This window comes from Mesoplodon densirostris, chromosome 11 (genome assembly GCF_025265405.1).
Source record: "Mesoplodon densirostris isolate mMesDen1 chromosome 11, mMesDen1 primary haplotype, whole genome shotgun sequence".
In the NCBI taxonomy this organism is placed as follows: Eukaryota; Metazoa; Chordata; class Mammalia; order Artiodactyla; family Ziphiidae; genus Mesoplodon; species Mesoplodon densirostris.
Window position 1 is genome coordinate 69,930,266 of NC_082671.1, and position 142,374 is coordinate 70,072,639.

At 41.3% G+C, this 142,374-nt stretch overlaps 2 protein-coding genes, 2 non-coding genes and 1 pseudogene across 5 annotated transcripts; 2 read left to right on the forward strand and 3 right to left on the reverse strand.

Annotated features, from left to right (window-relative positions):
• Positions 1-2,405: 2,405 nt before the first annotated feature.
• On the forward strand, positions 2,406-76,904 carry FAM227A (family with sequence similarity 227 member A). The gene is given in 20 exon segments (XM_060113808.1): positions 2,406-2,547; positions 10,401-10,483; positions 20,250-20,298; positions 20,787-20,798; positions 20,939-21,015; positions 22,664-22,810; positions 27,110-27,211; positions 27,708-27,812; positions 30,065-30,188; positions 34,757-34,888; positions 35,336-35,347; positions 40,049-40,103; positions 40,830-40,918; positions 47,958-48,052; positions 57,338-57,494; positions 59,233-59,386; positions 65,284-65,410; positions 65,413-65,460; positions 69,778-69,785; positions 76,766-76,904. Coding segments are annotated over 20 exon segments (1,857 nt in total).
• A 13,375-nt stretch (positions 76,905-90,279) lies between these two features.
• DMC1 (DNA meiotic recombinase 1) lies at positions 90,280-133,019 on the forward strand. 2 transcript variants are annotated; one of them, XM_060112360.1, is made up of 14 exons: positions 90,280-90,399; positions 91,848-91,931; positions 92,616-92,660; positions 93,572-93,718; positions 96,802-96,884; positions 102,643-102,695; positions 104,273-104,314; positions 105,426-105,498; positions 109,168-109,259; positions 109,669-109,742; positions 109,875-109,989; positions 111,019-111,079; positions 123,835-123,951; positions 132,352-133,019. In XM_060112360.1, the coding sequence occupies exons 2-14, from the start codon at positions 91,881-91,883 to the stop codon at positions 132,419-132,421; spliced, it is 1,023 nt and encodes a 340-aa protein (XP_059968343.1). In that variant the 5' UTR covers positions 90,280-90,399; positions 91,848-91,880; the 3' UTR covers positions 132,422-133,019. The 2 variants fall into 2 exon arrangements, with proteins under 2 accessions (XP_059968343.1, XP_059968344.1); XM_060112361.1 differs by lacking the exons at positions 105,426-105,498; positions 109,168-109,259.
• On the reverse strand, positions 93,866-96,341 carry LOC132498999 (large ribosomal subunit protein uL22-like; annotated as a pseudogene).
• On the reverse strand, positions 96,428-96,493 carry LOC132499624 (small nucleolar RNA SNORD58). Its single transcript, XR_009533864.1, has one exon. It is a non-coding gene; the product is annotated as a small nucleolar RNA SNORD58 (small nucleolar RNA).
• Positions 121,790-121,941, reverse strand: LOC132499657 (small nucleolar RNA SNORA79). Its single transcript, XR_009533892.1, has one exon. It is a non-coding gene; the product is annotated as a small nucleolar RNA SNORA79 (small nucleolar RNA).
• Positions 133,020-142,374: the final 9,355 nt, after the last annotated feature.

The following is a 142,374-nucleotide window of genomic DNA, read 5'->3' on the forward strand; positions in this document are numbered from 1 at the left end:
TTTTATTCTTCCACTCACCTGCCCCTAATATACAGCACAGTGCTGGGCACAGGGTGGATACTCAATAAAGTTAGTTTGCTCCCCCACCCATTTTTTCTCCCCAAATAGTGACAGTAAAAACTTATCATGCTTCAGAGAATACTTATCCTAAAATGATATGATGAAAATTTCAGAAGGGAACAGAGTATTTTAAATGTTTTTTTAACATATGCTTTTAACAAGCATAATATTCAATTCTCCCATTAGGCATGGGTAATGTTAAGCTAAAGCAAGAGGCTTCTTAACAGGGTCCCCCTAAGCCTGGCTTTTCAGAGAGCATGGAGTTTTCCAGTCATGCTGGCGGGGGTGGGTGGGTGGAAGAAAAGTGAGAAGCCCTAAAATGCACCTGCCTCCTCTTTACCCTCACCCGCTTGCCTGTATGGCTAAAGACTAGGGGCAGGAGGCAGGAAATAATAGTGTTGACCTGAGCCTGGGCCAACCTTTCCTACAATCCAGCTGACTTAGGACAGCCCAAAATGGATAGCCTCTTTGGACCAGAAAGAAGTGTGGTGAGTGAGTTAAAAATGGAATCAAATATTGAGTGAACCTAATTCCTAGAGAATAATTTGACTAATGGAGAAAGACGTAGAAGCAAATAATTCTGGTTCTGTACTGTAAGTGCTGTAATAGAGAGTTGAAAGCAGAATCCTGGACTTAACAGAAAAGGGGTGGTACTAATGGCCTGGAGTAATTCAAGAAGGTTTTCCAAAAAGACATATCATCTGGACTGATTGAATGGAGGGAATTGCATGTACAAAGGCATAGAGGCACAAAGAGCACAGCATGGCAGGGACCAGGAAGAAGTTCGGTGGGGCAGGCATGTAGGATGGATGGCTGGGGAGAAGACAGCAGAGCAGAAGGCATGAACCAAAAGAGAAGAAAGGAGACTGTGGTGAAAGGACACCTCAGTTAAGTTTTCCATCAAACTATACCTTTTCTCTCTCTTTCCATTATGTATGAGCTTCTTGAGGGCAGGTCTGAGTCTTTTACTTCATTATAACCAGGCCTAAACCACCAGGCTCTGGACAGGGAGGACCCACAGAGGGTAGTGATGAACTCCTCCTGGCCAATAAGCAAGGACCCAGGAGAGCACTGTGGCCAGAATATTCCAAATCCAGGAGGAAAAGTAGTGTGGGCCAGTTTCCTGAAAGGGAACAGAAAGCCTCAGCTAGATTAGGAGCCTCATGCTGAGGAGATGGACCCAGTATCATAGAAGCCCAGCATCTGAGTGCTGAAAAGGGGCTTAGGGACCTAATCCAAATCTCTGACTTTACAGGTGAGGCTCAAAGAGCCAAAGAGATTTGACTGCATTTCTAACTTGGAAATTGGCTTGCTAGATGGTCCGGAGCCCTGTTTTTTCAGCAGTCTAGTCTTCTTATTTTTATTTATTTATTTATTTGGCCACACCGTGTGGCTTATGGGATCTTAGTTCCCCAACCGGGATGGAACCCGGGCCCCTGGCAGTGAGAGCGCCGAGTCCTAACCACTGGACCACCAGGAATTCCCTAGTCGCCTTATTTTTAAAACCAGAATAATTCTCATCAGGGGGTGGTGGGGATCAGCAGGTAGAAAGCAAAAGTATATACGCCTTGAAGTTCTCTGTTAAGAATGTAGTACCTATATACAATGAACACATGTGGGCTTCTCATGTGGTACATATATACAATGGAATATTACCCAGCCATAAAAAAGAAGGAAATAACGCCATCTGCAGCAACATGGGAGGACCTAGAGATTGTCATACTGAGTGAAGTAAGTCAGACAAGAGAAAAACAAATACCATATGATATCACTTATATGTGGAATCTAAAAATATGGTACAAATGAACTTATTTACAAAACAGAAATAGAGTCACAGATGTAGAAAACAAACTTATGGTTACCAAGGGGGAAAGGGGCAGGGGAGGGATAAATTGGGAGATTGGGAATGACATATACACACTACTATATATAAAATAAATAACTAATAAGGACCTACTCTATAGCACAGGGAACTCTACTCAATACTCTATAATGACCTATATGGGAAAAGAATCTAAAAAGAATGGATATACATATATGTATAACAGATTCACTTTGCTGTACAGCAGAAACTAGCACAACATTGTAAATCAGCTATACTCCAATAAAATTTTTTTTTAAAAAAGGGCTTCTCAGACAAAAGCCTTTATTCCCCCATTAACATGCAGCATGTGCCTCGCTATCAGCCCTGCTTACAAGATGAGCATGGTTGTGCTTTCTAAGATGGTTCTATGCTATTTGTGATTCCCAGGAGGCTGGTGGAACAGAAAACAAGATTGTAGTGAGGAATGAGAGGCTCTTAAAAGTGGAAAGTTACTGTTTGTCAGTTTACAAGAAACTGGACAATGGCTGATTTCAGGAAGATGGATGTCATCAATTTCACTGCCTTGCCAATGGTGCCAGTAGATGAGCACCTGACTGTCTCATTCACTGCACGGAAAGCAATGAAGGATGCCATGAGGAAGAATCTGGAGGACAATCCACCCTGTATCCTTCTGTTGTGCTGTCTGCAATTGAGACCAAACACACCCGTGCAGAGGTGTAACCTGGGCTCAAGTCTATAACATACACCACTTACTAGATCGTTTCTTATATGTTTGTTAAGTTTTTTCAATTACTTAAGCCCTACCTGTCCTTTAAAAGGATATGAGGCTGTGAAGGATTGTTTGTCTTGAGTTTGTTTTACTAAGATAATCAGAAAGAGCCCTAAAGGAAGACATACTGGAAATATTCGTTGAAAGAATGGGGAAGAAGAGAAAAAAATGTTCTTTTTCCCCCATTGTCTCTTTCTTTCCCTTCTGCCTTCCAAAGAATTAAACTTATAGATAGAAACTAAGTTGTAGTCCAAACCTCTGCCCTCAGACTAGTTAGCTGAGTACCCAACTTTAAAAAAATTTTTTTCTTTTTTTTTTTTTTGTGGCCACACCGCATCGCAGCTTGCAGGATTTTAGTTCCTTGATCAGGGATTGAACCCAGGCCCTCGGCAGTGCAAGTGCAGAGTCCTAACCACTGGGCCACCAAGGAATTCCCTTTTTTTCTTTCTTTTTCTTTCTTTTTTTTTTTTTTTACTCCCTTTGACCTTTCCTCTTCTCACCTGCCACTGCCAGCACCTCTACCTGGGCCCAGACTTTGCCCCTTCTGACATCATCCAGGCTCTACCAGCATCTTTCTTCTCTGACTCTGCCTTTATTGATCCAGATCTCACTTCTGACCCTGAACCTTGTATCGCAGGGACCCACAGAATCCCGTCTCTGAGGGACCATAGAACTCATCCAGCAAATAAAGACCCTCTCAGGTTATAAATAACCCTGTCTTTCCATCTTATATAGAGCTCATTTACCTTCAAGTCATCCTCCTGCCAACCAAACTGCATGTATCCCTCTGCATCACCTCACTTTCCATGCCTCTCAGAAACCTTTCTCAAGATGAGCACAAATGATCCCATCAGGATCTATTTCAGGGTCTCACTTTCCTGGGCCTTTTTCTAATGTACCCTCTTTCTTCCTAATCCTACACTTACCTCAACCTAAGTAATCCATTTCACTTCCTATGATTTGTCATGTCCCTCCTTGACATCTTCATTTGTCAAGTATCCTCCAATTTGTAAGGACACTTGAAGGTAATGGAAGTAACAGTGAACCCTGCTATATGTGAAGGCAGTGAGGAGTGGTAGGATTACGGGGCTTTTACAAAGGATATATCCTAGACCAATTGAGGCTAAGACAGAAAGAAATGCAAACGTAGAGAGGGTAATAAGAGGGTGCATTGAACTGAGCAGCGATTTCAACAGTGATAAACAAGGTTGAGATGCCCTTGGACCCAGGCATCCTTCACCTGAAGGAAACAGCTCTCTGTGTAACTGTGTGCATCACAGCATTATCTGTAGTTGTAAAAAAAAATTTAAACAACTTAAATATTCAATAGCCAAGGTACAGTTAAGTCTATTAAGATGCATTCTCTAAATGGATTTGTATTCTGCCATTTAAAATATTATGAAGATTATTTAGCTTTATGGAAAATAATCATAATAATGAGTAGGAGAGAAGTCAGAGTAGTAAAATAGGCATCCACTGATATTATAATTATGTAAAAAAGTGTGTATATCATAATGCTAAAAGGAAGTCTCCCGAAAACCTAACAAGTTGTTAGGGTGGTAGCGTAATGGGTGATTCTTTTTATATTTTCCAAAGTGTCTAGAATATGGTTAATTTTTGTTTATAATTTGTAAAGAAACTCATTTAACACAAGATAAAAGAAGTGTGAATGTTTGCAGAGAAAATAATTAAATGAAAAGACAGCACAGAGGGCCCTGAACCAAGATGGCAGAGTAGAAGGTTGTGCTCTCACTGCCTCTTGCGAGAACACCAAGCTCACAACGAGCTGCTGGACAGTCATTGACAGGAAGACACTGGAACTCACCAAAAAAGATACCCCACATCCAAAGACAAAGGAGAAGCCACAGTGAGACGGTAGGAGGGGTGCAATCACAGTAAAATCAAATCCCATAACTGCTGGGTGGGTGACTCACAGACTGGAGAACACTTATACCACAGAAGTCCACCCACTGGACTGAAGGTTCTGAGCCCCACGTCAAGCTCCGCAACCTGGGGGTCCAGCAACAGGAGGAGGAATTCCTAGAGAATCAGACGTTCAAGGCTAGTGGGATTTGATTGCAGGACTTCGACAGGACTGTGGGAAACAGAGACTCCACCCTTGGAGGGACACACAAAGTAGTGTGTGCATCGGGACCCAGGGGAAGGAGCAGTGACCCGAGGGGAGACTGAACCAGACCTACCTGCTAGTGTTGGAGGGTCTCCTGCAGAGGTGGGGGTGGCTGTGGCTCACTGTGGGGACAAGGACACTGGCAGCAGAAGTTCTGGGTAGTACTCCTTGGCGTGAGCCCTCCCAGAGTCCACCATTAGCCCCACCAAAGAGCCCAGGTAGGCTCCAATGTTGGGTTGCCTCGGACCAAACAACCAACAGGGAGGGAACCCAGCTCCACCCAACAGCAGTCAATCGGGTTAAAGTTTTGCTGAGCTCTGCCCACCAGAGCAACAGTCAGCTCTGCCCACCACCAGTCCCTCCCATCAGGAAACTTGCACAAGCCTCTTAGATAGCTTCATCCACCAGAGGGCAGACAGAAGAAGCAAAAAGAACTACAGTCCTGCAGCCTGTGGAACAAAAACCAAATTCACAGAAAGATAGACAAGATGAAAAGGCGGAGGGCTATATACCAGATGAAGGAACAAGATAAAACCCCAGAAAAACAACTAAATGAAGTGGAGAGAGGCAGCCTTCCAGAAAAAGAATTCAGAATAATGAGAGTGAAGATGATTCAGGGCCTCGGAAAAAGAATGGAGGCAAAGATTGAGAAGATGCAAGAAATGTTTAACAGAGACCTAGAAGAATAAAAGAACAAACAAACAGAGATGAACAATACAACAACTGAAATGAAAACTGCACTAGAAGGAATCAATAGCAGAATAACTGAAGCAGAAGAACGGATAAGTGACCTGGAAGACAGAATGGTGGAATTCACTGCTGAGGAAGAGAATATAGAAAAAAGAATGAAAGGAAATGAAGACAGCCCAAGAGACCTCTGAGACAACATTAAATGCAACAACACTTGCGTTATCGGGGTCCCAGAAGGAGAAGAGAGAGAGAAAGGACCAGAGAAAATATTTGAAGAGATTATAGTCGAAAAATTCCCTGACATGGGAAAGGAAATAGCCACCCAAGACCAGGAAGCACAGAGAGTCCCATACAGAATAAACCCAAGGAGAAACAGGCCAAGACACATAGTAATCAAATTGGCAAAAATTAAAGACAAAGAAAAACTTATTGAAAGCAGCAAGGGAAAAACGACAAATATCATACAAGGAAACTCCCATAAGGTTAACAGCTGATTTCTCAGCAGAAACTCTACAAGCCAGAAGAGAGTGGCATGATATACTTAAAGTGATGGAAGGGAAGAACCTACAACGAAGATTACTCTACCCGGCAAGGATCTCATTCAGATTCGATGGAGAAAACACAAGCTTTACAGACAAGCAAAAGCTAAGAGGATTCAGCACCACCAAACCAGCTCTACAACAAATGCTAAAGGAACTTCTCTAAGTGGGAAACACAAGAGAAGAAAAGGACCTACAAAAACAAACCCAGAACAATTAAGAAAATGGTCATAGGAAGATACATATCGATAATTACCTTAAACGTGAATGGATTAAATGCTCCAACCAAAAGACACAGGCTTGCTGAATGGATACAAAAACAAGACCCATCTATATGCTGTCTACAAGAGACCCACTTCAGACCTAGGGACACAAACAACTGAAAGTGAGGGGATGGAAAAAGATATTCCATGGAAATGGAAATCAAAAGAAAGCTGGAGTAGCAATACTCATATCAGATAAATTAGACTTTAAAATAAAGAATGTTATAAGAGATAAGGAAGGACACTACATAATGATCAAGGCATCAATCCAAGAAGAAGATAAAACAATTATAAATATATATGAACCCAACATAGGAGCACCTCAATACATAAGGCAACTGCTAACAGCTATAAAAGAGGAAATTGACAGTAACACAATAATAGTGGGGGACTTTAATACCTCACTTACTCCAATGGACAGATCATCCAAAATGAAAATAAATAAGGAAACAGAAGCTTTAAATGACACAATAGACCAGATAGATTTAATTGATATTTATAGGACATTCCATCCAAAGACAGCAGATTACACTTACTTCTCAAGTGCGCACGGAACATTCTCCAGGATAGATCACATCTTGGGTCACAAATCAAGCCTCAGTAAATTTAAGAAAATTGAAATCATATCAAGCATCTTTTCTGACCACAATGCTATGAGATTAGAAATGAATGACAGGGAAAAAAATGTAAAAAACACAAACACATGGAGGCTAAACAATACATTACTAAATAATCAAGAGATCACTGAGGAAATCAAAAAATACCTAGACACAAATGACAATGAAAACACGATGATCCAAAACCTATGGGATGCAGCAAAAGCTGTTCTAAGAGGTAAGTTTATAGCTATACAAGCCTACCTCAAGAAACAAGAAAAATCTCAAATAAACAATCTAACCTTACACCTAAAGGAACTAAAGAAGACCAAACAAAACCCAAAGTTAGCACAAGGAAAGAAATCATAAAGATCAGAGCAGAAATAAATGAAATAGAAACAAAGAAAACAATAGCAAAGATCAATAAAACTAAAAGCTGGTTCTTTGAGAAGATAAGCAAAATTGATAAACCATTAGCCAGACTCATCAAGAAAAAGAGGGAGAGGACTCAAATCAATAAACTTAGAAATGAAAAAGGAGAAGTTACAACAGACACCACAGAAATACAAAGCATCCTTAGAGACTACTACAAGCAACTCTATGCCAATAAAGTGGACCATCTGGAAAAAATGGACAAATTCTTAGAAAGGTATGACCTTCCAAGACTGAACCAGGAAGAAACAGAAAATATGAACAGACCAATCACAAGTAATGAAATTGAAAATGTGATTAAAAATCTTTCACTGAACAAAAGTCCAGGACCAGATGGCTTCACAGGTGAATTCTATCGAACATTTAGAGTAGAGCTAACACCCATCCTTCTCAAACTCTTTCAAAAAATTGCAGAGGAAGGAACGCTCCCAAACTCATTCTATGAGGCCACCATCACCCTGATACCAAAACCAGACAAAGATGTCACAAAAAATGAAAACTACAGGCCAATATCACTGATGAATATAGATGCAAAAATCCTCAACAAAATACTAGCAAACAGAATCCAACAACACGTTAAAAGGATCATACACCATGATCAAGTGGGATTTATCCCAGGGATGCAAGGATTCTTCAATAGACGCAAATCAATCAATGTGATACACTATATTAACAAATTGAAGAATAAAAACCATATGATCATCTCAATAGATGCAGAAAAAGCTTTTGACAAAATTCAACACCCATTTATGATAAAAACTCTCCAGAACGTGGGCAGAGAGGGAACCTACCTCAACATAATAAAGGCCATATACGACAAACCCACAGCAAACATCATTCTCAATGGTGAAAAACGGAAAGCATTTCCTCTAAGATCAGGAACGAGACAAGGATGTCCACTGTCACCACTATTATTCAACATAGTTTTGGAAGTCCTAGCCACGGCAATCAGAGATGAAAAAGAAATAAAAGGAATACAAATTGGAAAAGGAGAAGTAAAACTGTCACTGTTTGCAGATGACATGATACTATACATAGAGAATCCTAAAGATGCCACCAGAAAACTACTAGAGCTAGTCAATGAATTTGGTAAAGTTGCAGTTTACAAAATTAATACACAGAAATCTCTTGCATTCCTATATACACTAATGATGAAAAATCTGAAAGAGAAATTAAGGAAACACTCCCATTTACCATTGCAACAAAAAGAATAAAATACCTAGGAATAAACCTACCTAGGGAGACAAAAGACCTGTATGCAGAAAACTACGAGACACTGATGAAAGAAATTAAAGATGATACCAACAGATGGAGAGATATACCATGTTCTTGGATTGGAAGAATCAATATTGTGAAAATGACTATACCACCCAAAGCAACCTACAGATTCAATGCAATCCCTATCAAATTACCAATGGCATTTTTTACAGAACTAGAACAAAAAATCTTAAAATTTGTATGGAAACACAAAAGACCCCAAATAGCCAAAGCAGTCTTGTGGGAAAAAAAAGGAGTTGGACGAATCAGACTCCCTGACTTCAGACTATACTACAAAGCTACACTAATCAAGACAATATGGTACTGACACAAAAACAGAAACATAGGTCGATGGAACAGGATAGAAAGCCCAGAGATAACCCCACACACATATGGTCAACTATCTATGACAAAGGAGGCAAGGATATACAATGGAGAAAAGACACTGTCTTCAATAAGTGGTGCTGGGAAAACTGGACAGCTACATGTAAAAGAATGAAATCAGAACACTCTCAAACACGATACACAAAAATAAACTCAAAATGAATTAGAGTCCTAAATGTAAGACCAGACACTATAAAACTCTTAGAGGAAAACGTAGGAAGAACACTCTTTGACGTAAATCACAGCAAGATCTTTTTTGACCCACATCCTAGAGTAATGGAAATAAAAACAAAAATAAACAAATGGGACCTAATGAAACTTCAAAGCTTTTGCACAGCAAAGGAGACCATAAACAAGACAAAAAGACAACCTTCAGAATGGGAGAAAATATTTGCAAACGAATCAACAGACACAGGATTAATCTCCAAAATATATAAACAACTCATGCAGCTCAATATTAAAAAAAACAACCCAATCCAAAAATGGACAGATGACCTAAATAGACATTTCTCCAAAGAAGACATACAGATGGCCAAGAAGCACATGAAAAGGTGCTAAACATCACTAATTATTAGAGAAATGAAAATCAAAACTGCAATGAGGTACCACCTCACCCCAGTTACAATGGGAGTCATCAGAAAATCTACAAACAACAAATGGTGGAGAGGGTGCGGAGGAAAGGGAACCCTCTTGCACTGTTGGTGGGAATGTAAATTGATACAGCCACTATGGAGAACAGTATGGAGGCCCCTTAAAAAACTAAAGATAAAATTACCATATGATCCAGCGATCCCACTACTGGGCATATACCCCGTGAAAACCATAATTCAAAAAGGCACATGCACCCCAATATTCATTGCAGCACTATTTACAATAGCCAGGTCATGAAAGCAACCTAAATGCCCATTGAGAGATGAATGGATAAAGAAGATGTGGTACATATATACAATGGAATATTACTCAGCCATAAAAAGGAATGAAATTGGGTCATTTTTTGAGATGTGGATGGATCTAGAGACTGTCATACAGAGTGAAGTAAGTCAGAGAGAGAAAAACAAATATCATATATTAACGCATATATGTGGTACCTAGAAAAATGGTACAGATGAACCAGTTTGCAGGGCAGAAATTGAGACACATGTGGAGAACAAACGTATGGACACCAAGGAGGTAAAGCAGCAGCGGGGTTGGGGGTGGTGGTGTGATGAATTGGGCAACTGGGATTGACATGTATACACTGATGTGTATAAAACTGATGACTAATAAGAACCTGCTGTATAAAAAAATAAATAAAATTAAAAAATTAAAAAAATAATAAATAAATGAACTGTGGGAAAAGAAAAAAAAAAGACAGCACAGAAAGGCAGTGAGCTGCTGTTCTTCCCAGGCTCCCCCATCCTGTTCTATTTGTGTGTAATCATCAGCCAGAAAGTTTCCTTAACAGACTCACCTCCCAGCCTGCTTCACTGGCTCCATACAGCAGGTGAACAAAGAGATTGCTGAGACAGATCTGAGTCCCAACCCATTGGTGCACAGCCTGGTAAGTTATGTGTGCTGAGGCAAGGCCTCCAGGAAGGAGGGGCCCTAGGGGCCCCTCTACTTATTTGAAAGCACATTTGCACAATAGAAGTCTCAAAGGTATATTTTTTAAATTAATAAACTTTATTCTTAGAGACATTCTTGGTTCATAGCAAAATTGAGCTGAAAGTACAGAGTTCCCACATACCCCCTCCCCGTCCCCACACATGCACAACCTCCCCATCACCAGAGTGGAACATTTATTATAATTGATGAACCTAAATTGACACATCACATTCACCCAAAGCCCATGTTTACATTAGGTTTCTCTCCTTGTGCTGTACATTCTATGAGTTTGGACACATGTATAATGATATATGTCCACCCTTATAGTATTATACAGAATAGTTTCACTGCCTTAAAAATCCTCTGTGCTGCTATTCATCCCTCTCTCCCCCCAGTCCTTGGCAACCACTGATCTTTTGCTATCTCCTTAGTTTTACCTTTTCCAGAATGTCACAGAGTTGGAATCATAAAGTATGTAACCTTTTCAGATTGGTTTCTTTTACTTAGTAATATGTCTTTAAGGTTTCTCCATGTCTTTTCATGGCTTGATAGCTCATTACTTTTTTGCACTGAATAGTATTCTGTTGTTTGGATGTCCACAGTTTATTTATCTGTTAACCTACTGAGGGGCATGTTGGTTGCTTCTGAGTTTTGGCAACTTTGAATAAAGCTTCTATAAACATTCATATGCAGGGTTTTGTGTGGACATATATTTTCAGTTCACTTGGGTAAATACCAAGGAACATGAATCCTGTACCATATGGTAAGAGTATGTTTAGTATAGTAAAAAACTGCCAAATTGTCTCCCAAAGTGGCTGTGCCCTTTTGCATTCCCACCAGCAGTGAATGAGAGTTCCTGTTGCTCCACAGCCTCATCAGCATTTGGTGTTGTCAGTGTTTGGGATTTTGGCCATCCTAACCAGTATACTGTGATGTCTCGTTGTTTTAATTTGCAGTTCTCTAATAACGTGATATTAAACATCTTTTTATATGCTTACTTGCCATCTGTATATCTTGTTTGGTGAGGTGTCTGTTGAGGTGTTTGCCCCATTTTTTTATTGAGTTGTTTGTTTTCTTATTGTTGGGTTTTAAGATTTCTTTGTATATTTTGGATAACAGTCCTTTATCAAATGTATCTTTTGCAAATATTCTCTCCAGTCTGTGGCTGGTCTTCTTTTTCTCTTGACATTGTCCTTTGCAGAGCAGAAGTTTTAAGTTTTAATGAAGTCCAGCTTATCAGTTATTTCTTTCATGGATCATGCCTCTGATGTTGTATCTAAAAAGTCATTGCAAAACCCAGGGTCATCTAGGTTTTCTCATCTAGGTTATCTTCTAGGAGTTTTATATTTAGGTCTATTATCCATTTTGACTTAATTTTTGTGAAAGATGTAAGGTCTGTGTCTAGGTTCGTTATTTTGCGTTTGGATGTTCAGTTGTTCGAGCACCATTTGTTGAAAAGTCTATCTTTGCTCCATTGTATTGCCTTTGCCTCTTTGTCAAAGGTCAATTGACTTTGTTTATGTGGGTCTATTTCTGGACTCTCTATTCTGTTCCATTGATCTATTAGTCTGTTTTTTTGGCCAATGCCATGCTGTCTTGATTACTGTAGTTTTATAGTAAGTAAGTCTTGAAGTCAAGTAGTGTCAGTTCTCCTTCAATACTGGGTTTGCTATTCTGGGTCTTTTACTTCTCCATGTAAAGTTTAGAATTAGTTTGTCAATATCGACAAATAAGTTTCTGGGATTTTGATTGGGACTGCATCGATCAAGTTGGGAAGAACTGACGTCTTGACAATATTGAGGCTTTCCATCTGTGAACATGGAATATCTCCATTTATTTAGTTGTTTAATTTCTTTCATCAGTTTTGTAGTTTTTCTTATTTTAGTCTTGTACATATTTTATTAGATTTATACCTAAATATTTCACTTTTTTGTTAATGTAAATGGTATTGTGTTTTTAATTTCAAATTCCACATGTTCATTGTTGGTTATAGGAAAGGTCACATATCCAGTTGATTGATGATGCTGTTGAGTTCAGCTATTTTCTTACTAATTTTCTGTCTGCAGGATCTGTCCCTTTCTAACAGAGGGGTATTAAAGTCTCTAACTATTATAGTAGATTCATCAATGGATTCATTGTCCATGCAATTCTTTTTTTGCCTCATGTATTTTGATGCTCTGTTGTTAGGCACATACACATTAAGATTGTTAAGTCTTCTTGGTGTATTGACCATTATATAATGCCCCTCTTTATCCCTGATAACTTTCCTGGACCTGAAGTCTGCTCTAAGTGAAATATACTTTTTTTTATTAGTGTTAGTATGGTATATCTTTCTTCATACCTTTACTTCTAATCTATATATTTATTTATATTTAAAATGGGTTTCTTATAGACAAAGTATTTTGGATCTTGTTTTTGGATTTACTCTGACAATCCCTGTCTTTTAATTGGCATATTTAGACCTTTCATGTTTAAAGTGATTATTGATATAGTTGGATTAATATCTACCGTATTTGTTCTGTTTTCTATTTGTTGGCCTGCTCTTTGTTCCTATGTTTTAAAATATTTATTTATTTTTAATTTATTTTTATTTTTTGGCTGTGTAGGGTCTTAGTTGCAGCATGCGGGCTCTTTGTTGTGGCGCGTGGGCTTCTCTCTAGTTGTGGTTCATGGGCTCAGTGGTTGCGGCAAGTGGGCTTAGTTTCCCCGCGATGTGTGGGATCCTAGTTCCCTGACCAGGGATCGAACCCACGTCCCCTGCACCGGAAGGCGGATTCTTAACCACTGGACCACCAGGGAAGTCCCCTTTTTCCTAGTTTTGTCTTCCAAACTTTTTCTGCCTTTTGTGGTTTTAATTGAGCACTTTATGTGATTTTATTCTCTCTCCTTTCTTAGCATATCAATGATACTTCTTTTTGTACTTTTTTTAGTGGTTGCCCTAGAGTTTAAAATACACATTTACAACTAACGTAAGTCTACTTTCAAATATTACTATACCACTTCACAGGTAATGCAAATACTTTACAATAATAAAATATTCCTAATTCCATCCTCCTGTCTTTTGTATCATTGCCATCATTCATTTCATTTCACTTGTGTATGTGTGTATATGTATATAGACACATATTGCTACTATTATTTTGAAGAAATTGCTATCTGTTAGATCAATTAAGAATAAAAAAACAAAATTTTTTATTTTACTTTCACTGATTCATTCTTTGATGCTCTTCCTTTCTTTATGTAGATCCAAGTTTCTGACCTGTATCATTTTCCTTCCCTCTAAAGAATTTCTTTTAGCATTTCTTCACGGCAGATGTACTGGCAACAAATTCTCTCAGTTTTCGTTTGTCTGAGAAAACCTTCATTTCTCCTTCACTTTTGAGGGATAATTTTGCAGAGTACAGGATTCCAGGTTGGCAGGGTTTTTTTCCTTTACACTTTAAATATTTCACTTCATTTTCCTCTTGCTTGCATGGTTTCTGAGAAGTTGGATGTAATTCTTATCTTTGCTCTTTTATAGGTAAGGTATTTCCCCCCCCCCGCCCCGGCTTCTTTCAAGATTTTTGTTTCTTTTTTTTTTTTTTTGTCTCTGTTTAAATATTTATTTATTTATTTATTTAGGCTGCGCCAGCTCTTAGTTGCAGCAGTGGGATCTTCGTTGCCGCATGTGGGATCTTTAATTGTGGTATGCGGGATCTTTTAGTTTCAGCACGCAGACTTCTTAGTTGTAGCATGTGTGTGGGATCTAGTTCCCCGACCAGGGATTGAACCCGGGCCCCCTTCGTTGGGAGCACAGAGTCTTACCCACTGGACCACCAGGAAAGTCCTTAAAGATTTTTATCTTTGATTTTCTAAAGTTTGTATATGAAATGCCTAGGTGTAGTTTTTTGGGTTTTGTTTTTGTTTTTGTTTTTTGCATATATCCTACTTGGTGTTATCTGAGTTTCCTGGATCTGTGTTTTGGTGTCTGACATTAATTTGGGAAATTTTCCAGTCATTTTTTGCTTCAAATATTCCTTCTGTTCTTTTCTCTCTTTCTTCTACTTCTGGTATTTCTATTATGCATATGTTACACTTTTTAAGAGTTGTCCCATAGTTCTTGAATATTCTGTTCTGTTTTGGGGGGTTTTTTTTCAGTCTTTTTTTTTTCTCTTTGCTTTTCTGTTTTGGATGTTTCGATTGTCATTTCCTCAAACTCAGAGATTCTTTCCTCAGCCGTGTCTAGTCAACTAATGAGCCCGTCAAAGGCATCCTTCTGTTTTGTTACAGTGTTTTTGATCTCTAGCATTTTTTTCCAAAGATTTTTTTTGATGTGGACCATTTTAAAAGTCTTTATTGAATTTGCTACAATATTGCTTCTGTTTTATGTTCTTGTTTTTTTGGCCACGAGGCATGTGGGATCTTAACTCCCCAACCAGGAATCGAACCACAGCCCCTGCATTGAAAGGCGAAGTCTTAACCACTGGACTGCCAGGGAAATCCCCTCTAGCAACCACTGGACCACCAGGGAAATCCCCTCTAGCATTTGTTTTGGACCCTTTCTTAGAATGTTCATCTTTCTGTTTACATTATCCTTCTGTTCTTGTATGTTTTCTGCTTTTTCTGTGAAAGCCCTTAGAATATAAATCATAATTTAAAAAAATTCCTGGTCTGATAAGTCCAACATTTCTGCCGTGTCTGACTCTGGTTCTGATGCTTGTTTATGCTCTTCAAACTGTGCCTTTTGCCTTTTAATATGCCTTGTAATTTTTTGTTGAAAGGTAGATATGACGTACTGGATAAAAGGAACTGCAGTAAATAGGCCTTCAGTAATGTGGTGGTAGGTGTGAGGGTTGGGGGGGAGTGTTCTGTAGTCCTATGGTTGGGTCTCAGTCTTTTGATGAACCTTCGGTACCTCTGGACTGGACTTCACCATTGCTTCTCAGTTTTCTCCCCACTCTTGGGTGGGACAAGATAGCTAAATGGTGCTAGAATTGGGTATTTCCCCTCCCCCAGGTGGGTTAGGCTCTGGTAAATTATTGTCTCCTGAGGGAAGACAAAATGCTATATGGGATATTTAAGAATGGTTACATTTCCTCTGCACTTCCACGTGGGGTCATCAGCTGGAGCAGAACAGCAGTGGCTCTCTTTATCAGAGCGTGAGGTCTCCAGGTCGCCACAGTCCCCACCACTCCCTGATGCTCCTGATATGGAGGCAAAGTGTTGGTTGCCACATGGTCTTACGCTCGGCTGGCTTCACTCATTTATGTTACTATGTCTCCAAACACAATGAGAGAGACACAGACTAGAAGAGAACCCAAGTCATTTGTTGGCAGTGCAGTTCTGTAGATTGGGAGGACCTTCTCTGTGGGTTCTCACTTGGCCTGATCTTCAGTCCACCATGCTCCCTGGACCTCCTTCTCTCCCATCCCTTCTCTCTGCTTCTTCGGTCTGTCTTAACCCTGCTCCTTTACCTCCTGCCAGTTCACTCCACCTAAACCTCCTCACCCCTTCCTACCTGGCGTCTTGCTCTCCACCAAGTTCCTCTGGCCCAGGGTCCTGAACCTGGTGGTCTGCCTCCACAGTTTTTAGCTTTACCCTCACCTCGGCTTTTCCAGTACTGACTTTTGGGCCAGTTTAGCTCTTGAGTCAACAATCTTTTTCTTTTATTAAAAAAATTTAAATAGCAAGGTAATGCATGTTTATTCTAAAGTATTCAGGTATCTACAAGTATGTAAGTAAACAGTGAAAGTCACTTTCCCTCCCAGCCCTAGATCCCTCCCTAGAAGTAACCATTGCTAGTTATGTGGTGTATATCCTTCCAGAACTTTAAAAAAATACATTAGAAATATACAATATAGACATTTAGGGTTATTGTTTTCTTTTAGGGTTATTGTATCCTTCCAGAACTTTAAAAAAATACATTAGAAATATACAATAGGGCTTCCCTGGTGGCGCAGTGGTTGAGAGTCCGCCTGCTGATGCAGGGGACACGGGTTCATGCCCCGGTCCGGGAAGATCCCACATGCCACAGAGCGGCTGGGCCCGTGAGCCATGGCCTCTGGGCCTGTGCGTCCAGAGCCTGCGCTCCGCAACGAGAGAGGCCACAACAGTGAGAGGCCCGCGCACCACAAAAAAAAAAAAAAAAAAAAAAAAAAAAAGAAATATACAATATAGACATTTAGGGTTATTGTTTTCTTTTTTAATGTAATCAGCATCATACCATAAATATTGTTTTGGAAGCTGCTTTTATTTATTTATTTATTTATTTATTTATTTTTAGCATAAATACCTCTTGGAGATTTTTCAAAGTCAGTGCTGTTGACTGATCCCATTCTTTTTGTAGCTGCATAATATTCGAAAAGTTGGATATGGCATAATTAATTTAACTATTCCCTATCAATAAGTATTTCAGTGCTATTTTCATCATAGTGGACATGTGCATATTTTTGTACATGTATCTTGGGACTCATCTGCAAATATTTCTGCAAGCTAGAGCCCTAGAAGTGAAATTTAAAATTTTGGTAAATATAGTCAAGTTGCTTTTCACAGAAGTAAAGGCATTCTTCACTGAAGTGGAAAGGACACCATGAGCTTCTGTTTCCCCTACCCCACTGTCGAACACATTCTAGAATTGAGTTGTAAATAAAAGCAAAATAGACACACACACTATTTGGAATGATTCCATGTAAAAAGCCTTATATCTCTGTATGTGTTCATGAGGGTATAGCACCAGAGGCACAAAATAAGACTGTCAGAGTTTAGATTCCTGCTGCTTTACTGTTTTCTCACACTGTGACATTAGGTAAACTATTTAACCTTTATGAGTCTCAGTTTCCTGTAAAATAGTGATAACATTAATAATATACCTGCATCATAGATGTATTATCTCTGAAAGAACTGGACGAGTTAAGACTCCTGAAAACCCTTAGATCAGTGCCTGGCCCACAAGAAGGACATTATCTATGTATAAATGTGTAGGGGAGAAGTCTGGAAGGATGCATATCAGATCGAGTCAGTTCTGGAAGGGGAGTGGGATGGAAAGGGGTAAACTGTTTTTACTCTGACTACTTCTGTAATGTTTGGGTATTTTACAACAATAATGTATTTATATGTCAGTTCTGTGGTTTTTTAAATGATAACTTTAGAAGCAGGAAAATGAATGAGATTATCCTCCCAGTAGCAGGATCTGGTGGCTTTTCAAGGCTGCCCAGCATCAGCACAGCTCCTCGGTGTTCTTCACTGCCACTCAGCACCAGGACAGGGCTGGCAGGAGCAATCGTGGATCCTCATGTGACCTGGAGGAAGCATCTTTCCTGCTCCTCTGCGCAGGCAGCTGGTCAGACTGGCAGATGCTGGCTGCCTATTGCCACCAGAGCCCACCCCTGGGCTACCCTGCCCAACCTCTGCTGGCTGCAGTGTGCCCTGCCCTTTATACGTCAGGCCTTGACTGCATGGCTGCTTTTCCCACATCAGCACCTATAGCCAGACTCTATGCTGCCCTACCACATGGCACCTAGCACGTACCTGGTGTATAAGAAGTGTTTAATAGCTGTACAAGCAAATGAGTGAGCCGCCTCCTTCTGAGACCCAGACAACCCCGCCCCCGCCGACTTCCCCCACAGCCATGTCCTATTTCTATTCCTTCTCCCATGCCCTAAATGTGGGTTCCCCCCCAGACTTTGGCCGTGAACTTGCCTAGCTCTTCTTTCCAGTCTCCTTCCTTTGGGAGCTTGTTCACCCACTGTCACAGCTTCACCATTCACTCCAGCAGTAGGTGTGTTCCTTCCTCTCCCGATAGGCCACTGCCTCTGGAAAGGCCTTCCCTGCACCCTCAGCCCAAGACCAGTGTAGGTGCCCCTTCGGGGCGCCCTTCTGGCATCCTGTCCCTCCCCACAGCAGCACCGATGACCTCGTAATCACCGGCTTCTCCCTGCTAGTCTCTGAGCCCTTGGAGGGCAGAGACGGGCTTCACTGCTCCCGGCTGCATCTTCTCTTGGACACCAGTCCGGCACCTGGCTTTTAGTAGGTGCTCAGGGAAGATTCGTGGAATGAATGATATGTTTGCAAATTCTATCTTCTTACCTGTATTTCAGTCTCATATTCCCAGCTACCTAGAGCAGTGATACCTAAACCTAGCTGATCATCAGACTCCCTTGGGAGCTTTTTAAAAACTAAAAGTGAAAAGAGCCAGGCACAGGCCTGTGAGCTGTGTATGCTCTCATCTGAATAGGTACAGAATATCTCTAGAAAGCTGTGCAAGAAACTAAGGGTCTTGGGTGAGCAGTAGGAAGGAGACTTTTTACCATATTTGATTTTGTACCATGTAAAATATTTATTGTTTTTTAAATTTAAATAGAGAACAACTCAGGGGCCACAATAAATAAGCAATTCAGAACCCGATAAGGAATGATGTTTATTCCAGATTCTAATGAATCTGTATATCTGAATACTTCTGCAGCAAGGCTGGTCATCAGCCAGGTTTGGGAGCTGCCTTCCCAGGGAACAGCCCCACCTGTAGGTCCTTCTGTCGTCTCAAATGCAAACTCAGGTCCCATCATTCTTGCCCTAAAACTTGATTTTCCTCCAGCGTTCAACTATCTTTTCTGTGCAAATCTTGTCCATCCTTCCGGGCCCTGACAATATCAGCTACAGTGACATCCTGGCAGGTATCAAAGACATGGCTGTATCGACACACACCCATCCGATTCATTCATCCATCATGCCTTCTCTAGTGTACTTAATTGGAGTGACAGTGTTGATGCATAGGCTTAGCAGTGTGACCCCTTCCCTGACACGCACACACACCTGCGCACATTCCAGTACCTTTAGCTCATCTTGCAGGCCAGGGCTGCCAGTTTAGGAGAAAGGTGGGGGAAGGCTGGAGGGGCATTTCACAGTTTATCAAGCGAAGGAGAGATGCCTCATCCCTTGTATTCCCAACACTCGTGCCCCGCCACTTCTGGCCACTCCTCTGTGACTGCTCCAGCCCATACCGATCTTACTCCTTTGAATCCTAAACATAGCAGTTTAGGACTTAATTGTTCCACATATGTTGATTTGGTTCTATGAATAGACTGTAAATTCCTTGAGGGTGGTGAAGACATAATCATACTTTAACTTTGTTTCCCAAGCTCAACGCTGGGCTGGTTGACAATCAGTACAATTTGCTGGGTCACTGACATTCATTTTCCTTTCCTCCCTTTTTGGCAGGACTGGGGGTAAGAGGAGTCAGAGATTAAGAGAAATCTCTTGAGAGGTCAGGGGTATGATGATTAATAATAATAATAGTTACCCTTTATTGAGCAGCTCCTATCTGAAAGCCTCTGTGCTAGTGTTTTAAAGCATATTAAATTCTTTATATCTTATCCTTATAAGAGCACTGGGAGGCAGGTATTATTATCCCCCTTTACAGAGGTCAAACAGTAGCTTGTAACCTGTGGAGCCATGATCAGAACCCTGTTCCCAATCCTGTATTCCTCAGGAGCGTAGCCAGGAGGAGGGGCAGGTGAGAGAGCGTGGAGGTGGGGGACATATCGGTGGTGACACTCAGGGGGATGAGGTCAGTGACACAGATGGCCACCAAGGCCCTACCACCTAGTGGGAGACAGCAAGGCCCTGCCATGAACTTTGTTCCATGCCTTTTGCACACCAGCAGGAGAAATGGCCTACTCCCGGACCCCTGCCCTCCTCTAAGATTTGCACTAACCCCTAAAACCCCATTTCTTTTTTGGTTTTTGAAGGCAATTGAGAAATATGAGATGGAGAAGAAGGCTTTAAAAGGAAAGAGAAGTCGCAGCGGCTTGGGAGACAGAAGAAAAACTCCTTTCTTATAACCTTGATGGCGTTTTTGTGGGGTTTGGTTTTTTAATATCTAAAATGTAATTGAGTACGAGTCTGGAGTTTCAGATGAGGATATTTTTAGCCTCTTCTGAAAGAGCCTTTAATCTGACTTCTTGGCATAGGGCAAGGAAGCAGGGAGGGACAACACCATTTCCAGACGACCTGTATGGGATACACTGCACCAGGTGCTTTCATACGTATCCCCCTGTTAAAGGTTCCTCACGCCCCCTACCTGTGAGGCAGGTGCTGTAGAAAGTGTTTTATAGATGAGAGAATAGGCTTGGGGGTAAGGGAACAACTTGCCGAAAGCCACACAGCTTGTCCGCGGCAGGTCCTGGATTCTCCCCAGCCTGACTTCAAAGCCCACGTTTTATCTACTCCTCCTGGCTGCTTCTCTGGCTCAAGCAGTCTAATCAAATGAGGGGAATCTTAGTAAGTCAGCAACCCAGGTGAGATCTAGGGAGACTAATAGTGTGCGTGTCATCTGACTGCTCAGGTTGAATGAAAAATCACAGGTATGATTACCACACAGCAGTGGACAGAGCCCGTGGTTACTCACATCCTATTTCTCTTCTTCCCTACTTTGCAGAAAAGAGAGAAAGAAAATCTCAGTGTATTTGCAAAGGCTCAGAATCCAAGATTGTCAAATCTTTCATTATCAAAAGGGTAAGGGATCTATTGCTAGGTCTGTTTCTGCTGGGCACAGACTAGATTTTATTCCCAGGGAGGGGACTGGGTGGTGATTACACAGGAAAATGGCAGAGTTCCCTTTTTAGAGAATCTTAAAGTATTTTAATAATGCTGGAATTTCTCATAACGCCTCAAAAAGGTAGAATGAGGAGTGTTCTAGAGGTCATTTGTCTGTTTATTTTTAGAACTCAGAAGATGTTTGCCCTTAGAAACAATGAGTTCAGATTCAGTTCACACAGCCACAGTGCTGCGCAGCTCCGCGGGGCCCATTCCCACAGCAGTGCTGGTTTTGTCGGTCACTGCAGATAGCCCGGGACGCTGGCAGTCGGGAACAGTCAGAGGACGTGTCCAGCATCAGGCAGCTTTTCGGTGGCGGAGCCCTGCTTCCCTCTCAGATCCTCGGACCTGCGGCCAGGCTCTCTCTGCTGCCTCTGCAACCACAGCCTGGCCCCGCCATACAGCCGCCCCAGTTAAGATCCTCCTGAGCTGGCTCTTTAACTACCCAGCTCGTGTGTATTCAAACCTTGAAATGCTGGGGGAACACGTTATCCTTTTTTCACTTTTTAGCCACACAGCATAAAGCCCGATCTGCATTGAAACTGTCATACTACCCATGATGGTGGCTGAGCACATTTAAATGTCCTGTCCAAGGCAGGACAGCTAGTAAGTGGGGGAGCTGACATCTGACTCAGAGTCAAAGCAGTTAATCACTGAGTTCTTCCATCGGCAAGGCCACAGCCCAGTTAGAGAGGAATTCAGTCCCTCAGAGTGTTTCCAGTAGGTGCCTTTGGGGGTGGTAATAGGTTTCCTCTTTCTACTTTTCTGTATTTTTACATTTTTTATAGTCATATTTTATTTTTATTCTAAAAATCCATTTAATGTATATGTTAAGAACCATAGGGATAGTTGTATCCTTTGATCTAATAGTGCCATTTTGAGAAATTCATACTAAATAAATAACTCCAAAGGGGTGAACCGTATGCTCCAAGTTACTAATAAATAATATTAATTTGAAGTGATCGGTGAGTAGTTAAATTAAAGCAATCTTGTTAACAAGATATATTATTTTAAATGATAAATTTGAAAACAGTGTAACAATGTGAAAAATCTAAAGTTAAGTGGATAAAGCAGGACATAAAAGTGTGTGTGTAGGGCTTCCCTGGTGGGGCGGTGGTTGAGAGTCTGCCTGCCGATGCAGGGGACACGGGTTCGTGCCCCGGTCCGGGAAGATCCCACATGCCACGGAGTGGCTGGGCCCGTGAGCCATGGCCGCTGAGCCTGCGCGTCCAGAGCCTGTGCTCCGCAACAGGAGAGGCCACAACAGTGAGAGGCCCGCGTACCGCAAAAAAAAAAAAAAAAAAAAAGGGTGTGTGTACATATACGTATTCTAAAATGATTGAAGTAACATACATATTTGTATACATGTGCTCAAAGCCAGAAAGGGAAAGTGGAAATAATGTATATAGGTGTTTGGTAAGGGGTGCTGGGATCATGAACGCACTCTATAAAACACTCTGTCTATAAGGTTGTTATATTGTCTCCGTGATAAAAAGGAGCAGATACTGTATTGTTTTAAACTGTCAAAATGATGGACCCCATTTTCGTATTCTGCTTTTTTCTTCAGAAAACAGCAGACAAAAATTTGCTGGCAGAGCTGTACCAGTATCCACAGTTTGACGACTCTAAGCCAAACAACCTTCCAAATGGGGTGGACTTCTGTGACATGGTGGGCAATGTGATCCAGGCTGAGAGAAACCCCCTTAGGGGCAAGGTGAGGAAAGAGAGCGGCAGCCCCTCTGTGATATCCAGCCAGCCTCACACCAACCTGCACGGCAGACACAACGGTCCCAGTTTTACACACCAGGAAACCAAGAGTGGTGGCAATTAAGTTGCTGAGGGCCACACAGTTTGCAAGTGACTGAGCTGAGATTAGACGCCAGGCCCACGCTTCCTCCAAAACCTTCATCCTTTCTCCCAGACCTCTGGTCTCCCAACTACCTGTTCTGATCATGTATCCTATTAGCACAACATTTTGAGTTCACAGCCTCATGATATATATTTCTTTATAAATGATATATGTGTTCTGTTGTCAGTCATGATGTTGTATATTGGTAAATTTCATTTCTTTTTTTTCTTAATTAGACATTAGTTAGAATATTTACTTCCCATACCCTGTGGTACCCCTTGGGGTGAGTCACGCACTTGGAGAGCAGTTCACACTGGGTTCCTTAGGAAGGAAGGAAGGAAGGAAGGGAGAATTCGAAGGCCCTGAAGAACCTGTGTGCATGTGAAACGACGCTGGCCACTCAGGAGCTGGGGGATAGTTGTGAGGAGTGGTGGAGAGGGGAGGAGGCCCAGAAAATGGTCTCAGCAGCCTTACAGCTGTGCCTCATCGCCCTTCACGATGGCACAACTCCAGGGTCCCCAAAGAAGCTATGACATTGTATCCTCAGCTCCTAACTAGTCACCCCTACCCCCACTCTTGGGACCTAGCTTTTCAGTCTCTTCTATCTGTACTTCTCACTGCTGCTTCAAACCACACCCCCATCTCTCCCTCTTTCTTCCTCTCCCTGCCCACCCCCATCTCCTCCTCCCTCTCTCCCTCTCCCTTCTCTGCCTTGTTCTCCCCCTCTTCATGATTTTTCCCTGCTACCCTCTCTCTGGCTGTGTCTCTACCTCTGTTCCATCTTGCATTCAGACTTCCTAAGAGCAATAATCTGTTTAGGCCAGTCACTGCCCAGTATGACAATGGTGTCTGCTGGATTTCCAGTGCTGGGCTCTGGCATGGACTGCAGTCAGTAAGCTGCCTTTCACCAGGTGCTGGTCCCCAGGGCAGGCAGTGGTCACCCTGGGATCAGGTACCTGATCCCCTGCTTTCTTTTTTTTTTTTTTTTTTTTTTTCTTTTTGCGGTATGTGGGCCTCTCACTGTTGTGGCCTCTCCCGTTGCGGAGCACAGGCTCCGGATGCGCAGGCCCAGCGGCCATGGCTCACGGGCCCAGCCGCTCCGCGGCATATGGGATCCTCCCAGACCGGGGCACGAACCCGTATCCCCTGCATCGGCAGGCGGACTCTTAACCACTGCGCCACCAGGGAGGCCCTCCCCTGCTTTCTTTATCAGAGAGGTGGAGGAGCAGCAGGCCCTCAGAGCATCACATTCTCTCCAGGACAATGTAAAAAGATGTTCCCCACATGGTTTCTGTGATAGCAAGGAACTGGAGGGCAGTACATCTATGGTGGTTAAGTAGCTCTCTGGGCTCCAGTTTCTTCTCCTATAAAATAGGGATAACAGGGCTTCCCTGGTGGTGCAATGGTTGAGAGTCCACCTGCCGATGCAGGGGACACGGGTTCGTGCCCCAGTCTGGGAAGATCCCACATGCCGCGGAGCGGCTGGGCCCATGAGCCATGGCCGCTGAGCCTGCGCATCCGGAGCCTGTGCTCTGCAACGGGAGAGGCCACAACAGTGAGAGGCCCACGTACCGCAAAAAAAAAAAAAAAAAAAAAAAAAAAAGGGATAACAATAGTCTGTACCTTGAAGTATTATTGTAAAATTAAATAAGATAATATACATAAGCACACTTAGCACACTGCTTAGTAAGTCCTAATTGCTCAAAAAATGGTAGTTTTTATTATCAATGTTATTAGAAAAATTTAATGGTCAATAATAGAAGGACAGTACAGTCATTTTTGGTTTATACATGATGGACTACTTAGCCACTACAATGAATATTTATGAAGAGTGTATTTTAACATGCTATGCTATGTTGTTAAATGAAAAACATCGGTATATAAAACGCAGTACAATGTTACATAAGCACACACAGGAAAATCTGGGGTGAAACCATGCATAGCTATCACTAGCATTCTCTGAGCAATAAGATTGTAGTTTTTAAAAAAAATTTTATTGAAATATAGTTTATTTACAATGTTGTGTTAGTTTCAGGTGTACACGATTATAGTTTTTTCTTCTTCCTTTTTCTATAATTTAAAAATGGAAGAAAGACCTTTGGAAATTGATGGTGTGTTTCACAGATCCACCATTCCTGTGAGACCTTCCAGCCATCTTTGCTGCCCCTGATAGGCCCACTGGCCCAGCCACATGTGCTCTTGCTCCATTTGCTGTGTGGGTGGCCCCCAGGACAGTGACTACTATGCTACTTAATGTCCCATTTTTCAGGTCCCCCTGGGGACATTTTCCTTAGACCTTAATCCCAAGAAAAACTGTGCATCTACTGGAATGTTTTTAGTCTTATAACTGATGCTGGTTCCTGCTTTTCTTTGGCTCCCAGGAAACCCAAGGCAGATTTGTGCCCTGCCTTTAAAAGGACCCTCTTCCATCCTGCTCAGGGGCCATCCCAAACTTTTACTTGCCTCCTCCTGGGATTCCTTCTCTCAAATATCTGTTTACCTGTGAACACCTTCAGGGCAGGGACTCTCCATCAACTTCCCGAGCACCTAGGTGCTCGATAAATATCTGTTGAAGAGCTGAAATGAAATCTTTTTGAAAGGAAGCAGGAGTGTGAATAAATAAACAATAAAGAACTAGCACACTCTTAACAAGTGTTGCCTAAGTGCCTGACACTGTTCTAAGTGAGTATGTATGCTTTGTGTGTGTCACTCATTCATTTAACCCTCATAGCAGTCCTAGAGGTAGGGACTGTCGTCATCATGATCTCCATTTCCCAGATGAGGAAATTGAGCACAGACAGTTTCAGTAACATTGCTCAGGGTCACGCGGCTAATAAGTTTAAGAGCTGGATTAGAATCCAGGCAGTGCGGTTATCAGAGTCTGTGCTCTCCACCTCTCTGACGATACTGCCTCTCTAAGGAAACGTGAGGAATGGCAGAAAAGACAAAGCCAAGAGCAGGGCTCAGAGAGCTCCTTACTAACTAGGGTGGCTTGTGTATCAATGCACCATGACCTCAGCTTCTGTAGGCTTGAAGGGAGTGCCAAGGAGTCTTTCCCTTTGCATCCAGGATGGGAGCAAGAGAGAGATCTCTGCTCCTCCTAATGGTAAGAGGAGAGGCAGCCTTACCATGTCTCTGGGGCCAGGCTGCCTGCTTTTGAGCCTCCCAGGCTGTGTAAGCTTAGGCAAGAATCCTAACCTTTCGATCCTCATTTGTCTCTTCTATAAATTGGGGATAACAGTTCCATCATCCAGCACCAACCGCAGAGATAGATGATGAAAAATAAAGTGAGATAAAGAATGAATGGCATAGCTCAGTGCCTGATACATGGCAAGCATTCAACAAATGTTACATATTATTGTGGTAGCAGCTTTGGAGTCAGGGAAGGTTCAAGACCCAGTTTAGGACAATGAAGCCTGAATTTTCTGCCTCTCTGAGTTCACTGATAATTCTGTTCTAATTTTAGAACACCATATGCTTACTGCTAACTCAGCAGGATTTCATGGTCCAGTGATTTGCATCTGTATAATATCTATGTTTGTTGATACTGATTATTATTGAATGAACACAGATGACAGCATGGAGCAACTGCCTAGAGTTATGGGTTCCGATCCTGGCTCTGCCACTTGCTGGCTGTGTTGCTTTGGGCAAGAGACTTCAGCAATATGTTTATTTATTTTGGCCGTGCCACGTGGCTTGCAGGATCTTAGTTCCCCCACCAGGGATCAAACCCGTGCCCTCAACAGTGAAAACGCAGAGTCCTAACCTCTGGACCTCCAGGGAATTCCTGTGACTTCATCAGTTTAGTCCTCAGTTTCCTCATCTGTGAAATGGAGATAATAACACATGCCTTGTATGATTATTATAGGGGTTAAATGAGAACATGTAAAAACACCTGGCAAGGTAAATAGTTGGCACTCACTGCAAGGTTAGGTGTTTTTTTTTTTTTTTAAGTTGACCCCAAAGTGTGTTGACTCCAAAGATGTCTGGCGGGGAGGTGGCGTGATTAATGACAATAACAAGCCATGGAACATAGGCGGAAAAGCAGGTTTTGAGTGGAGATGATTATGAATCTGGCTGTGGCTCCAGGTAAATTTCAAAGAATAAATAAGTAAATAAACAATAACAATAGCAACAATCATGTGAATTTTGTTTCTTTTCAAGTCTTTCTGTTCAGATAGAGAATTAGAGCAGTTTCTCTCTTCTCCTTCTGTAAGAGCCATGTGGCTGGATAGCTTCTGGTGGATCTTTCATGAAAGGTACCAGGTAAATGAAAATCCGACGGCTTCTCTCCCTCACTTAAGTTATTTTTCTGCGGCACAAACCCCAGCCTCTTTAACATGGACTGTAAGCCCTTCTGATTCCACGGACCACCCCGGCAGCCTCATCTGTCACACCCTATCCCTTCCCCACCCATGCCTCGTCCATACACTCTGGGCTGTAAACATTGCACCACGTCCTGCAGCTCCCCAGAGCATTAAGAACTGGTCCGTGTCACATGGCTGGTCAATGGCAGGGCAGAGAGTAAAGTCAGGACCTCCTGGCCCCGAGTTTGGGTGCTTTCCTCAACATTCTACCTCTCTGTATGTGTTTTATAGATCCTATAAAACAAATCAGTATAGTATTTCATAAATAATATGAGATTAAATACCTTGAGAATAAGATTCCTAAAAATGAGAGAAATACTTAGTTAAGATTCCCAGTCCTTGGCAGCTTCAACAAGGGGCTCTAGTAATTCCTTCTCCGTTTTTATTCCTGGTAGCCAAAGAAGGAAGTCCAGAGCAAGCTGTTCGACCGGATAGCCCAGCACTATGCCTTTCTTTTGTCTCGTGAATCCAGGTCCCACTATGAAGAGGCTCTCTTAAAAGTGAGCATCGGGCTTCCCTGGTGGCGCAGTGGTTGAGAGTCCGCCTGCCGATGCAGGGGACACGGGTTCGTGCCCCGGTCGGGGAAGATCTCGCACGCCGTGGAGCGGCTGGGCCCGTGAGCCATGTCCGCTGAGCCTGCGCGTCCGCAGCCTGTGCTCCGCAACGGGAGAGGCCACAACAGTGAGAGGCCCGCGTACCGCAAAAAAAAAAAAAAAAAAAAAAAGTGAGCATCAATCGCTGTTTAGGAAAAAAATCACATTGGATAGCTATCACTGCTAGTGCCAAGTTAATGCCCTTAATGTGCTTTCCATAAGGGAGTAATTAGTAAGTTGTGATGTATTCATATACTGGCTTGTAATGCAGCAGTTACCAAAAATAAGGTATATATACTGATAGGGAAGATGTAATGATGTATTTCAAGTGAAAAACAAAACTCCATGTTAGAAAAGTTATATGTATATGTATGTGTGCCTATGAGTAGAAAAGTCTGGAAAAATATTTACCAAACTCATAGCAATGCTTATTATCTCCAGGGAATAAGGTTATAAGAAGCTTCCTTTTATATTTTACTTATTTCTATAGTATTTAAATAAGCATGAGATTTTAAAATTATGAATATACATATGTACTTTTTGTATATGTGTGTATGTACATGTATACTAAAAGGGTTGCTAGAAGAAAATATAAGTGAATATTTACATGATTTGGGGGTGGGGAAGGACTTTCTAAATATGACCCCAAGGGATTAACCATAAGAAGAAGACTGATTTAACTATATAAATTATTTAAATTGCTACAGTCAAAGTTAAAAGGCAAATGAGAAACTATGCAAAAAATACTGGTAACATATATGCCACACAACATAAAGAAGTCTTACAAATCAATAAAAATGGACCAATGGACAAAGTACATAAACCAGAAATTCACCAGGGAAGAAACAAAAATGGGAGAAAAAGTTCACCTTTGACAATAATCAAGGGAATTCCCTGGTGGTCCAGTGGTTAGGACTCTGCGCTTCCACGACAGGGGGCGCAGGTTCTATCCCTGGTCGGGGAGCTAAGATCCTGCATGCTGCGTGGTGCGGCCCTCCGAAAAAATAATAATAATTGAAAATACAAATTAAAACAATCCTTTGGTACATCTTTTTACCTGCTAGATTGCATAGATTAAAAAATGTAATTCCCAGTGTTATGAAGGACATAGAGAAATGGCACTCAGACAGCCTGAGTGGGAAGTGAATTGGTACAGACGGGCTGAAAGGCACTTACACTAGTTAAGTGTCTGCTTAACAAGTTGCTTAGGCTTTCTGTGTCTCAGTTTCATCACCCATAAAATGAGGATAATAATGCCTCTCTCGTTGAGTTGTCCTGAGTATTAAATGAGATGATGTTTGTAAGGCATCTGACATATCACCCAGCACACGATAAGCCCCCAATATATAATAGCTGCTATTATTACTCTTATTATACCATCTTCTGGAAGTCATATTTGAATATATAGTAAAAGCTGCTTTCATTTACGCATTCAACAAATTTTTTTATGCATTCAACAAATTTTTGATTGCTTAATATGTGCCAGACACTGAGCTAGCTTAATAAATAAATACAATTATTCTGCATAATTTGTAACGCAAAGTCCTAGAAACAAGACAATATGCACAGATGCTGAATGTTTAAGTAAATTTTGATATGGTCACTCAGCACAATATTATGAAGGTCACTACTGGAAAAAAAAATCCCAAAGAGTTTATAGTAACCCGGGGAAGTATTTATGTTATGATGTTAAATTAATAAAGCCAGATATAAATGTATAATTTGACCTTAACCATAGTTAAAAAGCAACAACAGTACCACTTATGCACAGAAAAGGAAAAACAAAACAAAACAGGAAGTAGGACTTAGTATTATCTCTGGGAGACAGCAAGATGGGTATGTCAAATGTACTTTGTCATCTTCTGCGCTAATCTTTGGCCAGGTTGTAGAAGGGGCTGAGGCACAGACCGCATGCAGAGGAGCTGGGGGAGGGGGGTTTGCTGGCCAACGTAGCATGGTGTTTGAGGAGTGGTCCCCAAGTAGGGTAAGGGGTCCACCGAGATGTGGGGCAGTTGCAGATAGAAATTGCTTCCCTCGTGAACAGGAAGGCAGCACGGTGTCAGGTAGAGTGTTTTATCACAGGTCCTTTCTGAAGTCAGGGGCTCTTTTCTGGGTGTGGAAATGTCCAGAATATTGCCTGAGCTCTGCTTGTCCCCCAGAGGTTGCCATCACTTCTGAGTAAAGCCCTGTACACCAGCTTCTGCTGCTGCTTCCCTCAGTCCTGGTTCAGCACTCACGAATTCAAGTCTGACATCTGTAACACGATGAGCCTGTGGATTTCAGGTGAGAGGTAGCTACTTTCTCCTGGGGAAAGCAATTCCAGAAACACGTCTTCCACCCGAGCCCAGGTAGGTTCCTGTTTGCTATCACACCTCTTCATCGAGGCAGTTGTTCTTTTCTCTCCTTGACAATAAAGAAAGTAAAGTGTGTGGTTAGAGCCCGAGGATTCTGCTCCCTCAAACAGTTCTGAGACATTCCTAGTCCCCTTTCATCCCCAGCTGCATCGGCAGGGAGCAGGTTTTGGCACAGCCCTGTTAGTTAACAATGTGCTGTAGGCCGATGGACCCAGGAGCCCAAAAGCAGTGTGCTGGCTAGATAATCCCACCTTCCAGCCCCACTGTGACCCCACTTGACCCAACTGTCGTCCCCCTCTCCCTGCAGCACACACAGTGCCAGCTTGATGTTTGCTTGTCAATTACTTTTCAGTCTCCTTCCTCACATCCCCCATCTCAACACAGACATCCTCTAAGGTCGTTGAAAGCTGAGAGGTTCCCTGTGTACTAGGTACTGTGCTAAGTAAGCACCTTTCACATTTCCTACTGTGTTGAGGGTCTCCGAGATCAATTCCACATTAGGAGATTTGGTAGAACTCACAGGTCTCAGCATACAGTTGTATTTATGGCTAAGATTTATTATTGCGATGTAGTAAGGGTACACAGCCAGATCATAAGGGGAAAGACAGTGTTTGGAGGAATTCACTTGCAGCCCTCCTCCTCACGTGAGGAGTTATACAGAGCCCCTCATCCCACTGCAGTGAACACGTAGCAACATGTGTGTGATGTTTCTGCCCAGAAGCCCATTAGAGAAACAGCGCCCAAGGGTTTTACTGCGGGCTGGTCATGGAGGCACCTCTGTCTATCATGTACCAAAGTTCTAGGGAAGCAGATGTTTAGCATCAGCTACATTGTTATATAAACAGTCTAGGCGCAGTGAGTCACTCATCAGCTAGGGAATAAAATTTCCCCCAGGTTTATTGAGATATAATTGACATAGGACACTATGGAAGTTTAAGGTGTACAGTATGATAATTTGATACACGTATATATTGTGAAGTTTTTACCACAAGCAGGGGAGTTAACACATCCTTCACCTCACATAATCCCCATCATATTGTTGTTGTTTTATGATGAACATTTAAGATTTACTCTCAGGACTTCCCTGGTGGCACAGTGGTTAAGAATCCGCCTGCCAATGCAGGGCACAAGGGTTCAAGCCCTGGTCCAGGAAGATCCCACATGCCGCAGAGCAGCTAAGCCCGTGCACCACAACTACTGAGCCCGCATGCCACAACTACTGAAGCCCATGCACCTAGAGCCCGTGCTCCACAACAAGAGAAGCCCCCGCTCACCACAACTAGAGAAAGCCCACACGCAGCAGCAAAGGCTCAACACAGGCAAAAATAAATAACTAAAATAGATACATGAAAAATAAATAAATAAATAAAAAGATTTACTCTCAGAGCAACTTTCAAGTGTACAATACAGTGTTATTAACTATAGTCACCGTGCTGTCCATTACATCCCTGGAACTTGTTCCTTCTGTAACTGCAAGTTTGTACCCTTTGCCCCACATTTCCTGATTTTCCCCACCCCCAGCCCCTGGCAACCACTGTTCGACTCTCTGCTTGTCTGAGTTTGGCTGTTTTAGATTATACACACACAAGTGAGATCATACAGTACTTGTCTTTCTCTCTGAGACTTATTTCACTTAGCAAAATGTCCTCAGGGCCCATCCATATTGTCACAAACGGCAGGATTTCCTTCCTTTTTATTGCTGAATAATGTTCTATTGTGTGTTTCTTTACCCATTCATTTGTGAGTGGACGGTTAGGTTGTTTCCAGGTCTTGGCTATTGTGAATAATGCTACAGTGAACATGAGAGTGCAGATATCGCTTTGAGATAGTGATTTCATTTCCTTTGGCTGTATATCCAGAAGTGAGATTCCTGGATCATATGGTACTTCTATTTTTAATTTTCTGAGGAACTTCTATACTGCTTCCATAGTGGCTGTTCCAACTTACATTCCTATCAACAGTACACAAGAGTTTCCTTTTTTCTCACAACCTCGCCAGCATTTGTCGTCTCTTGTCTTTTTGACAATAGCCGTTTTAATAGATGAGAGGTGATAATCTTATTCTGGTTTTGATTTGAATTTCCCTGATGATTAGTGATGTTGAGCACCTTTTCATGTACTTGTTGGTCATTTGTATGTCTTCTTTGGAAAAATGTCTATTCAGATCCTTTCTCTTTTTCTAATTGGACTGTTTGGGGTTTTTTGCTACTGAGTTATATAAGTTCCTTACAGACTTTGAATATTATCCCCTTATTAGACATATGGTTTGCAAATATTTTCTTCCATTCTGTAGGTTGCCTTTCCATTTTGTTGTTTCTTTTGCTGTGCAGAAGCTTTTTAGTTAAATGTAGTCCCACTTGTTTATTTTTGCTTTTGTTTCTCGTGCTTTTGGTATCATACCCTCCCAAATCACTGCCGAGACCAATGTCAGGGAGCTTTTTGCCTGGGTTTTATTCTAGGAGTTTCATGATTTCAGGTCCATTTAAGTCCTTAATCCATTTTGAGTTGTGAATGGTGTAAGGGGTGTCCAGTTTCATTCTTTTGCATGAGTATCCAGTTTTCCCAACACCATTTATTAAAGAGAGTATCCTTTGCCCATTGAGTATTCTTGGCTCCTTTGTTAAATATTCGTTGATCATATATGCATGGGTTTATTTCTGGGCTCTCAATTCTGTTTCATTGATCTGTTTTTCTGCTAGTACTATATTGTTTTGCTTTTCATAGCTTTGAAATATGTTTATTTATCTTTGTAAATTTATTTATTTATTTTTGGCTGCATTGGGTCTTCGTTGCTGCGTGCAGGCTTTCTCTAGGTGCAGTGAGCGGGAGCTACTCTTCGTTGCAGTCCACGGGCTTCTCATTGCCGTGGTTTCTCTGGTTGCGGAGCATGGGCTTTAGGTGCACGGGCTTCAGTAGCTGTGGCATGCGGGCTCAATAGTTGTGGCTCACGGGTTTAGCTGCTCTGCAGCATGTGGGATCTTCCCGGAGCAGAGCTCAAACCCATGTCCCCTGCATTGGCAGGCGGCTTCTTAACCACTGTGCCACCAGGGAAGTCCCTGTAATATAGTTTAAAAACAGGGAGTGTGTTGCCTCCAGCTTTGTCCTTTTTCAAGATTGCTTTGGGTATTTAGAGTCTTTTGTGGATCCATACAGATTTTAGAATTGTTTTCTATTTCTGTGAAAAATATCATTGGAACTTTGATAGAGATTACATTGAATCTGTAGATGATTTGGGTAGAATGGGCATTTTAACAATATTAGTTCTTCTGATCCATGAACATGAGATATTTTTCCATTTATTTGTGTCTTCAGTTTCTTTCATCAGTGTCTTAGAATTTTCAGTGTATAGATCTTTTAATTCCTTGGTTCTAAGTTTACTCCTAAGTATTTTATTGTTTTTGATGTTATTGTAAATGGGGCTGTTTTCTTTATTTCTTTTTCAGATAATTCACCGTTAGTGTATAAAAACACAACTGATTTTGGTATGTTGATTTTATATCCTGGAATTTTACTGAATTCATTTATTAGTTCTGCCAGTTTTTGGTGGAATCTTTAGGGTTTTCTATATATAATTTCATGTCATCAGCAAACAGAGACAGTTTTACTTCTTCCTTTCCAATCTGGATACCTTTTATTTCTTTTTCTTGCCTAATTGCTCCAGCAAGGACTTATAGTACTATGTTGAGTATGAGTGGTGAGAGTGGGCACCCTTGTCTTGTTCTTTTTCTTTAAATAAGTTTATTTATTTTATTTATTTATTTTTGGCTGCATTGGGTCTTTGTTGTGGTGCGCAGGCTTCTCATTGCGGTGGCTTCTCTTGTTGCAGAGCACGGGCTCTAGGTGCACGGGCTGAGTAGTTGTGGCACGTGGGCTCAGTAGTTGTGGCTTGCGGGCTCTAGAGCACAGGCTCAGTAGTTGTGGCGCATGGGCTTAGTTGCTCTGTGGCATGTGGGATCTTCCCGGGCCAGGGCTTGAACCCGTGTCCCCTGCATTGAGAGGCAGATTCTTAACCACTGAGCCACCAGGGAAGCCCAGCAAAGTGTAATAGTATGTTGAACAAACATTTACTAAGTGCCTATTTTTTGTGTGCCAGGTCCAGTACTAAGCCCTGGAGGTACAAAGATGAATCAGATCCAGCCCCTGCCTTCCAGGCAGAGGAGATAGACAGGAAAACAGATAATTACTATGCCTTCACATCTGTGTAGCGTGTCACAGGTTCACATGTCTGTGGTGTGATTTCATCCTCACACTTACACTGTCAGGAGGGCAGGGTGGGTATCACATCTCCATTTTCCAGATGAAGAAACCAAAGTCTCATAGAAAGGAAGTGGCTCACTCAAGGCTACAAGGCCAGTACTGGGGGGAGGGAGGAGGGATAATGCTGGAAGCCCAGCCTCCCCGGGACCAGCAGGGGCATCTCAGAGACCTCTGTCTTCCATTTTCTGCCTCCCTTTCTCTTTTGCAGAAGTTTTCACGATCACTCTTGACTCCCTCTTAGGTATATATCCTTGCCCACACAGCTATAGTAGCTGGGACTACTCAAAACTGGATCCAGAGAGATTCCGGAGAGAAGAATTAATGTTGCAGAGAAAAAGACTGCTGAAGGGTAAGGTGCCAGCTAGGGACTTCCGTCCCCTCTGTCCCCTGCCACACCCAGCTACCATCTAGTCTGGGCTGGGAGGGGCCCTAATACTGAAATCCTCTGGCCTGGTTCTCTCTCACATACCCCAAACTAGCCTCCAAAATGACTGAAATGTTAATGCTTAGCAACTGTAGAGTCAACACACCAGAAGTGCTGGGATGTGTGGGAATTTTAAAATAGTAGATGTCAGTTATTCGGTATCTACCATGTGCCAGGCACCACATATCCTTTTTATATATATATAAATTTATTTATTTTATTTTTTAATTTTTGGCTGCATTGGGTCTTTGTTGCTGCGTGTGGGCTTTCTCTAGTTGCAGCGAACGGGGCCACTCTTCGTTGCAGTGCGCGGGCTTCTCATTGCGGTGGCTTCTCTTGTTGCGGAGCACGGGCTCTAGGTGCACGGGCTTCAGTAGTTGTGGCACATGGGCTCAGTAGTTGTGGCTGGTGGGCTCTAGAACGCAGGCTCAGTAGTTGTGGCACACGGGCTTAGTTGCTCTGCGGCATGTGGGATCTTCCCGGACCAGGGCTCGAACCCATGTCCCCTGCACTGGCAGGCGGATTCCTAACCACTGCACCACCAGGGAAGTCCCTCCCATCTTCTTGGAATGCCTTTTTCTCTTCGCTTCTACGTTGCCAGACTTTTTCAAGGATCTTCCTTCCTGACTGGCTCCCTGGCTCATCAGTCAGCTCTAGCCTGGCTCCTTCCCCTTCTATCTATATATTCTTCCCGGGTGGTCTCATCTGGTCTGGTGGCTTTAAATACCACACATATGCCAGTAACACCCAAATCTCCCTCCACACCCTGGCCTCGCTCAGGACTTAGGCAGGTCTGTCCAGCTGCCCTGTTGGCCTCCCTGGGAGTCTCTCAACTTAGCAAGGGGAGGGAAGAGCACTGATTCCCAGCCCCGGCTTCACTCCTCTCCGGCTCGTGGCAGTAGCCTCTTCCTGGGCTCCTTTCCTTCACTCTTAGCCCCAGCCCAGTCGCCACACAGCGACCAGAGTGACCTTTGACAGACAGACACCAGACGAGGTTGTTCCCTGCTCAAACCTCAGCAGCTTCTCCCGTGCCCTTCAAATGAACTCCAGACCGCTTAGCCTGACCTGAACTCCCCTGCAGAATCCAGCCACCATCTCTCTCTCTCCAGCCGCCTCACTTCCATTCCCTCACTTCACTTCCTTCTGCCTCTGGGACGCTCCAGGCCTGTGCCCAGTTGCGTCACTCGCTGTCACCTTTGCCTGGAACGTGCTTTCCTCAGGGTCCCTGAGGGAAGGACTGGCTCCTTCTTGTCCTTCAGATTCCAATTTTCTGTCATTGCCTTAGTGGCGTCCCTGGCTCCCCGGCCACTCTCTGTCATCACATTGACTATTATGATTCCCCGTACAGTGCTTTTCATGCTCTGCTATTCTTCCTGCAGGATTTATATGTTGTTTAGTATCTGTCTCCCCTTATTTGAATGTAAACTCCATGAGAACAAGACCTCTTTTCCTTTATCCCTGTTCTATCTCGAGCTCCCAGAATAGACCATGTACAAAGAAGACACTCAACAAGTATCTCTTGACTTCACAAAGGAAGTCATCTATGAAAACTCTTCACCCTGTGCTTAGTGTATAATGGTTCTCTGTAAATGTCAGCCTCCAAAAGTATAGACAAAACAGACACTGTGGAGGGACAACTGTCACTCCCAGACCGAGATCAAAATATTATTCAGTGTTTTTGCACTGCCTGTCACAACCGTGTCAAACACATGTATTTTCTTGTACTGGAATATGTAAAATCTTCTGACAGTTATTTCAGAAACCCAGCTAAGAGAGTCAGTTTTCTTCCCCAGAAATAGAAATATTCAAAAGCTTTCCAGCCTTAAAAGCAGCTGAAGTTTTACTGGGCAAACCAGGATGGAGGGAGTCATCAAATTCCTCGTGCGGGCAGATCCTCTCTCTTCGTTTTAGCAAACATGCTTTCCCATCTGCTCAAGGACATAGTTGGCTGTGTTCAAAATGTGCTTTTCAATGGTAGCAATCTGTCTGGGAGTCCACAGCTCGGGGGAATGAATGGCAGTCATTTTAAGTCTCTGACCTGTGGTTTGCCCTTCTCCCACTTCATGTTGGAAATTTGCACAGTGGGAATGAAAAAGCATCTAACTGTATATCTGACTTCTGCCATGAGGCTCAGCTATAAATAAGGGCTCCTACCTATTAGAGACCGGGTCATTCGTTCATCTAATAAAATGAGAGAATTGTCAAATAAGACCTTTGTGAGGAGGAATCTTACTCAGAGTTCTTATTTGCAAACAAGGGAATCTACTCCAGCTACTTTAAACAGGAAGAATGTATTAAAGGGTATTAGTGGTGCATGGCTCCCCAGGATGGGCCAGTGCTTTGGTTTCAAATGCCATGCCGCCAAGAACGATGCCCAAACCATACACCTCTGCAAAGGTACACTGATGTGCGCCGACCGATGGTAGTGGGGACTGATGCTCAAAACTGCACTCTGCTTTCCTTGAAAAGCCAGTTGCCCCTGTCAACAGTCTCTCCAAAAGCTAGAGTCTCATTGGTTCCCCACTTCCTCACATTGTTCCTTTCCATCTTGAGGTCTCAGGCAGGTGAGTTGCCTCTGAGGGCTAGAGCCTAGGTAAAATGTCTGCACCCAGCCACAGAAGAAGCTGGGAGAGCAGCTTAAGTCTTTCACTATGGGGCCTGGGTCTCATGAACATGGAGAACATGTGACAAATAACACCCCCAGAAAGTGCCATTTGAGCTGAGAACCAAAGGATGAGAGGGAGTCAGCCATTAGAAGAGTGGATGAAAGAATCTTCCAGGAAAAGGGAACAGCATGTGCAAAGGCCCTGAGGCAAAAAAAAAAAAAAGGGAGTTGAGATATTCAGGGAACAGAGAGAAGGCCAGTGACACTGTAGCCCAGTGTGTGTGTGTGGAAGAGGGGCAGGAGTCGAGGCTGGAGAAGTAGCAGGGGCTGGATCCTGCAGAATTGGGTGGGTCATAGTAAGAAGTATGGATGTAATTTCAGTGCTGTGGGAATCCATTGAAATAAGGGGATGACATGATCTAATTTCTATTTTTTAAAAGATCAGTGTCTTCTGAATATGGAGAATATAATTGAGAGGGGGACAGGAGACCAGTTAGGAGGCTTTTGCAGTTGTCTAAGGAAGAGGCAGTGACAGCAGGGGGCAAGAAGCAGAGAGATCTGGAAGGTGTTTTGGAGATGGATATTTCAGCACTTGCTAATGGATTGGCTTTGGGAGTGGGGAGGAGGGGGGAAAATGGGAGGAGTCAAGGATGCATCCCACTGTATGGCTTAAGCAGCTGAAGGTGTGTGGGGTTTGTGAGATGGAAAGTGAAGGGTCAGGGGTGGGGGAAAGCTATCAAGTTCAGTTTTGAACTTGTTAACTTTAAGATGCCTGTGCAAATGGAGATGTCAAGTAGGTAGTTAAACATGGAAGGCTAGACCAGAGGAGAGGACAGGGTTAGAGAAAAAACAATTTCTACCCAAGTTTCATGTATTTGTGACAAAATATGGGGACTACGAGTGAGTGACCACCGTGGAGCCATAGGCAAAGGCAGAAAGACATACTAGGCTTGGTTCCAGAAGAGCTAAATTTTCCCACCTATCAGTTATATAGCTTTGAGCAAATCTGAACCTCTCTGTTCTTATTTGCAAAATGGGCATCATGACTGGTATTAATTATTATAGATTCAATCTAGGTTTAGGAGATGTCCCATAAATTGTTGTCTAGCCATGTCCTGTCAGAATGTGTGCTCATTTTAACCAGAATTTTCCCAAGTTCCAGAGCATGGGTACATAAGGGTCATTTAACAATCATGATCCAAATTCCTGCAGCTCATTCCCATACCTGCTAATACCAGATCTGCAAAGCCCACTTCCCTTGCAGACATTCCAGGGCATCCCCAGATTGAATCTCACGTCGGCTCAAAAGCAGGTTTCCCTGCTGCTCTGACCCATCACAGCTAAGCCCTCAGTGTGCAGAATCTGAGCGGCAGGGTGACACGGGGTGGAATGGTTCCATCTCCTCTGTGCCATGGTAGGAAGGGGGTCCCAGGGGAGTCTTAGTTTACCCCCCAGCCCAGCAATAGTCACCTTGCCTCATATACTCAGAGGGCGGTTGCTGGTCACAACACAAGAGAGTGGGTGGGAAAGGACTTTGGAGAAAGTCCACCACGTGCAGACTTTCTTTGCGTATATCCTCCTAGTCCATACAACACCCCTGCACGGTAAGTAATTATTATCTTTACTTGACAAAGGGAGAAATAGACTCACACTGGTGAAAACTTGCCCCAGGCCACACGGCTGACTTCAGATGACGTCAGGATGCTGTCATTCTGAGCTCTTTCTGCATCATCATGCTGCCTCTCCAACAAATATGAGGGTCTAATAACTTTAGCCAAGCCCATCTCCTTGCATCTATTCTCTGCTCCACGACAGATCGCTCTGAGGCCTGTTAAGAATGAGCATGATGCTTCACTGTGCCCCGGGAGTGTCTTTTCTCTAACAAATCTGAGTAACCACTTCAACACTATACAAATCAGTAGCTGTTGGACAACCAGCTGCATGGCGGATGGGAAGTCCTTTCAGCTTTCTTCTTCCCATTCAAATATCATATTTATAGAAAAGCAAAGTGAGGATTGTTGAGGCTGGTGGACTGCTTGTCTGCCACTTGGTGGGCCATCTGTTTAACATTGCCAAACTCCTACTCATCCTTAAAGATAGAACAAAAGTGTCTTCTCTCCTTGGAAGCCCTCCAGCTCTGCCCCAAACAGAATCAAGCATTTGTCACTCTGGCTTCCTAGAATACTCTGCTGGTACTGCTGACTATTAACTGTTCCCCAATATTTGTTGTTTCCTCCCTCTATAAAAAAAAGAGAACCTATAAAATAAAGATTACATTTCCTCACCTCCCTTACATCTATGTGTAGCCATGTGACTAAGATCCAGTTAATGAGATTTAAGCAGATGTGCCTTGTGGCCATTTCTGGGAGCCCTCCTTCAAAAAACAGCTCATGTGACTCCTTCGTCTCTTTGTCCTTTTCTCCATTCTGCTGCCTGGAATGCAAATGTGATGACTGGAGCTCTAGTTGCCATCTTGGACCCTAAGAACAAGGGTCCTATCTTAGGAAAGTTGGAACTGAGCTAGAAGAGGTCGGAGTCCCTAAGGACTTATCACAGCAGAAATAACATATAGACCCTGAATTGCCTACCTTCAGACTATTATGTGGGAGAGAAATTTCTACCTAGTTTGAGCCACTATTAATTTTGTGTCTTTGTCACTCACATACAAACCTAATCCTAAGTTACGTTACCTCTCTAATATGTGGTACTTTCCACACCTTAGCATAATTGTCTGTTTACTATTATCTCCCCTGCTAGACTGGGAGCTCCTCTAAGCAGAGATTAGGTTTCAGGTTCTGCCCAGTGCCAGACACACTAGAAGTCGCTCAATGAAATGTTTCCTGAAGGAAGTGTGGTGAGTGATTGCATAAACAACCGTGCAATGTCAGCGGAGCACTTGCCATGAGCAGCAACTCATGCACTTTGCATGCATTAGCTGACTTAATCCCCATAAGAACCCCACGAGGAAACCACGGCAATCGAGAGGTTCAGTGACCTGCCCGAGATCACCAGCTGTTGAGTGACAGGGCTGGGACTGGAACTCCAGTCTGCCTCAGTCCCCAGCTCACGTATTTTCTACATCAGCCACTGCTCTCCCCTGTGCTCCCAGGATGGAGGGCTGGGCTGTTGAGCTGTGCCTGAAAGGTCTCCCTCTTCGTGTTACTTTGTTGAGAACAATGACAAATATCTAGGAAATTGCACGTATACTTTTTGTATTCTTCTCACTACCAGTTTTACTAAATTTGTTCTTCTGTGTTTTTGTTTTTTGTTTTTTCCTCTCTTGGCATCTTCTGATATGAATTCAACCAATGAGAGAACCTCTTTTGCCCAGAAGAATTCAATGGATGACTCACAAATACAGAATACCTCAAAAGGTACATTAACCACCTAAAGGGGAAATGTAGGCTTTTGATTTAGTTATCATCTCCAAAACCGTAGTTTCTTGGGTTTTTTGGAACCTAATCTGCCACCCTCATTTGCACCTGTGCTTCTAGCCTTGGGCCTTGACATCAAGCAATATCTTATGAGAAGACACGATTGTCTTTTCAGTTCAGTTATCACTAGTTAAGTTCCACTTTTGTGATAATGAGTTCAGCACAGTGCTTATATCTGTGGGGAAGAGAGATTGTTGGCAATGGAAGAAAATAAATCTAAGATATGATCACTGCTTCTCTCCCCCGTCAGAAACCAGCATTTATTGAGTTAGAAACTGATTTGTACCTGGGTGTTAATTTACAAAGGTGACTGAGCGACTACACAGGTCAATGCCATTGAAAGAAAACTTTGTTACTCTCAGTTCTAGAAACGGGAGGCACAGCTCACCACGCAGGACCCTGGGAGGGAGCTCCAGTGTTGGTTAGGGGGCAGAAGTTGCTACTGAAAGCTCGGCCTCTCTGGACACTGGTGCCAAATCCAATGCCGGGGACAGAGTTTTGGGGGAAGTAGGAAAGGATAGCTTTATTGCTTTGCCAGGCAAAGGGGGACACACTGGGCTTGTGCCTCATAAAAGCTATGTGTCCCAACCCCAGAGGATTTGATGAGGGGTTTTATAACAGTGGTTCAAAGGTGGGGTCCTGAAAAGATTAGCGTGTGTGCAGGGCTCGCCCCCACCTTAATCTTGCCTCAGGTGGTTTCTTGGCTGGTCCTCCCTTGATTAGCAACTGTTTGAATCCACCCTTTGGAACTCAGGGAAGGTCATGGAGGCTGGGGTCTTGCCTACAAGAAATGGTGGACAAAATGAGGCCTCCATGCCCGGGCTCCACTTGGTTTCAGGGCCTGGGAGCCCCACAGGGCCCCGCTCGGTTTCAAATGGAGCAAGGGGAAAGCACAGGCCACAGCCCTTACTGGGATTTCCTTGGGTAAGGCAAGACACGACAGGGTAAATAATTTAGGATTGGCTCTATTGAATAATTCCGGTGGGCTTTGGAGTATAAGGGCTGTCCCTAGTTGTCTGGCACCTGGGCCTGGGCTGATTTAAGTCAGGGGAAATATTGGCTTGGTGTGAGAGTTAGATAAAGAAGGTAGTTCAGAGTATGGGCTCTGGATCATGGAGGAGTTGTAAACAACTTTGGCCATTAGTTTGTCCCTGTAATTAATGGATGCCAAATAGACAAGTACAGAACCTAAGAAACCTGAGTTAGAACATAAACACTTAAGTATCATTCTAGACCATTTCACACATGTCACCAGTATTTGAAAAAAGTTAAGCAATCCTTTTTCTTGATGGAGAAATGGAGAAGTACGTGAATTATATCTCAATAAAGCTGTTAAAAAAACCCAAAGCTTGGGGGCCACTCATTGAGAGTTATAGAGGGGATTCCAAATAGAGGTAAATACTTGTGGGAGACTTTGCAAGTCCCCAAAACATACATATATAGACCTACGAGTCAAAGAGGAAGTATCAAGAGAAATTAGAAAATATTTTGAACTGAGTGAAAAGGAGACCTTTTTTCCTAATATGACCATTTAATGCTATAGAGTTCCCTCTGAATGCTAGGCATCCCACAAATGTTTTAGATATAGTGTTTTATCTTTATTCAGTTTGTGTTGTTTCTACTTTGTAACTATCATAAATAATGCTGCTGTGAACATTCATGTACAAGTTTTTTTGTTTTGTTTTGTTTTTTTGTGGTACGCGGGCCTCTCACTGTTGTGGCCTCTCCCGTTGCGGAGCACAGGCTCCGGATGCACAGGCCCAGCGGCCATGTCTCACGGGCCTAGCCGCTCTGCAGCATGTGGGATCTTCCCAGACTGGGGCACGAACCCGTGTCCCCTGCATTGGCAGGTGGACTCTCAACCACTGCGCCACCAGGGAAGCCCCATGTACAAGTTTTTGTGTAGACATATGTTTTCATTTCTCTTGGTTGTATGTATACCTAGGGTGGAATTGCTGGGTCATATGTTTAACATTTTGAGGAACTGCCAAACAGCATTCCGAAGTGATTATCGTACATATTTTAAAGAATGTAAGAGGAGGAAAATACAGTATTATATTTACTCTATATAACCAGATAGATTTATAATATATATTATATATTTACTATTTATATTCTATATTTACTATATATATTGTACTTACTATATATAACCAGATATTTACAGTTTCTGTTGCTTTTCCTTCATTCCTGAAGTTCCAAGTTTCCCTCTGGTATTATTTTCCTTCTTACACACCCCCGCTCCCAAAAGAAAACCCTTCATTTTTTTTTTTTTTTTTTCTTTTTGCGGTATGCGGGCCTCTCACTGTTGTGGCCTCTCCCGTTGCGGAGCACAGGCTCCGGACGCGCAGGCCCAGCGGCCATGGCTCACGGGCCCAGCCGCTCCGCGGCATGTGGGATCCTCCCAGACCAGGGCACGAACCCGTATCCCCTGCATCGGCAGGCGGACTCTCAACCACTGCGCCACCAGGGAGGCCCGAAAACCCTTCATTTAAAATAAGCCTGCTGGCAATGAATTCGCTTAGTTTTCTCTCTTCTGAGAATGTCTTTATTTCACCTTCATTCTTTTTTTTTTTTTAATGGCCTGCTCACAAGACTGTCTTTATTTTTTTTAACATATTTATTGGAGTATAATTGCTTTACAATGGTGTGTTAGTTTCTGCTTTATAACAAAGTGGATCAGCTATACATATACATATATCCCCATATCTCCTCCCTCTTGTGTCTCCCTCCCACCCTCCCTATCCTACCCCTCTAGGTGGACACAAAACACCAAGCTGATCTCCCTGTGCTGTGTGGCTGCTTCCCACTAGCTATCTATTTTACATTTTCACCTTCATTCTTTTTTTTTTTTTTTTTTTTTTTTTTAGTTTCTGCTTTATAACAAAGTGAATCAGTCATACATATACATCTGTTCCCACATCCCTTCCCTCATGCATCTCCCTCCCTCCCACCCTCCCCATCCCACCCCTCCAGGCGGTCACAAAGCACCGAGCTGATCTCTCTGTGCTCTGTGGCTGCTTCCCACTATCTATCTACCTTACGTTTGGTAGTGTATATATGTCCATGCCTCTCTTTCATTTTGTCACAGCTTACCCTTCCCCTCCCCATATCCTCAAGTCCATTCTCAAGTAGGTCTGTGTCTTTATTCCCGTTTTACCCCTAGGTTCTTCATGACATTTTTTTTTTTTTTTTTTTTTTTTTTTTTTTTTTTGCGGTATGCGGGCCTCTCACTGTTGTGGCCTCCCCCGTCGCGGAGCACAGGCTCCGGACGCGCAGGCTCCGGACGCGCAGGCTCAGCGGCCATGGCTCACGGGCCCAGCCGCTCCGCGGCATATGGGATCCTCCCAGACCGGGGCACGAACCCGTATCCCCTGCATCGGCAGGCGGACTCTCAACCACTTGCGCCACCAGGGAGGCCCTCATGACATTTTTTTAAAAATTCCATATATATGTGTTAGCATACGGTATTTGTCTTTCTCTTTCTGACTTACTTCACTCTGTGTGACAGACTCTAGGTCTATCCACCTCATTACAAATAGCTCAGTTTCGTTTCTTTTTATGGCTGAGTAATATTCCATTGTATATATGTGCCACATCTTCTTTATCCATTCATCCGATGATGGGCACTTAGGTTGTTTCCAGCTCCGGGCTATTGTGAATAGAGCTGCAATGAACATTTTGGTACATGTCTCTTTTTGAATTATGGTTTTCTCAGGGTATATGCCTAGTAGTGGGATTGCTGGATCATATGGTAGTTGTATTTGTAGTTTTTTAAGAAACCTCCATACTGTTCTCCATAGTGGCTGTACCAATTCACATTCCCACCAGCAGTGCAAGAGTGTTCCTTTTCTCCACACCCTCTCCAGCATTTATTGTTTCTAGATTTCTTGATGATGGACATTCTGACTGTTCACCTTCATTCTTGAAGGATATTTTTTTCTGGTTATAGAATTCTGTGTCAAAAGTTCTTTTCTTTCCACACTTTCAAATGTCGTTCCACAGCTTCTGGCCTCAAGGGTCTGATGAGAAATCCACAGTCATTTAATTTCTTGTTCCGCTTTTGTGTCAAGCGTTTCTCTTAGACTGCCCTCAAGTTGTCTTGCCTTTCAACTGGTTGTTTAGGATGTGTAGGGGCATGGATTTCTTTGACTTCGACTTGATTGGGGTTTGCAGAGCTTCTTGAAACTGTAAGTTTATGTCTTTTGCCAAATTTGGGAGGTTTTTCAATTTTTTTTTGGTACCACACTCTCCTTTCATTTTAGGACTTTGATGACACAATTTTCGACCTGTTGATATTGTCCCATAGGTCCCTGAGGCTCTGTTCATTTTTTCTGGTCTTTTGTCTCTACACTGTTCAGATTGTATATATAATAAAAATACAGATTTGATCTTTGTCCCCAGTTCCTGGCACAGAGCTCCTAAAACCCTTGGGATTTCCTGAGTGATGGGAATGTCTTTTGTTATTCATTATTAGCATCTTCCAACCACACCTGAATATATCCTAATATAGTGACCCAGGTTGGGGCCTTAGATAGCTTCAGGATAGGACCCAGAAAGACCAAAACATGAGGGACTTCTCTGGTGGTCCAGTGGTTAAAAATCCACCTTCCAATGCAGGGGACAGGGGTTCGATCCCTGGTCAGGGAACTAAGATCCCACATGCCGCGGGGCAACTAAACCCGCGCACCACAACAACTGAGCATGTGGGCCACAACTATAGAGCCTGCGTGCTCTGCAGCCCACATGCCACAACTAGAGAGGAACCCATGCCCTGCAATGAGGAGCCCATGTACCACAGCAGAGGATCCCGCGTGTTGCAACGAAGATGCAAGGCAGCCAAAAATAAAAATAAATATTAAAAAAAAAAAAGACCAAACATGATTAGAGGGTGGGAACTTTCAGCCTCACCCCTCCCAGCCTCCAGGGAGGAGAGAGAGACTGGAGACTGAGTTATAGAAATTCCTGAACAATGTGATTTGGTGAACTTCCAGGTCGCTGAACACACTGATGTGCTGGGCAGGTGATGTGCCTGAAGAGGGCATGGAAGGTCCGTGCTCCAGCCCGCACACCATGCCCTATGTCTCTCTTCCATTTAGTTGTTCCTGAGTTGTGTCTTTTATAGTAAACCTGTAATAGTAAGCATAGCACTTTCCTGAGTTCTGTGGGCCATTCTACTGAATTATTGAACCCAAGGGGGTTATGGGAACCCCCAAACTTGTAGTTAGCTAGATAGAAGCATGGGTGGCATTTGATACTGGTGCTTGAAGTGGGGACAGTCTTGTTGGATTGAGTCTTTTAACTAGTGGGATCTGACACTAATTCCAGGTAGATTTGGAATTGAACTAAATAGACACCCAGTTTATTTCAGAGAATTGGAGAACTGGTGTGGAAAACCACACATATGATATTATAAAACACACAAATAGGACAATTTTTGTTGATCTGTCTTCAAGTTCATTGTCTCCTTCCTCCATCACCTCCATTCTGGTATTGATCCCATCCAGTGAATTTTTTAATTCAATTATTGTATTTCTCAGTTGTAAAATTTCTATTCAGTTCTCTGTCATAGCTTCTATTTCTCTGCTGAGACTTTCTATTTTTTCATTTATTTCAAAAGTATTCACCCTTACTTCTTAAAGCACTGTTATAATAGCTGCCTTAAAACCTTTGTCTGATGATTTCAACATCTGAGTCATTTCAGGATTGGTGATGCTGATTGTCTTTCTTCCTTGAGAATTTATCAGATTATTCTGGTTCTTTGTAGGTTGAGTAATTTTGGATTCTATTCTGGATATTTTGAATATTTTGAGTTTTGTTTAAATGTATGAAGAGTGTTGGAGTGTTTTGTTTCCTTTGTTTTAGCAGGCAATTCACCCAATTACACTCAGGTCATAATTTTTGTAGATTGTGGTTTCAATGTTAGTTCAGTTTTCAAAACTTTTGCAGTACTATTTTGATCTGTCCTAAATGTGTGCTACCCAGGGACCACATGTGAGACTTGAGAAGTGATCTACCCTGTAGTTCAGTTCTCAAAGCCATCTGTTTAGGGTCAGATACACATTTATATGTGCAGCTCAGGGGTGGGCATATGCATCCATACACAATTATTTAGGATTCCTTTCTTGATCTCTCTCCTCTCTGTAATTTCCCCCATATATATATACAGAGAGAGAGAGAATTTTTAGCAGTTCCTTACTGCAATTCTCTTGGTAAGTTCCCTTGGTTTTTGTTTTTCTATTAATGTCTTTATTTCATCTTTCTTCTTAAAGGATAGTTTTGCTGGGTGTACACGTTTACCTTAATGCTTTGGTGATTTCATTCCACTGTCATCTTCTAGCTTCCGTTGTTACTGTTGAGAACTCTACAGTCATTCTAATTGTTATCTGTTTATAGATAATCTGTTGTTTCTCTCTTCCTGTCTTTAAGATATTCTCTATTAACCTTCTACAGAAGAACCATAACTTTGTGCAAGAGTTGGATATTTTTTTCTCTTTTAATCACAACACCTTTCCTGAGTCTGCTTAGCATTTTTAAATCCTTTAGGCTCCTTCTTCCTTATTCTGGGACCATACTGTATTGTACAGAGAATTCTATCATGGCACATGAGTTAGTGTTACACTTATCATTTACCTGTCTTTTTTTCTTACTAAGCTGTGAGTTCCTTGAAGATAATCTACTTCCAGCACCTAGCATGGGCCCAGCACATAGTAAAGGCTAAACAAAATGTTGGATGGATGGATAGAAGGATGGGCAGATAGATTAGTAAATGGACAAGTGTATGGCCACAAGTGTACATCTGGCTAAAATGCAAGTGAAATTCTATGAATTTACCTGAGTGACTTCCTCTAGCATCTCCCAATGATCTGAATATACCCAGGCATTTTCACATTAATAGAAAGCTGAGTCTACCATATGCTCTTTCTCATCATAGCTGAGAAGGCCTATTGATCATTTTTTGTGCATATTGCATTGACAGAGCATAATTATCAGACTCTGTTCTTGAGGAAAGCAACACAACAAGTCAAAAGGATATCAGCAGCAAGAGAACTTGAGAATATGCTTCCTAAGCCAGTGAGCATGTGATTGCAAACTTAATAGCAGAGATGATTTAAAGGGGGCTAGGAGATCTGGCTAGAAAAGCTAGCTCTGTGAAGATGTCAGGGTAAGAACTGGGGTATTTCTGATTGTAGACTTGGGTGAAACAGTAAGGAAGTCTCCAAGGGTAATTACTGACTGAGGTAGGCACAAGTTGAGTGAGAATTTTGCCTGGATTTCTCCAGGATTTAAATTACTTGCTTGAAACTCAAGAGCCTGGGTGTAACGGAAAGAGAACAGAGTCTCAGTTTTCTACTCTATAAAATGGGGACAATAATTCCTAGGTCTTGGTGTTCTTATGAAGTTTACCTGAGGTAGTGATGATAATTAACATGTAATGAACACTTACTCACTACATGTCAGGTGCTATACTAAACCTGTGCATACAGTGTATTTTATTTTACTGTTACAGTCGTTTGAGATAATTACTCCTGCTATTCTTTAGTTTATTAGTGAGGAAAGTGATGCTCAGAGCAGGTAACTAATTTGTCCAAATTCACAAAGCAAATAAGTGATAAAGCCAAGACTTGCATGCAGATCTGCCTGACTCTGAGCCTGAGCTCTTAACCTCTGAGCTTTGCCACCAGCACAGCCCCCAGAACACAAGAGGTGAAGGATTACGGTGTGTTCTCTCCTCCTCCCCTCCCGCAAATCTTCCCTACAAACCTCAGTGCATGGTAGTTTATATCAATGGCACATTCAGTCTTATGTAGTGGGAAGAGGCCCTTAGGACCCTGAACAGGGCAAGAGGCTTTGGGGCTTCCCCAAGCCACCAACTAGCAAGGGAGTCAGGCCATAGAACTTGGATCAAGTATAGCAAGTATTGTAGAAGATTTCTTTCTTTCCTTCTTTCTTTCTTTTTTGTTCCTTTTTTTTGGGCCGCGCTGTGCAGCTTGTAGAATCTTAGTTCCCCGACCAGAGATTGAACCCAAGTCCTAGCCACTGGACCACCAGAGAATTCCCTGTAGAAGATTTCTTGAACGTTCTTTGTTTCTCCATAATTATTCCACTGCCTATTTCCCCTCAGCACTTAGCAGTGAAACTTTTGAGAAGTAGCAGGGCCTGGTGGAAAGACACACAGACATGAGTTCAGATCTTGGTGCTGCATCTACCTCCTCAGCTGCGTTACTTGAGCGAGTTGTTTAACTCTTCTGACCTTCTTCTGTAAAATGGCGGAAATAAAGCCCAGCAGTGTTACGGTCCTTACTGCTGACGGGGATCGTGGGGCTGCTCTAGAGATAGAGACAAGGAGATGAGTAGTCATGTCCTACTCTGGGATCTGTCCTGGTGGGGTGGTGAAGCCCAGCAGTTAGAGTGTATAGTGGCAGAGTTTAACAGGAGTGGAAAGCAGCTGAATGGCCTGTGAATGGCCTGGCAGACACGTGGAAGGGAAATGCCTCCGTGAGCTATTCACCGGGGGTGGGGTGTGGGGGGCCTTCTGGATGTTCCTGACAGAAGAGCCAACACGTGACTCTACCACTTTAAGAAGCACAGCACTGATACAATCTGCTGCCCATTCTTTTTTTTTTTTTTAATACCGTAGTTTTTATTGAAAAAATCTTTGCCTGTGGTAAAACCAAACAGTATTAAAGGATATATAACAAAAAGTTAATCTCTCCTCCACGCCAGACCCTATGCCCCCTCCCCAGAGGCAAACCAAGTTTTTCCTTATATCCTTCTAGAAATGTTTGATGCATGTCAAGGAATATAAACCATTTTTTTAAATCAAAAATTGGTATAATATATACACCATTTTTCACTTTGCTTTTTCAACCTAGCATATAATAGCTAACAATTATTGAATGCTTATATAGCAAACATTGTTCTAAACACATCATACATGTTAATTCATTTAATCCTCACACAACCCTAAGAGAAGTAGGTTTTATTTATTATCTCCATTTTATGGATCAGAAAACTAAGGCTCAGAAATATTCAGTATCTTGCCCAAAGTCAAATAGCTAGTAAGTGGTAGAGCTAAGCTTTTTTTTAAAGCTATAATTCACATACCATAAAAATCAGCATTTTAATGTAAAACTCAGTGGTTTTTAGTATAGTCGCAAGGTCCTATAATCATCACCACTATCCACTTCCAGAACATTTTTATCACCCAAAAAAGAAACCCCATACTCATTAGCAGTCACTCCCCAGCCCCCTCTCCCCGCTGCCTCTGGAAACCACTAAAATAGTTTTAGTTTGTATGAATTTGCCTATCCTGGACACTTCGTATAAATGGGAATCATATAATATGTGGCCTTTTGTGACTGATTTCCTTCACTTAGCATAGTGTTTTCAAGATTTATCCATGTTGTAGCATGTGTCAGTATTTCACCTTTTTATGGCTGAATAATATTCCATTATATGACTATACCAAACTTTGTTTATCCATTTACTAGTTAATGGACATTTGGACTGTTTCCGCCTTTTGGCTGTTATGAATGACGTGGCTTCTATGAACATTTATGTACAAATTTTTGTGTGTACATATGTTTTCTATTCTCTTGGATATATACTACTTAGGAGTGGCATTGTTGGGTCATATGGTAAGCCTACGTCTAACTTTTTGAGGAACTGACAAACATTTCCACAGAGCCTGTACCATTTTACATTCCCACCAGCAACATACAAGGGTTGCAATTTCTCCACATCCTTGCCAACACTTATTTTCCATTCTTTTTGGTATAGTGATCCTAGTTGGTATGAAGTAGTATCTCATTGTGGTTTTGACTTCCGTTTCCCTAATGACTAATGATACTGAGCATCTTTTCATGTGCTTATTGGCCAGTTGTATATCATCTTTAGAGCAATGTCTGTTCAAATCCTTTGTCCATTTTTAGATTATGTTTTTGTCTTTTTGTTGTTGAGTTGTAAGAGTAGAGCCAGGATTTTAACCCAAGCAGTGTGACTCCAGACCCCATGTTCTAAATCAGACTCTGTAATTATTTCAACATATCTTAGAGAGTATTCCGAATGAAAGCACATACAGATCTATCACAATCTTATTTCATGGTTGCACCTGTATTCTATAATTCATTAACCATTTTCCTATTCATGGACATGTATGTGCTCCCAGTCTTTGCTATTATAAACACTGCTGTCTTGAACATCTCGGTATTTGTGTGTTTCTTGGCTCATATGTACAAGTATACATGTAGGAAGAATTCCTAGAAGTAGAATTCCTAAATCAATTGTATATCTTGAATTGCTCTCCGAAGAAGTTGTACCAATTTATATTCTCACCAGCAGCACGTGAGAGACTATCCATGTGCCTTTGCCAATGTTTTACATTATCAAATTATTTGTTGCCATTCTGATGAGGGGAAAACGCTATGTTATAATTGTTTCAATATTCATTATTTAATTATGAGTGAAGTTAAATCTATTTTCCTATAGTTATAATCCTTTGGAATTTCTATTTCCGTGAAATGCCTCTTCATGTCCTTTGGTTTTGTTTTTGTTTTTTTCTATTCTTAGTAGAAATATTTCTGTTTCTAAGGTTCTTAGTCTTCTGCTCATTTTTGATTTGTAGAAGCTCAATTCTTAGTCATATATTTGGCAAAAAGTGTTTCCTGTTTAATCTTCTTACTTTAATTATGGTATTTTATTCTAGAAAATTTAAATTTTTATGCAGACATGTTTATTGGTCATCTCTTTTACGGCTTCTGGATTTCATTTCCTACTAAGAAAGATCTTTACCACTCCAAGATTTTATGAAACAGTCTCTCCATTTTTCCCCCGATGTTTTTATATTATCACCTATTCTTAATAAAAAAGCTTTACTCTCATAACCCAGATGTCACCAGGGGTTACTCTACTCCTTTGAATTTAATTAAAGATTGGTTCAAGCATTTGTTATATGATTTGTTTGGAGCCTCATACCCTCCCCCAAGTATCTGAACTCTGGGGGCTTATGTTTTCTATGGCACCGAGCTCCTCTTTCGTCCTGCATGTGCTGTGCGCGTATCACCTCTTCCCTTGATTTTCACAAAAACTGCTCACACAAGGCCTGTGTGGGTGGGTTGCATATATAGAAAACTTTACTAAGTTTAAAGAGATGGGAGGAAGTGGGACCATATCACAGTAATGCAAAGACCTTTAATGTGAGTTGCCCTTCTTAAAATCCTTTAGTCATCCCACAATTTGCAAGACCATCCTCTATAGTCGTGAGCACTTTCCTCTCTCTTCTTTCCCCAAACTCCTGCTCATCTCTAATGTAGAGCAATGTAGCTCTCACTCTGCCTTCGGCTCTAATCTTTGTTTTCCTGAGAAAGGACAGTCCCCTCCCTCTGGTGTATTCTGGTACTAGAGAAGTCAATTTTTTTACATCCCTCTATGCTAGGAATAGAAGGAGACCTCAGTAACTTGATAAAGCCATTAGCATCAAAGAACCTACAGAACAGTGGAACAGTGGAGGTGTTTGGCTTAACACCAGGATCAAGCAAAGGACACCCATCATTCCACCTCCCTTTGAAGTTGTTTTCAATCAGGGCATCCAACTTCAGGGCTCCCTTACCTCCCTAGGCCTCAAAGGATTTTCCTTACTTTCTTACAAGCTCCTTCATTCATTTAAAAGGATTTTAAAATATTTTTCTAGCATTTTTTAGGTGTTTTGTCATGAGTTTAGGATATTCTATTAAAATTTTAATGGCATACACTGAAGACCTGGCAATTTCACTTCTAAGAATCTATCCTGTAGAAATGTTCATACAAGGCCATCCCTTACAGCATTAATCTGTACCAGCAAAAACTGAAGAAAATTAACATTTCAGTAGATAAATAGGTAAACTGTGAAATGTTCATAATATAGATACTCTGTTACTGTTAAAAACAGACAGATTTATACCTTATCCTATGAAAGAATGAAAGTCAACAATGTCTAAAATTAATAAATCAAGAGAATACTATAGGCAATGTATTTAGATACTGATGAGTGAAAAATTAAAGTAATAAAACATGGTGTATAGTATGATTCTGTTTTTATTTTTGAAATACATTTTTGGTATAAAGTCATTATGTGCTTATAAAAAGGTTTGGAAGAATACACGGAAAAACATTAATAGTATTTATTCCTAGAAAATACAAGTGAGGATGGAGACTCTTATCTTTTACTATATACATTTATACATTGTATGAATTTTTCACAAAGAACATGAATTTATTTTGTAAAAAAAATAAGTAAGTGTTTTCACTCTCAGAGATAGCAGAAAAGGATATGTAAATGTCAAAAGAAAGAACTTTTTAAAAAGATATACAATTGGCCCAGAATAAGGAAGAGGACGGTCCCACTTCAGATGGTTCCATCTAACATGTGTTCAGGGAGAGGGACCAGGCTGGAGAGAAAGAGGGTCTAGGAGTTACTGAAGGCACTGAAGATGTTTAGGTTGGAGAAACAAGACTTAGAGAAGATGTGAGGGCTCTCCTCAATTTTTTTTTTTTCTGACCACGCTCTGCAGCTTGCAGGATCTTAGTTCCCCGACCAGGGATTGAACCTGGGCCCAGCAGTGAAAGCGCTGAGTCCTAACCACTGGACCGCCAGGGAATTCCCTCCTCAAATATTTTAAGGACCGTTATGTAACACACAGTCTGGAGGGAGATGGGTTGGAATTACAGAGAGTCCGATTTTTATCTAGAGGAAGAAAGAACTTCATAGGAATCCAAGCTGCTGTCATTTTAAACCAGCTCTACCCTCTGGCTTGGCTGCAGACTGTCTGCTGGTTCTTGTTCCACTCTGGCTCTCAAACCATGTCATTCCTCTTGCCAGATCTCTGATGCCAACCCCTTTACTCTAGCTCCTGCTCTGCTTTCTACCTGCCTCTTGGAGCTGAGGTTCCAGAACGACTCTCCTCTTGCCTAGTGGCTTGTCTTTGCCCAGTGCTATGGCTCTGAGCCAGCCCTTTCCCTGGGAGGAGAAACCAGATGCTTACCGACAATGGAACTGGATGTTTCAGAAGGGAGTGTATCTCTTGTTTCCAGAGTTAGGGAAGCAAAAATGGGCAAGTACCTACTGAGAATATTATTGAAATGATGTGTATCAGTTGGGATTCTTTGCTTACAAGTAACAAAATCTGCCAACTTGAGCAAACACTGCAAGAACATTGAGTAGCCGAACAGTGTGAAAATCGGTCCAGGGACCAGGAGGAGAATCAAGGCAGTTGCAACCCTTGAACCAGCTTTTCAAGGTGACATCTCTGGTATGGGTGAACCCCCATGTGTTTTCAGTCTGTATTTCACCTCACTCAGGACTAAAAATCCCAGAAACCGGAGTTTTGATTGACCAAGCTTATTCCATGTGCTCTGGCTCTAAATGGGTGGATGAGAGAAAGGCTCTGGCTGGCAGAGCCTACAAAGGCTTCTAAGGCTCCCTCCTGTGGCTCTCATGGGGAGCAAGACATTTGATTTAAAGTCCTTCAAGCTCAGATGCAGTAGAGGGCAGGTAAACTCCCCCAAACACACAAGAATTGGGGGTTGTTAGCAAAAGGAGAATGGGTACTGGGCAACCGAAAGAACAGCACTTGAATAAATGTGGAACTAGATTAGTGGTTCTAGATCTTTGGACTTTTCTAGACTTGGAAAAACTTTTTTTCTTTTCACTAAATAAGTTCATTAAAACAAAGTGACTGCTGGGCTCCCCTGGTGGCGCAGTGGTTGAGATTCCGCCTGCCGATGCAGGGGACATGGGTTCGTGCCCCGTTCTGGGAAGATCCCACATGCCGTGGAGCGGTTGGGCCCGTGAGCCATGGCCGCTGAGCCTGCGTGTCCGGAGCCTGTGCTCCGCAACGGGAGAGGCCACAACAGTGAGAGGCCTGCGTACCACAAAACAAACAAACAACCAAAAAAAAAAACACACAAAAAAACAAAGTGACTGCTATCTGGTATCATCATCATTTCATAAAAGAAAGGTCATTAATGTAAAAAAGTAGAAAGACAATCTCAGAATAAAAAGAGAGTCCTTAAGTGAATAAATTTCCTTTAGGTCATGGAATTCCCTGTCAGTGCAGTGGTTAGGACTCAGTGCTTCCACTGTGGGGGCACAGGTTCGATCCCTGGTCAGGGAACTAAGATCCTGTAAGCTGTGTGGCGGCAGCCAAAAAAAAAAAAAAAAAAAAATTACTTCAGGTCAGATTTATTACAATGTATTTTTCCTTGTTTCCCTCATTTTGCTGGAGACCATTGAACACAGACTGGCCCCCATTTGGAGATGGGCTTTTAGGAATCATTGGATTAAATGATCTATAGGTGCTCTACTAACCCCAAGTTTCTGTGATTCCAGTGGGATCTTGCTATAGAATAGTGGTTCTCAACTGGGGACAGTTTTGCCCCCTAGGAGACATTTGGCCATGTCTGGAGACATTTCTGGTTGTCACAGCTGGGGGTGAGGGGCATAGTACTACTAGCATCTCTTGGGTAGAGACCACGGAGGCCACTCGATGTCCTACAATGCACAGGACAGTCTCCCACAACAAATCTGGTCCCAAATATCAAAGTGACAAGGTTGAGAGACCCTGCTATCGATAGAGGAAATCTCATTAAGCAATTAAAATGAATAGGACAGAGAAGAGTGTGGTTAGGTGCTGCTGCAGGCTTCACTCATGAGACAGAATTTTTGTCTGGTTAGATTTTAACCGCTTCTTCCAAATAAAACGTATTTTTAAAAAAATACAAAAGAAGCACATAATCACCACTGACATTTTGGAAAAAGGCAGAGGAATATAAGGAAGGAAAACAGATTACTCTCAGCCCCTGCCTGTTCTCCTTCCTGATCTCTGTTTCCTCTTGGTTGTCTATTAGCATCTCAAATACAGCACATGCAAAACAGACCTCTTGATTTTCCTGCCCTGTCAGCCTCTTCCTCCCCACATCTTCCCAGCTGGGAAACTGGCACCTAACCCTTTAGAGTCACCCTTGACTCCTCTCTTTCTCACACCTACATCGACTCCATCAGCAAATCCTGCCAATTCTGCTTTCATAGTACGTTGCAGATTCCATCACTTCTCACCCCTCACCATTCCCAGCCCCAGCACTGCCTCAACCACTGCAGAGGTCTCCCAAGTGCTCTTCTAGTGTCCACGCTTACCCACTGCAGTCATTTCTCCACACATCAGTTAAAGTGATCTTTTTTTTTTTTATTTGTATTTTTTGGCTGTGCCATGTGGCATGTAGGATCTTAGATCCCCAGCAGGGATTGAACCCACACTCCCTGCATTGAAATTACAGAGTCTTAACCACTGGACCGCCAGGGAAGTCCCAGTTAAAGAGATCTTTAGAAAAAATTAATCAGGTGTACCCCAGCTCAAAACCTTCCAGTGGCTTCCATCACACTTAGAAAATCCTAACTTCTTCCTGTGGCCCAAAGACCCCGCTCCTTCTTCAGCCTCATCATTTGTTCTCATTTGAGCCGTGCAGGCCTGGTTGCTGTCCCTCAGCCACACCAAGCTCCTGTCTGCCTTGGGGTCTCCTGCACTTGCTGTCCCCTGTGCCTGGAACATCGCACAGATCTTCCTTCCATCATTCAGGATCTGCCAGGATCGCTCCTCCTCAGGGCAGTCCTCCCTGACCTCCCCATGGAAAAGATCCCTCTCCTGCCCAGTCTCCCATCCCACCACCCACACCCCATGCCCTACTTGATTCTTACCTAAAGCCCTTATTATTCCATAGTATCATGTTATTCTTTTACTTGTTGATTTGTTTATTGTTTTTCTCTCAACTATGATACAAGCTCCGTGAGGGCTGGAATTTGTCTTATTCTCGGCTGAAAGGCCAGTGTCTAGATCAGTGTGTATACGCAGTAGTCACCCGATAAATATTTGCTGAATGAATTGTTAACATTTTGATAACTATGCTTCTAGTCTCTTATCTATCATTTTTTTTGGTTGATTGATTTCATATAATTATATTCATTTTATATAAAAAAATAATATTATCTACCTAATTTTGTATCTTGATTTTTTAAATTACTGTTATATCTGAAACAATATCTTAGTACCAACTCTTCATAAACAATTTAATAGTGGCGTACTGTTCCTTTGGGTAGAGATGTCAACATCTCCTTGAACATTTAGGTTGTAATCTTTTGCTGTAGTGATTGTCACTGCAGTAAACATTATAGTGCCTAAATCTTTTTTTCTTGTGGGCAATTTCCTTAGGATAGCATCCTAAAACTGGAGTTACTAGATAAAGGATATGAGTACCTTTACATTTCTTAATATGTGCCGTAAAAATGATAATATCCTTTATTTTTTTTCCTATCTCTTTCCTACTCAGTCTTACCCTGCCTGCAAAAGCCCTGAGATGACTTCAAACCTCTTCAACATTTATGGGAAGAGCCCTCTGATTGTGTACTTCCTCCTGAACTACGCCTCTCTGCAGCAGCCTGGCAAAGATGTGTTGATGGTCAGGAGGGAAAAAACCAAGACCATCCTATATCCTTTCCACCGTGGGCTGGGCACACGTTACTCCAGGCCCCTGCTTCCTCTTCCCAGAAGCAGGGGTGAAGAGACAGGCATCCAGCCCTTAGCACAGCACCTGACACATAGCAGGGGCCCATCAAGGGTGACCATTGTTATGAGCCTACAGGTCAGAATCTTGCTCATTTTAATTCCAAATCTGCCTCATGCACTGGCTGAGTGGGACCCTGGGCAAATCGAATTTCCCTGTGTGCAGTAATCTCTTCCTTTCTACCAGAAAGTATGGACTACTTAGGGACTCTAACATATTTTGCAACTCAGTAATGCCTCCTAGATGCTCATTGACCCCACAGTATATATTGATCAGGAATTCTGGTGTCTAGGGGTGTGTTTCTTCCAGCACCCTCCTCACACACACCCCTCCCCAGACCCATCAGCAAATTCTTGGCCCCGATGACATTTATCCTAAAAATATGGTAAAAAGCTCAGATCTTAAGAAAACAGGCATGATATGTGTTGGTGTCCTAAGTCTTAACAGTTTACCACAGAGGGTCAGAACATGGAATCAGATAGACCTGGATTCAGGAACCAACTCAATTGCTTGCCAGCTGAGTGATCTTAGACAAGTTCCAGCTTCTCTCTGAGCCTCATTTTTTTCATCTATAAAATGGAGATAAGAGTACCCGCCTTATAGAGTTGTGATGCAGAGAACAGGCACAACAGCGGTAAAGGCTTATTTAGCACAATGCCCAGCAGGTAACAAATGATTGAATGTTACCTATCAGCATACAGCTCCCCATAAGGAGAAGCTTTCATAATGAAGTAGGTAGGACTTAACTCCTGCCCTATAGCACTTCATATCCACAAGCGTATTTATATATCTGTAGGCAGAGATTAACAACGCACAATTCATAGTACTTTATTGTTTGTAAAATGTTTTCCGTTACATCACCTCACTGTTCTGTAAAGACAGTGTAGTGTAGTAGAAGGAGCCTGGGTCAGGGATACACAGCCCTGGATTTGAGTCCCAGCTCAGCAACCCACTGGCTTTAAGATCTCACGTGCACAGCTTAACCTCTAAGCTCAATATCTTTATCAACTCATTCCTAAAGTGAGGATAGTTATACCAAATCAATAGTGTTGTGATCAGGGTTAAATGGAATACAGCTGGTACTAAAAAAAATAGTAACTATCATTATTATCATTAACATCATCTAAGGTAGGTACTCTTATCCCTATTTTATAGATAAGGAAATGGAGACATAGAGGATGACATAGATTGTCTGATGTCCCATAGCTCGTGATGAGTGTGGCTGAGATTCTGACCAGTTCAGAAGGGGTGGAGGGGTGGCGAAGGTAGAGAGAACTTTTCAACATACAAACCTGAGACGGGGAATGAGGACTGGGCCTGAAAGGAAAGGAAAGTTGGAATCCCTTCCTATTCACCACTGTGATAAGAGAGTAAGAATTTTAGATGATAGTCTAAAATAAGCACTTCCTAGCCCTTCCATCAGCAGGAGGGGAGAAAGACTTTATTAAAAGATGGGGAATGGCCTAGCCATGGAGAGGATAGCTTCTTTCTTTCCCAAGCAGGCCATGCCGTGGTTTCCTGCTCAGATTTCCAGAAACAGGTCGGTTTCCCCGCCCTGCTATCACACCCACCTCCTCCCCATGTACTGGACACATCCCACTAATAATAATGCTGAGTCAATACCAACTGACAGTGTGGGGTTTTCCTCGACATGAAAGCCACTGAGTCCACCCTGACATACGTTGAGGTCATCAGCCTGACCCTGAGCAACATGAAGAAGCGGAGGGACGACCTCCACCAGCTGAACCGGCTTCACTAGAGTGAGTGGAATCATTTCAGTGCGTACCTGAAGGAGCTGCACAACAACTTCCTCAGGTATTTAAGGGGCCTTCAGGGGAAGAAGCGTGGTTTCCGCATTTGTCTGTCGTAACACATCACACTAGTTTGTAACTGGGGTCCAGCCCTGTAATGACCTGTGAAGCGCATTCAGCTTTCTTGTGGTCAGAATGTAAACTCCACGATAACAGAGACCAGATATTTTTTTAAAGTTATTTTTTCCTAACTACAAAAACATTTATGCTCAATGAAAACAAAAAAAGAAGCTGGAAAAACACCTACAGGTACACACTGCCAACATTTTTCTATAAATTCTTCCAGTCTTTCTTCCTGGACACATATATCTGGATCTCTAAACAAAAGTAGTAATCATGCTGTCAGACTATTTTTAGACTCCTCCCCCCCCATTAGCAGCATATTATGAACATTTTCCTGTGCCTTCTCCCTCTTCAATATTTTTATTATATTTAGAAAGTTTTCAGACCTTTCAGAAAAGTTTAAAGGACAGTGTCGTGGACACCATTATGCCCTCAATGTGTTTACCAATTATTCACACTTTGCCACATTTTCCTTCTCTCTCTAATAATTAGGTCAAATAAAAATTTCCCCAATTGTGCCCAAAGTACCATTTTTGGTTTTACTTGCTGCTCCAGGATCCAGTCAAGGATCAGGTATTGTATTTTGACGTTCTCTCTTTGGTGTCTTTTAGTCTATGATAGTGCCCTGGCCCCCAACTTTGTTATTATTATTATAATTATTTTTTATGACATGGACTTTCTTGAAAAGCTCAAGCCACGTTCTGGATTTTTCTGATTATTTCTTCAGGGTATCATTTAACTTGTTCCAATTGATCTCATATTTCCTATAAGATGGACATTGGATCTATACTAGAGGATTGATTAGATTCAGGTTAAGTCTTTTTGCCAAGAATACTTCACAGAGACCTTGTAAATTCATGTTATACCTCATTAGGAGAAACTTAATGTCGGGTTACCCCACTGCTTGTTTAAGGTGGTCTCTGCCAGAGCTCTCCATCATAAGCCTACATTTTTTGCCTTTCTAATTAGTCAGTAATGAATGGTGTGATTCTTTGAGACTGTGAATATGCTTTCCCAACAAAATTCATCCAGTGGTTTTTTTTTTTTTTTTTTAATTTATTTATTTATTTATTTTTGCTGTGTTGGGTCTTCGTTTCTGTGCGAGGGCTTTCTCTAGTTGTGGCAAGCGGGGACCACTCTTCATCGCGGTGCGCGGGCCTCTCACTATCGCGGCCTCTCTTGTTGCGGAGCACAGGCTCCAGACACGCAGGCTCAGTAGTTATGGCTCACGGGCCTAGTTGCTCCGTGGCATGTGGGATCCTCCCAGACCAGGGCTCGAACCTGTGTCCCCTGCATTAGCAGGCAGACTCTCAACCACTGCGCCACCAGGGAAGCCCCTCATCCAGTGGTTTTAACATCCATCCATGGTCTTTGCCTGAATCAGTTGTTACATTTGGGGCTGCAAAATAGTGATTTTCTATGTCTACTATTCCTCCTGCTTTTATTAGCTGGCTTTTTTTTTTTTTTGGTAAAAAGGAGCTCACCTTCTTTTTTCACTCTTTGTCTCTCATGTCTTCTCTGCCTGCCCCCATAACTCTTTCATGTGGCCACCATGAAAGAGAAGCTTGAGAAGTATATGAGAAAGGAGAAGGAGATTTTCATGACTGGATTAGACCAGAACTGGTCACTTTGTTATCCAAAACAAAACTGGATTCAGTTTGCAGGGGAGAAAGGGGGAAATGGCTATTGGCTAGACAGCCATCTATATCTGCCATAATATGAGAGAAAGAAAAATATGAACTCATAGATAAATACTTTGTTATGCAAAGTGATACAATGAAGTTATTTCTAAAATGTGCTGGGACACAGACAAACAACACATACACACACACTTGTTAAGCACCAGCACAGAAATGCAGTTCAGCCTAAATTTTCATCAAAAGATGATTGGTTAAATAAACTATCAAACGTCCATACTCTGCAGCCAAAAAAATGGTGATGTTGATCTATTTCTATTTTACAAGGAAAGATGGTCACAACATATTAATGGCCCCCAAATCACGTTATAAAATGGTGTGTATAAATAGGCACAGTTGTTTATCCTTATTTTACAGATGTGGAAGCTGAGGTCAAAGGACAGAACCTTAGAGGGCAACTGCATATGTGGGAGAGGATAGAGTATGGGGTAGAGGGAGAAGGAATGACCAGAAGGAAGGAGGAGAGCTTATGTATAAAGGCAGACCAACAGAGAATGAAACTGAGAGAAGGGGAAGTAGTAATCAGCAGTGTGAGTGCCAGACACAGAAACTTGGGGCTGAGAGAGGTTTGGTGCTTTGGTAGAGAGAGCAGTCAGACACTAGAACATGGGACATTAGGGGAAGGTATGAGTCCCCATGCGGGGGTGGGAGGGGGGAATAACTGGGAGGCCGAGGAACAAAATTCTGAATCAAAAGGCAAGATTGGATGGTAACAGGGCTATTTAAAAATAAGGTGGAAGACTCAAGCCTGTATGAAGAGGGAGAGATTGGAGGTGCAGGTGAGGGAGGAGAAGGTCACGGTGGGTTAAGGGAGAACACACAGGAATTGCTGTTTAGGGCTCTTTGCTTCTGCCTCTGTTACTGTAGTTCATTATGCTGTTTGTTCTGTAGTTCATTGTCCCAGCAAATATTTTCAGCACCTTCTATGCACCAGGCATTTTATTTTGTTTACAAAACATTGTTTTGTAATGTCTGTCTCTTCCAATAGTTGTAACAATTCTTGAGGGTGGGACCCATGAATGACAGAGGCTACAGCCGGAATATAGGCTTTTTCACTTACTAGCTCTATGATATTTGATCTGTCACATAGGTCATTTAGCTTCAGTTTCTTTGTTGATTTAATGAAGATAGTATTTCCTACTTTGTAGGGGTGTATTGATCAAATAAAATAAGGCATGTAAAGCCTTTTCATAACCAAGCCCACAGTAAATGATTGTATAAATTAGAATTAGATTAGGCTTCAAGTGACAGAAGAGCACAAAATAGTGGCTAAAACAAGATACAAATCTATTTCTCTCATTTAAAAGGAGTCCAGTAGATATGGCAGTTCACAGTGTCAGGGATCCAAGCTCCTTTTATCTTATTGCTCCGTAATCCTCAGCCTCATGTTCCAATATGGCTGCTCAAGCTCCAGCCATCAGGTCCACATTCCAGCCAGTAGGAAGGAAGATGGACCTCCTCCTGGAAGTCACAAATACACCTTCCATTTTCATTCCATTGGCCAAAACTTAGTCCCATAGCCACACCCAGCTGTGGCATTAACAAGGCAAAAATAGTTTAGGGTTAACATTAAATTCATATAGAATATTCAAGATTAAGCCTACAGAGGGAATTCCCTGGTGGTCCAGTGGTTAGGACTCCGCTTTCACTGCCGAGGGCCCGGGTTCAATTCCTGGTTGGGGAACTAAGATCCCTTAAGCTACATGGTGTGGCCGAAAAAAAAAAAAAAAAACAGATTAAGCCTACAGAATATTTATTTCAGAAATATATAAGGAAATCCTTTTTTAATAATGACATCCTGTTGGTACAGTGGTTGAGATTCCGCCTGCCGATGCAAGGGACACGGGTTCGTGCCCCGGTCTTGGAAGATCCCACATGCCGCGGAGCGGCTAGGCCCGTGAGCCATGGCCTCTGAGCCTGCGCATCCGGAGCCTGTGCTCCGCAACGGGAGAGGCCACAACAGTGAGAGGCCCACATACCGCAAAAAAAAAAAAAGACTGACTTCAGATTGATAAGTAATGAAGCAAGATAATGGGTAAATGATGTTAATTATACAATTTTCTTTACTTTTATAAATGTTTAAATTTTTGAACACTATCTTTTTTTTTTTTAATGGTGGCCATAACAAGATCAAAAGGTGACAAATGCCCATGTGGAATAGTATTGATATTTGTAGGTGGGCTAGGACTCTTTTGGGACATCAATTACCACTTGTTCCTCTAATGTAGCGTATCAGCTGGGAGCACTGCCATTGACATTGGACAGACCAAAGCTGCAGGAACAGCTCTGTTTCACCCTCAGTATGATTTAGGTCCATCATTTAGCCCATGTGAGGCTTGGATACCTCATCTACAAAACAGGTACACTACTCACAGAGTAGTTGTGTAGGTTAAAGGAGATGTCAAGCTTAGTGCCTGGCTCACAGGAAGTGCTCAGAAAATGACAGCTATTAGAGATAATACGTGTGACCCCCACACCATGAAGAGTGCAGGGGCCAAAACAGCACTGGGTCTTGGAGTTGGAAAGTTTGCCACTGGGGAAGCCTAGCAAGCGGTCTCCCTTAGAAAAGGCGATCCAGCAGCTGGTTTGCTGGGGTCTCTGCTCTAGGTGGAGGAAGAGCCTAGCTGGCACATGCAGATGGAGCTGTACAATGAAGGAGCGGGGTCAGTTGCTGCTGCAGAACTTAGTTTCCTTGTGAGTCCAGAGCCCTGATCCTTAAACTTGTATGGGGGCAAAGCACCCGCAATTCAAAATGCCCTTTGCAGAGTTTTATGAAACGTTTCAACATATGATTCTCTCATACAAACTAAAGATGCTTCTACTAGTGGAAAATAGGAGCCTAAGACATGTATAGGCTTCAACAAATCAAGAAATGACAATATAGAAAATATTATCAAGGAATTATGACCAAGTTTTCCTGTTAGAAAATGTCATCATAACAAGGACAAATGCAGTTCGCTGCTTGTTCTTTGTCTCTCCACTGCAAGCAGAAGCAGGCTTCAAAAGGTTAAGAAAAAGTTGTGGCAGAAGATGACAAAAATGAGGACCTCCCTGGTGGCGCAAGTGGTTGAGAGTCCGCCTGCCGATGCAGGGGATACGGGTTCGTGCCCCGGTCTGGGAGGATCCCATATGCCGCGGAGCGGCTGGGCCCGTGAGCCATGGCCGCTGGGCCTGCGCGTCCGGAGCCTGTGCTCCGCAACGGGGGAGGCCACGGCAGTGAGAGGCCCGCATACCGCAAAAAAAAAAAAAAAAAAAGAAGATGACAAAAATGAGAATTTTGTTTCAACATATTTTTTTCCTTTGACTTGGGGAAAGACCCTCACTGTTGGAATAACCACTGGTTTAGGCCAAGTTCAACACTAGTTTCTTAACACCAGTCTTTCTACATCTATTCTGCAGCAGCAGAGAAGTATATGACAGCATCTTAGTTCACTTGAATGTATATTTATTGGTATTTAGGCTGCCTTGAATGTCCATAACCTGCTTCTTCATCGAGTGGAGGTCCACTTACATTTCACAGATCAGCTGGTATATTTTCCAGTTCAGCATTTCTGTTGACTACCCCAAACGTATCTGAACATGCTCCACTGAAAACCTTCTCCTATAATAACAGCAGCAGCAGCAAGCAATATTAATTGAGCACCTCCTATGTACCAGGCACTGTGCTAATTGCTTGACCTATGGTAACTCAATTAATCCTCACCACTACCGTAGGTTCTATTATATTACCATGTTGAGATGAGTACACTGGCACGGAGAGGTTAAGTAACTTGCCCAAGAACACACAGCAAATGGCAGAGCCCCAAATTGAATTCAGCCTGCCCTCAAGCTCATGCTTCAGCTTTCTCTCAGATTGTTGGTTTTCCTCACCTGTCTTCCTAATTTGAGTATGATCCATTGAGTCAGGGACCACATCTTATTCCCCTGTGTCCCCCAGGGCTATATGACTCCCAGCACATAGCAGGGGCTCAGTGACTGAGTTGCTGCTGTGCAGCCAGCTTTCTGCTTCAGTCAGTTGCTCTTGACAGATGTAATGAATGAACTGGTAAATATTTGCCTCTCTTTTCATGTGAAAATAGAGTGAAACGATAACGCTGACTCTTTAGTCTTTTTCCATGTGTCTTTGTGATTTTCCCCACAGGGAGGGGAAGAATATTGATCAAAGAGCAAAAGACAAAAAACAGGCAAACCACATGTTCATCCAGCCTTCAACCTTCATTGAGGACTCCCCTGAAAAGAAATCTAGAAGAAGCCATCAGAGGGAGATTGCGTTTCTTTTGAGGTTTGTTTGAACGAAGACCATGGGAAAAGTAGAAATGTAGAAAAAAAAAATAGAAAAAAGTAGAAACTTTAGGAATTCTTAATACGTGTAAAAGTATACATAAAAGTCCACTCACTTTTATGTGTTAGTCACTCAACTCTCACTTTATTTTTATTATTATTAATGATAGTAGTAAGAGCTACCAATGACTTTGTACTTCCTCTATGCCAAGCATTTGTACTTTACGAAGTGTATTATGAGCCAGTGCTCATAGGTTGCAAGTGCCAGGAAACCAGCTCAAACCAACTTGAGTGGAAGGAAAATCTCGTGGCTTCAGTAACTGGGAAGGCCACTTTCAGGCTGGCTGCAGCCACGATGGACCTAAGGGCTCAATGATATTTTCAGATTCTCTCCCTTTCTTTCTTGACCCTCTTTGCCTCTGTGTACTGGCTTGCTTTTCAAGCTGCCCCTGCCCTCAAAGAAAGAAAGAGGGCCAAGAACAGCTCCAACCCTATGTCCTTATAAGTGCATGACCTAAAAGGAAGAGAGACACCCTCTCCCAGCCTCCATAAACCAAGCCTCAATAAAAGTCTCTGATGGTGATGCCAAAAGCTCAGCCTCTGTACACTGGTGCCGAACTGAATCTCTGACACAGAGTTTTGGGTAAAGTAGAAAATAAGAGATTTATTGCTTTGTCAGGCAAAGGAGGACACAGAGGGCTCCTGCCCTCGAAACTGTGTGTCCCAACCCGGGAGGATTTGATGAGGAGTTTTATAGCAATAGTTCAGGGGCAGGGTTGCTGACAAGATTAGGGTGTGTGCAGGGTCTGCACTCCCTTAATCTCATCTCAGGTCTCCTAATCTTGATGAGCTTCTCTGGTCCCTTTAATCTTGCCTCAGGTGGTTTCTTGGCTGCTCTTCTGACCTTTGGAACTCAGGGAAAGTCATGGAGGCTGGAGTCTTGCCTACAAGAAAGAGGAGACAGAAAGGCTTTTGTGCCCAGGAGCCCCCCAGGGCCCTTCTCGGCTTCAATGGCTCTGCTTGGTTCATGGTTCTACACATCCCTTCTGAACCAACACTGTGTTCAGGAAGAAGCAGTGCTATTACTAGCCAGACCTGACCATCCCTGCGGCCTGCGAGAACAAGGCAAAGTCAGTGACATGGGGTAGAATTGGTGAGATGCCATCAGACAAAAACAACATGCCCAGTTTATTTGTATCTCAACAAAACCCTATTAGATAGCATAACACCCATTTTACTGAATAGAAAACTGAGGCACAGAGAAGCCAAGTAAACATTGACTGAAGACCTACTATGCCAGGCACTAAGGATGCAAAGAAATAAATAAGTTAAAGTTCTTGCCCTCAAGGGCTCATAGTATAGAAGAAGGAAAAAGATATGTAAATAGATAACATGCAACAGATTGCATAGGTCCTAAGAGAGGACTTCAGAAGAGAACAGAGTAGGGAGCAGTCAGTTCTTTATATTTGCTAGGCAAGGGGGGAGGGGAAGAATGGGCTGGAACTCTAGGCAGAGAGATGTTCAAGCCAATTTGCAGAGCTAAAAGTTACCAGACTGCAATTGGGTCTGGCTGATTAGGGAGTGAGGGAGAGTTGAGGCAGTGAGGGGCATCAGAGGGTCTCACATGCCACCTTCTAGATTCCACCGTCCTGTAGTGCATAGGCATCCAAGAGTCTACAGAAATTATAATTTTCATTTCTGGAATTTACATCCATTATTCTAAATAACATGCTTACATATGCATTTCTTGATTTCCTTTTATACGTTTTCTGTTGATAAGGTTTTCCAGATTGTTAAAAGCTATCAAAAACCAAGCAGCATCATTTGCCATATTCTGAAATGTATCATATATATTCTATGTATATCGTATTAATATATTCTGTTAGGTAACGTGATTATAACCAGGACAGATGCAGTTAGCTGCTTGTCCTTTTTCTCTCCAATGCAAGCAGATGTAGACTTCTAGGGTTAAGAAAAAGTTGTGGCATAAGATCCTGAAAGTGAGAATATATTCTGATAATTTCTTCTTCATTTTTTTAATCTTTTTTTTTTTTTTTTTTTTTTTTTTTTGCAGTACGCGGGCCTCTCACTGTTGTGGCCTTTCCCGTTGTGGAGCACAGGCTCCGGACGCGCAGGCTCAGCGGCCATGGCCCACGGACCCAGCAGCTCCGCGGCACGTGGGATCTTCCCGGACCGGGGCACGAACCCGCGTCCCTTGCATTGGCAGGCGGACTCTCAACCACTGCGCCACCAGGGAAGCCCCCATTTTTTTAATCTTGGAGTTTTCCATCTCAGGCCCTCATCCTCCTCCAGTCTGGACTGGTGTGCTCAAGGTCTGCTCTCAGTTATCATCTTGGGGCTTTTTTTCACCATTATCCTAGGGCTTCCCTTAGTCAATTTCACTTTGTTGGAGTCTCCCAGGTCACATGTCTTTCTCTTTCTTGTTTACTCATTTTGCTGGAGCACATCTTCTAGTAACTCTCAAGGGAAAGGTACATAGAAAGTTTTTTAGTCTTTACATGTCCAGAATGACTTTGCTCTTGATTAATATTTGACAAATGTTTTGCTGGGAATAAAATTCTAAGTTCAAAGTCAATATTCCACAGAATTTTGAAAACATTTTTTTTCCTACCTTCTAGTTTTGCTGTTGAAAAATTTGATGCTGTTCTGATTCCTATGGTCTTGTATGTCACCTCCACCCTCCCCATCCCCCAACCCCCATGGGAGTTTTTAGGATATAGTCTTTCTCCCTATTATTCTGATGTTTCACAATCATGTGCCTTGGTATGACTCTTTTTCTTAATATGTTTCATTGGGATTGGGAAGCCTTCTCAAACTGGAGAGTAGTGTCCTTCAATTCTGAGAATTTTTCTTTTATTATTTCTTTGGTAATTTTCTTCCCTTTATTTTCTTAGCTCTGTTTTTCTGGAGCTGTTATACTCAGTTGTTATACCTCCTGGACTGATTCTCTAATTTTCTTATTTTGATTCTCCTCTTGGCATCTGTATGAATTTCTGTCCTACTTTCGAGAGGAGTCTCTACATTTTATCTTCCAATGACTTCTTTTAATTTTTAAAATTCTACTGTAGTATTAACTTCCTAGAGTGAGGTCTTTCTTGTATTTTGGTTGTTCCTTTCTCATAGCATCCTATTCTTTTTCATGGGTGCAATATTTTCATCTATTACTGAGAACATTAATCTTTATTTTTAAAGTTTCTAACCCCCATATTATTTCTGTGGGTTCCTTTTTTTGGGTACCTTTTTACATTTTTTGACTGTTTTCTTGTTTTGAACTCTCACCTTTGAACTCTCATCATTTATTTGGCTGCACTGGGTCTTAGTTGCGGCACGCAGGAATCTTTTTTTTTTTTTTTTTTTTTGTGGCATGCGGGATCTTTAATTGTGGCATGAGAACTCTTAGTTTTAGGTTCACTCTTAGTTGCAGCATGTGGGATCTAGTTCCCTGACCAGGGATGGAACCTCAGCCCCCTGCACTGGGAGTGCAGAGTCTTAGCCATTGGACTACCAGGGAAGTCCCCTGGGCTGTCTTTAGATTTAGGAGTGAAGCTCTAAAAAGCTGACAGAGGAAGTTGGTATCAGTGGTCATGGCTTCTCAGTTGGTTGGCTCTCTTTTTTCTCATGATCAGTAAGCAAGCCAGCGTTCTCATTTAAGAGACGCTCAAATATCAGCATCTGCGCTCTTTTCTCAGAAGCCATTCGGTTTCTTAGGAGAAGAATCCTCCAATCATTTGCCTGTGGGACATATGCCTGGCTAATGGCATTCTGGAAACAGAGGAAAGGAAAGGGGGGTAAAGATCCTGCATTTATTAGAGCCAACTTCCGCTTAACTATTTTTATTTTCTACTAATCTACTATGCCCAAGACTGTAGCCTCTTTATTTTAATTTCCCCAGAAAGAAAAACAAAAGCATAAGAAAAACTTCCAATTTTCATTTGACTCTCAGAACAATTCTTTGATGTAATATATAAATTAGGATTTTATTTAGTCATATATAACAGAAAAATTAAAAATAACAATGGCCCAAAGGTTGATTCTCACATATAAAAGAAGTCTGAAGGTAGATGATATACCCTGATATGGTGTTTCAGGGGCTTCAGGGAGCCAGGCTCCACCATCCTAGCCCTTGGTATCCTTCCCCTGGGACTTCCATGGTCCACCAAGACGGCTGCTGGAGTTCCAGGCAACCTGTCTGTTTTCCGACCAGAAACTATAAGAAGGAAGGGAAGAAGAGGGCTAATGTCATTCTCAGTCTCTGTCTCTCTGTCCCTCTCTCTCTCTTTCTTTAAATATATTTTTAGAGGAGTTTTAGGTTCACAGGAAAATTAAGAGTAAGGTACAGATGTTTCCCATGCACTCTTGCCCCACCACACGCAGAGCCACCCCCATTATGGACTTTCCCCACCAGAGTGGTATATTTGTTACAACTGATGAACCCACAGTGACACATTATAATCACTCAAAGTCCATAGTTTACATTAGAGTTCACCCTCGGTGTTATACATCCTATGAGTTAAGACAAATGTATAATGACATGTATCTATCATTATAGTATCACACAGAGTATTTTCACTGCCCCAAAAATCCTCTGTGCTACTCTTATTCATCCCTCCCCTCATCAAAACCCTGACAACCACTGATCTGTTTATTGTCTCCATAGTTTTGTCTTTTCCAGAATGTCATATAGATGGAATCATACAGAATACAGCCTTTTCAGATTGGCTTCTTTCACCTGGTAATATGCATTTTAGGTTCCTCCATGTCTTTTCTTTTTTTTTTTTGTGGTACTTGGGCCTCTCACTGTCGTGGCCTCTCCCGTTGCGGAGCACAGGCTCCGGACGTGCAGGCTCAGCGGCCATGGCTCACGGGCCCAGCTGCTCCGTGGCATGTGGGATCTTCCCGGACCGGGGCACGAACCCCACGTCCCCTGCATTGCCAGGCGGACTCTCAACCACTGCACCACCAGGGAGGCCCTCCCTCCATGTCTTTTCATAGCTTGGTAGCCCATTTCTTTTTAGGACTAAATAATATTACATTATCTGGAGGTACCATAGTTTATCTGTTCACCTACTGAAGGACGTCTTGGTTGCTTCCAAATTTTGGCAAGTATGAATAAAGCTGCTATAAATATCCGTGTGCAGGGTTTTGTGTGGATGTAAGTTTTCAACTCTTTGGGTAGATACTAACGTGTGTGATTGCTGGATCCTTTGGTAAGAGTGTGTTTAGTTTTGTAAGAAACTATCAAACTGTCTTCTAACAGTTTGTCTTCTAACATCTAAGTGGATGTACCATTTTGCATTCCCACCAGCAATGAATGAGAGTTCCTCTTGCTCCACATTTAGTGTTGTCAGTGTTCTGGATTTTGGCCATAATAGGTGTGTAGTGGTATCTCATTGCTGTTTTAATTTGCATTTCCATGATGATGTAATGTGGAGCATGTTTTCATACGCTTATTTGCAATCTGTATATCTTCTTTGGTGAGGTATCTGTTAAGATCTTTGGGGGCTTCTCATTGTGGTGGCTTCCCTTGTTGTGGAGCACGGGCTATAGGCGCTCGGGCTTCAGTAATCACAGCACACAGGCTTCAGTAGTTGCAGCACGTGGGCTCAGTAGTTGCGGCACGTGGGCTCAGTAGTTGTGGCGTGTGGGCTCAGCAGTTGTGGCTCACAGGCTTAGTTGCTCCACAGCATGTGGGATCTTCCCAGACCAGGGATTGAACCCGTGTCCCCTGCATTGGCAGGCGGATTCCTAACCACTGAGCTACCAGGGAAGTCCCTTTGGCCCATTTTTAAATCAAGTTGTTTGTTTTCTTATCATTGAATTTTAAGAGTTATTTGTATATTTTGGAAAACGATCTTTTATCAAGTGTGTCTTTTGCAAATATTTCCTTCCAGTTCATGGCTTGTCTTCTCATTCTCTTCACATTATCTTTTGCAGACCAGAAGTTTTTAATTTTAATAAGGTCCATTTTATCAATTCTTTCTTTCATGCATCAAGGCTTTGGTGTTATATCTAAAAAGTCATCACCAACCCCAAGGTCATTTAGATTTTCTCCTATGTTACCTTCTAGGAGTTTTATAGTTTTGCTTTTTTTTTTTTTTTTTGAGTTTTGCTCAAAATGTGTATGCTCCATTTTTGAGTTAATTTTTATGAAAGATGTAAGGCCTCTGTCTAGATTCTTTTTATTTTTTTGCAAGTGGATGTCCAGTTGTTTTAGCACCTCTTGTTGAAAAGACTGTCTTTGCTCCATTGTATTGCCTTTGCCCCTTTGTCAAAGATCAGTTGATTATACTTACATGGGTCTCTTTTTGGGCTCTCTATTCTGTTCCATTGATCTCTTTGTCTATCCTTTCACTGATATCACACTGTTTGTTTGTTTGTTTGTTTAATTAATTAATTTGTTTATTTAGGCTGCATTGGGTCTTTGTTGCTGCGCGCGGGCTCTCTCCGGCTGCGGCGAGCGGGGGCCACTCCTCACCGCGGCGGGCGGGCCCCTCGTTGCGGTGGCCTCTCCTGTTGCAGAGCACGGGCTCTAGGCGCACGGGCCTCAGCAGCCGCAGCACGTGGGCTCAGCAGTTGTGGCTCGCGGGCTCTAGAGCGCAGGCTCAGCAGCTGTGGCGCACGGGCCTAGCCGCTCTGTGACATGTGGGATCCTCCTGGACCAGGGCTCGAACCCGCGTCCCCTGCACTGGCAGGCGGACTCCCAACCACTGCGCCACCAGGGAAGCCCTATCACACTGTTTTGATTACTGTATCTTTATAGTAATTCTTAAAGTCAGATAGTGTCAGTTCACCAGTGTTGTTTTTCCCCTTCAATATTGTGTTGTCTATGCTAGGTCTTTTACCTATCCATATAAACTTTACAGATCAGTTTGTCGATATCCACAGAATAACTTGATGGGGTTTTGATTAGGACTGCATTGAATCTACAGATCGAGTTGGGAAGAACTGACATCTTAACAATATTGTCTTTCTATCCATGAACTTGGAATATCTCTCCACTTATTTAGTTCTTATTGATTTCTTTCATCAGAGCTTTAGTAATTTTCCTCATACAGATCTTATACATATTTTGTTAGATTTATACCTAAGTGTTTCATTTTTGGGGTATTAATGTAAATGGTATTGTATTTTTAATTTCAAATTCTACTTGCTCATTGCTGATATATATCAATAGGAAAGAGATTGACTTTTTAATTTTTATTTGATTTTTATTTTGGGGGGTGCCACACCACACAGCTTTGGGATCTTAGTTCCCCAACCAGGGATTGAACCCAGGCCTTCGACAGTGAAAGCACGGACTGCCAGGGAATTCCCACAATTGACTTTTTTATATTAACTTTGTATCCTGCAAGTATGCCATAATCACTTATTAGTTCCAATAAGTTTTTCATCAATTCTTTTGGATTTTCTACATAGATGATCGTGTCGTCTGTGAACAAAGACAGTTTTATTTCTTCCTTCTCAATCTGTATACGTATTACTGTATTGTATTGTATTATTGCATTAGCTAGAACTTCCAGTACAGTGTTGAAAATCAGTGGTGAGAGGGGCATGGTTGCCTTGTTCCTGATCTTAGTGGGAAAGCTTCAAGTTTCTCACCATTAAGTATGATGTTAGCTGCATATTTTTGTAGATATTCTTTATCAAGTTGTGATAGTTCCCCCTATTCCTAGTTTGCTGAGTTTTTATCATGAATGGGTATTGGATTTTTAAAGTGCTTTTTCTGCATCTATTGATTTGATCATGTGATTTTTCTTCTTTAGCCTGTTGATGTGTCAGATTATATTAATTGATTTTTAAATGCTGAACTGGCCTTGCATACCTGGGACAAATTTCACTTGGTCACAGTGTATAATTATTTTTATACATTGTTGGATTGACTGGCTTATATTTTGTTGAGGATGTTTGCATCTATGTTCATGAGAAATATTGGTCTATAGTTTTCTTTTCTTGTAACATCTTTGTCTGGTTTTGGTATTAGGGTAATTCTTGACTGGTAGAATGAGTTAAGAAGTATTCCCTCTGCTTCTATCCTCTGAAAGAGATTGTAGATAATTGGTATAATTTCTTCCTTAAATGTTTGGTAGAATTCACCAGTGAATCCATCTGAGCCTGGTGCTTTCTGTTTCTGAAGGTTATTAATTTTTTATTCAATTTATTTAATATATATATAGCTCTATTCATATGGTCTATATCTTCTTGTGTGACTATTGGCATATTGTGTCTTTCAAGGAATTGGTCAAGGAATTGGTCCAGGAATTCCCTGGCAGTCCAGTGATTAGGACTCAGTGCTTTCAGTGCCGGGTCCTGTGTTCAATCCCTGGACGGGGAACTAAGATCCTGCAAGCCACACAGTGAGGCTGAAAAAAAAAAAGGAACTGGTCCATTTCATGGACCAGTTGTTTATAGTACTGCTTTATTATCTTTTTAATGTTCATGATTCTGATATTAGTAATTTGTGTCCTCTCTCTTGTTTTCTTAGTTAGCCAGGCTAGAGACTTATCAATTTTATTGATATTTTCAAAGAACCAGATTTTGGTTTTGTTGATTTTCTCTACTGATTTCCTGTTTTCAATTTCATTGACTTCTGCTCTAATTTTTATTATTTCTTTTCTTTTGCTTACTTTGAATTTAATTTGTTCTTTTTCTGGTTTCCTAAGGTGGAAACTTTAGATGATTGATTTCAGATCTTTCTTCTTTTCTAATATACATATATAATGCTCTAAATTTCCCTCTAAGCACTGCTTTCAGTACACTCAGCAACCACATTCTCTTTTAAGGAGCATTTCCAGAATCCCACAAGTTTTGATAAGTTGTATTCTCATTTTCATTTAGTTCAAAATATTTTTAAATTTCTCTTGAAATTTCTTCTTTGACCCATGTGTTATTTAGTAGTATGTTGTTTAATCCCCAAACATTTGGGGGTTTTCCAGCTCTATCTCTGTTACTGATTTCTAGTTTGATTCCATTTTGGTCTGAGAGCAGGCATAATGTGATTTCTCTTATTTTAAATTTGTTAAGGTATATTTTTTGGCCCAGAATTTGGCCTGTCTTGGGGAATGTTACATGTGATCTTGTGGAGAATGTGTATTCTGCTGTCTTGGGGTGATGTAGTCTACAGATGTCAATTACATCCATTTGATTGTTGGTATTGTTGAGTTCAACTATGTCATTGCTGACTTTCTGCCTGCTGGATCTGTCCATTTCTGATTAGACGGGTGTTGAGGTCTCTAACTATGATAGTGGAGTCATCTATTTGTCCTTGCTATTCAATTAGTTTTTGCCTTATGTAGTTTGATGCTCTTTTGTTAGGATCATACACATTAAGAATTGTTATGTCTTTTTGGAGAACTGACCCCTTTATCATTATATAATGCCCTTCCTTATCCCTGATAGCTTTTCTTGCTTTGGAGTCTGCTCTGTCTGAAATTAGCATAGCTACTCTTGCTTTCTTTTGATCAGTGTTAGCACGGTATATTTTTCTGCATTCATTTACTTTTTTTTTTTTTTTTGCATTACGCAGGCCTCTCACTGTTGTGGCCTCTCCGGCTGCAGAGCACAGGCTCCGGACGCGCAGGCTCAGCAGCCATGGCTCACGGGCCCAGCCGCTCCGCGGCATGTGGGATCCTCCCGGACCGGGGCACGAATCCGTGTCCCCTGCATCGGCAGGCGGACTCTCAACCACTGCGCCACCAGGGAAGCCCCATTCATTTACTTTTAATCTATAACCACATTCTCTTTTAAGGAGCACTTCCAGAAGTCCCAAACAACATTTCCACTTATGTCTCATTGCTAGAATGTGACTACATGGCTACAGCAATTTCTTTCTTTTTAATAAAATATTGTTTTAAAAACATTTTAAATGTTCTTTTATTAAAATAATAATTATTAATATTTATAATTATGATATAATTATAAATATTATAATTAATATTTATAATATTAATGAGGTACAATTTCCCATAAGATTTGCCCACTTTAAGGGTACAAAATTCAATGATTTTTAGTAAATTTACAGAGATTTGCAACAATTACTACAATCTAGCTTTAGAATTTTTTATCACCCCAGAGAGTTCCCTCATGCCCATGTGTAGTCAATTCCTATTACCCCCTCCCTTTTTAATAACCTCCCTGGAAATACCATATAACATTACCAGTTTATTTCAAGGGCCAGATATTAGTCACATGGTGATGTTAGTTTCAAAGGAGCCTGGGAAATGTGTGACGGGTTTTTTTTTTTTAATCTGGCTCCATTGCTAAAGTAAAAGGGGAGAGTGGATGATGGGTTGTTAACTAACCATCTGTATCACAGATAGATGGTGTTATACTATCCATTTCAGAGATGAAGAAACCAAAGCTTAATGAGTTAAGAAATTTAGCCAAGGAAAACTTTCAGTCTTAAACCTTCTAGTCGAAATTTTCCTTCAAACCAGAAAAAGACCACATTTTTTTTATACTAGGAGTTTAGCTTGAGGCCCACCTGTTTGAGCCATGGAATACTATAAGTTCAATGGTCACTCATTAGCAGTCTTTCTGATATCCATATTAGATTCTCAGAAATACAAAAAGCCAACTATTTTAATTCACCAATATTATTGTCATTCCCTCAGACTTGACTTTCCTTCAACTACTTCTTTTTTTAATTGAAGTATAGTTGATTTACAATGTTGTGTTAATTTTTGTTGTACAGCAAAGTGATTCAGTTATACATAAATATACATTCTTTTTTATATTCTTTTCCATTATGGTTTATCTTGGGATATTGAATGTAATTCCCTGTGCTATACAGTAGGACCTTGTTGTTTACCCATTTTATATAATAGTTTGCATTTGCTAACCCCAAACTCCCAGTCTGTCCCTCCACTACCCTTTCGACTACTTCTTAATCTAGCTAACCCCTCACTAACCCTTAAAACCCAGTTCAGGCATCACCTCCAGGAAGTCTTCCCTGACTTGCCTCCTCAGGGTATTGTCCTGTGCTTTCCTGATCATGCCTACTCTAGTTATAAATTTGCTTGTCCATCTCCCTAGATTGAGGTTTGTCCTTAAGGTCAGGAATAATGCCCTAGATGACCTTTTTTTCCCAGGGCCTAGTGCAGGTCCTGGCACCCTACAGGTCCTCAGTCAATACTTAGAAGATGAATGAGGGAGTCATTGCAGTGTATTCAGCACTCTGCTTCAGTTATTTGCTATTGCCAATGTTACTGACTTTTGTAAACTTTTTCTTTCAATACCTATCAAGATTCTACTGAAACCTCTGAAGAAGTTGCACTGAATTTTTGAGCCGATTTTTGTTGATGTCTTTTTTGTTTCCCCCACAGGAAGGAAAAAGAGGAGAGGGAAAGAGAATGGAAACAGAAGTTGAACTACTCTTCCTTCTCACCATCAAGCCCTGATGAATTCTATTCCCTGGAACTAGGAAGCCCCTACAAAATCTCTGATATTTCCGCTACCAGGTAGAACAACAACAGGAGAAAAAGAAAACTGTGCCCAAACACTGAGAAATAGAAATAACTATTCCCAGGATAGGGGAAAGATTCCACTATAGTTTTTCCTAGGCTGAGTGAAAAGCAGGAGTGGGGAGATTTTTGCTTAGGTCACTACTTTTAGTCGTGCTAACAATATTAAATTATAATATAATAATCATGGCTTCCATCAACTAACTGTTCACTCTGTACCAAGCACTAAGGTAAACACTATACAAACATGACCTCATTTTAACCTTCATAACAGTCATATGAGGTAGAGGTTATCCAGTGCATTTTATACAGCAACAAGCCCAGATTTGGAGAGGTTTTAAAAGTTCCCTGCAGCAGACCCTGGGTAAATAACAGTAGATAAGACACAGTCCCTATTCTCAAGGGGCTCACAGTCTGATAGAAAGAAGGCAGATATATCAACAAATAAATACCATAAGTTCCAGAAGTGCTATTAGACAAAGGAGACAAAGAATGCAATGGCCTGGGAGCCATGCAGACACATTTTATAGACGTGGTGTCCCTTGACCTGAGTCTAGAAAAGATAAAGTGTTTGTAAGGCAGGAGGAGGTGGATGAGGCAAGGGGTTTGCATTCTCAGTAGATGGAGCAGCAGAGGCAAAGGCTCAGAGGCAGAAAGTAATGTGGCAGGAGGTCAAGAAAGTGTGTGAGGGGCTCCAGGAGAGGTGAGCCTGGAGAAGATTCCTGGACAAATCATGAAGGGATTTTATTTTCTAAGTCGTGGGGAGCCACGAAAGATATTAAACAGGGAACCACGTGGCCATATTTGGATTTTTAAAGTCCTGATGGCAGATGGTGGTCTCCATGAAGGGAGTATGTATGTACTTTGAGGGATTTGCAAAGTATCTGGCAAACATTTACCTCTACGTGAAACCCTGACTATACCACTTGATCAGTAGTCCCCAAGCTTTCTTGATCTTGTATCTTTCTTAGTAAAACATTTATGAGAACTCAGCCCCTAATAATATATTAATTATTCAGTAATAATATATATAGTTCTATGCTAATATAATATGTATACTATAATATAAAACATACAGAAAATAGAAATTAAAAAGAATGAGATAAAAATATATAAATAGAAGTTCCAATATCTTCTCCTATAATGGATCCATTTTGGACCCATCTATGGGTGGGGATGACTACTCTGGATGAACCCCAGGTAAAAATTAACCAGGTAAGGGAGTTACCTTTTAGTGTCCCCCACAGGAGAAGATGAAGCAGTAGAAGGAGCTTTGACTCTAAAAAGATCCGGGGTTTTGAATCTTTGCCCTGCCCCCTCTATGACTTTCAGTTAAGTTACCTAAATTCTCCAGGCCTGTTTCCTTGGCCATAAAAAATGTGGAAGTTTAGGGGCTTCCCACGTGGCGCAGTGGTTGAAAGTCCGCCTGCCGATGGAGGGGACATGGGTTCGTGCCCCGGTCCGGGAAGATCCCACATGCCGTGAGGCGGCTGGGCCTGTGAGTCATGGCCGCTGAGCCTGCGCGTCCAGAGCCTGTGCTCTGCAACGGGAGAGGCCACAACAGTGAGAGGCCCGCGTACCGCAAAAAAAAAAAAAAAAATGTGGAAGTTTGTTAATGTGTAAACAAGCTAACCCATATAAAGAGTCTGGCATAGAACTTGTCAATAATTAATAGGCAATATATTATTGTTTCCATAAGCTTCTTACATTCCTTAATCCAGGAAGCCTTCGAGCATGCTTAAGAGCACTGGTCTGGCCCAGCCCAGAAAGACTCCCTGGTTTTCTAAGCCCTGGACCAGCTGGGTTCTCATCTCTTAGGGCAGTCCTTACCCTGTGCTTACCCATCATGGGGGACTGAAATGTCGAAGTTCCAGAAAATATACAAGTTCTTATTCATAGGGAAGAGCCTCCAAAGTCTAAAAGTTTCACATTCAGATGGGGCACAGCCTATGTCCAAAAATGTCCCCCTAGACACCTCTTTCAGAGATCAAAAGTCTGGTGACCCCAGAATTATAGGAGCCTGAGGAAGAGCAGACCTGCTCTTCCTGTTACAAACACTGGAAGAGAAATTGAAGGGAAGATTTCCCTGGCCCTGTGATAGGCATATTCCATTGGTTATCTTATTGAAGTCTCAGAACAGTCCTGTGAGGTAAATTTTCTTTTTCTTTTTCTTTTTTTTAATATTTATTTATATTTGGCTGCATGGGGTCTTAGTTGCAGCACACGGGATCTTTCACTGTGGCACGTGGGCTCTCTAGTTGTGTGGGTGGGCTCCAGAGCGCGTGGGCTCTGTAGTTGTGGTGCACAGGGTCAGTAGTTGTGGCACGTGGGCTTAGTTGCCCTGTGGCATGTGGGATCCTAGTTCCCCGACCAGGGGTCGAACCCGCGTTCCCTGCATTGAAGGCAGATTCTTAACCAAAAATAGGAAAATTCCCCTATTTTTCTTATTTTTCAAAGGAGGCAACTAAGACTCACTTGAGTTAAGGCCCAGGCACCCCATGGGTCTCTCTCAAAAATCCATATCTCATCAGGCTACTCCTTTGCCTAAAACCTGTGGTTTCTTCTCAACCCCTAAGGATCCTAGGGATAAAATCCAAACTCTTAGACTCGAGGCCTTCATGAGGTGGCCCTGCCCACCTCCCCTCTCTCCTCTGTCTTCACCCACCACTCCCAACCACTTTTCAAGCCACATTGAGCCCCTGCAGCTGCATTAAGAGGCCAAGTTCTTCCAGCTTCCAGGCCATGCTTGGCACAAGCTTCTTCCTCTGCAGGAAAATTTCCCCTCCTACCCCTGGCTTCCTTCCCCAGCCAGCTCCTCCTGCTTCTTCAGAGTCAGTGCAAATAATGACTCCTCCAGGAAGCTTTCCCTGACACACACACAGAAGATCAGGGTTCGGCACTTCTCCTCAAAGCTCTCAGACCTTCCATACCATGAAAACTTGCTGAGCCCAAAGCAGTGCAAGGAACTACATTGGAACATTCTGGACTGGGAGGTTTGGGGCGGACCCATTTTTGAGAAAGCATCCAGCAGTTGTTTCACATAGTTTCTGCGCTAGAATAGAGGACGAAGCCAGCTTCAAATGCACATGCACTGAAGGGTAAAGGATCAGATGCTGACATAGTCGGCATTTTCCTGAGTTCAGAGCCTTGATTCTCCCATCTGTCGGGGACAGGACTAGAAGTCATAGTGCTCTTTGCAGAAACCTATAAAAATATTACCAAATTATTTTGGTAATAAAGGACTATTGACTAAGATAAAATATGAATCTTTAGATAGCTGCCAAGTTATCTTAAAATAACATAATATGTTACAAAATCACAACTAACTTTTCTCTTAATTATAACTTTTACTTACTCATTTGTTTTTATCACCTTGAGTACACAACACAGTTGTGTTTGCCAGGTCCTTATTCTCTTTTAAGCATGATACGTGTATTATTTAATTCTCACAGCACTTCTGTGAGATATGGGATATTGTTATCCTCATTTTACAACTGAGGAAACTGAGGCTTAGAGAGGTTAGTGACTCTTGCTCAGGTGCTCACATTTGGTAAGCAGTGGAGCCAGGATTTGAAACCAGTAGTCAGACTCCAGGGCCTGGGCTACAGCCTAACAAGACTTAAGAGGTAAACTTGGGACTTCCCTGGTGGTCCAGTGTGTAAGACTCCGCGCCCCCAGTGCAGGGGACTGGGGTTTGATCCCTGGTCGGGGCACTAGATCCCACATGCATGCCGCAACTAAGGGTTTGCATGCTGCAACTAATAAGTTTGCATGCTGCAAGTAATAAGTTCGCATGCCACAACTAAGACCCGGAGCAGCCAAAATAAATAAATAATAAATAAATAAATATTTAAAAAGAGGTAAACTTAATATGAAGAAAGTTTTATCAATTCATTTTTTCCTTTGATTAGAGAAACAGCCACTGATATTGGAGTATAGCAGCATGGTTTGCTCCCCATTGGTTTACGCTATGGAATCTCCAGGTTAAGAGGGGCTTTTAATACTATTGTTTTTGACATCCATTTTAGAATTTAGAATGGAAGAGGAAACAACAAATTCAGTTCATTTTAACAAGTATTCACTGCTCTTTCCTCTTCCTTGAACATACTTTGGCCACTTTTTCGTCTGGCTAGATCCTATCTGACCCATAAAGCCCACTAAGATGTTGTCACTTCCAGGAAATCTCCCCATACTGCCCTAGTGACTGCCTATTTTATACTCCACTGAATATGTCCTACTGTAGTCATGGAGTTGTCTGTCTCCCTCTCTGTACTGTAAGTCTCCCAAGGGCCTTTTATCATTAAGCATTGAGTCTCCTGCACCTGTTCCTGTGGTTGGCACATAGTAGGGATTCAGCAAATTCTTTTTTTTTTTGGCTGTGTCATGCAGCTTGCGGGATCTTAGTTCCCTGACCAGGGATTGAACCTGGGCCCCTGGCAGTGAGAGTGCGGAGTCCTAAGCACTGGACCACCGGGGAATTCCCAGGATTCAGCAAATTCTTAATGAGGGAATTAATGATTAGCTAATGTGTGTTTAGCATTCTGCTCCAGTTAATTGCTTATAGAAAAAAATAACATTACATTTTAGAACTTTGTCTGTCTATACTCAAAGTTGGGAATAAAGTCTCTTAAAAATCACACTTTTTTAATTTTTGTTTTTATTTTAATTAAAGTAATACATATTCATCCTTTAAGAATCAAATAGAGAGGCAACTCTGGGGCCAGACCACCTGGGTTTTAATCCTAGCTCCACGACCTACTAGCTGTGTAAGCTTGATCAATCATTTAACTTCTCTGCATCTCAGTTTTTTTTTATCTGTAGAATGGGGATGATAATATTATGTATAGCATAAGGTTGTTATGAGGATTAAATTGGTTAACATTTGTAAAGAAAGCACTTAGAACAGTGCGTGATGCACAGTAATATATAAGGCACATTAAATTAACTGATTGAATTAACTAATGCAAAGCATAATATAAGGCTTATTAAATTAACTAATTAATAGTTCTACAAAGCTTGTTACAAAAAATTGCACTCCTCCGGACCCCCATTCCCCAGCAACACTTTCCACTTACTTAACTGATTGTTTTGGTATTTGTTTTCCTCCATATGTCTAAATACCGTGGTGCTCTGGCTCCTTGATTTTTTAGTGTTAGGCATTATCTCTTGAATTCACACTAGGAAAAGTGAGGACTGGGCTCTCTCTCACTTGCACACACTTCCACTCTCCCATCCTCCCAATGTGTCTCTGTTGTGATTTTGGTTGGATCATTAATCAGCATTATTATACTATCAACACCACTGCCATGAGCTACAGAGTATACTTTGGTTATTTTTATTTCTTGCAAAACTTTTTGCTATCCCTGGAACTAAGTCTCTTTTTCAATCTGCCTGTTTTCTTTCTTTTTTCTTTTTTTTATGTACTCATCTCAGTTTATCTCCAAATTTTCCCTTGGTTGTATAAGTCTCCCAGTACATTCAGACACTTTACATAATCTATCAATTCCACCTTTATTTCCCAGCCTCCTGATCTGCTTCTCTAAGTGGTTGATTTCCAGGCTGTTTATATAATCCTGGGGATTCCTTTCTTCATTCTCTTGATCACACTGTTTTTTTAATTTGTTTCTGTTTGTATCTTTATGGTTCATCCACAGAAAGGTCATCAAGAAGTCAAAACCAATGCAGAAAAAGCAGTCTTCCTTATCCTCTCACCTTCCAGCTCACCTGCATGAATCCTTATCCAAGAATCAGAAGGACTTTTTGGATGAAGCCTGCACATGTTGTTGGATTTAATCTAAAATAGAAACAACAAAACAAACAAATAAAAAGTAATACTGTAATACATTTAGTCATTCATAGTCCATGGGATAAAGAATATTAAAGTCCTCTCCTACCCTGGGCCAAAGTCAGGATTTAAACTGACATAAAGTCACCTCATTCATTCATGCATTTGCTTACTGATTCTTTCATTCACTTGTTTATTAATAACAACACTATGGAGTATATATTAGTATGTATTATATGTATTATATAACAGTAATCATAGGAGACATCATTTATTGAGTACTTACTATGTGCTAAGTACTCTAAATCCTTTTCAAACATTATCTCAGATTAACCCTCCTGCCCCCTTCTCTCCCCAAGGTGGGTGTTGTTACCTCCATTTCTCCTAGGAGGACACTGGGGCTTGGAGAGGTTGAGGAAGCATTCACTAGATATCTATCCTATACCATGCTTGCACATACCAGGTCCTGTTGATACAGAGGTGAATAAAGACATAGTCCCTGACCTTAAGGAGCACACAGTCTGGAAGAGGGGGAGGATGTGTAAACCAATAAATGCATTAATGCTGTGCTAGAGGTTTGTGTGGAATCCAAGAAAAACCAAGTCCAGAGAGACTTCACTGAGGCTCAGAGGTACAGGGGCCAGTGTGTAGAAGGACCTGAAGTTCGGCTGAAGGGCTTGGCCTTTATCATTTGGGCCTTTGGGCACAAGGGAGTAACCTGGTCTGCGTTAGAACAGTCTGCCCAACCCAGCCAAGAAGGAAAAACTCAAGCAAATCGCTGTTTGCCTGAACCAAGAAGCAATTAAGTATATTCTTGGGACCTATGGTGTCCCCCACAGATAAACATCTTCACTTGAACCTGAGTGTAATTCTAGGTGGCCCTCTTGGAGAACATTACCCAGGTAAAGGGATGAAAGAAGGGTAAAAGGGAAGAGCTCAAGCTTTGGCCCCAGAAAATTCAGGGCTTTGAATCCCTGCTCTGCTTCATAGTAGGTATATGACCTTAGGCCTAGTAGCTTTTGTGACTTGACTTTTCTGAACTTGTTTTCTTTTTTTTTTTTTTTGAACTTGTTTTCTTGAATGCAGAAAGGGAATGCCTGCCTAGGAAGGTAGTGCTGTTGTGACAGTTAAATGAGATAATTTATGCAAAGTTATATGCATAATTATATTATGCATATAATTTATGCATAGTTCACTTGGTAATTGCTACCAGCTATTGTTGTTGTTGTTATTGTTGTTACCATTGCTGTTAAAAGGTATACTCTGGGCTTCCCTGGTGGCGCAGTGGTTGAGAGTTCGCCTGCCGATGCAGGGGACGCGGGTTCGTGCCCCGGTCCGGGAAGATCCCACATGCCGCGGAGCGGCTGGGCCCGTGAGCCATAGCCACTGAGCCTGCGCGTCCGGAGCCTGTGCTCCGCAACAGGAGAGGCCACAACAGTGAGAGGCCCGCGTACCGCAAAAAAAAAAAAAAAAAAAAATATACATATATATATATATATATATATATATATATATATATACTCTTCTGACATGTTGAGCATGGAAACCAGGACATGTCTTTCAGGATACTCCTTTGTACAGCTTGGGTCCAAGACCATCGCTGCTCAGACCCCTTCCAGAAATTACTGAGGACTCATAACCATAGGCCTCTCAGGAAGTTCAAGATGAAAAGATCTGTCTCTGTTCTTTGTAAGTATTAGAAGGGAAAATTATGGTGAAGAATTCTTTGCCCTTTATAAGTGGGGGGTGGAGAGAGGGTAGAATGTCAAAGGGAGCTAACATTTAAGAAGCATTAACTGTAATGTGGGATAAAGCAAATGAGTAATTGTGTAGTACCCCAATTCTGTCATTCCTACTGTGGCTGAGAACCAGTATTCTCAGCATGGAAGTAAGGAAATTCAGATGTTAAACTAGAAGAATGAAGTTAAAATCCTATAGTGCTGATTTTGAATTGATTATGAATTGAGAATATATTTTATCTTTAAAAACAAACAAATAGTTGCTAAAGAGGGGAGGGGAGGAGAGGATGGAAGGGAATACAAAGCGGCCCAAGAAAATTTTTGGGCATGGTGGTTATGTTTACTATCTTCATTGTGGTGAAGGGTTCACAGGCTCACACACCATATACAGGCTTTAAATATTTAAATATATTCAGTTTCTTGTATGTCATTTATACCTCCTTAAAGCTTTAAAACAACAACAAACAGACAAACAACAAAAAAACCCTACTAACTCTGTCCATTGAAATGCTCTAGAAATAAAGACTGACCGAGTAGCAATGACCTGGACTGTGGTTTTGAAATACAGTTTGCACTAAAAGGGATACAGGGATCCTTGAAGGAGTGTCTGGTTCCAGATCTAGGGCAGGAAAATCATGAAATGAACATGGAACATCTTGTCATACTAGACAGCAAGGAAGCTACCAAAGATGAGAGTCCTGTCAGAAAGACTCAGTAGCCAAATTAGAGAGAATCCCATTGGCTTAAGATGGGACAGTTTAAGCATAATAATAATAATAGCCATGGATTGAAGCACGTCAAACGTGTTTTCACCCATATGTTCATATCATTACTTTAAAAAAATTAACTGGTCACCATTGAAGGATACTAGGGAACCAATTCATTATTTTGAAAACTAGCAAATAAAGAAAACAAATCAGCGTTTATCATGCCATTCCCATATGAACTGTATTAGCAGGTAAGCAAACAAGAGATGAGGGGAAGTTTCTCTTTTAGAAATATTCTACCTAATTAAAATATCACCATTTTGCAAACCCTAATGAATTAATGGATCTAGGTTGCTGCTTACATCCCCAAAAGATAAAAAGCCATTAAATGCCTCTTGATGGTAGACCACAATACCACCTATGAAATAGTCTTTACCAAATAATCAAATCTGGGTCTGATCTAGACTCCAGCTGCAACTATCATAATAGGAAATACAAAGGACAGAGAAGCATGTTAACACCAAGGGGATGGGGCTTCCCTGGTGGCGCAGTGGTTGAGAGTCCGCCTGCCGATGCAGGGGACACGGGTTCGTGCCCCGGTTTGGGAGGATCCCACATGCCGCGGAGCGGCTGGGTCCGTGCGCCATGGCCGCTGAGCCTGCACATCCGGAGCCTGTGCTCCGCAACGGGAGAGGCCACAGCAGTGAGAAGCCCGCGTACCACAAAAAAAAAAAAAAAAAAAAAAACACCAAGGGGATGCAATCAGCAAAATCTAGGCTATGGAAAACTCCAGAGCAAATGACTCCATTTTTTTTTTAAACAAGTTGCAAGGGAAAAAGGGAAATCTATAGATTAAGAGAGGCCTAAAAAGCATCAATAAATTGCAACAGGGGGCTTCCCTGGTGGCGCAGTGGTTGAGAGTCTGCCTGCCGATGTGGGGGACGTGGGTTCATGCCCCGGTCCGGGAAGATCCCACATGCGGCGGAGCGGCTGGGCCCGTGAGCCATGGCCGCTGGGCCTGCGCGTCCGCAGCCTGTGCTCTGCAATGGGAGAGGCCACAGCAGTGAGAGGCCCGCGTACCACAAAAAAAAAAGAAAAAAAATATTATTTTGGGGGTGTGATAATTGTGTTAACGGTTATGTTTTTAAAAAGAGTCCTTATCTTTTAGAGATACATACTGAAATATTTACAGAAGAAATTATATGACATGTAGAATTTGCTTCAAAATAATATGAAAGGGAGGAAGTGGATGGAGGTATAAGTGAAACAAGACTGGCCATGTGTTGAAAATTGCTGAAGTTGGGTGATGGGGATATTATAACATTTTACTTAAAAACATTAAAGGCATTACTGGGGACTAGGTACTTTTAAGCATATTTTTACGGATTATTTTGTCTTCTCTTATAGCCCTGTAAATGGCGTACAATTTTTTCTATTTTCAAACTGAGGCCTTTCTTGATTGAAGCTACCATTGCCCCTGTCTTGGACTTTTCCAGCATTCTCCTAGGTATTCTCCTTGCCCTCTCTCTTGCCCCCTCCAATCCATTTTCCACACAGCAGCCCAAATACTTCAAGTATCTTAACCCATTAATTCTCACAACTCAGTACCAATACTATTCTTGGTTTTCACATGAGGAAACTGAAGCACAAAGAGGTTTAAATAAATTTTCCCAAGACCACATAGCTTGTAAATGGCTGAACTGTACTGTAAGTCTGGCATAGTTGCCATGCCTATGTGTACTTATATCATACTTCTATAAATGGAAAATAAAATCACATATGAACATACAAGATCTGTCATATACTGGTTTAGCATATTAATAGGCTGAGAGCCTGAACACTGGAGCCAGCCTGTGAACCTTAGGCAAGTTACTTAACCTTGTGGTGCCCCAGTTCCATCATCTGTAAACAGAGATAACAATAGTTCCTACCTCATGGTATCTTTGTGTGAAGTAGATGTGTAGATCTACAGATGTGTAGATCCTCACTTATCCTTTCAGCCCCAAATTAAGGGTCACCACCTCTGTGAGGATCCTCCAGGGAGAGGTCTATTTGGTTCCCAACTGTGTGTATAATCCCTCTTATCTCACCATGTGTGTTATTATCTGTTTCTGTATCTATCTTCCCTAGTAGACTCATCCCTCCTTGAGAGTAGAGACCTGTCTTTATCTCCATATCCAGCAGAGAGCTGGGTCCAACAGTGTTTAATAAATGTTGGTTAAATAAACAGTCATGAGCGTGCCTCTCTGGGTAGCTGCGTGCCAAAGTTAGAAGTTTTTCAAATTTGGAAATAAATCTAAATAAATGAGAAAAGCCTCAAATGACTGATATGTAGGTATGTATGTATATGTATATACGCTACTGCAATTGCCTATAAACTTATCTATAGCCCACACTAGGGTTTGTTTCTTGTTTGTTGTTGAATCCCTGGCAACAAACACATAGTACAGTGTCTGACAAATAGTAGGGTCAATAAACATTTTTAAAAATAAATGTGCTTAAGGAGAGGTATACCCAATGAAATGCTCTTTTTGTAATGACCCTTTATTCTTTAGTTCTGTACTAAAGCATTTCTCAAATTTGAGCTCTTGAAACCAAGAATATGCATCCATAGGCACCAGTTTGAAGCTACCCAACTGTACACAGTGGAGTTATATGCCTCTATTTGATTATAAGGTGGTTGTCCACAGAGGGGCAGTAAAGTGTAATGGTTTAAAATTCAGGTCACCTGTAATTCCACTGCCTGTTTTTTATTTCTTAGAATATCATAAAATGACACACATTTTTAAAATTTTGTAGAGACCTTGTGGACTCGCTGAAGGATTTGAGAAATTGGGAAAGCTAATTGGCACAATTACTAATTGGTTACTAATTGACACAAAAGCTTTGGTTTGCCATGCTCTATATCTGGGATAGGAAAGTAGCATTTTGCCATGCAGGATTTTTCTCTAATACAGTCATTCTTATAAGTCTTTTATGGCTTCTGAGTTTTGTGTCATACTTGAAAAGACTTTTCTTACTCTGAGATAGTAAAAAATTTTCCCATGTTTTTTCTAGTACTTTTTATTTATTTATTTATTTATTTATTTTATTATTATTTTTTTTGCGGTACGTGGGCCTCTCACTGCTGTGGCCTCTCCCGCCGCGGAGCACAGGCTCCGGACACGCAGGCCCAGCGGCCACGGCCCACGGGCCCGGCTGCTCCGCAGCATGTGGGATCCTCTCAGACCGGGGCACGAACTCACGTCCCCTGCATCGGCAGGCGGACCCTCAACCACTATGCCACCAGGGAAGGCCCTCTTCTAGTACTTTTAATATTTTATTGTTCAGATTTAATTTCTTGATCCATCTGGAATTTATTTTGGTATAAGGTGTGAAGTATGGTTACAATTTTATTTTTTTCCAGATGACTACCTAGTTTGTTCCAACACCATTCACTGAATTCATTTCCCCACTGATTTGAAATGCCACCTTCATCATATTCAGAATTTCTGTAAGGTATTAAAGACTAGTGTTTTTTTGTTTTTGGTCCTGATTTAAGTGGAAAGATCTTCAAGTGTACTTTTGAACTACCCCAGGGTTTTGGACTTTTTTTTTTTTAATTTTAAAGTTGTATATAACCATCAATATCCTATCCAAACAAAATTTTTATACTTACTTCACAAATTTGTCATTACCAAGCTCGCTTCAGTTTCTTTAAGTGTACTGCACACAACCTTCAAGTATTATGAACATTTCTCTCTCCCAGCTGTCACTACACCAAACTACATATGTTATATTTCCCTAAATCATCTTGCTGTGCTCTTTGCAGCTCTTCTGTACAGTTGATGTCTCCATCTAACAAGTTGCTCAGAAGTTACTATAATTGTTTTAGGTGAGGCCCAAAGTGAAAGCCTAGCATCACTATCCAGTTCATGTCAAAAATGGGCATTAATTTCCATTTAACATGGACAGGCTATGTTTCTGGAAAATAACAGATTTTGAAGAACTATGGCAGTTATTTGTTGGCTCTTTAAACAATCCACCTGGGGGGAAGGGGAATGTCCTACAAACTGCCAGCTGCTATTGTGGGAATTTTTTGCTATTTATTCCAGCAAAAAAAGATTCAGACACTGAAGAAAAAGGTCGCCCTGTACTAGGTCTTGAACCCCAAGAACTGCTTGCACAGATATTCATCCAAGATACATCGCAGCCTCCACCTCAACAGATGCTCTTTCAAATGTTTCATGACTCTCCTCAACAGTCAGTTTCCATTTAAGGGGAGGAGGATGACGCTGCCAGAGACGGCTCTGCTGGCATGAAGGCTGGCCTAAAATTTCTATTTAAAAGCTGGATCAAAATATGTTTGGCTTCTGTTGTCTATTTAAAATTCCAAGTTAAGACGAAGAAAAATTACTCTGCATCGTGAATGGGCCTTGGGTGCCTCACTCACAGACTAGAGTGGCAAATGGTAAGAGAGTCACAGAGAAAGGAGAGAAAGTAGGAACGCGGACTGAGGTATTAGGTACAGACTGTGAAGCCAGATATGAAAAACTTGGAGTGAAAAGAAAAGCCTTGAGCAGGGGGAAAGACCCCCATATTCGACCTCCTAACCCGAGGATCCTGATTAAGATAAGCATTCTGCATGTCACCTGTCACCACGTCAGCCACCTCCGCCCAGCTCCCCTCCCCCGCCTCATGGCCTTCCACCTCCTGACCCCTTTCCAGCGGCCTCTCTTCATATCAGAACACGCCCCACCTAAGGGCCTTCTTTCTCACAGCTGCCTGTCTTCACCTCAGCGTCCACCTCAGTACCCGCTAATTCGATGCGTCTCCTCAGTGCCCCCACCTCAGTCCTCTCCCTGACTTCAGCATCTCTCTCCGCTCTAGAGACGCCCCAGCCTCCCCTCCGACCAAAGCCCCTCTCCTCAGCACACTCCCTCCACCTCAGAGCCCCGCCTCACCCCAGCGCGCCACCCTCAAGCGGCTCCTTTTGCTGCTCCAAGTTGCTCCCGACCCTCCCGCCACCCCGCCCCCTCGTCCTCTGCCCCGCCCCGGGTCCCGCCCCTCGCTCTTCGCTCCGCCCACGGTGGGCCCGCCCCTCCGTCCGGGTCCCGCCCACTCCAGCTACGCGCCCGAACTAGTCTTTTGGCGCCAAACCTCTCTGTCAGCGACAGGACGGCAGTCTCCGCCTTCTGGTTCCGAGGCAGAATCCCTGAGGATTGGAAGGCCCGGGCGGGGGAAGGAAGGGATTCAGATACCTTGAAAACCCCCGGGAGACTGTGGGTACGAGTGGAGTTTGTGGCAAAAAGGGAAGGCGGGTGAAGAATCTGAGGGGAAACTCAGGGTTTCCTTTCTTTGGTCATACTCGGTTGTCGTTGCTGGGCTCTGGGCTGGTGGCTTCGTGCGTCCCGTCCCCAACCCAGCCCCCGGAGGGAATCTCAGTGCTCTCGAGGGATTTCCAGCATCCTTATTTTAAACCAAGTCGGACCTAAGTCTTGAAGAGGCCTCCTCGGCCTTCTTATGAGGGAGTCAGGTGTCAGGAAAACGGCTGGTGGCGGGGGGAGGCGGTGAGGGTGATCTGGACCGCGCTCCCCACGGTGAGGGCCAGCTTCTGGTGCCTTAAGCCGAGGTGTCCGGGAGCCCTACCTTGGATTCAGCTGTTCACCCCGTCAACTGCTATTTGAGATAGATGGAGAACAATCTTTTTGTTTATCAGGGAGAAAAGAAAGGACAGTCACTGTGGAATTTGGGGTTATCATACATATGATTAGCTATCTGAATGAGGGACCGTACTCCAGAAGATTCCATCTCCACTGTCTCCTCGTTTGCCTCGAATACTTTGCTGTTCAGAGGTACTAGGTGGTAGCGACCATACCTCTACCTTAGCAGTTTGTTCCCCTTCTGGGCCAGGCGCCAACCCGAATTTGGTGTGAAGCGAAGAGATGGAATAGACCAAGAAAACTGATGACTTGGACCACGTTTTCTAATGAAAACAGTCATACCTTGTAGCTTCCTGAGATCTTAAAACAACTGCTACAGTGTTAAATCAAAGACTCTTTATCTGCTTATTGGCCCTAATATTTTATCATGTTTAAATATTGGGTATCTGCCATAATTTTAAGTCTTAAAAAATACATCATGAAACTAGTAAATACTATAAAACAAAATACATCTAATGTTTTATTAAACAAAAAATATATATGTTACAAGAGAGCCCATTCATAATTCCCAAGCAGGAAGTCATCCCTCAAAAACGAGAAAAAAAAAAATCTTTTTTTTTTGAGGATAGACTAAGTTCTAGGTGCCAGGGAGAATACAAGGAAGATTGACTTAAGGCCAAAGTTCTTAGAGTGTTGTTAACCAACGTGAAAGTTTAATAACAATATGGAATTCTAATATTCTACTTCTAAATAACATTCCAAGGCAACAAAAAAGATATTATTAGTCATGATTAATTGTGCTATAGGAAATTGAAAGATGATACAAAGTGGCCAGTTTAGAGGAAAGAGAAAAGAAACTAAGTCCCCATCGCCACATACACACACCAACAAAAGACATAATGCCACAGGCTTGGAGAAAGAAGATAGGCCAGCCCAGTTGTTCCAAACTAAATATTTTTCTAATTGTCCTTCTGGTCCTTGATATCTGAAATGAAATCAAGAAGGTCTATGGGCAAAGGATTTTGTACTATATGATCTATGACTACTTCTTAATATTTCTTATTTTTCCAGAATTGATTATTTTTCTGCTGTTCACCTTTCAATATGAAGGAGGATCAAGTTGTGCTGGAAGAACCAGGATTCCAAGATGAAGAAGTATGGCTAGAATGTTGAAAGATATCTAGACACTCAGTCATTCTACAAAAATGAAGTTCCTTCTCTGTTAACTACTATTTTTAGAAACTGAGATTAGAAATAAAACATAGTTCTGGAGAGAGGCAATATTACAAATATGTAACAACTTGTTTGGCAAGGGGTGCTAAGATTAGCTACTTAGCAGCTGGCATGAAAGTATTTTAATAATTTAACAACTGGTATGGCCATACTGGTACCTATGCTTACTGGTACCGAATAGCAGAGGAATGAGTGCACGGTCTGGTGGGGAAGAAGATTGAGAAAACATATTTTAAAATAGATTGTGCTGTTCCACTCTTTTGGATTAAGGTCTTAAAAATTTGGAGAGACCATGGGACTTCTCTGGTGGTCCAGTGGTTAGGACTCCGTGTGTCCACTACAGGGGACTCGGGTTCGATCCCTGGTCGGGGAACTAAGATCACGGGTGCCTGTTGGGCTTCACATTGCTTTCAGTGTTGGCACTTCTTTTAAGTATGTAACAATGTGTTTGAAAAAGCATTATTGATCCTACCTCAGTCTGTCTAGAGAAGTGGAATTTGAGGCATTTTGGAGTGACTCATAATACTGAATTAACTCTTTAAAATATGTGAAACAGTTGGATATGAAGAATCAACACTCCTTTTTTTTCTGTTCCATGTCCTTTAGGAATCTTTGTTTCAAGACATTGACCTGTTACAAAAACATGGAATTGTAAGTATTTTTTCAATGCTGTGTGAAATTGTCCATTTTAGAGTTTCTTGGGCTTGACTTTATTGGCATTTGGAACTGGGTAATTCTTTGTTGTGGGAGACTGTCCTGTGCATTTTAGGGTGTTTAGCAGCATCCCTGACTCCTAACCACTCACTATATGCCAGTAGCAACTCTCTAGTTGTGACAACCAAAAATTTCTCCAGATATTGTCAAGTGTCCCCAGGGGGCAAAATTGCCCCCAGTTGAGAACCACTGGTCCAGCTGGAGGCATTCAGAGCTATCTACTGTTTTCATCAACAGAAAATTCACCTTCTGTGTCATGTGATTAAATGACGTTGACAGAAATCGACTTTAAGTAACTAGCTAGATGAATTTCAATAGCAATCAGTTGGCAGTAAAACTTCTCTGACATTACCCTTTGAAACCCTCACATTTAATCTTTTTCAGTTGAATTTAGAAAATGGGAGCAAGAGAAAATCTTGGTCTTTTGGTTATGTAGTTATTTGCATTCTCCAAGGGTAAAGAAAAAAATCTTTAAAAAAATTTTAAAGAACATTTTGGTAATGAAGTTCTGTAGAAGGAAGGAGCTGAACTGAGGGGGTGAATGTGTGATAAATTTGTTAGCTTTCCTACCAACAGACTTTTCTTTTGAATTCCTTGTTACATTGCCATGATCTCACTAACATTCTTGGGAAATCAGGGCACAGCCAGAACATTTGGCATCATGCTGGGTATGTTCTACTCAGATATTTCCAGAACATTTGGCTACATGGTGGGTGGGTTCCACCTGGCCGCTTGTATAAAATTGGCATCATGATGGAAGTAGATGGACACAAAAGCACATGACATAGTATGGGAGCCTTTCAGGCTGGCATTTTCTCAATCTGCTGCACCCATTCTTTTACTTACAGAATGTGGCTGACATTAAGAAACTGAAGTCAGTAGGCATCTGTACCATCAAAGGGATACAAATGACAACAAGAAGAGCGCTATGCAATGTCAAAGGGCTCTCAGAAGCAAAAGTGGACAAGATTAAAGAGGCAGCCAACAAGCTTATTGTAAGCAAAATCCATTCTTTGTTATTTTACCTTAGAAGGGCCCTGTGAGTCTCTGTAGCCTTTCTCATTATGTACACTAGAAACTATTATGAGAACTCTGAGTTCCTGTAGATCACAAGATATTATATGCCCCATGTTAACTTTTCATCATGTCGGTTTCAAAGCAATTAATTTCTGAAGGAATGAGACAGGGGTTAAGAGACCTGGAAAACTATGAAGGTAATTATTTTTTACCGAAACTTTTCTTTTTGTCTCCCTTTATATTACTTTTTTCCCTTTCTGTGTCTCTGCCTTTCCTTCTCCTTTTCTTTCTTTTTTTTTTTTTTGGCCATACCACGTGACTTGCAGGATCCTAGTTCCGGGACCAGGGATTGAACCTGGGCCCCCGGGCAGTGAGAGCACCAAGTCCTAGCCACTGGACTGCCAGGGAATTCCCTCCTTTTCGTATTTTTTATCTTCCTCCTCCTTATTTTTGTCTTATCTCCTCAAACATTGTACCTATGGCTGTTGTGAAGTGCTCAGCAACAAAGAAGTTGCTCTCTCCTGCTTTAGGCATTTGATAAGAGAGCATTGCATTTGAAAATGACAAGAGTGACTGGGTCTACATGTGTGCAGTTAAGATAGATATGACCAAGAATGTCCTCACTGAGGCACCTGAGCTTAAAGCTAAGTGAAACCTATACCTTGTAGCTGGGCCCACAGAACACAAGAGACCTATGCAGCTGAGAGGCTCCAAGCAAAAACACATGCCTTTGACCCAAGCTTTTGTGTAGAGCTTTTGGGGGCCACTGGAAGCACCAGCTCTGGAAATAAGAATATGCAGAAAGACAAAGTCTCCCTCTTTGCAGAAGAGCAGGCTTCTCCTTTTCTACATGTGTACGTGAGGCTCTCATTCCTACCAAGTCCTAGAAAGTCTCTTCACTGACAGCCCTCCAGTTTCCTTCTCCAGAGGCAGTTGAGGCATGAGAGTGATGCAGTGTGGTCCTGAGCTTGGAGAGGACCCAAGTGAACTGCTCTGAACACAGCTCAGTTACTTTACCTTCTCAGTACTCGGGAAGTATACCTTCAAGTCAGTTCCATAACTGCCAGGGTATCTAATGAAGCCCTAGGGCAGTACCCAGGGTTTGGGAAACTGTTACTTTATAGCTCCTAGGCATTAGTCTTGTTTTTTTTGGAAAATAATTCTATTACCAAAGAAAAGAACCTCTCTCCTTCTCATGTAGCTACTAATGCACCAAGAGTCTTATCATTTCTTAACTAAAGCTATTTATTCTGAAAGAAAGAGAAAACGATTGAGACATAGAGGGAGAGACAGACAGAGACAGAGAGAGACAGTTAACTTCACAGTACAGTGGTATGTATCAGAATCATCTGGAGTGGCTTGTAAAGAACACAGAGGCCCAGGCTCATTGAATTAGGATTGAGCATGCACTTTTCCCCCACTTCAAGTTCTCTGAAGTTTGAGAACCACTGTCATAGTATAAAACAACAAAGAGGGGAATACATTAGACCACATCAGGACCTATTTTCACTAGTTATAACACTGCATCAGCTGTAGCTCATTAATTCAACCAATATGTAGTATATCTAACATGAAAAATATTGTATCATGAATATTGAAAACTGAAATTCCTGTGCTCCTTCCAACTTCTAGAGCTGGGGGAAATGATGCTATTGAATGAAATCAACTGAATCACTTAGTAAAGTACCATTCTACTTTATGCCATAAATATATCTCATTTAATCCTTACAACTCACCTATGAAAGAGACACTATTATCCCCGTTTGACCCGAAAGAGGAAGCCAAAGTACAGCAAGATTAAGTAGTTTACCTGACATCACACAGCTAATAAGTATTAGAGACATATCTTGAACCTTGGTAGGGTGACTCAAGAGCCTGTGTTCTTTTTTTTTTTAATTTTTTCTTTTTTTTATTGTGGTAAAATACACATAACATAAAATTTACCATCTTAATCATTCTTAGGTATACAGTTCAGTGGTATTAAATACATTCACATTGTTGTTGCAGCCATTACCACCATCCCTTCCCCATAACTCCTTTTTTTTTTATTTTTAAATTTTATTTTATTTAAACTCTTTTTTTTTTCCTGGAATGTCTTTTTCTTCTGTGTAACCTCCTCTTCTGGTTTAGGAACAATCTGTTCTTTTTCAATAAGGATCATTCAATATGGCAGGGAGAGGTCATGTATGGGTTGATCCGACCATAAGCTTTGTAAGTCCTGTGCCACATCTTGGGGGCTTTGTTCACCTGGATGTGCTCAATGACCAGAGAATCTACATCTAAGCCCTTAAGTTCAGCATTACTCTCTGCATTTTTGAGCATGTGCAGTAAAAATTCAGCACTCTTTTTGGGCCACCAACCCTGAGTCCAGCCCCACTGTTTCGCCTGGGCACACCTACCAGCTCCACCATTGTAAAGTCGGAATGGCACACATTGCTTCTTTAAAGTGACATCCTTCAGATACTTGGTGGCTTTTCAGATATGCATACCCTTAATGGCCTGGGCAGTTTCACGAGTGCTCTTAAAGTGAACACGAAGATTTGAACCTCTTGATTTGCATGATTTCGTGGGGTTTTCTGGGTCAAGTGAATAGCAAACCATTTTTAGAGGTCACCTGGAAGCGAGCAAGAATAATTCTGTCAACATATATTTACAGTAACTCATATATGTACTAAACGCTGCCAGCAGCTACTCAGAGAGTTGTTGTTTTCATGATTAATCCAAAGGTGTCCTAAGAAATGCCATCATTGCAGTCTTTTTTTAAAATTTAATTTAATTAATCTATTTTTTTCTATTCTTTTTCAAATTCTTTTCCCATATAGGTCATTACAGAATATTGAGCAGAGTTCCCTGTGTTATACAGTAGGTCCTTGTTGGTTATCTATTTGAAGATAATAGCCTATGTCCTTAAGCATGATCTTGTGCTGCCTTCAAAGACAAATGAACTGTAGCTTATATCAAATGATGACCCTGGTAATCAAGTATATAGCTTTTGGTGGGATTTGAAATTAAAACCATCATCTTATACCCTTTTTGAACTTTTTCTTTTGTCTTTCTGTAGGAACCAGGATTCCTGACTGCATTTGAGTATAGTGAGAAGAGGAAGATGGTTTTCCATATCACCACTGGGAGCCAGGAATTTGAGTATGTATCTCATATTTTTTATAACCACTAAGCATAATCTTTGGAATACTATATTTCTTTTCCTCTATCCAGGTTGTTATTTTGACTATAAGTAGTAGAAATAGCTTCTTATTTTGCAGAAGTTTTTTTTTTTTTCTCAAAAGGCAACTGAAGCAAATAAATTCCAGACTGCTTATAAAAACAGGATTAAATTTCTTACAAGAGGGCTTCCCTGGTGGCGCAGTGGTTGAGAGTCCGCCTGCCGATGCAGGGGACACTGGTTCGTGCCCTGGTCCGGGAAGATCCCACATGCCGCAGAGCGGCTGGGCCCGTGGTCCATGGCCGCTGAGCCTGCGCGTCCGGAGCCTGTGCTCCGCAACGGGAGAGGCCACAACAGTGAGAGGCCTGCGTACGGCAAAAAAAAAAAAAAAAAAAAAAAAAAAAAAAAAATTTCTTACAAGAAATTCAGACCCAAAATATAAGTAGTTTCTAAATCAACCTATATTAATCTATAAACCATTTAAAAAATTAGTTTAACTTTTCATTTCTCTTTTCTTCTCCACTGATGAAGGAAATTCCATCTCACTTTTGGTTTTACTTAAAAATCAGTTGTTAGAGTGAATATTTTAGAAGAAATAATGCAGTGTTGGTTTTGCTCTTCAGCCTCAGCAGTTTTAACCTCCCTTTTTATTTATCATCTTATGATTCCTGAGACACAGTCATCATCTTCCCAATGCAAGTTGACTAGAATGTGGTTTTTTTCTCTACCTTAGTGGGCAGAGTTACTGTTTCATAAGTCAGAGCAGTGGCCAAGATCAATTTGAACAAAAGCAGTATTTCTTCAAAGTATTCCTCAAAACCCTGACCTCACAAAAAACTGCAAGAAAAAAAGAGTTCATAGTCAAACATGCCTCCACTTGAATGTCTGCTAGGCAGCTCAGACTTCACAGGTCTGAAACCAAACTTCCGATCTTTGCCCCAGATCTGCTCCTCCTAAAATCTCCCTCATCCTGAACTCTTTTTGATCCTCAGATCTGAAACCTTAGTGTCATCCTTAGCACCTCTTTTCCCCTCTCACACCCTAACTCTAATCTATTAACAAATCCTGTCTGCTCTACCTTCAAATATGTTTAGTCAGAACAAACCAGCCGGGCTTCCCTGGTGGCGCAGTGGTTAAGAATCCGCCTACCAATGCAGGGGACACAGGTTTGTGCCCTGGTCCGGGAAGATCCCACATGCCGTGGAGCGACTAAGCCCGTGTGCCACAACTATTGAGCCTGTGCTCTAGAGCCCGCGAGCCACAACTACAGAGCCCACGTGCCACAGCTACTGAAGCCTGCGGACCTAGAGCCCGTGCTCCGCAACAAGAGAAGCCACCGCAATAAGAAGAACGCGCACTGCAGCGAAGAGTAGCCCCCGCTCGCAGCAACTAGAGAAAGACCGCGCAGCTACGAAGACCCAGTGCAGCCAAAAATAAATAAATAAATTTATAAACAAAACAAAACAATCCTTATATTAAAAAAAAAAACCAACCAGTTTCTTCAACAAATAAACTATAAGGAATAAAAAAAAAGAGATGGAATCAGGGAGAAGACCTAGATATTAAAAGAGATTTGAAAGACATGTCACCTAATCCCAATATGTGGATCTTATTTTGGATCCTGATTCAAACACACACAGATAATAAGACATATGAGACTGAAAACTGAACACTTACTAGATAGTTGATATTAAGGAATTACTAATTTTTTAGGTGTGATAATGGTAATGCAGTTATGTTAAAAATAAGAGTCTTCATCTTGTAGAGATACCTACGGAAATATTTAGGATGAAATGATATGTTGCCTAGGATGTGCTTAAAGTAATATGAAAAGGGAAGGAAGTGGTTGGAGGTTTATATGAAAAAAGGTTGACCATGAGTTCATAGCTGATAATTTTTGAAGCTGAGTTATAGGTACATGAAGGTTCATTATTATACTGTTTTTGTCTACTTTTGTATGTTTGAAATTGTCCATAATAGAAAGTTTATATATATATATATATGTGTGTATATATACATATAATTTTTTTTTCTATTTGTGTCTATATGTGTACAGAGAAAGAGAAGAAATACAAATTCAATTACTTCTCACCACCTTCTCCTTTGTTACCTCACTGGTCTAAAACACCTGTTAGTATCTCTTCTGGATTATTAATAATAACTTCTAACTAACTTCCCTCCTTTAGATCTTGCCCCTACCATTTATTCTTCACATAGGAGCCAGAATAATCCTTTTAAAACATAGGTCAGATCATAACACTCCTCTGCCCAAAACATCCTAATGACTCCCCATCTCACTCAGAGCAAAAACCAAAATCCTCTCTAATGTCAAATCTAAGCTCATCTTTAATTCATCTTGTGGTTTACTATGTACCAACCACACTAACTTCTTTGCTATTCCTAGAACATGCCAGATACACTCCCATGTCAGGGCCTTTGCACTTAGCATTCCCTCTGCCCGGAACACTCTTTCGTCATTATGTTCATGACTTGCTGTCAGGTTTTTCAGATCTTTGTTAAAATGTCCACTTCTCACTAAGGCCTTCTCTGATCACTTTATTTGAAAATTTATTTCAAAACTCCCCATCTTCATCCTCTGCACATCTTATCCCCTCGCTGGATCTAATTTTTTTTTTTTTTCAGTACGCGGGCCTCTCACTGTTGTGGCCTCTCCCGTTGCGGAGCACAGGCTCTGGACGCGCAGGCTCAGTGGCCATGGCTCACGGGCCTAGCCGCTCCACGGCATGTGGGCTCTTCCCGGACCGGGGCACGAACCCGTGTCCCCTGCATCGGCAGGTGGACTCAACCACTGCGCCACCAGGGAAGCCCTCTGGATCTAATTTTTATCCATACCATTTAATAACAACTGACATACCACAAATTTTACTTATGTTTATTGTCTGTTCTCTTATTAGAATGGAAGCTCCATGAAGTGATGGATTTCTGTCTCTTTTGTTCTCTGCTTTACTCCAAGGGCATAGAGCAATCTCTAACACAAACTAGGTGTTCAATAAATATTTGTAGAATGACTAATTGAATGAATAAACAAATAGTGAATAAAATAAGTTAGGGAAGTGCAATATACTATATTCTCCTCTTGGAGATTCACACATTTTATTAAAGGGTCTGAATTCCTGCAGTGAAATAAAACACCTCTTTAACCTAGCATTGCCTCAAATTTTTAAAATCACAGAACTTTTTTTCAAGTAACAGCTAAGGAAAAGTCTTTGGTCCAAGACAAATTGGTCAAGGTAACTTGATTCCGGGACTTCCCTGGTGGTCCAGTGGGTGGAACTCCATGCTCCTAATGCAGGGGGCCAGGTTCTATTCCTGGCCAGGGAACTAGATTCTGCACGCATGCCGCAACTAAGAAGTCCACATGCCACAGCTAAAAGATCCCGCGTGCCGCAACTAAGACCCAGTGCAGCCTAAATAAATAAATAAATAAATAAATAAAACTTGATTCAAATGACAACTTGATATTCTCCAGTTGCTCTACCACGTCATGGTTTAAGAACCATTCGGCTTAGAGAAATTATTACTCTCATAGTGAGCTTTCTGATGTCCTCAATGTTGGGTTTTGGGGCACATAAAAGATTACTCAGGAGCTAGATTTTTTTTAATTAATATTTTATTTGTTTAAATGTTATATAATTTTTTCTTAAGCTGCAAGTCTGTTTATAAATTTGGCAAATTTTAAGGGAGCCTTTCTAATATGGTTAACTAAATTCCCTTAAACATTTAAAATTATATTTATAAATTTATTATATTATATTTCCTCTAAGAACTTTATCTGTGTAATTATTAAAATCTTTCCAATTATCTGAATGTCTTATAAATTTAATAAATTAAACTTATAAGTATAGTGAGTCTTAGACACTCTTAAATGTTCAAATACTGGGTATAAACTTAGTTATCAACTTAGAAACTGCAGGTCTATATCATTTAATCAATTAGAGGCTAATGTGTTATTATAAAAATGTCAAATTCTCTTAAATTTTGAAAATTCTCAGGGACCAAAATGCACAGATTATTCCCAAATTTAATATGAAAATAGTAATCTGTGGGTTTGATTTGTGTCTCCATTTTTAAATCTTCCTAGATTTAAAAACACTATTTCTGTACCTAATTGTAAATTTTCCTGAGTTTCATAAGGGAACAATTATGCTATCCCAAGTAATTTGGGGTACCCTTTCAGTTAAATTTTGGGGTCACTTTTTCAGCATATCAACCAGAAATTTTGTCTGAGATTTTCCAGAGCTATAGCCTTTCAGGGTGATTTTTCTCAAGATGAGGAGGACCAAGTATCAGTAAAACTCTCTTTAATAGTTGGTAGGTTTATAGAATCCCTAAGTATTGGGTTGGCCAAAGAGTTCGTTAGGGTTTCTCCGGAACATCTTGCAGAAAACCCGAACGAACTTTTTGGCCAACCCACCAAATGGCGTGGTCTCTCCACCATGTCCTTTATGCGGGTCAGTATCTAGATTTTTCTTCTTCTCATTAAAGTCCATAGCCCTCCCTAAATCTGTGGATAACTTCCAACATTACTTCAGTTTACATTTAAGCTGCTCTCTTAAACTATGTAAGTGTAAATCTGTTAGATTATCCATCTCTTAAAGCTTTGTCTAATCTGTGACCATGTCCCAGACGTCATGCTAATAAAAACTACAAAGATTTTTGGGCTTCCCTGGTGGCGCAGTGGTTAAGAATCCACCTGCCAATGCAGGGGACACGGGTTCGAGCCCTGGTCTGGGAAGATCCCATATGCTGCGGAGCAACTAAGCCCATGCGCCACAACTACTGAGCCTGCGCTCTAGGGCCTGTGAGCCACAACTACTGAGCCCGCGTGCTGCAACTACTGAAGCCCATGCACCTAGAGCCCGTGCTCTGCAACAAGAGAAGCCACTGCAATGAGAAGCCCGTGCACCACAACGAAGAGTAGCCCCAGCTCACCACAACTAGAGAAAGCCGGTGCACAGCAACAAAGACCCAACGCAGACAAAAATAAATAACTACAAAGATTTTAAAAGTGCTCTTACCAGGTCTTAGCACAATTGCCATAATTAATATTTGTTGCATTAAATGAATGAATGAGATTAATTAACTTTAGGTCTTTCCATATCAAGAGTATGTATTAAATGCGCTGAATCACTGCATTACCAGTTAAGTGCATGCTGTCAAAATCTGACCGTTATTCTTCTGTCTGCTAGCGTTACCTGTCACGTCTTTGAATATTTTCTATTCTGACATGTTCTTCATAGAATTTGGTTTGTGTGAGATAAGCCAATCATGGTGACAATCACTGGATTCTCCTAATATCTATTTTTCATGTTTTTCAGTACATTAAAAAAAATTGGATATTCAGTTGACTTTTAGAAACATAGTCCCAGCACAATATGAAAAACCCAATTAATAACTAAAAATCATTTATTCGCACTCCAGTTCAGTTCTTTAGAATTACTGAAATATAAGCCCTGCATAGCCCATTTCCTATTGGTACACAGGAGTTAAGAACAACAGGGCTTATAAATTGTTTTGTTGATCCCCCTGCCCATACACAGTATAACCTGTGATCTAAACAGGTGGGAAGCCATTTATTCAGCCAAGAATTCCTGTTCATGTTGGACAGATAGAAAGATATATAGATAGATAGAAATGATACTAATGATGTTAGCACTTTCTCCTTTCTTGATATCTCTATTTCTGTTCCAGTTACTAAAGCTTACTTTCTATTTCTAGTAAGTTGCTAGGAGGTGGAATTGAAAGCATGGCAATCACAGAAGCTTTTGGAGGTAGGTAGAACCTTAATATTTTGTTTTATGAAAAATATGTGTATATATACACACCCATATATATATATAATTAAGTAGTCAATTGTAAATTGTATCTCTTTTGGAACTTATGATGAAATATCAGTTATCATAATGCAAGATCGTTCTGGGCTGCAATTAAAATACATTCCAACATTAACAGATGAGTTTTATTGGCGTTTTTCATCTTTTTATCTCTGATTCCTATAGAAGAGATTAGAATTTTTTTCTGTCATACCTTCAGAGGGTAGTTGTATAATGAGACCGATCTTATTTCTAAAAAATACATGTTTCAGGAACACAGAGAATAGATTTCCCTTCCCTTATTGTATCCTCTATTTAAAAAAAAAGTCAGGAATTCCCTGGCGGTCCAGTGGTTAGGACTCTGTGCTCTCACTGCTAAGGGCCCAGTTTTGGTCCCTGGTTGGGGAACTAGAATCCCACGGGCCACACAGTGTGGTCAAAAAAAAAAAAGTTCATGCATAGCTATGTTATGTACTATTCCTGACAGTTCCAGTATTTTCAGTCCTCAGAGAACTAAATCTGTTTTTTGGTTGTTGTTGTTTTTTTAAAATATTTTATTTATTTATTTATTTGGCTGCATCAGGACTTAGTTGCAGCACACGGGATCGTTTTGTTTGTTTGTTTGTTTTTGCGGTACGCGGGCCTCTCACTGCCAGGGCCTCTCACTGCCATGGCCTCTCCCGTTTTGGAGCACAGGCTCCGGACGCCCAGGCTCAGCGGCCATGGCTCACGGGCCCAACCGCTCCACGGCATGTGGGATCCTCCCGGACCGGGGCACGAACCTGCATCCCTGCATCGGCAGGTGGACTCCCAACCACTGTGCCACCAGGGAAGCCCCCACGGGATCTTTTAGTTGCAGCATGCAGGATCTAGTTCCCTGACCTGGGATGGAACCTGGGCCTCCTGCATTGGGAGCATGGAGTCTTAACCACTGGACCACCAGGGAAGTCCCTGTTTTTTGTTTTGTTTTGTTTTTTTGGTGTTGATGTTTCTGTTGACTTGGAGAAATAAATCTGTGTTTATTTCAGTTGACTCTCAGTCTTAATGGCTTACCTGCTGTTGTATTCATTGATATTTGTGAGCTTATTTCTTGATTTTAATCTGTTGGAGTTCAATAGGCCTAAATTGGTGAGTGGGGACATTTTTCTCCCGGAGAGAATTTGCTTTTGTTGGTAGCTAGGGAATACCACCAATCTGAGGATCCCTCTGGGATCCCCCCTGAGGATCTCAGGTCAGTGGGAGAACCCCAGACTCTCATTCCTGTGGTGGAGTCTTAAACTTTCATTTATATAACTATTCCTAAGGAAAATTTGGTTTAAGTTAATTATCATCTAAAGGACAGTTCTGAAAAAGAAAACCTTTTAAAATTTGTTTTTACTACTGGTACTCATATATGCAGAATCCATTCATGACACAGAGGTACTTTATGTGTGAGATTTGACAGTGGAAAAGAAAACCATACTCTGAGGCCATATTTATTCTTTATGAAAATATCTAAAAATTAACTATGTATGGTTTTTTTCTATATTTCACAGAATTTCGAACTGGAAAAACCCAACTCTCTCATACCCTCTGTGGTAAGGATATGTAACAACAACAATAATAGCGATAACAATAATAATCATAGAGATCACTTACTATTCTACTTTGTGCCTGGTACTTACATAATCTCATGTAATCTGAACAAACTTGCAAGGAAACTAAAACTCAGAGACATTACATAAACTGCCCATGGTTACACAAATACCAGAGCTAGTCTTTGAATATGTGATGCTTGAGGTGATATTGCATGTACTGCTGTCTGAACAGCTAAATAGAAATACGGAGGAGGTAAATGGGTATATGAATGTGTTGGTGGAGAGAGGTATTCATTCATGGTCTCGATTTTTCCCATTCTATCTTTTCTATATTGTATTTATGAGAATGTCAGAGAATCTTTTGAGGCCTACAATTCCTTACTTTCCATAGAGTAAGGTTGGAACTAAAAAAGACTTAAATGTTTCTAAAGCAAAATAAGCAAAAATACCTCCTTTTGCATAAAGACATTTACACTACATTTCTTTGACCTAAGTAGAAGGAGCATGGAAAAGTGTTTAATAAGGGGATTCTGGCATCAAAATAGCTCTGTCAATAATAGCTGCATGACCTGGGGCAAGTTGCTTCACCTTTCAGATTTTCCCTATCAGTAAAACAGGAGTAATGATAGTGCCAAACTTAGGGTTGTTTTGAAAAATAAATGAAATAATGTATGTACTTCATGTGAAGTAATTCCTTAGTGTTTACTACATATAAAGAAAATGCATTTAAAATTTTGACATACATTAATTGAAAAGTTACTTAAATGAGTTATGTAGCATAAATTATATTTATGATTATTTCTTATAGAAAAAAGTTAGTGATACTTAAATTCTACTTCTTTAGGAGAACTAAATTTCATGAATATCTCCCATTGTGAAAGATATTGACATTCTTTGTTGAATTACTACTATGCTGGCAGAATACTTATAATCTTACCACTGGTTAGTAATATAAAAATATAGCATGCTGTTTAGAAACTAAAGGATCATTATTCTTTGCTACATGGCTAGAGAGTTGCAACCAGCCTAAATACCATGTTAATTTATATACACATTTGTACGAAGTTTATTCACTCTTACTAATATTAACTAAATTTTAATTGCTTTCTAGTGACAGCTCAACTTCCAGGAGCAGGTGGCTACTCAGGAGGAAAGATTATCTTCATTGATACAGAAAATACTTTGTAACCCTTTTATTTAAACAAGTTGCTAACATAATAGTGAGATATAGTACTGTTACTATAAAAGAGAATTCGTTTGAAATATGTCATTTTGTGATCACCCTGTAAACCAGCAATAATGAGAAAAGCCAAGGGAAAACAGTTGCTAATTGAGTTCGCAAATCACTTTTTCCCCCTGAAATTTTTATTTTATTTTATTTTATTTTTTTATTGAAGTATAGTTGACTTACAATGTTGTGTTAGTTTCAGGTGTACAGCAAAGTGATCCAGTTTTATATACATATATATATGTGTGTGTGTGTATATATATATATATATATATATATATATTCTTTTTCAGATTCTTTTTCCCTTATAGGTTATTAGGTTATTACAAAATATTGAGTATAGTTCCCTGTGCTATACAGTAGGCAGTAGGTCCTTGTTGCTTATCTATTTTATATATATTAGTGTGTATATGTTAATCCCAAACTCCTAATTTATCCCTCCCCACCACTCTTTCCACTTTGGTAACCATAAGTTTGTTTTCCATGTTCAAATCACCTTTTTTCATAGTTTTTTTTTAAATTTATTAATTTAATTTATTAATTTATTTATTTTTGGCTGTGTTGGGTCTTCGTTGCTACGCGTGGGCTTTTCTCTAGTTGCGGCGAACGGAGGCTACTCTTTGTTGCGGTGCACGGGCTTCTCATTGCAGTGGCTTCTCTTGTTGCAGAGCACAGGCTCTAGGTCGTGGGCTTCAGTAGTCGTGGCATGCGGGCTCAGTAGTTGTGGCTCGCAGGCTCTAGAGAGCAGGCTCAGTAGTTGTTGCGCACGGGCTTAGTTGCTCCGCGGCATGTGGGACCTTCCCGGACCAGGGCTCGAACCCGTGTCCCCTGCACTGGCAGGCTGATTCTTAACCACTGCGCCACCAGGGAAGTCCCTCAAATCACCTTTTTTTAAAAAAGGTTTCACTTCTCCAAATGGGTTTGGTATAAAATTGACAAAACAAATACATGAGAGGAAATTATATCCTATTTGTTTTTAATTCTCTTACTTCTCCAAAGATTTAACTTAATACCTAGAAGATTATTGACTCACTCAAAGTCATGGTCTCAAATAAAGGAAAAGGTCTGAATTGAACAAAAATACAGAAGGAAAAAGAGAAGAACCTGTTTGGGTAACAAAAAGAATTGCAGTTTTATTGAAGTGTAAGTTATTTCAGAAAGCAAGACTGGAAATGTGGGTCTTAGACCTGAAGGGCCTTGAAGCTGGATGATGGGTGTAAATTGGATTCTTTTGCAATATTCTAGGCAAGTAATGAGATTTGATGACTGTATTTGGTAGACAAAGGAAAGAGAGTCTTGGGAAACCACTCTTAAGTTTGTCTAGATACTAGGAGAATAATGATGACAGAATTGGGAAGATCATGTTTCAGAGAAAAGGTAATGTTTCATTTTAATACGTCGAATATGAGGTACAGAGGGACATCCATATGGCAGTTGGAAATGTTGGACTCAGCTTGAGAAAGGGGTAGGGCCAAGGATATGGATGGAATAGCCAGGGGGAGGCAAGAGAACTTACATAGAGAGAAGAGAAGAGAACTGAGAACATAACTTTGGGGTGTGCCTATGTCTAGGAAGAGGGACTAAAAAGACGAATCAATAGAGACAGACAAAGTAAGAGGATATCTGGTTGTGGATGCTAAGCATAAGGAAAGTTTCAAGAAGAAAATGGTAGTCAGTGATGTTCCACAGAGAGAGAGAGAGAGAGAGAGAAGGTGCAAACTGAAAAAGATCACTGAGGTTTGCAGTTAGGAGTCCAAGAGGCCATTTGCAGTAAAGTAAGATGATGGAAGCTTGTTGCAAATAAACAGTAAGGAATTGAGGCAGTGTGTGATTAACCAATAAATAGAAGAAATACGGTAGTTTGAGGAGATATCAGGTTCAGAGGACATTCTTTTTAACAATCGGGCTGTAGGAAGAGGCGCCCAGCTGGAGTTCAGCTAGTTTCAGAAACAGTTGATTAAGGATGGTTCTTGAGAAGGAGGAATTGTTCTTGCAGAATAGCTGCCACTGTTTTGGCAATTTGGATTTTATCAAGAATGGCTGAAAGAAACAGTTAGGAGCCAGGTCATATGCAAGAGGGAATAGGGAGGAACAGCTGGGAGGAGCAAGGACATGCAGGAGCCCGAGTGGAATGTTCTCACTCTTTCAGTGTCTCTTACATGTATACTGCTCTCTCTTGGTACTTTTCTTTTTATGTGTTTATATTTTGCCTACATAATTATGTTTTACACTTACCTATGGCATAGATTATCTTATGACCCTTAAATCCTCCCCAGTGCCTTGCACTGGTAATTGGTTAATATGGTAACCGATTCCATATGGGAATCAATTAATAAACATTTGTATATTGATTTGAACTTTCCTTCAGCATAGCCCAACTTTTACATTCCTGGTTACATAGTCACCCGGCTTTGTAAAAACTGACAAAGTGAAAAACATTTTTTATTGCCTCTTCCAATTCCTTGTCTTCTTTGATTTGTCCACTAAAAACATCTACTGGGTATACTCAGCAGCAATAGAAGATTTAAGTGGCTGTCACTAAAGCTCTGAAGAAAACATATATAGTGCTGTAGGACAGAGATGGCTGGGAAATCCTAAAGACAATTCAATTCAGGGTTTACTGAACTAGTTCCAAGTGTCACAAATAAGATTAAAAATGGTCCTTACTTTACAGTTACTTACAGTATGATCAGTATTATACAAATACTGTAAACAAAGTGAAATTAGACCACAGACGTGCATTTTATTTTATCTTACTTCACTTTAGAGAATATTATAGACATATTGTTAGGATCACCAAAGACCTATAAAGAATGTTTATTACTCCTTTATAGTCTAGATAGGTGTAAGTGATTATTAGCATCTTCCAGAATACCTTTTCAGGTACACTGAATTTGCCCCCCTATGAATTTACTAATTTCAAAATGCTAACACAACTCCTTTAGAAGAAAGTGGATTTTAAACCCTAAATAAACCAAAAACTATCTGATAATAATTCCCTTCTGGACCCTTGAAGTTACTTTTTTGACTCTTTGGTTTATGTAGTCAAATTTATCATTTGTTGGCAACACGTGGTTAGTGATATATTAAACTATTTCATGTTGAACAAGTGAGGAATATGAAGAGTGAATTAATTCACTTTGAACTGACTTGAATTATAATTCAGTGATATTATCTTCCTAGACTAGGTCTATGTTTATTGAACTGAGAACAACAGAGATTCACAAATCTTAGTTTCTAGTTTTTCTCTTGGAACTGACTTGCTGCATAATCCTGAGTCATTTGCCTAATCTCTGTTTGTCAGTGTCCTCCTTTGTAAAATGTAATAGAGACCATAACAACTAGCTTCCAAGGTTATTGTTTAGATAATTTAATATTTAAATTCATTACTGTCTCATTATTTCTATCACTGTTATCACTACCTAAGGTATTCATTAATTGAGGCACTTATGAAAAACAAAGTCTGATATAGATTTTAAGTGATTATTAGTATCCTCCAGAATACCTTTGCAGGTACCGTGTTTTCCCTCTCTTTGATACACTTGCTTACGGTATTATTTTTTGTAGTTGTTGTCTAAACTTTTTGGAATTGATTTATTGAATCCTTAATCCTGGCATACTCCAGCCGTCCAGATCGCCTTCGGGACATTGCTGATCGCTTCAGTGTAGACCATGATGCAGTCCTGGACAATGTACTTTATGCACGTGCATATACTAGTAAGAGCCCCATGTAATTGGATGCTTAAGCTGTTTTAAGGTTGGCAGCACTGATTTATTATTTGAGTGATGCTTACAACATTTGGACACTATTCTTTTCTCTTTATATTTTACTTTTCTCTAAATTTATTTAGTCAGTCCACAAATTTTATCATTTGGTAAGTCCTTAGACATCGAAATGCTCTCAAATTATTTCTTATTCTTTGTCTTTGAAATAGAGGTAACATTCTTTTTGGATAAGGTAGCATTTGGTATGTATGCTAAGGCAGAATATGAAATCATATTTAATAAAGTCATAAATAATTAAGAAAATCCTTCAAGGACTCTTTTGCCTGACTCCCAAGAACATACATGATCTTAGCCTCTGCTTCTAGTTTTTATAACATTTTCCCACTGCATTTCCCACCAGGTGAACATCAGATGGAGCTACTTGATTATGTAGCAGCAAAGTTCCATGAAGAAGCTGGCATCTTCAAACTATTGGTACGAGCTTTTAAATATTGCTCAATCTAGAACTATTTAGCATATTATCTTTCTTCTATTGATTCCAATTCAAATTAACTTCTTCCCTCCATTTCCAAATGCATTATTTATTTTTACATTAATCCTACACAGATCATTGATTCAATAATGGCACTTTTCCGAGTGGATTTCAGTGGTCGTGGGGAGTTGGCTGAACGGCAGCAAAAACTGGCCCAGATGTTGTCACGACTCCAAAAAATCTCAGAAGGTAGATTTTTTCCTTAATTTTTTAAAATTAAATTTATTTATTTATTTATCTTTGGCTGCATTGCTTGTGCAGGCTTTCTCTAGTTGCGGCGAACAGGGGTTACACTCTTTTTTTTTTTGGCTGCATTGGGTCTTCACTGCTGTGCGCTGGCTTTCTCTAGGTGCGGTGAACAGGGGCTACTCTTTGTTGCGGTGCGCAGGCTTCTCATTGCAGTGGCTTCTCTTGTTGTGGAGCACGGGCTCTAGGCGTGCTGGCTTCAGTAGTTGTGGCACATGGGCTCAGTAGTTGTGGCTCGCGGGGTCCAGAGCACAGGCTTAGTAGTTGTGGCACACGGGCTTAGTTGCTCTGCAGCATGTGCGATCTTCCTGGACGAGGGCTCGAACCCATGTCCCCTGCCTTGGCAGGCGGATTCTTAACCACTGCGCCACCAGGAAAGTCCCTCAGAAGGTAGATTTTTAAAATAAACGGTGATATCAGATTAGCACCTGTGACTGTTTGCTAAGTAGGTTTTTCAGAGAAGCTCAGAATAATGTCAGGAAGCAATCCATTTTTTAAAAATAAAATTTCCTTCATGGGAATACAACTCTTTTTTTAAACCAAAAATACTGATTCTAATACAATAAGGTACCTGAATAATATAACAATAATAACTTTAATTTATGATATCAATGAAAAAACAGGAATGTAATCTTGTTCATCAAAAATTCATGGCAGGGCTTCCCTGGTGGCGCAGTGGTTGGGAGTCCGCCTGCCGATGCGGGGGACGCGGGTTCATGCCCCGGTCCGGGAGGATCCCACATGCCGCGGAGCGGCTGGACCCGTGAGCCATGGCCGCTGGGCCTGCGCGTCCGGAGCCTGTGCCTCGCAGCGGGAGGGGCCACAGCAGTGAGAGGCCTGCGTAACGCAAAAAAAAAAAAAAAAAAAAAGAAATTCATGGCACAATATTTCTAAACTCTGAAATCTAAGCAATGAACTTTTAATATTCACACTGTCATTCTCTTAGTTTCTTAATTTTATTTCTTGATGCAGAATATAATGTGGCCGTGTTTGTGACCAATCAAATGACTGCTGACCCAGGAGCAACTATGACGTAAGCCCTAATATTCTGCTTTTGTATTTCACAAAAGTTAATATCAAAAGGGTTAGAGTGTAGAATAGGAAATAATTCCAAAATCATCAGCCTTGATGTGGACACAGATATGTCACAAAACACTTTTTGCACAGTGCATATTACTTCATAATTGCAAATATCATTTATTTGTTATCCAGATCTATTTTTCTCTAGTTTTTTTATAAAACAAAGCAATAGTTTACTATTTTCAGAGATATTTTGGGTTCCTTTTTGTCTAGGACTAAAAGGATATTGGAGGACAATAAGAAAAAGATCTTAGGGAAATAAAAACTTATATTCCAGATACATGAATGGTTTCTAATGCACTGATAAGCTGTTAGCCTACAAACAAAAAAAGCAGGCTCTCTACAGGATATACATGAGATATATATTTAATTTATATATTTATTATATTATATAATTATAATATATTTAATTTACAGGATATATATGAGATATATTTGTGAGTCTCTTATATATTTATAAGAGACTTGCTATGAAAGAAGTCTCCTGTTTGGAGAAACAGAATTTCACTCCACACTAGGCATATTCAGAATTTGTTGAAGTAGTTGTGCGCATAACATACATATTGATGGCTCTGCTTGAAAGATGGCAGGGAATAGAAAGACAAGGAGATGGTGGTGTGATGAATTGGGAGATTGGGATTGACATATGTATAAAATGGATAACTAATAAGAACCTGCTGTATAAAAAAATAAATAAAATTAAATAAAAAAAAAAAAGAAAGACAAGGAGAGCGAAAGTAGTATAGTGAAACAGAAAGTTCGAAGAAGGACTTCCCTGGTGGTCCAGTGGTAGAGGCTCCGTGCTCCTAATGCAGTGGGCCCGGGTTCGATCCCTGGTCAGGGAACTAGATCCTGCATGCCACAATTAAAAGATCCTACAAGCCTCAACTAAATTAAAAAAAGATCCTGCATGCCACAACTAAGACCCGGCACAGCCAAATAAATAAATAAATAAATATTAAAAAAAGAAAAAAAAACAAAGAAAATTCAAAGAAAGTTCAGTCGCTACCATCAAGAGTTTTGAGCATTATGTATCTGAATAAGCAGTCAAAATAGCCCTGAATCTATGTACTGCTTTTTTTTTTTTTTTCTGCCATACGCGGGCCTCTCACTGTTGTGGCCTCTCCCATTGTGGAGCGCAGGCTCCAGACGCTCAGGCTCAGCGGCCATGGCTCACGGGCCTAGCCACGCCGCAGCATGTAGGATCTTACCGGACCGAGGCACGAACCCGTGTCCCCTGCATCAGCAGGCGGACTCTCAACCACTGCGCCACCAAGGAAGGCCTTGTACTGCTTTTTTAAAGGTCTTTTCAGCAACTTCTTATTTATAATAATTTTTAGCCAGAGAAAAGTTCCAAGACTAGCGTAATGAATCCACAATATCATTTGCCTAGTTTCATCAGTTGTTAACATTTTGCCACATTTTTTCCCTCTATGTGTTTGTGTGTGTGCATGTGTATGTGAAATCTCTCTATGTGCTACATACACACACATGCTCATATATGTAAAAGTGTATATGTTTTGTGAACCTTTTGAGAGTTTTTTTCTCTAAACCAGTGAGAATTATTTGCAGACATCATGACACATCACTTCTTAGTACTTCAGCATATCTCTTCTAAGAACAAGAACATTCTTCTACATAACTACAACATAATTAGCACAGTCAGGGAATTTAACATTGGCGTACTATTTATCCAATACACAGTTATATTCAAGTGTCTCCAATTGTTCCAATAATATCCTTTGTACTTTGGGGGGTTTCTTGTTTTTTTTTTTTTTTTTTTTTGCGGTATGTGGGCCTCTCACTGTTGTGGCCTCTCCCGTTGCGGAGCACAGGCTCCGGATGCGCAGGCTCAGCGGCCATGGCTCACGGGCCCAGCCGCTCCGCGGCATATGGGATCCTCCCGGACCGGGGCACAAACCCGTATCCCCTGCATCGGCAGGCGGACTCTCAACCACTGCGCCACCAGGGAGGCCCTCTTGTTTTGTTTTTGATTCAGGATCAGTTAAGGATCATGCATCCCATGTACTTGTCTTGTCTCTTTAGTTTCCTTTAACCAAAACAGCTCCTCAACCTTCGTTAGATTTTTGTGACACTGACTTTCTTTTTTGGTGGCACTGTGCAGCATGCAGGATCTTAGTTCGCCGACCAGGGATTGAACCCATGCCCCCTGTATTGGGAGTGAGTGACATTTCTGAAGCACACAGGCCAACTGTTTTTCAGAATATCTCTCAATTTGGAGTTGATTTTTTTTCTCATTATTTAAAATGTTAAACACTTTTGGCAGGAAAACTACTAATATATAAGTAATGTTAGGACCTTTTCCATATATCACATCAGGAGGCACACTGGCAGTTTGTCCCTTTATTAGTGATAAGTTTGATCATGTGATTAAGATGGTGTTCACAAGATTTCTCCATTGTAAAAGACCTCCTGTTTGTAATTAATAAGTAATTTGTGGGGTGATACTTTGAGACTTGTGTAAATATCATGTTCTGCACCCAATGGATTTAATAATGTCCATTGGAGATTCTTGCTTAAATCATCACTCTGATGGTTGCAGTACAAAGTTCTGTTACTTTAAAACTGAGTCAGTACATCATTTGGTAGCAGATAAATCAGTCATTGACATATATATTAGAAGATATTTGATATGATATTCTAAATTATGTAAATTGTACTGAAATGAATGTATCTCTCTTTAGGCATTTTCTAAACTAAACCCTAAGAGTATTGCTGCATCTTCTGCAGTTTGCTATAGCTCTCAGTTTTCAATACGCTTTTATGATATTTTCTACTTAATTACAGGAGATTCCAATGTGAGAAGTATTAATTACGTGAAAGGTTTTAAGCAAGGTTTTTTGTTTGTTTGTTTTTTGGGTTTTATTGGCTGCACCATGCGGCATGCAGGATCTTAGCTCCCCTACGAGGGATCAAACCCACACCCCCTCAGTGGAAGTACAGAGTCTTAACCACTGGATCGCCAGGGAAGTCCAAGCAAGTTAAAAAGATTGAGGAGGGGGAAATCAATCATTTATTCATTCAGTATACATTTATTGAGAATCTACTATGTATCAAGGTTCTAGGAATTCACTAGTGAACAAGAGAGACTATGTGCCTTGCCTCCATTAGGAAAAAAATAAATGTTGTCCATTTAACTCAAAATTTTAAAGTCTTGGTAGGTCATGCATTGTCTGTAGTCCTTGAGTGGTTAAGGCAATATTCTCTGTTTTATAGGATGTCTTTCATATACAGGACATGAAGTACTTCACAAAGAGAATAATTTTAAACTGAAGAGAAATGGGAGATTTTTAAGGCTCGCTTTAAAAAGAGAAAATGACTCATTGGCTCAGAGGGAGGAAGTGGGTTGCATTCAAATAAAACGGTACAAGTTAAAGAGCAATGTTCTTTCTTCAGGTGTAGGGAGGGAACATTGAAGAGGCCAAAACTATCGATCTAGAGTTAGAAGACAAAGGAAGTCTGTGGAAATTAGGTCAGATAGGGTTCTTTTTCTTATATTTGTAGAAAGTTTCAAAAAGAGTAAAACCATTTTGAATTGACTCCAATAAGAGAAAAATAGAGAGGTGACAGAAAGGAAATAATTGCAGAAGTTCAAAGAGGGGAGGAGATTTATAATAAAATAAGCTAAGAAAAGAGCCGAAGAAGGTAACAAAGACTAGTATTTTTGCTGGGTGAATCTGCTTTGAAACAGCATCTCCTCCACCTAGCCAAGTTATACGGAAACAAATTTCACTATAATTAGTATATTCTAAAGTACATTATAACAATACAAATTAAATGCATGTGCTGTAAAGCACATAAATTGCCACAGCTAAATTAAAAAAGAAAACAGGACAGTTTTAAACTAAAGGATTTCAAATGCTATTAGAATCCTTCCCATAAAGGAAATATCTTTGTTTCTCAGTGTTAAGGAACTCCAAGCTGCAACTCCGCTGGAGCCTGTCAGAGAAATATCACTATAATTGGTATGAGTACCCAAGTACACTGACAATAATTGAGGCTTCCATCCCATGCATTATACTTGATGGCACATCGTATTAAAAAGGAACAAGGGCCTCCCTGGTGGCGCAGTGGTTAAGAGTCCGCCTGCCGATGCAGGGGATACGGGTTCGTGCCCCGGTCTGGGAGGATCCCATATGCCGCGGAGCGGCTGGGCCCGTGAGCCATGGCCGCTGGGCCTGCGCATCCGGAGCCTGTGCTCCGCAACGGGAGAGGCCACAACAGTGAGAGGCCCGCATACCGCAAAAAGAAAAAAAAAAAAAAAAAAGGAACAAAATTATAGAGGCAAGGAGCTGCCATATGATACACCAGAGCAGTAACTCCTAGATGAGGCTTACAGATACAGATTTTAGAACTAGAATGAGCCAGTTGATGAAGGCCTGGAAATAAAGTCAAAGTATCAGCCTGTAAAGCTCCATACCACAGCAAAAATAAGATAAGCAACAAATAAGACCATGATGTTGCCCCCTACTTCATTTGTGTATTTGTTTCCCTAAAAGTCATCTTAGAACATTTGCAGTCTTGTAAATGTGCAGTTTATTCTTTAAGGATGTCACTTACTGATTCTACATCATTAGTATAAATTAAGAGGCAATATCGGGACTTCCCTGTTGGCACAGTGGTTAAGAATCTGCCTGCCAATGCAGGGGACACGGGTTTGAGCCCTGGTCCGGGAAGATCCCACATGCCGCAGAGCAGCTAAGCCCATATGCCACAACTACTGAGACTGTGCTCTAGAGCCCGCGAGCCACAACTACTGAAGCCCGCGTGCCTAGAGCCCGTGCTCCACAACAAGAGAGGCCACCGCAGTGAGAAGTCTGTGCACCGTAACAAAGAGTAGCCCCCGCTCACTGCAATTAGAGAAGCCCCGGCACAGCAACAAAAACCCAATGCAGCCAAAAATAAATAAATAAATAAATAAATAAATAAATAATTTTTAAAAAGAGGCAATATGGTTAGAGAAAAAACATTAAACCAAAGTCATTAGCATGGTGACCTTGTGCAACATTTAAATTATTTGAATTTTACTTTCCTCTCCCTCAAAATTAAGAGCACTTATATTTATTAGTTGCTTAGCATGTGCCAAGTGCTTTCATGTATCATCTTATATAATTCTCATATCACCCCAACATAACTCAGCCTCCTAGACCTCCCTGGTCTATGAAGCCAGTCTCAGTATATTGCTATATCTCTCGCCAACCCCCCAACCGCCCCCCCAATTCTATCTTCAAAATATTGAAAAATGTATAGATTTTTCTGCATATTTTGGGAGGAAATGGGGGGTGGGGTTATTTAACAAAACTTCTTAAACATACTCTTTTTTTTTTTTAACCATCTCTTCTTTTTCACCAAAATTCTCTTTATCTTCCTCTAATCTCAAAACATCCTCCTCTCTCTTGGACATGGTTCACCCGGTCTTTCTCTCAATGGACCCCTTCTCAAAAATTCCATCTTTAAGCTTAACCCTTAGCAAGTCAAAAGTACCAGGAGTACCAATTGTCCCTCAAGTTTGCCCTTACCCAGACCCCTCAAGGTCTCCACTCCAACCAGTATTTAAGGTAGACACTATTATTATTCCTAATATATAAAGGAGGAAACAGAGGCTCAGAGTGCCTACTTGCTCAATCATACAGTTAAAAAACAGGAGTCAGAAAAAAAAAAAAAAAACAGGAGTCAGATTTTGAACCCAGGTTTCTTTGACTTCAAAGTTGATGCTCTTTTAGTCTCACTGTGCTATTCTTACTATCTCACTCCCAGAAAAATATCACCTGCCCTACCATCACCATAATCCTATACTCCCTGCACCCTAATTTGCAGTTGGAAGGTCAGGAGGTTCTGGGTCTTACTGTCAACAATATAACAGGCTGTGTCCTGTTCAACCAGAGGGGGATAAATGAAACAATCTTTCTCGGCCCCTCTTTATTCCTAATATCCACCCCCATCTCTTCCTCCTTCTCATCATCTCCCCCATCCCCTGAGAAAAGGAGGAAAGAAGAGAAGATAATATAAAAGAAGGGGAAATAAGAGAGTAGGCTAAAGGAGGCATGTGGGTGGTTTTCTGAAGCTGTTTTTACTTGGTCAGAAATAGAAGTAAATTAAAGCCCTCTAAAAGAATGTGGAATGCTATTACACTTTATTGTACTTTACCTCAAGACTTGTTTATAACTGCTAGAATACTCAAGAAGTTCAAAGAAACTTGAAGAAATGCTTCATTTTTTTTTTTTTCCTGCGGTACGCGGGCCTCTCACAGTTGCGGCCTCTCCCGTTGCGGAGCACAGGCTCCGGACGCGCAGGCTTAGCGGCCATGGCTCATGGGCCTAGCCGCTCAGTGGCATGTGGGATATTCCCGGACTGGGGCACGAACCCGTGTCCCCTGCATTGGCAGGCGGACTCTCAACCAATGCGCCACCAGGGAAGCCCAAGAAATGTTTCTTGATTAACATGTCACTGAAAGAGGGTTTTAACTGAATCATTTAGTTAAATAATAATAGTTACCATTTATTGAGTATCTCTTATGTGCCAAGATTACTGAAAGGGTAAATCTAATGCTTTATAGATGACCTGGCACAGTTCCTGGCATGTAGTAGGCTCCCAATGAGTTAGATTAAATATATGTTGAATCTTCACAACAGCCCTAAAAAGTAAGGGGTTTTTTTTGTTCCCATTTTACAGTTAAAGAAACTGAGATTCATAAAGGTAAATAATTAGCCCAAGGTAACATAGATAATAAGTGAATCAGGATTAGGAAGGCAGATAATAATAATTGCAGTCACTGGGTTAATGCCTTACCTAAATTATTTCATTTTATTGTTACAACTACCATACCAGTTAGGTACAATTATTATCCTCCATTTAAAATGAAGAAACAGACACTTAGAATGATTAACAATTTTCCTGAGGTCATATGGCTGGCTGATAAGCCAAAATTTGAACCCAGGTCTAACTCGAAAGCTCTTACACCACTTTACACATTGAGGCTGTATGTGCCTGGGGAAAGGTTAGCATGCTGTCATATGAGACGCTTTGCGGGGATATATCCATTACCCTGGTGAGTTGATCAGTGTTCAGGGCCCTCAGCCTTACAGACAGAGATTTGATTTGGTCATCCTACTGAGCACAAATCCATTTCTCAGGGACAGAATCACATTAATCAAACTCATGAGACTCAACGAAAGATCAGAGGGCCAGTTTACTGATAAAGAAAAATGTAACTACATTTGAAGTTCTTATGACCAGGGCATTCTCTCCTTGTAGGCAGACCTCTATAGGAATCCAAATTTTAATCCAAAGCTATTTACTAAATATGGAATCCAAGCAAAGGGAAATAATTAGATGAGTTAGAAGTGTCTGCCACATAGTAAGGACTCAGTAAATCTTGGTTGTGAATGTTATTGTTAATAGCCAACCACACTGGGGTGGGGAGCGGGGTGGACCATGAATCTCCTAAACTTATATGAAAATTTTTGTATGTGTACATATGTGCATTTTTCTGGGGGAGAGTCTATATCTTTTATTAAATTATCAAAGTGTTAGTGACGTACAGGAAAAGTCAAGAGCCATAAATTCTACATGAAATTCTACACAGAATCCTGAACAGTTTGATGGAGCAAGTAAAATTTGAATTGGCTTGATATTCTCCCAGAGCTAAGGCTGTTATGCTCTGTTGCAATTTATTTTAATTAAGTATAACCTCTTACATTATGAGTCACTTTTTAGGACTTTTTTCTCCCCATATTATCTTTCCTATATGATTTCTTAGCACTTTTGCAGATCCTATCATTTATTTCTTATTTAGTTCATTCAAAATCATCTCCCGGGCCTCCCTGGTGGCGCAAGTGGTTGAGAGTCCGCCTGCCGATGCAGGGGATACGGGTTCGTGCCCCGGTCTGGGAGGATCCCATATGCCGCGGAGCGGCTGGGCCCGTGAGCCATGGCCGCTGAGCCTGCGCGTCCGGAGCCTGCGCGTCCGGAGCCTGTGCTCCGCAACGGGGGAGGCCACAACAGTGAGAGGCCCGCATACCGCCAAAAAAAAAAAAAAAAAAAAATCATCTCCCTTTGGAAACGACATTCTTTTTTTTAAAATTTATTTAATTTATTTTTATTTTTGGCTGTGTTGGGTCTTCGTTGCCGCGTGTGGGCTTTCTCTAGTTGCGGCGAGCGGGGGCTACTCATCGTCGTGGTGCGCGGGCTTCTCACCGCAGTGGCTTCTCTTGTTGCAGACCATGGGCTCTAGGTGCATGGGCTTCAAAAGTTGTGGCACGTGGGCTCAGTAGTTGTGGCTCGTGGGTTCTAGAGCGCAGGCTCAGTAGCTGTGGCACACGGTCTTAGTTGCTCCGCGGCATGCGGGATCTTCCCGGACCAGGGCTCGAACCCGTGTCCCCTGCATTGGCAGGCAGATTCTTAACCACTGCCCCACCAGGGAAGTCCGGAAACGACATTCTTAACACTCAGGCTCTTCACCTGGAGTAATCAATGACAGGCAGTAGTACCTATTCTCTTTTGTGCATAGGGTACCACACTGGTAATAACAAACAATACTTTGCTAAGAAAAAAACATAGCCATACAGCTAAAACCTACAGATTCCTGCTCTTCCTTAGATTATCTGTAAGGGGGTGGAGGCGGAGAGGATTACTTCAATTAGGGGGAAATCCTGTCTCCTTTTACATTTCCCTTTCTGTCAGAACACCCTTTAAAAGTTCCTTGAATTACAGCTTCTTTGAAGATATATCACAAATCTGTGTCTAAAGAGATCTAATTTGGAGGAAACCCAAATTGTCTTCTCTTCCCTTATCCATTCAACAAGAGTTATTGAGTGTCTTTTATATTATAGGTACTTTTCTAGGCACTGGAGTTACTAAAATGAATAAGGATTTAGAGTATAGTTGGGGAATGAGACCCATGAATTAAAAATTATAATGTAGTGTGCTTTAATAGAGTTATATACATAGTGAGATGAGAGGACAGGGGAGGTAGGCTCTATTCTGTTTCAGGGTATCAGGCATGGTTTTCAAGAAGGGATGACACTTGATGGGTGAGTAGGAGCTAACTGAGCAAACACAATAGGAAAGGGGCTTTTGCTTCAGAGATGACTGAGTTTATAAAGGCATTAAGGTATAAGAGGACTTGCTGAAATAAGAAAAAATAAAAGCTTGAGGAGAAAGAATGAGTACAGCTGTAGATAAGTACAGTGGGCCCTTCGTATCCATAGGTTCCACATCCATGAATTCAACCAACCTAGGATCAAAAATAATCAGAATTAAAAAATCCAGAAAGTTCCAAAAAGCAAAATTTGAATTTGCCATGCTCTAGCAGCTATTTACATAGAATTTAAATTGTATTTACAGCTATTTATGTAGCATTTACATTGTATTAGGTATTATAAGTAATCTAGAGATGATTTAAAGTATATGGGAGGACACAATATTGTAAATCAACTATACTTCAATAAAAAAATTTTTTTAATTAAAAAAATAAAAATAAAGTGTATGGGAGGATGTGTATAGGTTACATGCAAATACCACACCATTTTATATAAGGGACTTGAGCATTCGTGAATTTTGGTATCCATGGTTGGGAGGTGGGTTCTGGAACGGATCCCCCTATGGATACCGAGGGAGGACTGTATGTAGGTAGCAGACAAAAAGAAGCAGAAGTTGAGGGACTGTCTTCCTGAGAGCCCTCCTTTTCTTTGTGAAGAAGCAGGCAATGTCATCCGAAGTTAGGGAAAAGAACAGAAAAGAGCACTTAAGGAGACTACTGAAAGTTTGGTAAAGGGGAGGTGAGGTTAACCATATAGAAGAATTACTAGGCAATATGGAGAGACCATCTGTGAGAAGCATTAACATAGCTGTTAAAACTTCTCTCTGACCACTTAGCGAACCCCGACTCTCCTTTCTTGTCTCCTCTTCATAGCAGTTTCTAACTGGTCTACCTGCTGTGGGGGCACCTATCTTTCTATTGCCCAATATTCTCCTTGGTATTTTTGTAACTTCTATGTCTTAAGTACAAAAAATATTTTTGAGCACCCACTGTGTGGCTGGTTGCTACAGAGCTGGATACAATGTCATCTGCCCTTAAAGAGCTTAGTGATAGGTAATAGGCGAGGGATTGAGGGGGAATATAATATGTAAATAATAATAGCACTAAAGGCAGGACATGAAAAATGCACTAAAGAAGCATAAATACAGTGTTTGCAAGTTCAGAGCTCACAGCCCAGCTGAGAATATCATCAGGCCCTCAAGCCCATCTATGTAGAACATAGGATTCTTTTAAGACCTTGAAAACCACCTGTAATGGAGGGTAACCTGGAAGGTTTAGAGTTATTCCATTAAAAAGAGTGGCATTGATCTGTAAGCATTATAGAGACAATTCATCTCTAGCTATTTCATCCAACTGAAAGGGCTTCATTGCTTTACTACCCTTTCAGCTGTCTGAGTAAAGCAACCTATCTTCTGACTTCTTAACTCCTGTCAGTCTCACCTGCCTGGTTGCTACTTTCTTGATAGTGGTTCACTCCAAAACTAACTCTGTTCTTGTTCTCACGTTGGACCTGCTGAATCAATCAATCCTATCCAACCCCAGCCAGCTGGTCCTAACCTGTGAGCCATTTAATCAAGCAGCAGTTTATTTTTTATTTTTTTCAATTGTTTGACTCTGCAAAAATCAGAAGGCACTAACGGACAGCCAACCAACCCATCCCCGTGGTGCCCTGAGTGAAGACAAGTCAGCTTAGATATATGATGTAGTAAAATCCCACCACCTAAGACTCTAAGCAGTGAAATGAACAGCCATCAAAAGGCAGCAGTTTGGGACTTCCCTGGCAGTCCAGTGGTTAAGACTCCGCACTTCCACACAGGAGGTGTGGTTTCGATCCCCAATCAGGGAACTAAGATCCCATGTGCTGCGAGGAGTGGCCCAAATAAATAAAAAATAAAATAAAATAAAAGCAGCAGTTTATATTAGCAGACTCCTTTCCCAGAGAGCTTCATATCCCCATTAACCTACAATCTTTTTAGCCTCGTGTCAATCAGCCACATCGTCACTACACCAAGCCTCATGCTTACAGTAAACATAATCCTGAACTTCATGGAGCAAGCAGAATTTGAATTGACTTGCAACTGAATTCTCCCAAAGCTGAGGCTATTATGCTATACCAAAATTTATTTTGATCAAGTGTAACCTGTTAGTTTAAATTCAGTTCCACTTACTGATGATTTTGAAGCCTAAATTTTCTTCTGCATCAAAGGAGATGATCCTGTGGTTTTCTCCTTCATTCTATTGATATGGTATATTACAATGATGATTTTCCTATGTTGAACCACTCTTGCATTCCTAGAATAAACACTACTTGGTCATGGTCTATAATCCTTTTGATATGTTGCTGGATTCGGTTTGCTAGTATTTTGCGGAGGCTTTTTGCACCTAGGCTTTTTAGAAGGGCTTACTATATTAGGTTTATTAAGAACCTTTCACTTCTTACCAAGTGAGTGTTAGTCCCCTAGGGAGTATATCTCTCAAGAGTGTCAATATTTGTAACTACCTTGCAATCATAATATATTTTTGAATTGATAAGATCATAGTAAGAGTTCATCTTTTCTATATCCTATTTTAGAAGAATAAACTTTAGACATCAGCAATAAAGATATTTCTGAGATTCTTCTCACCTCAAATTCATAACCAGTACAACACTGAAGGCTTCCAATGTACAGTTAATGAATAAGAAGGAGGTTCTCAATCTGCTCTCATTTACATCATAGCATCATGAGGGAGGGTTGGGTATTACTTATTCATTAGACTAGAATAGTGGTTGGCACACAGTAAGCCATTAATAAATACTTCTGATACGTGAATGAATGAATAAATTCAATCTTTGTATTTTGTAAAGAAAAATTGCTTAACCCCGAGATTTATCCTAAAACAGTGAGTAGTGTTTTATTTGTGTTTTTGTTTGTTTGTTTGTTTGTTTTACGGTACGCGGGCCTCTCACTGTTGTGGCCTCTCCCGTTGCGGAGCACAGGCTCCGGACGCGCAGGCTCAGCGGCCATGGCTCACGGGCCCAGCTGCTCCGTAGCATGTGGGATCTTCCCAGAGGGGGCACGAACCCGTGTCCCCTGCATCGGCAGGCGGACTCTCAACCACTGTGCCACCAGGGAAGCCCCTGTGTTTTTTATTTTTATTTTATTTTATTTTTTTATTTTTTATTTTTTATTTTTTTTATTTTTTATTTTTTTGCGGTATGCGGGCCTCTCACTGTTGTGGCCCCTCCCGTTGTGGAGCACAGGCTCCGGACACGCAGGCTCAGCGGCCATGGCTCACGGGCCTAGCCACTCCACGGCATGTGGGATCTTCCCGGGGACCAGGGCACGAACCCACGTCCCCTGCATCGGCAGGCGGACTCTCAACCACTGCGCCACCAGGGAAGCCCCTGTGTTTTTTATTTTTAAAAAATCAAACAAAACATGAACCATTTATCATAGAAATCTCAGAAGCCTGAACTGGGTGGCAATGGGGTACATAGCAGCTCCAAACCTAGCCCATTCCCTGGTTTATGAACAAGCCTCTGCTTGTTTAGAACGCAAACCTACTCAGTCCCCTGCCATACTCCACAGAAAAGTTGCCTTGTAATTGCAGGTAGTACTGTATATAGTCCATATGATGAAACCTGAAAAGGTGTTTTATTAATTCAGTTTTCAGGCAGACCCCAAAAAACCCATCGGGGGACACATTCTGGCTCATGCTTCAACAACAAGAATAAGCTTGCGAAAGGGAAGAGGAGAGCTGAGAATTGCCAAGATTTATGACAGGTAAATATTTCTTATCTTAATCAGATTCTTGTGCATATGGTATTATATAGAATTGCCTCTCCTGAGAGGCTATGATTATTCCACTGGCAGATACTACATGTTTGAATTTCCTTCTCAAAAAGTATTCAATTCATTGGGAAGTCTCTACTACATACTGGGTTCTAGGGATTCGGGGATCTTGTTGACAAATTGACTTGGTCTCTGACCTTCCAAATCTTACAGTGAAGCTAGAAAATGAAATAATTGATTCCAGTTGAAGTGAGGAAAATACAGGAAAAATACAGCATGTGATAGGGATGTTCTTCTTTCTTTCTGCCAGTTTTCTTTTCAGGTTTCAGTTTAAACATCACTTCCTCAAGGAACCTTTCCCTGACCCTTACATTCTAAGCTAATACTCTATATTACACCTTTTATTCTTTCACAGTACTTTACTTACTTAATTAACAGTTATAAGCTTAGATTTTACCAGCAACAAACCTAAAGCGATTAGGTTTAGGGTGGGAGGCATTACCCTCCCCTTCCTGAGCGTTGCTGCTGACCCTTCTCTGTGGACCTCCCCCATTTTTGCCCATCTGTTGTGTTTATCTCTGAGGGGTTGGCAGGGGAGGGTACCCCCACCTTCCCTGCAGCTCTTCCTCAGGAGTCATGACTTTGACTGGGTCTAGAAAGGTTGAGCTGGAAGGGGTGGCCCCTGGTCACTTTCTGAGCACATGTCTCAGAGACCTGGGGCTGGTGGGAGCACTGCTGGAGCTGGATTTCAACACATAGGGTGCCGCTGGGCCAGCTGGTAGGCCAGGCTCCAGGCCTCTAGCTCCAGCTGTTGCAGACCTAGGCCCCTCTCTGACCCGAGAAAGCTCCTTGGGCCCTTGAAGCTGATAAACCAAGAGAGTAAGGAAACATTCTTTTAGAGTGAGAAAGCTAATGTTTCAGCCACTTAGAGATAAACTGCAAAACTAGAGCCTGGCATGGGGCTGGGGCTAAAGATTTTTCTCGAACTTTTCAAGATTTGCAAGTATGCAGCTTGGAAGGAGGCTGGTGGTTTTACTGTTAAAAAAGCAATAGCGTGGCTTTTCCTATAAGGCTTGCATAGTACTTCTTACCCCTCTCCTGTCTCCCCCTGCAAAGGTGGTGCTGGAATGTTCTGGAAGGTCTTGTCAACTTCAGCTTCTCCTGTGGAAACTGAAGCCATTGGGGTTTTCTGTCCAAATTCAAAAGGAGTCATACGTGTGTGTGTGTGTGTGTGTGTGCATATATGTAGATGTACATATATACACATACACTCATTTTATATATATGTATGTAAATGCAAGTATTATATATATACATATATATATACATGTGCAAATATATGAATAAACTTTGACAACATAATTGATGTACATGGTAAAAAATAAATAAAATCAAACAGTACAAAAAAAAGAGTTATAAGCTTAATAAGTTTTTACAGAGAAACCTATTACATATCAGCTGTTCTAGATTCTGGGGATAGAGCAGTGAACAAAACAAAAAGACAAGGCCTTGCCCTCATGGAACTTACATTCCATTGGTAATGATTTATGTAATAAATGTCATCCCCACTAGACAGTAAATACCCTGAGGACAGAAATACTATTCTCTTGCTTACCACTGTATTCTTAGTTCCTCGGACATAATAGATGTATTTGTGACTGACTGATTAGCCAATCCTGGCAACAAGGTAAAGATTTGTAATAACTCTTTACCCTAGGGAGGGAAAAATCAGCCAAAAAGGAATCAGATGAGCTCTTAATCTGGTTTTGGCTATGAATCACAGGACTTACTATGTATTGTCATTGAAAAATATTAAATAATCAGTTCCCCCCTCTACCTGGTTTTTATTCAGACCATTCTGCTTTTCATCATCAGTCCCTGTAGAAGACTGTGATACACATATGCAAGTGCTATGCTTTGTGGAGCTTCAGCAATCTCTAGAAATTTGTTACAAATGTTCTTTGTTGAATTAAGTAGATAGTAGGATTGTTCCATATTTTTACTAAAATTCCTTGGTCTATATCTTGGACAGATTGCTGTGCTTAGAACTTTCCCAAACATTTTTCACTCTGAATTGTAATCAGCTGATTACATGTACATCTCCCTCACTACAGGGACTGAGTCTGGTTCACTAATGTCCCCAACACCTAGCATGGTCCTTGGCACATAGTAAGAGCTCAATAACTATTTGTTGAATTAATAAATGAATGAATTCCATCTACATCTTCAATCATTTGTATATTTAATCAAGTCCTCCAAACTTTTAGGAACAAATAACCCCTGTAGTTTTTACAGTCCTAAGAGAACACTAGGGTTCTGCAGTCTCAACAAAGGATAATTAAAATTATCATAGAAGTTAGTCATGTCAACTTTCCATAAATCTGAATAAAAATAGCAAAACTAGATCAGAACTTAAAATGTGAAAACTTACTTTGCTGTGCATCTTGTACTGCCTTCTTTCTGGTCCCTAAAGATTTCTCACAAAGAATTCTCCTTGACTTTAGAAAAAACTTTTTGGTAGAGAAGACCATGATGCTAAAAATGATAGCTAACACTTACTGAGTGGCTACTATGTGCTAGGCCTGTGCCAAGTGCTTTATTTATTTACTTTTTCATTGTTTTTAAGGACAACCTTAAGAGATAGAGATTATTATCCCCATTTACACATGAGGAAACCAAGGCCCTAAGTAGTTAGGTAACCACTGCCTCTCTACAGTCTATTTTAAACACAGAAGCCAGAATGATCCTTTGTAACACCAAGTCAGAGCATATCTATCCTCTCTTTAAAACACTCCTATGGGGCTTCCCTGGTGGCACAGTGGTTGAGAGTCCGCCTGCCGATGCAGGGGACACGGATTCGTGCCCCAGTCCGGGAAGATCCCACATGCCGCGGAGCGGCTAGGCCCCGTGAGCCATGGCTGCTGAGCCTGCGCGTCCGAAGCCTGTGCTCCGCAACAGGAGAAACCACAACAGTGAGAGGCCCGTGTACCGCAAAAAAAACAAAAAACAAAAAAACCCCACTCCTATGGCTCCCCATCTTAACTCAGAATAAAAGCCCATGTCTCTTCACTGGTTTACAGAGCACTACATGAATGGCCCTATTCTTATTCCTCCTGCTTTCCCCCTTGCTCACCGTGCTTCACACTCAGTGGGCACCTTGATATTCTAGAAACATGCCAGTCACACTCCTCCCTTAGGGCCTCGCCTCTGTGATTATTGCTCTCCCTGCCTGGAATAAGCTTCCCTCACATAGCCCTCTTTCTGGCTATCTCCCTCACCTCCTTCAAGTCTTTGATCAAATGTTACCTTCTCAACAAAATGCCTATCTTGATCTCCCTATTTAAAATTGCAGCTAGCCTTGTCCCAGTTTCCATACTTCCAATCTCCCTTATCCAACTCTATTTTTTTCTTTCCCTATAGCACTTATTTTCTAACATATCACATATTTATTTATTTATTATGTCCATTATTTATTGTCTGTCTGTCCTTCCCCCAAGTATAAGTTCCACAAGGCCAGAGATCTTTGTCTATTTTTTTCACATACGGATCTCAAGTGCCTACAGCAAGGATATAGGAAGTGCTCAGTAAATTTTTTTTCTTTTTTTTTTTCAATTTTTGACTGCGTTGGGTCTTCGTTGCTGCATGCGGGCTTTCTCTAGCTGCAGCAAGCAGGGGCTACTCTTCGTCGCGACGTGCATTGCAATGGCTTCATTATGGTGGCTTCTCTTGTTGCAGAGCATGGGTTCTAGGCACACAAGCTTCAGTAGTTGCAGCACGTGGGCTCAGTAGTTGTGGCATGCAGGTCCTAGAGTGCACGGGCTTCAGTAGTTGTGGCGTGCGGGCTCTAGAGCACAGGCTCAGTAGTTGGGGCGCACAGGCTTAGTTGCTCCTCAGCATGTGGGATCTTCCCGGACCAGGGTTCAAACACCCCCCTGCATTGGCAGGCGGAGTCTTAACCACTGCACCACCAGGGAAGTCCCAGTAAATATTTTCTTAATGAGTAAGTGAATGGACTTGCCCCACATCACAAAACCAATAAGTATTGGAGCCAGGATTAGAATCTATGCTGTCTGAATCTAGGGTCTACACTTTTAACCACTACACTATTTCTTAGTTTATTAAGGATTATCTATTCAAGGTAGTAATAGCTAGTCTGCTATAGCTACTCCCATGGCTTCAACTACTACCTTATACAGATGTAAAAGAAAGACATTTCTTGTTAAAACAGAATTCCCCAAGAATTGAGCAGAAAAGGGTTCTCATAATTCCCAGGAATACAGGAGTGACTACAAAAGGGAACCTAGCCTTTTTCCTTGAATAGCCTATAGTTACTGCTTCTGTAAGTAACTATAACTGGCCCTCAAGTGTATATTTTCTCTCTTTAAAACTGTGAGTGAATAAAAACCCCATTTATTTTATTCTACTTAGCATATCTGAGATCAGTGAACATTAAAACTCTACTGAATTCAAAGGAAAATCAAATTTTAAACAATTACAAAAAATGAAAAGGCATACAAATGGTCAAGTTTCTAAAGTCGTTGTTTTTTATTCTGTTTCAAAACCAAAACAAACAAACAAGCAAAAAACCCTGGTTCAACTTTGCAGATACTTTGCTTGGCTTCCCTCTTTCTCAACTCCTTGTCTTCCTGCCCTTTTTAAGTGGCTACTTTCCATCAAAGTCAAAAAGTTATTTTCTAATTCCACTCACGCCTTCTTATTCTTCAACTCCAACTTCAGTCTAGCAAGACCTACTTTATCTATAGCTCATGTTCTATCCTCCAGGGAGATTCCTCTGCTCTTTCTTAAGGGAAGTAAACTTACCCATGGTGTGCTCAAAGTATACTAGCTAATCTGCACCCTCCAAACAAAACAAAACAAACAAACAAAATCAAAAAACAAAAACCAATTTTGCATGACAATATAGCCTACTGATTAAGATCATGAGCTTTGGAATCAAATACCTTAGTCTCTAATCCTGGCATCTTCAATTCCCAGCACTGTGACCTTGATCAAATTACTTCTCTGAACCTCAGTCTTCTCATCTATAAAATGTGGATAATAATACATACACAACAGAGTAATCGTAAAGTTTAAATGAAATAAGGGAGCCTGACACATAATAGTAAATACTAAATAAATGGAAGTTATTAATATTACCATACAGTCACCATAACCTGAATATAATAACAGCACAAAGTAGCAGTAGGCTCTCTCTCTCATGGTCAGTGATTTTCAAATTCCTATTTTTAGTCTAACATTTTATTCAAGTGTTAGATATTCATTTCCAACTACTTGCAGACCTCCTCTACATCAATGCCCCACAGGTATCTCAAGCTCAACATATCTAAACCTAACTTCTTATTCTTCCTCTCTTTCTTCTTTTTTTTTTTTTTTTCTGGTATGCTGGCCTCTCACCGTTGTGGCCTCTCCTGTTGCGGAGCACAGGCTCCGGACGCGCAGGCTCAGTGGCCATGGCTCACGGGCCCAGCCGCTCCGCGGCATGTGGGATCTTCCCGGACCGGGGCACGAACCCGTGTCCCCTGCATCGGCAGGCAGACTCTCAACCACTGTGCCACCAGGGAAGCCCTTCTTCCTCTCTTTCTTATACACAAAACAAGCTTCTCTATTCCTACTCTTTTGTTCATGCTAGAAATGGAATACCCCCATTTCTGCCTCAAAGCCTTCTGTGAAGTCCTCTATTATCTATGAAATCTTTCCTGATCAACCTAGCCTGCATAACTTCTCCTTTCCTTAGAGTTCTGTAACATATACTGACTTTATGGAACCTAGCTTACTTTGCATATTTGTTATGTCATAGTTCACCTTTTAGGCTTCTTGATAGTAAAGACTCTGTCTCATTTTTGTAAATTCTGTGGGGTCTAGTACATGCTAAAGTATGATTTTCAAAGAGTTAAAAACATCACTTTCTGCAAATAAGCATAAAATGGACGTGTCAAAGATTTTATTCAACTCCTTAATTAATGAGGAAACCACTGATTCAAAGGATAATTTGAGGAACAGAGATTTATGTAGTCAGTCAAAGCAATGCTGAAATAAATTTGCTAATAGATGCAAAACTGGTTAATATCCTACCAGGCAATAAATTGTAACATTTGAAGTTGTCTTTTCTACTGGAGAGAAATCAATTATTTCTCTATACAATGAAATTCATTTCCATTGCTATAGACTGGCATCATAGAATAATCTGCATTGTTACCAGTTTTCTACAAATTAATCTCTACTCCTATAGAGCTGTAGAATAAATTAAAAGGTAAAATTTAAAAGAGCATGAAATCATGACTCGTACAAGTATAAAATGTCAAAGATTTTATTTAACTCATTAACTCATGCAGGAACCAATAAGATTTTATAACCAGATCAAAGGAAAAATCAAATTACCACACATATGTAGTCAAACAAGTAATGCTGAAATGCATTACAAATTGATTAAAAAAAATGGGTCAGTATCCATAAGACAATAATCAATTGCATTCCTCCTCACACAATTTACATTTCTATGAACTAGGATAATTTGTATTACTCATAGTTTTCTACAGCTCATGGAGTTGTAAAACAGCTCAAAGACAAAGCCACGGAGTCCTCATAGACTTGGATAACCTGGAAGGATGTGTTTGGCAACCTATTTTTTCGCTGAAGGTACTCAGTTATCTTTTAGTTCATTTCAAAGTCTTTCATGGTTTTTGCCTACATTAGTCTAGTCAATGGAAATGTGCACACCCATTTAAAAATTTTTATTGAGGTATAGTTGATTTACAATGTTGTGTTAATTTCTGCTGTACAGCAAAGTGATTCAGTTAACATATATATATTCTTTTTCATATTTGTTTCCATTATGGAAACAGGATATTGAATATAGTTCCCTGTGCTATACAGTAGGACCTTGTTGTTTATCCATCCTATATATAATAGTTTGCATCTGCTAATCCCAAACTCCCAATCCTTCCCTCCCCCATCCCCCCTTGGCAACCACAAGTCTGTTCTCTGTATCTGTGCGTCTGTTTCTGTTCATTTGTGTCATGTTTTAGATTCCACATTTAAGTGGTATATGGCATTTGTCTTTCTCTTTCTGATTTACTTCGCTTAGTATGATAATCTCTATGTTCATCCATGTTGCTGCAAATGGCATTATTCTATTCTTTTTTATGGCTGAGTAATATTCCATTGTGTATGTATGTGTGTGTGTGTGTGTGTATACACACATATACATATATATATACACTACATTTTCCTTATTCATTCATCTGTCAATGGACATTTAGATTGTTTCCATGTCTTGGCTATTGTAAATAGTGCTGCTATGAACATAGGGGTGCATGCCTCTTTTCGAATTATAGTTTTGTCTGGATATATGCCCAGGAGAGGGATTGCAGCATCATATGGCAATTCTATTTTTAGTTTTTTGAGGAAGCTCCATACTGTTTTCCATAGTGGCTGCACCAATTTACATTCCCACCAACAGTGTAGGAGGGTTCCCTTTTCTCTATACCCCCTCCAGCATTTGTTATTGGTAGACTGTTTTTTTAAATTTTTATTTATTTATTTATGGCTGCGTCGGGTCTTCATTGCTGCACGCAGGCTTTCTCTAGTTGCGGCAAGTGGGGGCTACTCTTCATTGCAGTGAGCAGGCTTCTCATTGCAGTGGCTTCTCTTGTTGCGGAGCATGGGGTCTAGGCACGTGAGCTTCAGTAGTTGTGGCACGCGGGCTCAGTAGTTGTGGCTCGCGGGCTTAGTTGCTCTGCGGCATGTGGGATCTTCCCGGACCAGGGCTCGAACCCGTGTCCCCTGCATTGGCAGGCAGATTCTTAACCACTGTGCCACTAGGGAAGTCCTATTTGTAGACTTTTTAATGATGGCCATTCTGACCAGTGTGAGTTAATACCTCATTGTAGTTTGATTTGCATTTCTCTAATAATTAGCAGTGATGAGCATCTTTTCTTGTGCCTATTGGCCATCTGTATGTCTTCTCTGGAGAAATGTCTCTTTAGGTCTTCTGCACATTTTTCGATTGGGTTGTTTTTTTGTTATTGAGTTGTATGAGGTACATACCCATTTAGAATCAGATAAGCCTTTAAGGGTCTGCTACACTGTAGCAGGGTCTGTGCACTGTAAGAACACACAGTTACCCCTTTTTGCCTATTTCCAAGTGTGGGGTAGTTCTTCTTGATGTTTAGAACCTTACATATAGAAGTTGTTCAATAAATGTTTGTGATGGTTGATAATATTTGTAGGAAAATTCTGTAGTCCACATTTAGCTGTACCAACTCACGTCTCTGGAGACTCAGACTAATAGGAGTGTGATGCTGTGACATGAATATAGTATTTATAGAAATAGAGCTTTTTATAAACTTCTGTTCTTTTGTATTCTGTTAGCCCCGAGATGCCTGAAAATGAAGCCACCTTCGCAATAACTGCTGGAGGAATTGGGGATGCCAAGGAGTAGGTGGCGAATTGATGCAAATTGCTTCTTAGTGCTTATTAGGAGCTGAAGAAATGGAAAAGCAGTCTCAAATTTCAGATCTTGAAGTAAGAGTCTGTTTTTTTTCATGTGTTATTAAAGGAAAGTCAGCAAAAGAGAATTAAATCATATTTATCTTAAAGGTCTCTGATTTACAATAACTACACATTGTATGTCGGTTCAAGAATATAAATATATATATGAATGAATAAACCTTTTGAAAAATAGTTGGGGAAGGGGTACCTCACTTTAGCTTCCCAAAGTGAGCCACTAAGCAGATGGCAAGTCTAAGAGCTCAGAAATGTCTCCTCCTCCTACAGCTGCCCCCCAAACACTTACAGAAGTGAATACACTTCCAAAGGAGGGAGACATTTAAGGGAAGAATGTTTACAGGACACCAAAAGAGCTTTTTTATTTATGATATCAAACTATATGTTCACATTTATAGCAACAGAAAAGAAACATTAAATTAAGCTAAATTTTAAATCATTTGACTTTTCGACAAGTTGAAATTACTTTTTAAAAATGTTCTTCTGATACATACATATTTTACTGGGAAGATAAAAAGGAAGGTAATTAGGAACTTTATAATTTTGGGTGGTCAAGATAGCATGACTTTTATATTTTAAGTTTTGGGTAGAGAATTCAGAATCTTCTTTAAAATATTAAAGTTAATTTAAATGTAAAATTTCTAGATACTAATTTTATAAATGTATAAAAAATATTGGTTTTTCTAATTAAATGAAAATAAAATCTAGTTTTCAAAATGTATGTATGATAAAAATATTTATTAATTAAAACTCTAATAATATTTACAGTGACAATCTTTATAGATCTCAGAAATATTTAATATCTTATGTTGCATCCACTTGTATGAGAATTCAAGTATCGAAAGTACCATTTGTTACAAAAGGTATTTGACTATCCATTAAGTCATTCACTCACCAATTGTATATTGAATGCTAAGTGCTAAAGAATCTACAAAAGAAGTATGGTTCCTGCCCTCAAAGAATGTGTATACTAGTTAAGAGAAAAGACTAATATTTACGAAAGGATGAGAGGACAAATGATTATAATTAATTTGGATTGTGTGATTCCAAAAATCGGAGAGGAAAGGTTAAGCTGTAGGACAGCATGTGCAAGTATAGAAGCTGGAATTTGGAAACAAAGAGACCAACCTGGCAAGCAGAAATTGTTCACAGTGTGGAGTTCTGGGAAATAAGAGCTTTTTAACTTTATAATTTTTAAAGCTCAGAAGCTGCTCCTCTGAATAAGCAGACGTTAAAGTAACTGTGAAGCAGATTTTCTGTATTCTGCAAAGTCAGTTAAACGCCTTTTCTTAGTATGCAAATATAAATGCACACTTTTTACTGGGGAAGGGAAGGTTTTGCTACTTGATAAAAACAGCATCTACTAGAGATTCCCTGGTATGCCAAGTCCTGGAGAAGGAATGGACTAATTTGTATAGGAGCCCAGAGCTGTTTGATAGGAAAGGAAATAAAACTCCCAAGATTTGAATTTCAGAAAAATTTTCTAGGTTAAGCTGAGTACCCCCCTGACGAGGATAATTTACCCATTGGTGTAGAGTTGGAAACCAGGGCTCAACACAAGGGCCTACAGTTCTGTGGGGAAGGCTGGTTTCAATATGGCACGTGGCTAAGGCTGGAAATCTCTCTGGGTCCAGCCACTCTGATATGTCCTGCTTTGGAGAACAGTAGCTGAGCATGTGAATGTGAACTAAAAAGCTGTAAACTTGGGGCTCAACTTTGGGACAGCATAGCAGATTGTGCAGTGCCCACTGAACTTTTCTAGATCAGGGTTCAATTTGCCACCAATGATCAAAGCATCAGGTCTTTCCAGTCCTCCCTCTCCATCTGACTGTACAAATAGCTTTGGCTTATTCCAAGCGAGAAAGAGAGACTCAAAAAAGAGATGTTGGGCTTCCCTGGTGGCGCAGTGGTTGAGAGTCCACCTGCCGTTGCAGGGGACACGGGTTCGTGCCCTGGTCCAGGAAGATTCCACATGCCGCAGAGCGGCTGGGCCCGTGAGCCATGACCGCTGAGCCTGCGCGTCTGAGCCTGTGCTCCGCAATGGGAGAGGCCACAACAGTGAGAGGCCCGCGTACCGCAAAAAAAAAAAAAAAAAAAAAAAAAGAGATGTTATTGGTCAGTACTCTTTTAGTCACAAGCCACAGAAACTCAAACTAGCAAATGCAAGACGTGAATTCATTGGCTCAAGAGAGTTTGAAAAGTCCAGAAGTAAAGCTGACTTTAGCCACAGCTGGAGCCAAGATCTCAAAGAGAATCATCAGGACTTTTCTCTCTGTCTCCATCTCCTGCTCGGCTCATTTCCATGCTGCTATTGTTCTTTGACACGCTTTCCCCACATAGTAAATAGCCAAGATGCTGCTTGTATCTCTAGGCTTATATCCCAGCAAGTTAGAAGACACACTAGAAAAAGCATGCCTTTTTCTTCCACAGATGATTCATTCTGTGGAAATAAGCAAAAACTACCAAATGAGAACAGAGGCTATTTACTCAGAGTTTGCTACAGCAAGAGTCAGTGACCTTCATTTGCTTTTGGCAGAGACTCAAAGGCAGGCAGAGGAATGGGAAAGCTTTATAGAGAAAAATAGGAAAGGCCTCAGGTATGCTCTGATTGGAGGTTGTTGGCATGGGAAGTTGGAGGATTAATTTGATAGAGATGCAGAAAATGGATAAAGGAAATAATACTGGCATCAGGGAGATAATTTAGGAACGGTTATGATAAATCAGTTGTGAAGTGATAAAGAATGTGACTGGGGGGACTTCTCTGGTGGCGCAGTGGTTAAGAATCCACCTGACAAGGCAGGGGACACAGGTTCGAGCCCTGGTCCGGGAAGATCCCACATGCTGCGGAGCAACTAAGCCCGTGCGCCACAACTCCTGAGCCTGTGCTCTAGAGCCTGCAAGCCACAACTACTAAAGCCCGCGTGCCTAGAGTCCATGCTCCGCAACAAGATAAGCCACCGCAATGAGAAGCCCACACTGCTTAAAGAAGAGCAGCCCCCGCTGGCTGCAACTAGAGAAAGCCTGCACGCAGCAAAAACACCCAATGCAGCCAAAAATAAATAAATAAATAAATAAACTTTAAAAAAAAAAAAAAAAGAATGGGACTGGGGTGATAGCAATGAAATGGACAGTTCAAAAAGGTAGTTAAGATTTGGTGTAAGATTGAATATAAAAAGAGGAAGAGAAGGCAGAGTCACAGGTGACTTGGCAAAGTTCTTTAACCTATGAGGGGAGATTATGTTTGTATCGTGAACACGAATGAAGAAGTGTAGAATAAAGATTAGGTATTTTACCTGAGAAGGTTACCTTGTATTAGTTTGCTAGGGCTGCCATAATAAAGCACCACAAACTAGATGGCTTAAACAACAGAAATTATTGTCTCACAGTTCTGGAGGCCAGAAGTCCAAGATCAAGGTTGGTTCCTTCTGAGGGCTATGAGGAAGAATCTGTTCCATGCCCCTCCCCTAGCTTCTGGTGGTTTCCTGGTAATCTTCAGCATTCCTTGGCTTGTAGAAGAATCGCCCTGATCTCTGCCTTCATATTCACATGGTTTTCTCCCTGTGTGCATGTCATTGTGTCCAAACTTCCCCTTTTTATAAGGATACCAGTCGTATTGGATTATAGGCCCACCCTACTCCAGTAAGACCTCAGCCTAACTAATTACATCTACAATGACCCTATTTCTAAGTAAGGTCACATTCTGATTAATTGGGAGTTAGAACTTCAACATATAAATTTTAAAGGGGACACAATTAAATAACAGTAAGAATCAGGTACAGTTAAGAGTCAGACACCAGGATGCACAAGATACTGCTTGAACTCAATACCTGCTACAATCAGAAACATGGAAGTCAAGATCTGGGGAAACCTAGTACCTATTTAGAAAATGAAGAGATTGAAATAGATGATCTCTTCCATCCTTTCTAACTTTCCTGTTCAATCATTCCTTAAAGAACAAAGAACAGGGAGTTCCCTGGTGGCACAGTGGATAAGACTCCACACTCCCATTGCAGGGGGCACGGGTTCAATCCCTGCTCAGGGAACTAGATCCCACATGCATGCCACAACTAAGAGTTCGAATGCCACAACTAAGGAGCCCTGGAGCCGTAACTAAGGAGACCACCTGCCGCAACTAAGGAGCCTGCCTACCACAACTAAGACCCAGTGCAACCAAATAAATAAATAAATAAATATCTTTTTTAAAAAAAGAAAAGAACAGAGAACAAACAAGGACAGAAAGCCAGGAGATCAGAATAGGGTGGTCAAGCCGAAAATAGGGAATACAATAGACTAGACTCAGAGAAGGGATATCTTTCATGGAGAGGAGAGGGATTGGGACCTTAGACACCAAGTTGCAGCCAGTCAAGTCTCCTTCACCTGACTCAGGATTGTTGGATGTTTATCATTTTTTTTGGTTGCACAATTTCCATTTATCCATCATAATAACACCCTGGTTTTCTTTTAAAGAGTCACCTCTCCACAGTTCATGTAGTCTATCCTGAGACACTGGATACTGAGTGACAGTCACAAGGATGAGAGCATGGGTTAGAGGCCACTAGTACATGCAAGGACAGCAAGGGCAGTAGGGCCAGCAGCAGTGGCATTGACCTGAACAAGCTGTTCCTGCTGTTAGACTGCAGGTTTCTGACTCCTAAACTGCAGAGTTGCTTAGACTCCTGTCCATTCCTATGGTGGTTCTCCAGCCTCCTGCCAATTCAATGACTCCTAATGTCCTTCTGATAAATTTCTCTTTGCTTCAGTAGCCAGAGTTGGATTCTATTACTTGCAATCTAGAACTCCACCCAAGGTGACACCCAAATGCTGCTTCAGGGGACCAGAAAAAAGGAAGCCAGGAAGGGCTTACTTAACAGTCAGGTGGATGATTCCTTATTATTCTTATACTTTTCTATACCAGTCTTCAATATTTTATTTATTTTTTTATGTTTGTTTATTTATTTTTTGGCCGCACTGGGTCTCCGCTGCTGCACGTGTACTTTCTCTACTTGCGGCAAGCGGGGGCTACTGTTCATTGTGGTGTGCAGCCTTCTCATTGTGGTGTCTTCTCTTGTTTCAGAGCATGGGCTATAGGGGCACGGGCTTTAGTAGTTGTGTCACGTGGGCTCAGTAGTTGTGGCTCGCGGGCTCTAGAGTGCAGGCTCAGTAGTAGTTGTGGCGCACGGGCTTAGTTGCTCCTCTGCATGTGGGATTTTCCCAGACCAGGGTTCGAACCTGTGTCCTCTGCATTGACAGGAGGATTCTTAAGCACTGTGCCACCAGGGAAGTCCCTACCAGTCTTCAATATTTTAAAAGGAAAGTTGTTGACGAGACTATTAGTCAGGGCTTCCCTGGTGGCGCAGTGGTTGAGAGTCCACCTGCCGATGGAGGGGACACGGGTTCGTGCCCCAGTCCAGGAAGATCCCACATGCCACGGAGCAGCTGGGCCCATGAGCCATGGCCGCTGAGCCTGCGTGTCCGGAGCCTGTGCTCCGCAACGGGAGAGGCCACAGCAGTGAGAGGCCCGCATACTGCAAAAAAAAAAAAAAAAAGAGAGAGAGAGAGACTATTAGTCAGAATTTTTCTTGGCCGAACTCAAAATAATAGTGTCTTAAAATCGAGGTTTGTTTTTTTCTCATAGACAAGAAATCTGAAGCCAGGCAGTCCAGAGCTATTATAGTGGCTCTACTTTGTCATCAGGACTCCAGGCTTCTGCCTTTCTGCTTCCATCCTGCTCTTGGCTTCCATTCTCAAGGTCAGCTCATGGCCTAAGATGTTACTGGAACTATGGTCAGAGAAATCAAAGTTGGGCGAATGAAGGTGAAAGGCAGAAGGGCAGAACAAGGTTCTTTCCAGCTGAGTCAGCTCCTATGAAGACCCCCCCCCAACACACACACACACACACACACACACACACAACACTTCTGCTTACAACTCATTGGCCTGAACTCAGTCATATGGCCATATCTATATATAAAAAAGTAATGAAATACTGTCTTTTGTTCTAGGCAGTGATATGCCCAGCTGAAATTCGTAGTTCTGTAATTAATGAGGAAAGGGAGATTGGCTGTTGGGTAAGCAACTAGCAGTTTCTACCACAAAATCTTCTTTTACTTTCTCAGCAATGACAAATTTCTTGAATGTCTATCACAGTAAGTCCCCTACATACGAACCTTGAAGTTGTGAACCTTCAAAGATGCGAACGTGCATTCGTATATCTAATCACGTAAGTTAGTTCACGTGTCTGGTGTACATTGTCACATACGTGCATCCTCTACAAGTGGTTGTGCTTTTGTGTACTTTGTATAGAGTACGATAGTACAGTATCTTTATTTCAAGCCCAGGATGTCTGGAAGCAACTGTAAAAGCAGTGGTGATGTAGCTGGTACTGCTAAGAAGCGCCAGGAATTGGAGGCCCAGAGAAAAGAATGAAGAGAGACAAGAGGAAGAAGTAACTGCAGCACCAAAGAGATTCACGATGCAGGAAACGGCAAGGGAATTTTCTTTATTTGAGGAGGCACTGTTAGTTTTTGAGGCACAGGATCTGAATGTGGAATGGTACATGAAGGTTGCAGCAGTTGTTCAGAATACAATCCAGTGCTACCATGTCATCTATGATGAGAAAAAAAAGAGCTACTACCCAGACATCACTGGATCGTTTTTTCAAGAGGGTAGATAGGACTGAATCCAGCAAAGAACCAGAACCTGTGCCATCAACATCAGGCGTCAGTGAAATTGCAGGTTGCCCTCCATCTCCTATTGCTGGCGATCCCTCAGCTCTACCATCTCCCACCTCCTCTCCCTCCTCCAGTTAGTAACTCTTCTTGCAAGTTTTGTACTTGTACCAGCAAAGTTGGTTGAGGAGTATATCAGTTAGAATGCCCTCAGCTGCAAGTAACAGAAAACCCAACTCAAAGCAACCTAAACAATGAGGAAATATGCCATCTCATATAATAAAAAGTCCAGGGACTTCCCTTGTGGTCCAGTGGTTAAGAATCAACCTTCCAATGCAGGGGACATGAGTTTGATCCCTGGTAGGGGAACTAAGATCCCATATGCTACAGGGCAACTAAGCTTGTGCACTCTAGAGCCGGCACGCTACAACTGGAGAGGAGCCCACGTGCCGTAACAGAGAGCCCACGCACCACAGCGAAAGATTCCACACACTGCAACTAAGACCCAATGTGGCCAAAGTAAATAAATTAAATAAAAAATTTTTAATTACGAAAATAAAGTCCATAAGTCAACCAACTCCTTAGTTAATTCAGCAACTCTATAATATTATCAAGGGCCCGGGTTCTTTCTTTTCTCTCCACTTTCCCATCATTGTTGTGCTGGTTTGGGTCTCTAAAAGCTCCCCTTATGGTCAAAAGATGACTATAGCAGTTCTACCTTCACATCCTAACTTGATCACATCTAGAAGAAAGACAAGGCATTCTTTTAGGAGCAAGGAAACGGCTCACTCATACAGCTGCATTCAGTTCATTGGTTGACTGGAGGGTCTAAGATGGCCTCACCCATATACCTAGGGTCTTGGTGGGGATGGTTGAAAAGGTGAGACTTCTCTCTGTCATCATTCAGTAGTCTAGCCTGAGCTTCTTTACATGGCAGCTGGGTTCCAACAGGGCAAGTGCTTATCAAGCCTCTACTTGCATTATGCTTGTTAGTGTCTCACTGGCCAAAGCAAGTCACACAAGAAGCCCGGAGTCTTTGTGGGAGGGGACTACACCGGAACTTGAATACCAGTTGTGTTTTCTTGGAGGTCATCAGTATAACAGTTTTCTCCAAGGTACTGTGTTGTGCCCTTTGGGGTGGGGAGAGTTTGTCTTCAAGAGCTTACAATATGGTAAGGGACGTGAGACACAACCTCTTGTAAAGTTAAATAGAAACACATGATTTAAATATTTAAATAACATTTTAAAGGCCATGTAAGTCTGAAGGCAGGCACAGAGAGGGGTTTCAGCCTGGAAAAGCTAGTTGGATTTTTTTCCCAGGAGATTTCATATGGTGGTGAATGTTCCATGCCTCAGGGTCAGGCTGTCAACCTTCATCTTCAATATGTTAGTGCCCCAGTACTGGTTAATTTCTAGAGAGATGCCTCAGTCTGACTAAGCACACAATCTGCCAGGGAGAGTATACCAGGATGCCAGTGACACTGAAGAATAGAATATAATGTCAAGCAGACCAGATGTGAAGACTGACCTGAACAACCAACCCATTGCTTCAGTGAGCAAGTTCATGTGAAGCTAAAGGTACGTGATGAACACAGAATTGGAATAAGGCTGCTTGGATATAAAACCTGAATTATTCATGGGTTCTGGTGGCCCATTACATTCATCTTCATTCATTCATATGTGTATTTTAAATGTATTATGAAGTATTTAAGATAAAAAGGCATAAAAAATAATACAATTAATATTCATAAAATAAAACATTATCAATACAATGAAAGACCCCTAAATATCCTATAGGATTGACTCTCTTTCCTCCCCCACAGAATTATTCACTCTTCTGACTTTGTTGTCAAATACTTTTATGCATTTCTATATATATATCCCTAAGTAATAAAACATATTGCCTTGCATTCAACCAATATTGAGACACCAGTTAGGTGCCAAGTACAACAGATATAGTAATGATTAATCAAGACAGTCCCTGAAACGTGGAGTTATGGGGAAAATCACCCAAATAACCACAAACATGGTTAAGTGCTGCAAAGCAAAAGTATAGGAAGCTGTGAAAGTACCCACTGAGGGAGCCGCCTTTTCTGGGGTTAACCTGACCTGGTATGGGGCAGGTACAAAGGCCTGTCCAGCACCTTGGACATTCACATTGTCTTGATAGGCACCCTCTACCTTGGGTAGCTCTTGAATGGCTGCATTGCCAACCTCCCCTCTACTCCCTTTCCCAAGTAGTTTCACCCCTTCTTGGCAGAGAACAAAAGCCTGTGCTGAACACTACAGTCCCAATTCAATTCACAAGTACTACCAAGGGAGTCAGTTCCCTCATTTCCCAATCTGAGAACTGGTCTTTGCAGCGATTCCAATAGGTAGAGGAGGTAAAGCCATGTGAATCTGCTTACACTGACTTATTTACTCTGAGCAGGAGCCATTTTCAGGGGAAACAACAGGTCTGCATCAACCCCATGAATTCTCAAACACACATGTCTAGAATTACATATGTATACAAAAGCAAAAGTCCCTTCTTTTGACTCCACCTGATTTCCACCCAGTACCAATAGAACCACCTCCAGATCAGGTAGGGGGTGGTGTGTGTGTGTTAGGGCTTGGTATCCTTGTTTGGCACAGCCCTTCATCAGAGATAACCCTAATGCTAGTTGGTTTTCCTCCAAGTGTGTGCAAACAATATTTTGCCTTTGTGATCAAAATTATGTAAATACCAGAGCTTCCCTTCTTATTATATAATATCTTAGAGATGCTAGTTGGTGTTTAACTAACTTATTGATGTTTTCACTGTCTTTGTCCTTATGTTCTAATTTTTGGTGCCAGTTTGCTTTTCTTCACACTATTAAGTCTACGTATTTCTAGAATACAATTGACTGTAACATAATTACATACTTTGGGATCACCTCTCCTCCTTTCCATTTTATTTCTTAGCAGGATGTTGCCAACTTTCCTCTCTGACTCTCAACTCAGCTCCATATCGGATCAACACCCCTATATCTGTCTGGGGAACACAGAGGAACCTATTAAAAAACATGAACAAAGCTCTCTAACTCTTGCTCAGCTACTAAGGAGTTTGGTCTCTATTTTAGCATATACCTACTCCCTCCCCTCCAGCCTATGAGAACTGACTTTTGGGGCTGCCCAGTGTCCATTCTTCCATATCAAGGCACAAGATTTCCACTGAGGAACACCCTCACTTCAGGGTGGT

What these genes read in the sequence shown, in the direction of transcription:
- DMC1 (XM_060112360.1), top strand. Translation starts at nt 91,881, where the DNA reads ATGAAGGAGGATCAAGTTGTGCTGGAAGAACCAGGATTCCAAGATGAA. An exon ending in TTATGCACGTGCATATACTA is followed by an intron (nt 109,260 to 109,668) that starts GTAAGAGCCCCA and finishes ATTTCCCACCAG; the next exon opens with GTGAACATCAGATGGAGCTA. An exon ending in ATTGCCAAGATTTATGACAG is followed by an intron (nt 123,952 to 132,351) that starts GTAAATATTTCT and finishes GTATTCTGTTAG; the next exon opens with CCCCGAGATGCCTGAAAATG.